This window comes from Mobula birostris, chromosome 26, assembly GCF_030028105.1.
Source record: "Mobula birostris isolate sMobBir1 chromosome 26, sMobBir1.hap1, whole genome shotgun sequence".
Taxonomy (NCBI): domain Eukaryota; kingdom Metazoa; phylum Chordata; class Chondrichthyes; order Myliobatiformes; family Myliobatidae; genus Mobula; species Mobula birostris.
Genome location: NC_092395.1, coordinates 32,280,279 through 32,424,457, shown reverse-complemented (window position 1 = coordinate 32,424,457; position 144,179 = coordinate 32,280,279). Strand labels below are relative to the sequence as shown.

Below are 144,179 nucleotides of genomic sequence, written 5' to 3'. Positions count from 1 at the left end.
CTCCCAACATGCAGGGTGAATTCCATCATATTTTGATCACTGTCTTCCAAGAGTTCCTCTACCTTAAGCTCGCTAATCAAATCTGGTTCATTACACCACATACAATCCAGTCAAGAGCAAATGCAGATGCTGGAAATCTGAGCAACACACACAAAATGCTGAAGGAACTCAGCAGGCCAGGCAGCATCCATGGAAAAAAAGTACAGTCAACGTTTTGGACCGAAACCCTTCAGCGAGACTGGAGAAAAAAAAATCCAGAAAATCCAGAATTGCTTTTCCCCAAGTGGGCTCAAGCACAAACTGCTCAAAAAGGCAATTTCATAGACATTCCCTCTACAAATTCCCTCTCAAGGAACCACCAACTTGATTTTCACAATCTACCTGCATATTGAAATCTCCCATGACTATCATAACATTTCCTTTATTACATGCCTTTGCTATTTCCTGTTGAAATTTTTATATCCCACATACTGGCTCATATTCGAGGGCCTGTATATAACCCCCATCTGGATCTTTTTACCCTTGCATTTTCTTCAATCTACCCACAGGGTTTCTAAATCTTCTGATCCCATGACACCTCTTTCTAAGGATTTTATTTAATTTTTTACCAAAAGAGCCACCCCAGCCCATCTGCCTACCTGCCTGACTTTTCAATACATAGTGTATCCTTAGATGTCAGGATCCCAGCTGTGATCTTTTCACCCATTTATTAGTAATGGTCACTGCCAATCTCTAACTGCGCTACAACATCATCTACCTTATTTCATATATTGGTGCATTCAAATAGAACACCTTCAGTCCTGTATTCATCACCCTTTTCAATTTTGCGCCCATATTACACTTAACATCATCCATCCCACTAACTGCAATTTTGCCCTTATCATCTGCCTGTCCTTCTTCATAGTCTCATTACATGCTACATTAACTTGTATAGCAACTGCCCCATTCTCAGCCCTATCACCCTGATTTCCTTCACCTGCGAGTTTAGGTTAAACCCTTCCCAACAGCTCTAGCAAACCTGCCACAAGGATATTGGTCCCCATTGGGTTTAGTGTAACTAGTTCTTCCTGTACAGGTCATGGCTTCCCCGGAAAAGATACTAATGGTCCAGAAATCTGAAACTCTGCCCCCTGCACCAGTTCTTCAGCCATTCATTCATCTGTACTATCAATCTATTTTTGGCCTGACCAGCACATAGTACTGGGAGTAATCGAGTGATTATTACCATGAAGGTCCTGCTCATCAGACTCTTCCCTAACTCCCTATACTCACTGTGTAGGACCTCTTCCCCCTTTCTACCTATGCCATAGGTGCCAATATGCACCATGACCTCTGCAGTCGCAAAAAGACATCCTGGACCACAGCACCTGGGAGGCAACACTGGCCTCAGAATCTGCTGTCTGTTCCCCCTAACTATTGAGTCTCCTATCACTACCCCTTTGCCTGAATTTAACCTTCCCTACTGAGCCTCAGAGCTGGCCACAGTGCCACTGGCCTGGCTGCTGCTGTTGTGCCCTGATAGGTCATCCTCCCAGCAGTATCCAAAGGGGTGTACTTGTTGCTGAGGGGGATGGCCACAGGGGAATCCTACAATAACTGCTTACTCCCCTTACCTCTCCTGGTGGTTACCTATCTATATCTGAAGCCTGTACTCTGGGTGTGACCACTTCAGTAAAAGACTCATGTACAAAGTTTTCAGCCTCCCAGATGTATTGAGAGTATTCAGCTCCAGTTCCTTGACTTTGTCAGTCATATATGTGTGTGTGTGTGTGTGTGTGTGTGTGTGTTCTGTCTGTACAACTACATATCAAATAAATAAAGGCAGCACTGGCACTTGGAGCAGAAGTTAACGTGTATATTCACTTTGTAGAGAGAGCAACAAATCAATGCATATGTGAAAGTTATCAGTCAATAATTAGTGCTAAGGGGACTCATTGTGCTAAAAGAAATCCAGTAGATCCATAGAGTACACTTCCTCCCCCTTTCGATTAATGTAATATAACACTATAAATGTAACAAAACATTCAACTTCCCTTTAACAGACCATATTCAAATAAATATGCTTTCACAATAACAGTACATAACTAACTTCACAATACTAAAGATCCAGTCTTTTGGATGGCACTCTGTTTCTTTCTGGATAGCGCCTTTGGACCTGCCGAGTAGCATCAAGTTTGGCCAGTGTCTTATCAAGGACAACTTTCTTTGTTGCATGATCATCAATGAGAGGCAAGTCCGGTGGCTCTAACATATCCGCATTGTTGGATGCATTCAACTCAGGTGTGCTCTTTGGCTGAGCATCCAGTATCAGTCCACATGATGTCTCCATGTCTGATCTCCAACATCCACTGTGTACATCAGTGGTCCAGTTCTTTTAGCTATCCTACCAGGTGTCCACATGTCTTCTCGGTAATCACACACTTGACTTCCTGTCCAACCTCAAAGCTCCTTGGGGATTTATTTGGCAACTGGCCGAACTGTTTATTCCGCACTTCCCTCCATAGATCAGGTTTCAGGAGGTCTATACGAGATCTCAGATTCCTGCTCATGAGCAGCATTGCAGGTGTTTGATTTTGTTGTTACATGAACAGAGTTCCAATACACAAAAAGGAAGTTGCCCACCTTGTGTTGAAGAGAAATGTCCTCTAGAAAGCTTGGACAAACCTTTCACCTTTGCTTGCATCTTCGGAAACAGCTCTATTTCCACCTTTATTTTTCCCTTTCAGGGCTGTTTTGAAGACCCTGACCTGGAGTTACACACAGGCTTTGGTTCTTTATGGGAATGAGACCCATTCTCGGGATTCCACGACTGGCCGTTATTCGACATGCCAAGGGTTTGGCCTGAGAGTCTCGATCATGTTTGGAAGCCTAAGATCTCAGGGCTCCGGAGATGAGTGGATCAAGGGTCAGTGTGATGGCAGGAGACTCGTGTGTCATTGAGGAGGCCAGAAAATCATTCGCAGTGGGCCCGAAGACCCGTGGTTTTTGCGATCGTTGGACATAGAGCTTGAAAAAAGCGATGAAACAGACTTTTAACGTAAACCAGCGGGTTGTTGTTATGTTTCCCGCTCGCTGTGAAGCCTTTGGAGTAACTTTGGTCTGTGTCTTTGCTATTGCTTAGTATGTGCTTGGGCTCGGGATGGTACCGATGCTACCTTTTTTTTGCTGGGGGGGGAGGTGGGGGATCATTGTTTGCTGCCACTTATGCGCGGGAGGGGGGAACGGGGAGGCGGGGACTTTGGGGTTCTCACGTTTAACTGTCATTCAGTCTTTGGGGCACTTTTCGGTTTTTGTGGATGTTTGCGAAGAAAAAGCATTTCAGGACATATATTGTATACATTTCTCTGATATTAACATAGAAAACATAGAAACAAAGAAAACCTACAGCACTATACAGGCCCTTCAGCCCACAAAGCTGTGCCAAACATGTCCTTACCTTAGAAAATACCTAGGGTTACCTATGGCCCTCTATTTTTCTGAGCTCCATGTATCTATCCAGGGGCCTCATAAGAGGCTCTATCATATTCGCCTCCACCACCATCGCCGGCAGCCCATTCCACACACTCACCACTCTCCGCATAAAAAACTTACTCCTGACATTTTCTCTGTACCTACTTCCAAATACCTTAAAACTGTGCCCTCTCGTGCTAACTATTTCAGCCCTGGGAAAAAGCCTCTGACTATCCACACAAGCAATGCCTCTCATCATCTTATACACCTCTATCAGGTCACCTCTCATCCTCCGTCGCTCCAAGAAAAAAAGGCCAAGTTCACTCAACCTTTTCTCATTAGGGATACCCCCAATCCAGGCAACATCCTTGTAAATCTCCTCTGCACCCTTTCTATAGTTTCCACATCCTTCCTATAGTGAGGCGACCAGAACTGAGCACAGTACTCCAAGTGGGGTCTGACCAGGGTCCTATATAGCTGCAACATTACCTCACAGCTCCTAAACTCAATCCCACGATTGATGAAGGCCAATGCACTGTATGCTTTCTTAACCACAGTCAACCTGCACAGCAGCTTTGAGTGTCCTATGGACTCAGACCCCAAGATTCCTTTGATCTTCCACACTGCTAAGAGTCTTACCATTAATATTATATTCTGCCATCATATTTGACCTACCAAAATGAACCATCTCACACTTATCTGGGTTGAACTCCATCTGCCACTTCTCAGCCCAGTTTTTCATCCTATCAATGTCCCGTTGTAACCTTTGACAGCCCTCCATACTATCTACAACACCTCCAACCTTTGTGTCATCAGCAAATTTACTAACCCTTCCCTCCACTTCTTCATCCAGGTCATTTATAAAAATCACGAAGAGTAGGGGTCCCAGAACAGATCCCTGAGGCACACCACTGGTCACCGACCTCCATGCAGAATATGGCCCACCTACAACCACTCTTTGCCTTCTGTGGGCAAGCCAGTTCTGGATCCATAAAGCAATGCCCCCCTGGATCCGATGCCTCCTTACTTTCTCAATAAGCCTTGCTTGGGGTACCTTATCAAATACCTTGCTGAAATCTATATACACTACATCTACTGCTCTACCTTCATAAATCTCTTTAGTCATATCCTCAAAAAATTCAGTCAGGCTCATAAGGCACGACCTGCCTTTCACAAAGCCATGCTGACTATTCCTAATCATATTATGCCTCTCCAAATGTTCATAAATCCTGCCTCTCAGGATCTTCTCTATCAACTTACCAACCACTTTAAATTCAACCTTTGAACCTTTCAACCAAACCCATTCATTGCTGGGTGGTGAGGAGCTGTCTTGAAACATTTAATGGTATTTTTCTTCATGAATAGTTTCAACTCTTCTGACATGTATTGTGGTCTATTGTCACTCACAATTTATTCAGGTAAGCCATTTCTGGAGAAGATAGTCTTCAGAGTGGAAGCAGTCTTTTCTGATGTGGTTGACTTCATTGGTATGACCTCAAGTCACTTCGAATGAGCATCCACGGCAATCAGAAACATAGAGTTCATGAATGGCTCAGCAAAGTCAATATACACTCTTTTCCATGGTGAAGACAGCCACTTCCACAGGTATAAAGGTGCCTGTGAGGGGGCATTTTGAACATTTTGGCATCCCAAACAGCTTTTAGTCAAGTTTTCAATCTGTCTATTCCCACCCACCACACGTAGCTCCAGGTGAAACTCTTCACCTGTACCCAGGTGTCCTTCACACAGATTCTCTAACACTCTGGTGTGCAGTTTAAAGGAACACACAACACGAGATCCACACATCAGGGTTCTTTGACATACAGACAGTTGGTCTCATCTCACTGAGACCTCTGCAAACATAGGATTAACATGACCTGGCCATCTATGCATGGTGATGTCATAGACTTTTAACCATGTCAAGTCATTCCTTGTTTCTCTTTGTTATTTGTTATTGGCAGCTGGTCCACCAGTGCTGTGCAGAACACCTCTGCTGGGTCACAGAATGAAGACTTTTCTTCCTCAGTTGTCAACAGTGGAAGATATGACAAGCTGTCAGCATTGCTGTGTTGCTTGGTACCTAGAACTCTATGTCATAAGAATGGGCTCCTAAGAAAAGTGCTCGATGTTGCAACCAGGTAACAGACATCACTGGGATTCCCTTCCTGGGATTGAAAATGAACACAAGGGGTCTGGCACTAGGATAAACTTTGGTCCGTAGAGGTAGTGTGGAACTTCTTTATTCCCCATATTTGACTAACGGTCTCTTAGTTGATCTGGGCAAGGTTATATTCTGCGCTCATCAGTGATCTTGAAGCAAACGTAATTGAACACTCAGATCCACCTTCCATAGTGTGTGACAAAACGGCATCAATGCCGTAATACCATTACACACTGGTCTGATGGGCAGAGATAGCTCATAATGAGTGAGCAGTTCATCTGATGTTATTAGTGTCTTTGTTTCCTTGAATGCTCTTTTCACATCTTTCTGACCATTCCCACGTTGCTTCTGTCTGCAACAGTACATTCAATGGGTGCAACGCTATAGCAAGATTTGGGAGAAATCTATGGTAGTAATTTACAAAGCCAAGTATGATCTGAGTTGTGAAACATTTTCCAGTTTGGGTGCCTGCAGCACTGCTTCAATCTTCTCTTGTGATTTATATAAGCCGTGCTTGTCAATGATATGTCCACAACATGAGATTTCATTCTTGAAAAACTCATATTTGTTTCTCTTGCACAAAGACCATATTCACTCAGCCTGGTAAGCACTTTAACAAGGTTCTGGATGTGCTTTTCCTCATTCTTGCCAGTCACAATGGTGTCATTAAGATAACATGGTGTTCCTGGAATATTGTGAAGCACTTGGTCCATTGATTTTTGCCAAATTGCTGGGGCTGATGCAACACTAAGATGAGACAATTATAATGGAACAGTCCCTTGTGAGTGTTAATTGTGTGGATCTTCATGCTTGACTCCTCAATCTCCATTTGCAGATAGGTTTATGACAAGTCAATCTTTGAAAACCTCTCCCCGCCTGCCAAAGACACAAAAATGTCTTCTATTCATGGCAGGGGATACTGCACAGTACTCAGCACAGGGTTGGTGCTCACTTTGAAGTCCCTGCATATGCGAATAGCTCCAGCCTTCCCTTTCTTGATCACCGGGACAATCGCTTCACTCACCCTTGGAGAGAATGCCAGATGCCTCCAAGCTCTGAAGCTCAGCATCCATTTTAGGACATCGTGCAAAAGACACTAACTGTGCTTCATGGAATCTTGGTGTTGCTGTTTCATCCAGCTCATTTCTGGCCTTCATGCCTTTGAATTTACCAATACCCTCCTCAAACTCAAACACTTTTTCATTAGCATTAAGCAGCCGTGACAGTCTCTGGTTAGTGCTACTGTTTGGGCTGCAGTTGCCTGTTGTTGACACATTGAGAACTTTAACTGTGTGTCAGTCTTGTTGGATTTTTCACAACCGTTCATAGCTGAAAAGAGCTGCCCCCCCCCCCACTTTTAAACACAGTAAGCTCTAACCACTGTGTTTTGCCCCCTTACATCACATTCACTTTCAGTTTACCTTCGGGAGACACTTTTTCACCCCTGTAGGTCTTTAGTATCACTGACGTCTTTTGTAAAGGTAAATTTAAAAAGTCTGTTGTAGACAGCCTCTGAAATTATGGTCAAAGCTGACCTTGTATCCAGCTCCATTTTCAGTTTTACACCAGACACATCTGTTGTGATCCATATGATTTTACAGTGTGTTTCAGGTATGCTATACAGTTCAAGGCATGACAGCTCAACTTTGTCAGACTGTGTTGTCTGATCCAGTTTCACATTCAGTCAGATTATGCATTTGTTTAGTTTTGTGTTTGAAACTTTTCACTCTGGGTGATTTTCTCTTTGGTCATGCTATTTATTTGACTTGCACACTCTCTCTATGAGGGCTTGTCTGTGACACTTTCTGCAAACTTGTTATTTGAACTAACAGTCATTTGCAATACAGAAGGATTTGCCACATCAATAACATTTTTGGCTTTTTGCACCATTCAGAGACATTTTATGCATTTCATATTCTAAACTCTCCTTCTGTAGTTCTACTGAATCCTTTGCTGCAGTGTCTAATGATATTGCAATGGTCAATATCCATATTAAGGTTAGGTCTCTTTCTGACAGTAGCCTTTTTGAATGTTTTGACTATGCACACCACATATAAGTCTGTCCCTTAATGCATCAGAACGTCCATCTCCAAAGTCACAGTATTGGGAAAGCTTGCACATTTCTACAATGTATTCAGACATGCTTTCATCCTTTCACTGGTTCCTTTTGTGAAATCTAAACTCTCGGCTATTACTAGTGGTTTTGGGCTCAAATTGCAACAATTTCATCAAATGTCTTGCTTGCTGGCTTTTCAGGAACTACTATTGCATAAGAGACTGTACACTTTAGCACCCATTAAGCTAAGAAGCATTAGCATTACAATACAGTTCAACCCTCTCGATATATGATTCCTAGTACTCAGTAGCACAAACAAATTTGTCAACTTTCCCGACTAAGGCCATCATCACGTTATTTTTACTTTAGTTTTGTTAGTGGTGTGTCTCTCTCTGTGTACTGTGCACTGTTACTCATGCACCCTTTTCTAGCATCCGTGACAGCCTTCTCCGTTTTAGTACACTCTTCCCTCTCACTGTCTCTCTCCTTTCCTTCAAATTCTGTGCATTTGGTGATATTTGCTGACATTCATGTTCGTACTCATCACCAATTCATTGTATCTGTACAGCTACGTATCAAATAAATAAAGGCACATACTCAGAGTAGAAGTGAACGTGTATATTCACTTTGCAGAGAGAGCAACAAATAAATGCGCATGTGGAAGTTATTGGTCAATAATTAGTGCTAAGGGAAGTGTTTTATTGTTTTACAACATAGAATCACAGTGGATTTAATTTGGCTTTATTTGACACTGATCAACAGGAAAAGACTTTGTCACGTCAAAGTCAAAACGTATCTCTACAAAGTTATCTAAAGTAATAACAAATATAAAACACAAAATAACTGATTGTATATGTAATCACCCCCTTCAAGTCAGTATTTAGTAGATGCATCTTTGGCAGCAATTACAGCATTTTGAGTCTGTGCGGATAGGTCTCCACCAGCTTCGCACATCTGGACACTGCAGTTTTCCCCCTCCATTCCTCTTTACAAAACTGCTCAAGTTCTGTCAGATTGCTTAAAGACTGTGAGTGAACAGCCCTTTTCAAGTCCAGCCACAAATTCTCAATTGGATTGAGGTCTGGTCTCTGACTTGGGCCACTCCAGGACATTAACTTTGTTGTTTTTAAGCCATTCCTGTGTAGCTCTGGCTTTATGCTTGGTGTCATTGCCTTGCTGGAAAGCAAATCTTCTCCCAAGTTCTGCATCAGGTTTTCCTCCAGGATTTCCCAGTATTTTGCTATATTCATTTTACCCTCTACCTTCACAAGCCTTAAAGGGCCTGCTGCAGTAAAGCATCCCCACAGCATGATGCAGTCACCACCATGCTTCACAGTAGGGATGGTGTGTTTTTGATGATGTGCAGTGTTTGGTTTATCCCAAACAGAGTTTAGTCTGATGGCCATAAAGCTCAATTTTGGTTTCATCAGACATAGAACCTTCTTCCAGCTGACTTCAAAGTCTCCCACATGCCTTCTGTCAAACTCTAGCCGAGATTTCATGTGAGTTTTTTGCAACAGCAGCTTTCTCTTGGCCACTCTGCCATAAAGTTGGGATTGGTGAGACACCCAGGCAACAGTTGTTGTATGCGCAGTCTCTTCCCTCTCAGCCACTGAAGCTTGTAACTCCTCCAGAGTTGTCATGGGTCTCTTGGTGGCCTCCCTCACTCGTCCCCTTCTTGTATGGTCACTCAGTTTTTGAGGACGGCCTGCTCTAGGCAGATTTACAGCTGTGCCATATTCTTTCCAGTTCTTGATGATTGACTTAACTGTACTCCAAGAGACATATTCAGTGATGGAAATTTCCTTGTATCCGTCTCCTGACTTGTGCTTTTCAATAACCTTTTCACAGAATTGCTTGGAGTATTCTTTTGTCTTCATGGTGTAGCTTTTGCCAGGATACTGATTCACCAGCAGTTGGACTTTCCTGTTACAGGCATATTTTTATTACAATCAATTAAAACACCTTGACTGCACACAGGTCTCCAAAAACAGATTTCCTTTTAACTAATGTGACTTCTAAAACCAATAGGCTGCATCAGTGATGATTTGGTGTGTCATATTAAAAGTGGGGGTGAATACTTATGCAATCAATTATTTTGTGTTTTAGATTTGTAATTAATTTAGACCTTTTTGTAGAGATCCGTTTTCATTTTGACATGACAGAGTTTTTTTCTGTTGATCAGTGTCAAAAAAGCCAGATTAAAATCAGTTGTAGTTCAATGTTGTAAAATAATAGAACATGAAAACTTCCAAGGGGGTGGGGTTAATACTTATATAAGCCTATTCACTATCAGCTTGTTGTATGTTCCTTTATGAAATGACTGCCAAAATCACAAATGAAATTTACAAGCCGGCACCTGTGAGAACTTGTAATTAATCATTAGAACATATATTGAAATTGACACATCATAGGATTTCACAGGAGACACAGCCATCTTGTTCTGTAAATCTCTTCAAGCTTCGACATATTTTTAACCTAATCAGTCAAAAATTATACTATGATACATGTTAGATTAATTTATCAATGTTAATACAACATACTGACGATAACTTGGAGAATAACACTGTTCTCATCTAGGAAAGGCTCCTCTTGACCAAGGTCTGAATGATATTGAAATGGATACACAGTACAGCCTGCAAGACAGAACAATTTGAGACCTTCATTCAAACATTGATCATTTAAAGCTTGGTAATTCTAAACTTGGGTTAATGTATTTTTATTTAGAGCTACAATGCAGAACAGGCCCTTCCAACCCAATGAGCCATGCCACTCAGCAACCCTAGTCTAATTATAAGATAATTTATAACGTCTAATTAACATGCTAACAGGTACATCTTTGGACTTAGGGGAGGAAACCAGAGCACGTGGAGAAAACCTATGCCGTCAGAGGAAGTCATACAAACCCCTTACAGATGAGGCCAGAACTGAACTCCAAACTCCAATGTCCCGAGTTGTAAATGGTATCACTCTGCTACCATGGTGCTTTATGGTGATATTTATGATTTACATACACTGTTTTTCAAGATTAGGAAACATTTCATAGGACTTTTTTCTATTCAGTATTACAAGTACTATGAAATCTATCAAATAAAGCTCATGTAATCAGAGAGCTATGGGTGGTAGTAAACCCAAGTGCAGAGCAAGGTCCAGAATAAATAAACTCAGACCCAAAATAAACAAGATGACTGATGCACCTTCAATTACTCCAAAAGACTGAAGTAGGGTAAATACTGAAAAGCTTTTATTCGCAGTAAAATGTGACTTCCGGCATGCTGAGTGTCTGCCCCTGGACTGAGGAGGAGGAGCAAGGCGAAATCACCTTTATTCAGCAGCAAAGGGGCGTGTCCAGACAGTTAACCCAGTTGCAACATATATATATGGTATACCACAACAACATAAATGAAATACAAAGGTGAATTCACAAATAGTAGTACTGGAAATGGAACTCTAACAATTGAGCACTGAGTGCTTCACATGAGGCCTTTAAGTACAGACTTACCCCATGAAGGAACATGGCAGGACAATAATTGGCAGTCTGAGTCTTAAAGGGAAGGTGCAGCTAATCAGACTCTGGGAATTGCAGCATCAAAGCTTTGTTGCCTGCTGCAGTTAGTCGGGACCATGACAGTTCATAGTTCTGAAATTTATTCTCACTAAAAAGGTGCAAATAACCAGCACATCTCTCTCCATGTCAGTGTAGTTGGACTCACTGCTTTTGTCAATACAGTATACTACTTTTTATGCTTCTTTCGTATGCTGTAGGAGCCAAGCACCTGTTTTCTATCTGCATTGTATTCTGTGTTGTATGTTTATTATGTGTATTATGGTAACTAGTCATGAGAGGGAGGGTGTGCTAAAAGCAAAGGGAATCAGTTACTTATTTGCGCTTAGTTCTGGACAGTTTAGTTTAGAATGACATGTCTTTGTTGACTGCTTAATTAAGCTTAATTTATGCTTAAGTACGCTCATTTATGCTTAAGTTTCTTTGCTTCAAGATTGTATGCTTGCTAGTTGCTAATAAAGGATCGAACACAGTTTAACTTTTGGAACACCATTATTGGAGTGATTGGAGGGCGTATCATACAAGTAAAACAATCTGTGGGAGTCACCAGCAGCAGCATTGGTTTGTTTGAGTAGCCACTACATTCTGTCAACAAAAGGTTTCAACAGTTATAACAAATGAACATCAGAATTTAGACATGTCTATGCAATTAGAAGTACTGCAGCCAGGAGCAGCTTGTGGCAAGTAATGACCTTTTGTTGATTCATGCTGTGTGTTTGGGTCTGGAACACAGTTTGAAACTGTTGTCGCTGACTGTAAGGTTTTTAGTGCAGTATTTGCCTGAGAGTTCGTGCTTGGTTCTGTTGAATTTCTGAAATATTTTGGTCGTCAACATCTGAAGTGAATGCCATTTCAGGTGTCTGGTTCACACACTTCAAAATCAGCATGAATCAAGTTGGAAGCAGAGACCGTGAATTCAAACCTAAAACAGAAATTTAATTTATGGGGAAAGCTTTGATGACTACAATTGAGAGTGTTCAGAAGGGGTACAAAAAAATTGTTAAAAAGATTTAAGATTTAATACCATTAATTAGAAGTCCTTTACAAGAGAAGCAAAATGTTTTGCAAGTGCAGTCTCATTAGACGATTTTTAAAATCTTCATGAAGATCTTGCTAAGCAACATAATTGCAGTTGTCCTTAATGCCTATTTCAGAGCAAGACAAACAAACCAAAGGCTATGCAAATATTGATATGCTTATTAATACAGCCACAATGGTTGAAACAAACATGCGACGTTGAAGGTCAAATTGCTGGAGGAAATGAAAATATTTATAAAACTACAGAGCATGCTTTGACTATGTATAAATGATGACACACACCCTGAAGATGGTACGTCTAATGCGCAAGTGGCAGTCATATCCCATGCGTCTGATACTTCTTCTGCATGCATTAAAACAGAGGCTAATTTAGCTGCATTATTTGCATGACAACAATTATTGAAAGACAAATACGTAGGAAGAACAAGAGGAACAAATGGAAGAGCAGCTACAGAAAGGAAAGAAGCAGCTACAGAGAGGAAGGAGCAGCTGAAGTTGCAGGAAGAAATTGCACCATAGATAGCCAAAGTTAAAGTGCTGAGGGCTTCAAGTGCTGTGGGTGCTAAACAAGCTCCATCAGGACAGTTCTATGATGTGAGTTGCTTTGTTGACATGGCACAGAGAAAATCCAACATACTCGATGTCAATGTGGATACATTCGTTCCTCAAATGTCTATGAGCCACAAATTTGGACTCCAAGTTCAGGATATTCACTCTCAGCCTGCACTAAGGGGGCACTCTGAACCTATGACATATCCAATAGCACAAGATGCTTCTGAAGTCACTAATTTACAGTACAGTGACACTTGTGTTTCAGATGATAAAAGTCTAAATAGTGCATTGGAGGCCATAAGGACTTGAAAGGAAGTATCAAGCTTAGTGGTACAACAACAATGCATTGCACCGCTGCCTAAAAGAGAGATTCAAATTTTCGATGGCAATACCTTGCAATATCATTCATTTATGAAGGTTTTCAAAAATAGCATTGAAGGCAAGACTATGATTATGGTGACTGTATTTATTTTCTCGAACGATTCACTGAAGGTTATGCTAGAAAGCTTGTCAAGAGAGATCACCCCTGTCTGCCAATGGAGTAGCAGTATTTTTCTGCTGCTGTTAGTTTTCTTTCTTTCCCCCTAGTTTAAGCTTTGAATTTAAAATTTTTACTTGTTGATTCTTGAGGGGGATCAATATGTCTATGTCTACAAGAAGTGGGAAGAATTTACCTGAACCTAGTGATAAAGGTATGGGAAAGGAAAGGTGCAAAAGGAAAGATCTGATGAAATGCCATCGTGGGCTGAAGATATCGTTCAGACACTGAATTCAATTACGGATCAGAATGGATCAATTAAAGACCAACTGGAAAAGAATAGTAATGAAATGAAGTCATTTCTGGGAAAACTTAAAGACCTGGAAACTCAAGTTATTTCACACGAAGAGGAATTGAAGATAACTAAGTAAAAGTTGTCTGAAGCTACAACTCGTTTGGAAAGATATCAAAATAAGATTATAGACCTGGAAACTAGGTCTCGATGAAGGAATATAAGAATTGTTGGGCTGCAGGAAGGAGCTGAAGATGGAGATCTAACGGCTTACTTTGGTAAGCTTTTCCACACTTTATTTCCTACCATTCTATCAAAGCCGCCTGCTATAGAAAGGGCACCCAGGGCATTTATCTCGAAATCGAAGGATTCTAGTAAACCAAGATCTGTTCTGGTTTGCTTTCATCACTTTAAAATTAAATATCAAATAATGCGACAGGCAAGAAAACAGAGAGTTTTTAGATTTATGGAATCTGAGCTCCACTTCTATGAAGATTATCCAAGAGAGATAATGGAACAAAGATCAAAATTTGCCCTGGTAATGGAACAAGCATATGATAAAAAACTTTTCCTGTCTCTAAGGTACCTGACAAGAATTAAAATTTTCCCTGCTAATTCTCCTCCTCGTACTTTTTTTGATCCAAAAGCTGCACTGGATTTTGTTCAGGCTTTACCTGCTGCTGTCACCGATGCCGCTGTTGAATGATCCATCTGAAAGGTTGTTTGGCTATTTGTATATTATTTCCATTTTGGAAAGAAGATTTATGAAGGTCACTTGTATATTTCATCGAGAGACTAATTAAAGAAGACAGAGAGTTGTTCTTTATTGCATATTATTGGTTTTCCTTTGGAAAGATTTATGGTTTAAGTATCTCTGTTTGAATGATCTCTGGACATTCTATGGCTGAGGGAAGAAGATAAGGCGATTTGTTCCTTTAATTTAATACTTGGTAGCTAATTGGTAGTTCTTTCCTACTGATAGGGCTTTTTATATATTTTTTTCTGTTTTATTATAACATTTTATAATTGAATTTAAAGCTTTTTTAGGGAATTAATATTAAACTTAAACATGGCACTGGTTTTTCTCTCTAAGAGATAACATTATTTTGGTTCTTTCTTGTTTATTAGTCGATGGAATGTAAATACCTTTTTTTGCTGAGACTTTATTTTCTCTTTCACAAGGTCACTCTACTTTTTTACTAACTGGGGGGAGGGAAAGAAAACACAGACAGAACAGTCAGCAGCTTTGAATTCTATTGTAGATCGCTTGCCTCTTTCGGGTTTCCGGGTGTGGGTGGGTGGGTTTAGAGTTAGGAGTTTTTTCCCATTGGGTGGTTCCAGAGCATGCGTGTTTTTTATTTGGTTGTATTCTTCATCACCGTCATCTTTGATCATCCTGTATTGGTATGTGCTCTGTACATGTATAAAGTAGAATGAAATTATAGCATGCTGTTCAAACGGATTAATATAATAAGTTGGAATGTACGTGGTTGGAATCATCCTATTAAACGAAAGGAGACTTTTAAAATTATTAACCGATTCCAACCTGATATAATTTTTGCTCAAGAGACACATATCAGGGCGGGAGATCAAAATAGATTTCTTAGATGGTGGAATGGTTTGCAATTTCACTCTACTTCTCAGAGTAAAACAGAAGGCGTGTCTTATTTTCATTAAACCTAATATATTTATTCAAGAGGATATTGAATCAGATTCTAATGGTAGATTTTTAATTGTTAAAGGAACAATCTGTAACAGAAAAGTTGTTTTGGTTAACTTGTATGGTCCTAACTTCGATGATCCTTCTTTTTTTTAAAAAGGTATTGCTTTACTGCCTGACTTAAATGAATATATGCTCATAACGGGTGAGGATTTTAATTGCTGTTTAAATCCTATGATTGATAAGAGCTCAACCAATCAGCGACTTCCAAATTGATCTGCGTCATTTATTAATTCCTTTTTGATTGATTTTGGGTTGATTGATTTGTGGAGGTATTTTCATCCCGATAATAGAGAATATTCTTTCTTTTCACATGTTTATAAAAAATATTCGAGGATCGATTATATTATAATCGATCCCCACTTCTTGCCTAGTGTTAAAACTTGCGAATATGATGCTATTGCCATATCTGATCATGTGCCTCTGAGTTTGTCTTTTGAATTTGATGATGTCATTCTTGCCTGCCCACCTTGGCGCATGTCTCAGACATTATTGCAAAACTCTGACTTTATCAGTTTCATTGGAACCCAGATAAAAGAATTTTTTCTTTTTAATGATATGGGGGTATGTCTAAATTAGTTATATGGGATACATGTAAAGCATTTTTACGTGGTCAGATTATTTCTTATTCAGCTGAACTTAAAAAACAAACTAAAGCAGAATTAGGTAGAATTTCAAAACAAATTGAAGATTTAGATAATATTTATGCAATTTCCCCCAATACTGATTTATTTAAACAAAGGGTGGAACTTCAATCACAATATAACCTGTTATTAACTCTTCCCATTGAAGGTTATTTGCTTAAGTTAAAGAGCCAATTTTATATGTCTGGAGATAAAAATAATAAACTGCTTGCATCTCAATTAAAAATGGCTGCAGCCAAAAGGCAAATCATGAAAATTCGTAGGAAAGATGGTACCTTGGCTCAAGAATATGAAGAAATTAATAAGATTTTTCAAGATTTTTATGCTGAGCTATATAAATCTCAATGTCCGTTAGATTCCTCTAAAATGAATGTTTTTTTTACGAAAGATTGTTTTTCCTAAAATCTCGGCTGAGGATCAAAAAATTCTCGATGCTCAAATTACTGAAGCCGAAATTCATAAAGCTATTTTTTCAATGCAATCTGGTAAGTCCCCAGGACTTGATGGCTATCCTGTAGAATTTTATAAAAAATTTGGATAGTTGCTCTTTCCGTATATGTTGGAAATGTTTAAGGATTCTTTTGTGAAAGGTGACTTACCCTCTACTTTTTATGAGGCCTCTATTTCTTTAATTCTTAAAAAAGATAAAGATCCTACTGACTGTGCTTCATATAGACCTATTTCATTACTGAATGCTGATGCTAAGATTTTGTCAAAGATAATGGCCAATCGGTTGGAGAATATTTTGGGTAAAATTATTTGTAAAGATCAAACAGGCTTTATAAAGGGTCGCTATTCCTTTTCAAATGTTCGGAGACTATTTAATATTATATATTCATCCTCTTCTAAAACTCCACAAAGTGTTGTATCTTTGGATGCTGAAAAAGCGTTCGACCGAGTCGAATGGAAATATTTATTCAATGTTTTGGAGAAATTTGGCTTTGGTGTTAATTTTAATAATTGGATTAAAATGATATATAAAGCCCCTATTGCTACTGTTGTCACTAACAATCTGGGGTCTGATCAGCCCCGGCTGGGTCACCTGGAGGAGGTTGTATGATGTTGAAAGACCCGAAACACCCGATGATTCCAGGAACATCACTGAAGATGTGTCCAGAAGCATCAAAAGATGAATGTAACAGGGCTGTTAATCTGCGATATATGTCTTTTTGGTTATACTGGGTTGATAAGAGTGATTGGCCAATTTGGGTAGACCTGGAACTGAAAGTTGTAAAACAGTTTTATTTAACCTCGTTATTGGGAGCTCCTTTACCTATGCAATTAGGTAAAGTTGTTAATTTAAACCTATATCCTGTGATTAAGTATTCTTTACAAATTTGGCTCCAGTTCCGCAATTTTTTTAATCTTAAGAAATTTAAACTTTTGTAGTTTAATTTACTGAAATTACTTTTTTTAAGCCTTCTTTGAGTGATCCAATTTTTTTTACTTTGGAAAAATAAAGGTATTAATTCTTTTTGGGATTTATTTAAAGAAGATAGATTGATGTCCTTTGAACAATTACTTTATAAATATTCTCTTTCATACTCACACTTTCTGCAATACCTTCAAGTTAGATATTTTTTACAAAAATATTTAAGTAATTTCCCTTACATATTGGAGGCTGATCTGTTAGATACTATTATGAGTATGAATCCTTTGATTAAGTGTTCTATTGGAAGAATTTATAATTTATTATTACAATGGGATAAGCGTCCTTTATCTAAAATTAAACAGGATTGGGAAAAGGAACTTAATTTGACTTTCATGACGGATGATTGGATGCGGATTTTGAAGTTGGTTAACTTAACTCTTCTTCAATTTGTGCTAGCCATTCATTGATTCAATTTTAAATTGTACATCATTATCATTTGACAAAGGAGAGACTTTCTAAAATCTTTCCTAATATTGATAGTCATTGTGATAGATGTAAAACTGAGATAGCTGCACTATGTTTTGGTCTTGTTCTATATTGGAACAGTTCTGGAAGTCGATTTTCTCAACAATTTCTAAAGCACTTAAAATTAATTTACAACCTAATAAATTAACTGTGCTCTTTGGAATAGTTCCTCAAAATATTCATGGTATTTCTGAGTCTGACCAACATGTTATTGCATTTGTTACATTGATAGCTAGGAGGGCCATTTTGTTGAAGTGGAAGGATACATCAGCTCCCACTTTGTCATAATGGTTCTCTTAAGTGATGCTATGTCTTAGTTTGGAGAAAATTAGAAGTTGAACCTTTGAACCTTTATTTGATTTTGAGAAAAGATGGGGCTCATTTGCTCGTTATTATCATTTGAGTTAATTGATATAATTTTTCCACAATCTAATTGTAAATTTTTTTAGTATATTTTCTTTCCTTACTGGTGGTTTGATGTTATTTTTAGAAGCTTTTTGTATGACGCATGGCTCTGGGGTTGAACACCTCATGGGTTCTCTTTTTTTTTCTCACTTTTCTGCTCAGTAGGTTTTTTTTGTTATCACAAAATTTTGATTTCAATCTTTAAGATAATGGTTTTTTTGAGGCATTGTAAGTGTTGTTACTTCGATGTACTCATGTTATTTTTTTCTATGTACACAATAAAAAGATTTGAAAAGAAAAGAACGCTTGTCAAAAGTTGCCACCAAGCCAACCCAGGTGAAGAATATCTAAAAGCCAAAACTTTATTGTAGGAATATTTTGGTGATGAGCATAAAATTGCTGCAGCTTACGTGGAAAAGGCTCTTTCTTGGCCGCATATCAAATCAGAAGACGTGAAAGCTCTTCAAGACTACGATATTTTCCAGAGGCTGTTGCAATGCAATAGGAGATGTTTGATATATGCAAGAACTGAATAGGCCTATTAATATCAATTGTTGTAAAGAAGTTGCCTTATATGCTTAGGAATAAATGGATATGTTCTGCTAATCACAACTGTGAAGCTACTTTCATTAACTCTGTCAAGTTTATTAAAAAAAAGTGAGGATTTTGACACATTTGATGCATGGATTCTACACCACTGGAAGTAAGCAAAGGTGTTCACAAAACTAGGGCGCAAATCCATTCTAAGGCTAAAGGAAGCAGCTTTGCCATTACTGTGGCTACTGTGAGACGGAATGCTAAAACTGAGCCTGGAACTACTGAGAGAGTTTGTCATCCTTTGGAGAAAAAGATTCATAAGGAGAAAATTGCCTTCCTAAAACAAAAGGGAGTCTGTTTTGGTTGTTCGTGTACAGGAAATATCAGCAAGGATTGGAGGAAGTGACTTTCATGCAAGGTATGCAGTGATGAGCATTCCTGCATACTTCATATTCACTCTGAAGGAAAGGGTGCAGATTCAAAACAAGTCATGGAAAATTAAACATAGCAGCGAGTGACACCCTGGTATCTATTGGCCTTATAGGGACTAGTGATCATGATTGTAAACTTCCTATAATTCTACTTCAGGTGAAATCTAAAAAGAGTAACACTACAGTGGTTACATATACTTTCCTAGATCAATGAAGTCCAGCAGTGTTCTCTGGAGCTTCATGAACAAGCTCAACCTGACTAGAAAAGGAACATGCATTCTTTTACACACCATAGGTCAAGAGAAGGTTGTAAGTAGCTATGTCATTTCAGGATTGGAGGTGGCTGGCTTAGGTTGTTTAAATTATTGTGAACTGCCTAATATCTATACACAGGAAAGTATGCCTGTCAACAGAGGGACATTTCTCAATAGAGAGATCTTCAGGAATGGTCTTACCTGAAGCATATTGATTTGCAGGGAACAGAGTCAGAAATTGAGCTGCTGATAGGGGCAAATGTGCCTAAAGCATTGGAGCTGTTGCAAGTGATTCATAGTGTTAATAATGGACCCTATGCAATCAGAACAATGCTGGGTTGGGCTGATAATATTTCATTGAAAGGATACCCATGGTGGTGGAAGAGACTACGCTCGGCCAGAGTTGACAATTAAAGGATTTTAATTTTGCGTTTGGATGGGATTTGGCAACGGGCAATTCAAGACAGATTTCCTGAATGCATTCAGGAAGAACAACCTGGTTTGTCATGAGAAGATCATGAGCTAGGATAGACAGCTTACCAGAAAGAGGACATTTGTTTAAATACTAATATTTCATGTCTCCTGTAACGCTTATTTACACTTAGGTTTCATCGCTTCAAGGTTGTATGTCTGCTAGTTGCTAATAAAAGACTGAATACAGTTAGCAAAATTCAAATTAAAGAGATTACAATTCTGTTTCATTTCTTACAGTTTTGCCCTCACCATCCCTCCATACTATCAAAACTGAGATAGAATACCCCTCACACTCATTCTCGATCTCATCATTCATGTTCACACTTGTATTTCTCTGTTTCTGCATATACAGTATAAAAGTCTATTGCCTCCAGAGTACTTTGATTCCCAAGACAATCTCCTGCGCAATGCATGAGAAGAAGCCTTTTGTCCTTTCCATTCTCTTCACTTTGGCATCTTAACCATATTTAAATTAAACTTTAATTAATCTATATTATGATCAAAGATCATCAATCTAAAACATTAATTTTATTTAACAACCTGATAGAGGTGTATAAGATGATGAGAGGCATTGATCGTGTAGATAGAGGCTTTTTCCCAGGGCTGAAAAGGCTAGCACGAGAGGGCACAGTTTTAAGGTGCTTGGAAGTAGGTACAGAGGAGATGTCAGGGGTAAGTTTATTACACAGAGAGTGGTGAATGTGTGGAATGGGCTGCCAGCGACGGTGGTGGAGGCGGATATGATAGGGTCTTTTAAGAGACTCCTGGACAGGTACATGGAGCTCATAAAAATAGAAGGCTATGGGTAACCCTAGGTAATTTCTAAGGTAAGGACATGTTCGGCACAGCTTTGTGGGCTGAAGGTTTTGTGTGTTGTGTTTTCTGTATTGTGCTGTAGGTTTTCTATGTTTCCATGTTTCTAACAGATTTCAATTTTTTTATCACTCAATACCATATAATCAACTTAAAACATTTAATCACTAAGCATTCCAAATGGCATTTTAATCACTTAATTTTCATAATTCATTTTACCTTAAAGACAAATATCACCCTCACCCTCCTGAATAGCTTACCATGGTTAGGAGAGAAAAGCAGTGAATATTTATTCCAGATGACAACATATCCCTTCATTCCCGCTGGTTGTATGAAAGAAGGCTTACTATCACTAACATTTAAACTGAAAGGACTCGAAGTGAGGTCACTATATACTGCAAAGTACCTAAAATAAAACTAATAACAATTATTAATGTTTTATTTTGTTGTATAGAAAATTCAAACCAATCTAGTCAAAATATATTTCAACAGCATTGGACTCTAAACAATTATACTCCAAATGTACACAACTCATGGGGAAGAGGACTGATTTGCCAAGATCCATACTAATGCATGCTTGCCTTCAAAAGAATTTGATGCATGGCAGCACTTCTACTTCCTTCGGAGTTTGCGAAGATTCAGTTTGATACCTAAAACTACAAACTTCTGTAGGTGTGTGGTGGAGAGTATATTGACTGGCTGCATCACAGTCCAGGATGTTATGGGTAAAGCCCTCCCAACCATTATACGCCATCTAGATGAAATGCTATCGCTGGAAGGATCCATCATCAGGAGCCCCTCCACCCAAGACATGCTCTCTTCTCACTGCTGCCATCAGGAAGAAGGTACAAGAGCCTCAGGACCAGGCTCAGGAACAGTTATTTTCCCTCATCTATCAGGCTTTTGAAACAATGGGGATAACTTCACTCAATTTCACTTGCCCCTTCATTGAAATGTTACCATAACCAATGGACTCACTTTCAAGGACTCTTCATCTCATGTTCTTGATATTTATTGCTTATTTATTTATTATTATTGTTTCCCCTCTTCCAGAAGTTTTTTATCTTCTGCACTTTGATTGAACACCCTGGTACAGCAATCTTTCATTGATTCTGTTACAGTTATTAATCTATAGATTTATTGAGTATGCCCACAAGAAAATTAATCTCAGGGTTGTGTACGATGACATGTATATACTTTGATAATAAAATTTACTTTGAACTTTAAATATGATTCTTAGGGAAATGACTGATATGTGAAAGGATTGTATTGTTTTATTTTGTCTACATTGATCTCCACTCTCGGAAACAGTTGTTTACTTCTACACTCTGTTTCATTTGACCTAGCTATTTCTGTAGGTTACATCTATATTCCCTCCTGGATGAATTAATAAAATAATTTCACTTGGATTGAGCGCATATGACCAGAGAACCCAGAATTAAGAAACTGTCTTTGAGAATAGAGTTTGTCAACAAATTAGCTAATTAACAAATCACATATCCAAATATTCCCAAAAAGTAAAGGTTTTGTGCAATGGATCATGCTATCAAGTGACCATTTATATTAACCTTATTTTATTTAGACATAGACATAGACGTACATTATTGATCCCGAGGGAAATTGAGTTTCGTTACAGCTGCACCAACCAAGAATAGAGCATAAATATAGAAATACAAAAACCACAAACAGTCAAACAACAATATGCAAACTATGCCAGATGGAAATAAGTCCAGGACCAGCCTATTGGCTCAGGGTGTCTGACCCTCCATGGGAGGAGCAGCAAAGTTCGATGGCCACAGGCAGGAACAATCTCCGATGACGCCCAGTGTTGTATCTCGGTGGAATATGGCCGGAGTCCAACAGCAAAAAGTTCAATATCCGGTCTACAAACACGTTCCTCGATCGTAATATGACCAGGATTGCACCATCCGTTGTTAACCAGAACAGCAAGCCCCCAACTCCTTTATGCTTACCGCTCTCAGTGCACTTCCGGTCAGCCCGAACGGTCTGGAAGCCCTCCATGGAAAAGTTTCGCACATTCCCATGAATTCCAATAATCCGGCCCTGATTCTATTAAGCACCAACACATTAAGGGCCAGTAACCTACCAAACCTCATGTCTTTGGAATGTGCTAACTAAGTGGAGCACTGGGAAGCTCAGATAAATCACATGCAGAATGTGCAAACTCCATTTGGGCAGAACAAGAAAGCAAAATTAAACATGGGTCACTGGAGCTATGAGGCAATAGATTTACTAGCTACATCACTTTTATACTCATCTTTGCAGCCATCTTTCCATTTTTTTTTGCAGTGATATAATAGTGATAGTTTTGCCATCAACAAGATAATAGTTTTTGTCATCAAAATTGACGGAGCAAAAGGGGCTACAGCATTGTAGATATAGAAACAGCTAGGTCAAATGAAACAGAGTGCAGAAGTCAACAATTGTTTCCTAGAGTGGAGATCAATATAGATTCATTTGCTCCAGGTGTTAGTGCTAGAATGAAAATTACGTGGACAGAGAATAAGTTGTGAGACCATCTGAAGTGTTTTGCCATAGAGTTGTCATGGACTCAATGGGCCAAATAGCCTATTTCCAAGCTGTCACCTTCCTGTGATTCTGTGAAGCCTCTCCATCTTTATCTTCACAGAGACAATAAAACCAACTCAATTTGGAAACTCCATGTAGTAGGGGAAAATTTATGTGGCATTAGTGAGCCAAAAGTATCCAACTTATGCCATAAGTACCTACTGCTGGTACTAAGTTCTACTTTGAAAGGAAACAAGTGATTACGTTACTATAGAAAAATAAAGGGAATCCCAATGTCAGAACTGATAAACAATGGCATAAAGTAGTTTATAAATTAGGTATCCCTGTCACGAATGACAATTACTAATTACTGCATTTCAAGAATCCCTATTATAATCAAATAAAGACAACAATAATTTGAAAGGATGCAAACATACCTTCTGATTATCCCTTATTAATAATGATAATGCTGATATTGTTGGGAAGATAAATGCTCCTTCAAAAATTCCCTATGGATACAAGGTAGTAAATTTTAAATTAGCAGCTACTGAGTTTTATGTATACAGTACGCTTACAACCAAAGTACATGATAAACAAAATGTAGTAAATAACCCATTTAAGTTAATGCAAATATTTTCATCGGTATTGTCATCCTATCAAATCCACTATTTCAATCCCTCAGCATTGTCTAGGGATAAGATCAGTCACTTTCTGGCTAAAAAATCATATTTGTATTGATCTCCCACTCAAAAATATCTGTAAACAAAATACTCTAGATACTGTAAAATCTGAAAAAAAATTAAAATACTGCAGGTCAAATAAAATCTATAACAAGAGAAAAAGAAAGCAAATTTTTCAGGTTATTGACCTTCCTAGTTATCAATCTGAAACAATAACTTTGCTTCATCCACATTCCTAAGTATCTGAATGGCAGAGTCAGAATAACCAGTTAATAAATGAACTCTAAAGTGAACATATTCCAAATAGAAGCAATGACAACACAACGTATAAAACAGAAGTCAGAAGGTGTGGACTTCAGAAGAGGCTAGAGTTTATTTTCGCAAGCAGTTAACCATTTTCATTGGTGATGGTAGATTAGAGATTCCTTCACATTATGCCTGCAGCTTCAGACAGTGAAGTTCTCACTTACGCCAGGACAATAGATATTGAGGAGATCTAATGGATGTTGTAGGGCATATGGCAAATTGCTCTTGTTTGTCCAATGATGTTCAATTCAAAAAGAGTTAGCAAATATCAGGCTGTATTTAGAACAGGTAGAATCGTTAATACAAATTAGTTCAATGGATCATAACTATCAATGGGGGTCTTTATACAAGTAATGACTTTCTATTCCAATATACCAGTGGATCAGTATCAACATTAGCATCAAAAAACAAGTTAGGCTCTTTCTCTTGATAAATGAGAAGCAAATAGAGGCTGCAGGTCTATTGCAAATCTAATATCCAGTTAAAACCTCATGAACATGTGACACCATACTGCTATTAAATTGGACCACAAAAAGAGGATGAGGTTCACATGTGTCTATAAGATGGCAGATATTTACTAGATTTATCAGCAATAAATTGAAATAATAACATAGAAAATGAGAAGCATTGAACAATCTTTTGCATCATAAACTACCACCACTGGAGGTAGAAGAACAGTTTTGGGATATTGCACTGAAGAACAGTATACAAGACCCTAATTCAGTGGCAGGGATAAAAGGAATAAGTCATTAAAAGGATGTCAGAGTTGCATCAGAGAAGGGGTTGCTGATAGACTGAACAAGAAATATAATTAAGCCATTACATTGAGTATAAAGATATTATCAAGGGAAGATTACCTACCAGTTTTAATTCACTGAATTCAAATTCCTCAGGTGCAATGTTTATTTAAACTCATAACTCTAGATCATAAGCTTTACGTTCCAATCCAGCATCATAACTACTGGACCACAACATACATATGGAAAATACTCAACTGATCATAATAGAGCAAATTGATATGGACATATTTGTGGACTAAAAATATATACAAAAATAACTTAAGGAGTTGGTGTTATGGCATTCATCACGTGTTGCTTGAGCCAAGTTCAGCTGAAGAAAAGTTTTTTTAAGGAATAATTTAGCACAATTACTCAACATGTACAGCACATCTGAACACTGCAGGTAACTGTATCAGTCTAATGATATAAAATAAATTATAACAAATTAGCACATTATATATACAGATTCATTTTCCTTTTGACTCAAGTCAATGTAAGGGAGAATCATGCAACTTTTATTACAAGTTTTCTATTTATCATCACCCATTTTAAACCCTAACATTAATTTTACTGCTCTTAGATGTGTCAAAATATTGCAGAATTAGCCTTTCCGGGACTTTTTTTGGACTAAACTCTGTTCATACAGACCTGCTGCACTTACAGTACACGTACAAAAAATCAATAGAAATTATTTTAAATTTGAACTTTATCCATCACAAACATTTTGGGTATTTGAAAATAAAACCTCCTCTCTCCTTGTAACAACAGACCTCAGATGGCATTTCAGGCTTTATTTCTTCAAAATCCAAACCACCATTGGTAGATAAGAATATTGAAACTTCAGATATGTTGACACTCTTGTAATATGCAATAACTAAAGAGCTTATAGCCTGTAAATGAAGCAAAAGATTATTAATCCCCATTGACTTCCAAAAATAAATCAAAATTCTATTTTACTATTCTATTTTAAATGTTCCATAACAATACACAAAATATTATTCAGATGTTTCCTGATAGTTATCGTCTATAAAATTCTGGTTTCAACAAGATGAGAACTGCGTATAAATCATGCACATGTCTTTTTCTGGTATGAAGAAGCATCAGCAATGTAAACATCTGTAGTCAGAGCCACCATGTTCTTGGACAATTCTTTTGGTAGAGCAGAGAGTTTTAGCATTAAAGGCAGGAAATTTCAGATGAGCATAGTGCATGCAGTTGTAGAATGGAGCGGCTTAGAATGTATCTCATACAATGGTAATATAATTCATGATATGCTTTAACACTCTCACAAAGATAGCCAAGGCACGTAACCAACTACAAGTTCCTGAAATAAGAGGGGGAAATCAGGAGAACGCATAGCTGTTCTCATCAAGGAGTCAAGTTCCTGGTGTCAACACCTCTGAAGATCTATCGTGAGCCGAACATACAGTATAGATGCAATTACAAAGAAGGAATACAGTGACTGTATTTCATTAGGAGTTTGTGGAAGCAGAGTGTCTGCCAGGACTGAGACAGATTAAGAGAATAAGCAAAGAACTGGCAGGTGGAACACAGTGTAGGGAAGTGTATGATCATGCACTTCAGAACATGTAAAGGCATTGACTACTTTCTAAATGGGGAGAAAATTCAGAAATCAGAAGTACAAACAGATTTGGAAGTCCACATGCAGGATTCACTGAAGGTTAATTTGCAGGTTCAGATAGTGATAAGGAAGGCAAATGCACTGTTAGCGTTCATTCTGAGTGTACTAGAATAGAAAAGCAAGGACATAATGCTGAGGCTTTAGAAGGCATTGGTCAGACAGTACTTGGAGTATTGTGAGTAGTTTTAGGCCCCTTATCTAAGAAAAAATGTGCAGGCATTGGAGAGGGTTCAGAGGAGGTTCACGAGAATGATTGCGGGTTGACAAAAGGGGAGGTGGGTGGGTTTAATAGCTCTGGGCCTAAACTTGCTGTAATTCAGAAGAATGGGGGAGGGGATCTCCTTAAAGTATATCAAATATTAAAAGGCCTAGACAGAGTGGACATGGAGAGTATGTTTTCTCTGTAGGGGAGTCTAGTACCAGAGGGTACAGCCTCAGAACACAAGGACATCTGCTTAGAACATAGTTCAGCAGCAATTTCTTTAACCAGAGGATGGTGAACCTGTGGAATTCATTGCCGCAAACAAAGTTGGAGACCATCACTGGGTATATTTAAAGTTTATAGATTCTTGATTAATCAGGGTGTCAAAGGTTCCGGAGTGAAGGCAGGAGAATGGGCTTGAGAGGATTAATAAATCAGCCTTGATGGAATGAAGGAGCAGACACAATGGGCCATATGGCCTAATTCTGCTCCTAAGTCCTATAGTCTTATGGAGATTTAGTATGTTACCAAAGACTCCAGAAAATTTCTGTAATTTCTACCATGGAGGGCACTCTAAGTGGTTGCATTGACATCAGGTATGGAGGCATCAATGCACAGGATTGAAAAAAGCTGCAGAGAGTTTAATCTTTGACACTAGCCACTTCACCATCTTCAAAAGGTGATCCCTCAAGAAGGAGGCATCCATCATTAGGACCTTCACCATTTAGGACATACTCCTTTCTCATTACTACCATCAGGGAAGAGGTATAGGAACCTGAAGACATACACTCAATGTTTTAACAACAGCTTTTCCCTTCTGCCATCAGATCTCTGAATTGTTCATGAAAATTGAACAATACCTCACTACATTTCTCTCTTTTTGCACTATTTATATTTTATATACTGTACATTCATATCAGAATTAATAGTAATTTTTATATCTTGCACTGTACTGCTATCATGACATATGTCTGCAATAAGAAACACAATTCTGATTCTGAGTTAATAGGTAAATGACTTGCCTAAAAGCCTGCTGCGGTGAAATACACATACAAATCAATAAACATGCCTCCACCACTTCCCAAATTCTACATCAACTATCATGGAGATTACTTCAGTTGGAAACATGGCTCAGAATCAGATGGTTATGTGTCTAACACCAATATGAATCAGAACATAATACAAGCTAAACAAACAGGAAGAGAAAAGTTGTTGGAAATGCCATTTTGCTGAAATGTTGTACTTGTGGTTCCAATTATAAGAAAGCAGGATGGTTTTTGTTGTATATATCTGAAAACCAATTCACTCATTATTCTCCTTTGCTATTTTTAGACCATTCTGTGTATAAATCTGTTTTCTCTGCTACCTTTCAGTGACTATTCACCCAAATAATTAACAAATGGAGTCTTACAACATCCTAACAATGTGATAGCACAATGTAAATGAATATCATTCTTTTATCATCTCTATGTCTCAGTGTGTGCTTATAAGTATATGACTGGATAGGGCTATGGAAAGGTATGGATAGGGATTTATGAGTGGAAGGAGTCTCCCATTGAGTATAAAGTCAGCATAGACAAGGGCAGAAATTTCTGAAGATTCTAAATTGCAGAAAGGCCAATTTTGATGGTATCAGAAAGGATCTGTCAAGTGTGGACTGGGACAAGCTGTTTTCTGGCAAAGGTGGACTTGGTAAGTGGGAAGCCTTCATAAGTCAAATTTTGAGAGTACAAATCTTGTATGTGCCTTTCAGAATAAAAGGTAAAGATAACAAGTATAGGGAACCTTGGTTTTCAAGAGATATTGAGGCCCTAGCTAAGAAACAAAAGGAGGTACATTGCAGGTATAGGCTGGTAGGAACAAATGAGGTGTTTACGGAGCATACAAAATGCAGAACATTTAAGAAGCAATCAGGAGGGCTAAAAAAAAAGGCCTGAGGTTACCTTAGCAGACAAGGTGAAGATCAAAGTACATTTATTATTAAAGTATGTACACTTCATACAACCTTGAGATTCGTCTCCTTTCAGGCAAACATGAAACAAAGAACCTCAACAGCACCCATTAAAAACAAAAGAGTTGAACATCCATGTGCAGAGAGAAAAAAAATGGTGTAAACAATAAAGTAAGCAAACAGCATCCAGAACTGAAGTTCACTACACCAGGCTTCATTGCAACCAATTCAGAAGTCCACAGAAGCCAATTTACAAGGCCTCAATCCAGCACAGAGTTAAGCAAACTCCACAGAGCAGCAAGCCAAACCAAACCATCTCTTGCCTCTGACCCTGACACCATGACCATTTCAATCTGGCTCAGGCTTAAATCGTCCAAACCTTGGGCCACTCACCTCAAAAAGGCCAGTCCCAAACCTTTCCAGCTTTTAAGTCTCCTCACTTTCATCTCACCTCAGCTCCGCTTCATCGAATTTCCCTACCTTTCCAATTTGGCTCTTAAAACAATCAAACCTTGGATTTTTCCATTCCACGGCTCCAACCCATCGATTTGCCTCCAAGTCCACTCCAGCAACTTAAGCGCAGACTGCAATAGTCCTGCCCCAGCAGGACCCTAGTCACACCACAAAACTGCCAGATTTGTACAGGCAATTTCACTCAACTCTGACAAGGAAGCCACAAGCCACTGCTTGCAGCAATTGTTTACCAGAAAAAGTGTGAATAACAAAATATTTAGTCGCTTTTTATATTTCATCGGCCACCAGCAAGTTGTCACTCAAACCAGTAAGTAGCACCATCTTAAACTGGAAGGAGAATCCTAAGGGATTCTACAGATATGCTAAGAGCAAAAGGATTACAAGGGACAAAATTGGTCCTCTGGAAGATCAGAATGGTAATCCATGTGTAGAGCCAAAAGAGGTGAGGCAAATCTTAACTGCATTTTTTGCATTTGTATTTACTCAGGAGATGGATTCAAAGTCTATAGAAGTAGGGTAAAACGGTATCAACTTCATGGACTCTACACAGATTACAAAGGAGGAGGTGTTTGCTATCTTGAGGTAAATTTGGGTGGATAAATCCGCAGGGCCTGATAAGGTGTTCCCTCAGATCCTGCAGGAGGCAAGTGCAGAAATTGGCAGGGCCCTAGCAGAGATATTTAAATCATACTTAGTGACAGGTAATTTCCAGAGGACTGGAGGATAGCCAATGTAATTTACTGTTTAAGAAAGGCTCTAAAAATAAACCAGGAATTAGAGCAACACACACAAAATGCTGAAGGGACTCAGCAGGCCAGGCAGCATCTATAGAAAAGAGTAAACTGTCGACTTTTTGGGCCGAAGCCCTTCATCAGCAAATCATAGGCCCACGAACCTGACATAAGTAGTGGAAAAGTTATGGGAAGGTATTCCAAGGGACAGGATACATGAATATTTGGAAAGAAATGGACTGATGAAGGATAGTCAGCATAGCTTCATATGTGGTAGGTCATGTCTAACCAATCTTATAGAGATTTTGAGTAAGTTATGAGGAAAGATGATGAAGGCAAGGGAGTGGATGTTGTCTACATGGACCTTAGCAAGGCATTTGACAAGATCCCTGATGGGAGGCTGATCAAGAAGGTACAGTCACTGGGTTAAGGGTGAAAAGTAAGCAACTTAAGGGGAAACCTCTTCACTCAGAGGGTCATGAATGAACTGCCAGTGCAAGTGGTGCATGCAAGCTCGATTTCAATGCTTGAGAGATGTTTGAATAGATACATGGATGGTAGGGGTATGAAGGGCTATGGTCCTGGTGCAGGTCGATGGGACGAGACAATTTAAATGGTTTGGTACAGACAAGATGGGCCAAAGGATCTGCTTCTTACCTGTACTTTTCTGTGACTTTATGTTAAGTGATGAATACCTTTATGAACTGCAGGCCTACTTACATTTTATTCATCCTTTTGCCAGTTCCTATGGGGCTTCTTTTATCCCTATTAGGACTTCTCACTCACTGAAGCCCGGTAAATAACTCTAGCGTTTTTACTATCTCCTCAGCCATATCACTTGGACCAGTCTTGTGTGGCAAGATGCTTATAATAACCTTAAAAGACTGAATTTCCACAACTCAGCAAAATTGATCTGGTCACATTGTTACTTTCTTAATAACACAGCATTGCTTCATGAAGATTCATTTGTGGTTTTACAGTGCTGTCATGATTGAGAACTGCAAACCTATTGATACCGCATGGAACCTGAAATACAACAATATTTATACACTCTTATGATTTGAGCTAATTAATTCCTTGCCATTTTTTCATTCTTCTTATTAAATTATATAACCTCACATATACTCCTTCAGCACACTGTTGCTGAATTGCTTAACTGTCTATATCTCTTTCCACAAAGATTATTTTTCCCTATATAGCTTGGTGTCTTTAGCAAGCTTCGATATATTAGCCTTTTAATTTCTAACAGAAACAAAGCTGTGAATGAGTTGGTACAAATTCATAAATTAAATCCTGTGTGATTCTTACCACAGTAAGTTGTCCTTCATTCTTTGCAGCAGCCTGCATGATTGACCATCTTTCTCCACTGGTCAATTTTGTTGGGTGTTGGCTTGATTCATTTTGTTTTTAACTATTTAGTCCTCCTGCAATGACTTCTTTTCCATTCATCTTCAGTGTTCCTTGAGGATCATCATTGACTTCGTCCAGTTTCATTTTCACCCCTACTCTGCTTGCTGTCTGAGGGTGTCTAGTCACAGCCTTTAATTAGTTATCTCCCTGCCTACTCTGTAATACTGTTGCTTCATCCTCTATCTTTGCTTCAGTTTATCTGCTGCTGAAAGCTTTAACCATATCTTTATTACATCTGAATTTGGCCACTCCAATGCTCTTCTACCGCTTTTCACCTCCCCTAAGCTGAATTTGTCTAAAGCACATTAGCTTGTGCTCAGTCCTTTTCACTTCTAATCCTGCTTTGGCTACTATTCTAACAATAGGATGATTTCAAAATTTTCAACTATCAATGACCTTCCTCCACTTCTTCAGAAGATCAGTACTTCTCAAATTCATGTTGCTTTTACAACACTGATTTTTATTTACTCTATCATTATTGACTGTGTACATAGATATCTACACCCTAAGCCAGGGAATTCAATTCATAAGCACCTCCACCTCTCTACTTGAATCTCCATTAAACCTGATTCTTCCACCATGAATTTGATTATTTTCCTTTAAATGCCTATGATTTCACATTTTCGTGGATAAAATTCTAATAAAATGCCTTGGCTTGTTTTATATGTTGAAGTACCATCAAAGTCCAAATTGTTACATTTTGAATGTCATAAAATAAACATAGTAAAATAGTACCTTACAAAAGGATTCTTTTTTGATACAGCACTGATTGGTTGAAATCCCATCTATTCTCACATTTATACCTTCAAGAGATCAAGAATAAATTACTTAAAGTTTCTCATGTAAAGACAATGAGCTGATCTTTATCTGTTCAACCTTATATTTCTAAAATGAGGATTCTATAATACTAAATATCAGTAATACTAACATTTAATTTTAATTAAAGTTAACAGGTATTTAAAAATATTGAAAGAGAAATTGGAGGAAACAAAACAAGCAAAATAACCTGTTCTCTTTCCTAACTGTTTTACAGTTGTGTTCTCTTCTTCAGCATTAACCATAAATACTGTATATCATAGAAAAATAAATAATCAGAAACTATTCCATCTGTTTTTCTTCCACATCCATGATCAAGTTCACCTTCAGCATATAAATTATTAATAACCTGCCATAGTAACACACTTAACACTGCCCACCTTTTGCACGAGTCCATGATTTATTGTTTGGATAGTAGATGTAAATATTTTCACTGATTAGCATTACCACATGGTCCTCCACAAATTCTGCAGCAGTTATTTGAGTCTTCATCACCTGTGTAATAGAAAGATAAAGTTTAAACAACTAGTGATGTTACTCGTTCTTGGAAATGTCAAAAAGTGCACCACCATGAGAGGTTATAACCAATTAATAAGTTCCACCTGTTAGGATGACATTTTGTTCTATAACATTGCTAAATTAGAAAGTTTAAACAACATGCACAAGCTTACAATATGTGACTTTTTTCTTTCATTCCCTTGTTATAAAATGTGGAAGCCATGATAGAGCAATAATAAATAGACTCCACACCCATTACAGAAGCAATACATGTTGATCTGCCTTCAGAGGTATTGTGCATGGCAACATCTGATAGAACTTCACTAAAAGTTAGGTTAATAATGTTTAAATGTTTAGTTCAGGCAAATATTTTACAAACCATTTGGCAAATGCCTTGTAAGTGACACAACTGATAGATAATAACTAATATTGATCAGAACATTATTAAATATTACACAATAAATTAAGACCATAAGACCTAGGAGCAGAATTAAGCCTTTTGGTTCTTCAGATCTGCTGTGCCATTCCATCATGGCTGATTTATTATCCCTCTCAACCCCATTCTCTCGTAACCTCTGTAACCTTTCAGACCCTGACTAATTAAGAACCTATCAACCTCCGCTTTAAATATACTCTGTGACTTGGCCTCTACAGCCATTGGTGGCAATAATTTCCACAGATTCACCACCCACAGGCTAAAAAATTCATCCTCATATCTGTTTTAAATGGACCTCTCTCTATTCTGAGGCTGCGCCCTTTAGTCCTAGACTCATCCACTATAGGAAACATCCTCTCCACATCCACTTTATCTAAGCCTTTCAATATTTGATAGGATTCAGTGAGATCCCCCTCTAAACTCCAGCCAGTACAGACCCAGAGCCATCAAATCTTCCTGATATGTAAACCCTTTCATTCCCATGAACCTCCTATGGACCCTCTCCAATGCCAGCACATATTTTCTGATACAAGGGGCCCAAAACTGTTCACAATACACCAAGCGCCATCTGAACAATACCTTATAAAACTTCAGCATTACATCCTTGGTCTTATAAGGACTCATTCTGAGTCCTCTCAAAATGAATGCTGACATTGCATTTGCCTTCCATACCACCGACTCAACCTGCAAGTTAACCTTTAGGGAATCCTGCACAAGGACTCCCAAGTCCCTTTGTACCTCTGATTTTTGAATTTTCTCCCCATTTAGAAAATAGTCTATGCCTTTATTTTTTCTACCAAAGTGCATGATCATATACTTCCCTACACTATAATCCATCTGCCATCTGATTTACACTGGGATAGTTGACAAACGTTTTGACAAATAAAGCATCATTTTGTGGTTTCTGAACAACAGCAAATTACAGTCTTCTCTTGTGAAATAAGCGAGAATTCACTGTGTGTTTGGAGTCAATTTCTCTGTTAACTACACAGGGCTAACCTCTCGCCATAGAGTCAGTAAGAGTTATAGCACAGGAATAGGCCTTTTGCTCCATCAAACCATCAAGCACCCATTTTTATACTAATCCTACTCTAGTTCATTTTATTCTCCTCACTAATTGCCCTCTCTGCACTTCCACCTCCCAATCTACATCCCCTTCCAATTCTATCACTCATCAGCACGTAAGGGGTAATTTACAATGGCCAATGAATTGCCTGACCTGTATAATTTTAAGATGTAGTAGGAAACAGGAGCAAATCATGGAAACCCACAAGAGGAACAAGCAAACTGCACACAGATAGGTACATTGCAATACCTATTCTACCTCTTTATATATAGGCTACCTCTAAATCCATATGCCAGCTTGGTTAATCAGCTGCCTACAATCCTAGTTAAGAAACACATGAGGGACTGTGGATGATGGAATCTAGAGCAAATACAAACTTCTGAAGGAACTCAGTCTGTCAAGCATCTTCTGTGGAGGCATAGGAATGGCTGATGTTTCAGGTGGAGATTACATCAGGACTGAAAGTGTAGAGGGGAGGTGGCCAGTATAAAGAAGTGAGAGGAAACATTGAGGTAGGGGTTGGCAGGTAATAGTTAGAACCAGGTAAAGAGGAGATGGAGTCAGATGACAGTGAGTGGGGGTGGGGGGTGGTTAGTGTCAGGACAGATTGGCTGCCAGTGATGGTAGAGATAAATACAGAGAGAAATAGGGCAGATGGAAGCAGATGGGGAGAAAGGAGTGGGCGGTAGAAACAGAAGCTAGAAAGTAATTAATGGAAATGAGGTTGCTGAAGCTGGATTCTAACAAGTAAGGAAGTTGATAAGTGCAACCAGATGACAGACAGGGGAAGGGATGAGGATAGGGGAGGGGATGTGAAGATGTAGTTTTAAGCGTAATAGGCATATGGAATGATGTGGGAGAGAGAAGTTAAAATAGATAATGGGGCAGGGCTGGGAGAAGAAGGAGAGAGAAATGAGCACAGGGAATGAGTTATCTGGAATAGTTTGGGGCTATACTACAGAGAATGTGAATTATCTGGAATAGTATTGGGTTGTACATCACTTGGGGGAATAGAGGCGTTGTTCATCTAATCAGAGGCCATGATACAAGCAAAATTAAATACAACATTGATATTGTGCCATGGACATTATTTAGACAAATATCAAAGATATTGCAGTGTTTATTTGTTCATTCCGTTGACCTGGACTTCACAGGGAAGGCCAGTATTTATTGTTGACTTTGAGGAGATGATGGTAAAACTGCCTTCATTGACTGCTGCAGTCCGTTTGGTGGATTTCTAGAGTTCAGATACACCAATAATGCAGGAAGGGTAGTACAGTTCCAAGTCAGGAGTGTGCTTTAGTTGGTGGGAACCAAACTAGTAATGTTTTGCTCATGTACCAATTGTCCTCCTTCTTGTGATAGAGGTTGCAAGACTTGGGCTGCAAAGGGACACACATAGATTGAGCAGGCAGAGATGTCACAAATGATGTATAATGGAAAATTGTGGCCATTTTGGCAGGATATTTAAAATAGAAAAATAATACCTAAATGATGAAAGATTCCAGAAGGATCTGGAATGTGCGATACCAGGAATAGTTAAGTCATCCTAGGAAAACAGCTTGAGAGGCTAGTCTAATATCCAGTGGAGTTCATAAGAGTGAGTGGAGATCTGACTTCAATACATAAGATCTGGACACTCCTGATAGTGGTAATGGAGAAAACATTTCCTCTTAATAAGTTAGAATTTAAAAGTAAGGGGTAATCCACAAGACAGGAAATATGTGCTTTTTTCTTACATATAAAGGCTGCTGGAAGTAACAACCTTGAATATTCTTAAGTAGTGATAGATAAGCAAAGTGTTGAAACATTTTAATTTTGCAGGTACATGGATTTAAGGCTACAATCAGTTCAGTCATGATCTTACTAAATAACACAGCAGGCTCAACAGTTCCTTAAAATCAGATTATTAACTCCATTTTAACTTTAAAATATTCAGTTAGTTGAAGAACTTTATTATTAATTAAAAAAATATTAGAATAGATATGGTTGAACAGGGCATGTAGGAACTGGCGGAGTAACACCGAGATCCCAACAAAAACATCAGTAAAAGTGCCTGCAATTTGAGAAACCGTGACTTAGGAGTTGATAAAATGGAGTTCATTCTTCATATATTGTGCCATATCGAGGAGGGAGAAAGTTACTGGTACAATTTAGGGACAGTTACTTGTACTTATTGTCACTTTCAGAAACTGTGACAGATTGTAAATGGAGGAAAACTGAGCAGCTAGGTTCTAAATTAGAAAGCAGAATTACAAAGGTAATGATCTCTAGATAATTATCCACACCACATGCAAACTGTAATAAGGCCAAAAAAATTAGAGTTGAACACATTGCTTAGAGATTGGTGAGGAAGAACTTAATGCAGTATTGGCATTAGTAATGCCCTAGGTTGCCTGCCATCAGGTCCAGTGTATCCACTGATCTTCAGTTCCATTAGTGTGTCCAGAAACATTGCTCTAGTGAAAGTGATTTGTTTTAAAGCTCCTGCTTTCCTTTTTTCTTAAATCATTTACTACCATTGGGATGTTTTCAGTATCTTTGAGCATGAAGACTCATACAATCTTTTTTCAAACTCTGCTGTTTCTTTATCATCCATTACTGTTTTCTCATTACTTATTACTCACAAACTTAAGTTAGAGGGTGGTTAAGAGACTACCACACTGTTATAGATCCGGAGTCACAGAACACCAGCCCAAGGAAGGACAACACTTCTTTGCCTTATGGATATTAATAAACCAGGCAAGGTTAAGAATAATCTGGTAACAATCTCATGATCACCATTTTATTCCAGAATAATTTAATTAACTAAATTTCTAAGCAAAATTCAGAGTCATCTGCTTTCACTATATTTTTTCAGAAAAATTATATTACTTAACAGGTATTTTTATTCTTGTTACTAATTTTAATCAATTCATTAGACGAGAATAGCATTCCTTAGACAAATAAATGGTCATTAGTAGACTCTGTCAGAAGTACATCATGAATATTATTTTTTATATTTTTTATTTATTATTTTGAGTATACAACAGCATACAACTTGTATTGTAATTTCAGATTAATTGCCTTCCAACATACCTTAAAGGCTCTGGGAAATTTAAGTGGATAGAGAGAACTTTGAAAACAATCTCTGGTAAAAAACACCACTTTCCTAGATACAAATCAAAAATTTAACATTAAAAGTTTATCTTTTACATAATGATATTTTCACAGATTCAGGAATATACTGAAAATTGCTTTCACACAAACATTAAATGTAAAAATGTATTAATTGCTTCAAAGCTTAGAATACACTTACAGAGAAGGAAATTTACACTAGGCACATTATTTATATGAATTTTCTGATTAGTAATGGTTAGTTATGGGGACAAAAATTATAATGAGCTTTACTTAAAAGCTTAGTTGTTTTTACAGTTGTCATATAAATATACACAAATTTTCTCCGCATTTGTGGTGCATTCAATCGTCATTCAAAATTACCATATATGCAAAAACTACCTCTTGCAAAAATAGAATGTTTAAACTGAATGAATTAGACCATAAGACATGGGAGCAGAATTAGGCCATTTGGCCCATCGAGTCTGCACTGTCATTTCATCATGGCTGATCCATTTCCCTCTCAGTCCCAATCTCCTGCCTTCTCCATGTAACCTTTCATGCCCTGACAAATGAAGAATCTATCAACCTCTGCCTTAAATATACCCAATGACTTGGCTTCCACAGCTGCCTGGGGCAATGAATTCCACAAATTCACCACTTCCGGTGAAAGAAATTCCTCCTCTTCTCCATTCTAAATGACTGTCCCTCTATTATGAGAGTGTGTCCTCTAGTCCTAGACTCCCACACCATAGGAAACATCCTTTCCACATCCACTCTATCGAGACCTTTCAACATTCAATATATTTCAATGAGATCCCCCTCATTATTCTAATTCCAGTGAGTACAGGACTAGAGCCAACAAATGCTTCTCATATGATAAGCCTTTCAAATCTCAAATCATTTTCATGAATCTCCTCTGAACTCTCACCAAATTCAGCACATCCTTTCTTAGATAAGGAGCCCAAAACTGCTCACTATACTCCAAGTGAGCCTCACCAGTGCCTTATAAAGCCTCAACATTACATCCTTGGTTTTTATATCTAACCCTCTCAAGGCAAATCTTAACATTGCAGTTGTTTTCCAAACCACCAAATCAACCTTTAGGGAATCCTGTTCGCGGACTCCCAAGTCCTTTTGCACCTCAGAGTTTTGAATTTTCTCTCCATTTAGAAAATAGTCTATGCTTTTACTTCTTCTACCAAAGTGCATGACCACGCTTTGCCCATTCTCCTAATCCGTCTGTCCTTCTGCAGCCTATCTGCTTCCTCAAAACTACCTGTTCCTCTACCTATTTTTATATCGTCTGCAAATTTGGCCATAAAGCCATCAATTCTACCATCCAAATCATTGGCATTTAACACAAAAAGAAGCGGTCCCTGTGGAACACTAATATTCACCGGCAACCAAACAGAAAAGGCTCCCTTTATTCCCTCTCTTTGCCTTCTGCCAATTAGCCAATGCTCTATCCATGCTAGTATCTTTCCTGTAATATCATGGGCTCTTAATTTGTTAAGCAGCCTCATGTGTGGTATCTTATCAAAAGCCTTCTGAAAATCCAAGCACACAATATCCACCAAATCTCCTTTGTCCATCCTGCCTGTTATTTCATCAAAGAATTCCAACAAGATTTCCCCTTAAGAAAATCATACTGACTACAGCCAATTTTATCATGTGCTTCCAAGTACCCCAAAACCACATCCTTACCAATCAACTCCAATATCTTCCCAACCACTGAGGTCAGGCTAACTGGCCGATAATTTCCTTTCTTCTGCCTCTCTCCCCTCTTGAAGAGTGCAGTGACATTTGCAATTTTTTGCTCTCTGGAACCACGCCAGAATCTATTAATTCTTGACAGATCATTACTAACTTCATTCTTTAATTACTCTGTCTACAATATAAACATGTGGACTACCCTCCTCTAATTATTGAGCACTTGGACTAAAAAGCATCCTTGTTGTTAGGACATGAAATTGCATAGGCTTTACTTCATACTATAGTGAAAGCAGAAAGCTTTGCATCATCAGAAAAATGCTTGCAACACAATCTCTGTCATTATATGTGCCAAAAACTCTTCGACATAGAACACAGAATAATACAGTACAGGACCTCCAGACCACAACATTGTGCCAACGTTTTAACCTACTCCAAGATCAATCTAACCCTTCCCTCCCACATAGCTCTTCATTTTTTTTCATCCATGTGCCTACCTAAGAGTCTCTTAAATGTCCCTAATGTATCAACCTCTACCCCACACCTGGCAGTGCATTCCATGCACTTAGCACTCTCTGTGTAAAAAACCTACCTCTAAATAATGGAACTAATGTTATAAGTGTGATAGGTGGATCTATAATGAATGTAACGGAAGATGATACCTGCTGAAGAATCTCTCAGGTGTTTATGGGAGTACTTCCTGATTCCTGTGAATCTCTTTGCAATTTGGAAATCCTGAATAACACATGCAAGCTTTGTTTTCTTCCTGCACTAAACAAAATAATGCAGTCAAGAAACTTCCAAAAGGTCATAACTCTCTTCAGAGTCACCTTTGTTTTCCTGCCGTTGAAGTTATGTTGAGCAGGCCTATAGTATCTTCCAATATGCTCTTGGCAATGTTGTGATTGTTGTCATAGCAACATTCCAGTATTAAATCCTAGTACATGCAATGACACCTGTTCTTCACAAAAATCTGTGCTCCATTAATAGAGTCTGGGTAACTCATAAAAAGATGTGGTAAGCAGCAAACTGCAGGTTGATGTAATGAGTCAGCTATCAAATATATTGCTGAATCACTGTCAATTGATTTGTTTTTATGCTGCAATTCTTCCATCTGGACCAATAAATACAGCGGGCATCTTTGTTATATAAATAAATTGGTTTAATGAAATCAGGGGAGATTTTGATCTCTGTACTCTATGGGATTCAATTCTCTCCTTTATCAGGTTGTAAAAGATCCCATAATAGTTTCAAGTGCCATCAGACACACATCCTTTTTCCAACTCATCCCAAATCAATTCAGCAATTGATAGAACTACCTAAACCTTAGCACCAAGCCTCTGCCTCCCCACATCCTGCTAAATAGTAATCAAGCCCCAACTCAGCAAACACTCTTCTTGACTAATGATCTCAGACCTACTATCACTGATTACTGGCAGCTGACCTACCCACCCTACATCCCTGTCTGACACCATATATACCTTTACATATTCGAAACTGCACAAACTTTACCCACAAGTGAACCTTTTATCTATTTAATTCCTAATAAATAGTAGATCACAATGAAACTATCACAAGCACCAAATACAATAACAGATGTAATTGTGGAGCCAAATAATATGCAGACCTTGATACCTTTAGAATTATTCTGAATATTAGTTTAATTTACTGGTGTAAAGAATACCCAGCTTTGGACCAACCACATCTATTACTATCTAATTGATTGAATGTTCAGCCTATGATTTGACCTTTATTTTCTGGACGCATCAATGGTAGACATAAAAAAGGAAACAAAAAATTTTTAGTTATTGCAAACTGCATTATCATCAGAGGAGAGAGAGACATAGATGAGAGTTAAAAATGTAAAGGATACAAAAGGCACTAAATTCTTAAAGGCAGAGAGAAAGTTAGAAAAGAGAAAGCAAGGGCAAGCAATTCCAAAGGAGAGTAGAGAAAGATTAACTGACTCATATCTATGTAAAAAAATTCTATTTATCTTTTTTATTCTTCTTAGATTATAAATTAATGGGTTTATAAGTAGGAATACTTACTTCTATAATTTGTTTACTTAATGCATCACATAAAATTCAGTTCTGTCCTTGATGCTTTAAAAATAAGTTCTTACCATACATATAGAGCAACATTTCGGTTACAAGGATGGGCGACGAACAGTTGAAAATTGTCTGCAACTTCTAACAAATCCTGCACGGAAGTAAAATACACTCAATTCTTAACCAACACTGATATTACATAAACTACTATGATGCTGCTACTATATATATATAATGTGTTGAACAGAGGGGAAAAAAGAGAAAATACATTTCATTTATACAAACTAAAATGGAGTGCTGATAAACAACAAAAACAAATGCAACAAACTGTGCCACAAGAATATATTGCAAACCTACTCAATAAATCCAATAATGCAACCAAACAACCAAAATGTTAAAATAACCACTAATTATCCAAAAATAATCTAAAAATGTTGATGGCTCCCTGAAGGCGAGCAAGAGTAAACCATGAAATAAGATTTTTGTATCTTTTGATGCCTAGGAAGTCTAACACTAACAATATATCATTACTTAAAAGATAGTTTTTGATATTATAGGATTCTAAAAAATTTATGATTAATTATATTTTTTATAAGATTATAGCACAGAGGAAAGAGCATAAAGCTGCAAATTCAGCTAAATAGGGAAACTATGTATCAGGTAAGCAAAACACAAACATAAATTTTAATACAGAAGTATAACTGTAATGGGAGGATGAGCAGCCAGAGGTCGTGGCCCAAGTCGGAAGCAATGACATGGGTAGACGGGCAACAAGGTCCTGCAGAGTTTAGGGAGTTAGATGCTAAGTTAAATGTCAAGACTTCCAAGGTTATGATCTCAGGATTGCTACCCACACCACATGCTAGTGAGGTCAGAAAAAGGAAGATCATACAGTTTAATATGTAGAGTTGGTGCAGGAGGGAGGGCTTCAGGTTTTTAGATTATTGGCCTCTCTTCTGGGGAAGGAGGGACCTGTTCAGACAGTTTGCACCTGAGCTAGAGGAGAACTAGTATCCTAGACGGAAGGTTTGCTAGTGCTACACAGGGGTGGGGAGGGGGAGTGGAGTTTAACCTAGAGTTGCCGGGGGATGGGAACCAGAGCACCAGAACAAATAGTGGAGTGGTTGTGGAGAAAGATGTTCCTAAGCCTACATACGAGGTCAGGAATCGAAAGGTTAATTTAAGCATAGTGCGACTAATGTTCTGAGCTGCATATATTTTAATGCAAAGAGTACAGTAGGAAAGGTGGATGAGTTTAGGGCATGGCTCAGCATATGGAATTATGATATTGAGGCAATTAGCGAGACTGGGGGGGGGCAAGACTGACACAATGTTCCAAGGTTCCATAGTTTTATATGTGATAGAGCAGGAGGGATTAAAGGGGAGGGTTGGCATTACTTGTGTGGGAAAATGCCATGGCAGTGCTCAGTCAGGACAGATTGGAGAGCTTGTCTAGTGAGGCTTTATGGGTAGAACTGAGGAATAAGAAAGGTATGACTGTGTTAATGGGATTATATCATAGACCATCCAACAGTCCGTGCAATTTAAAAGAGCAAATTTGTAAAGAAATCACAGATTTGTTGCAAGAACTATAAGCATCGTGATAGATTTTAACTTTCCATATATAGACTGGAATTCCCAAATAATAAAAAGTAGATAGAAAAGAGTTTGTCAAATGTGTTCAGAAAATTTTCCTTAATCAATACATAGAAGTCTCAACTAGAGAGATTGCGATACAGTATCTCCTATTAGGGAATGAGACAGAGAAGGTGACTGAAGTTTGTGCAGGGAACACTTGCATCTAGTGATCATAATGCGATTCGTTTAAAGGTAGTTATGGATGTAAAACCCTGGTTAAGATTGTATTTCTACTGTTAGGCATTTTATTTTAGCGGTCTTCTGTGTATGCAGTGTGTTCTGTTAGTTAGGCTTCATAGACTAGTGTTTAGGCTTCAGCTGAGATAAGGAGCCATTTGCCCAATTTAGGAATGTTGTGAGATCCAATTGTGTTTTTTTGTTGGTAACATGTTGTAACATTCTTCCCAGTGGGATGCCATGGAAGATTAAGAGGGCTGGGCAGGATCAGATTTCTGTAACCTGGTTTGGGGTCTTTTGGTTGGGAGGAATGTATAAGAGCACAAGGGAAGACACTTGGAGGATCCCACCCAAAGAGAAGAGCCTATTGCAAGAAGTGCTTGGTGTGGACAAATGGTTCAACTGAGGAAGTGCCAATACTTCTGAGATAGCCAGTTTGTTTGTGACATCATTCAAGGGAAGTTCAACCTGTGGTTGATGATGGAGTTTCAGCACCATAAGTAGAGCGATACACCAAGCTAATACAGAAATGAGCTCTAACGTTTACGTGCACATTTAGACTGGTTTAACTGTGATGGGTCCTTTCTCTTTATCTTGGTCTGTTAACTGTTAAAATTGGAATATTAGCAAATTTTATGCCAATGTACAATCTGTTATTTCCTGGTGGAGGATAACTTTGCATGGGGCAGTATTTACACAACATTCACCACACTTTTCATTCTATCATCAGAGCATTCCAATTTTCCTGTTTGGTTGAACCTGAATGATACTGACCCTAGACTGTGTTGCTTATTGAAGGTGGCCTTCTCACCTTCACCCATGCGATGCTGAGTCAAGTAGCAAGCCAGGCAGCATCTAAGGAAACGAGTATAGTCAATGTTTCAAGCTGAGACCCTACATCAGTTCTGATGAAGGGTCTCGGCCCAAAATGTCAACTATTCACTTTTCCATAGATGCTGCCTGGCCTGCTGATTTCCTCCAGCATTTTGTGTGTGTTACTTGGATTTCTAGCAACTGCAGATTTGCTCTTGTTTGTGATTGGGGTACACGAAGACACAAGGTTGCTCTAACAGAAAAGTTTAAGAAGAATCCTAATGGCTTCCACAGATATATTATGAGCAAAAGGATAGCAAGGGACAAAATTAGTCCCCTGAATTAGCAGAGTGGTAATCTATGTGTGGAGCTGAAAGAGATGGGGGAAATCTTAAACGATTTTTTTTTCTGTATTTACTCAGGAGACAGACAGAGCTTATGATTGTGAGGAAATGCAGCAGTGAGGTCATGGACCACTCATGGACCATATACAGATTACAGAGGAGGAGGTGTTTCCTGTCTTGAGGCACATTGGAGTAGGTAAATCCCCAAGATCTGACAAGGTGTTCTCTCAAACTCTCTAGGAGGCTAGCGCAGAAATTGCAGGAGCCCAAGTAGAGATATTTAAAACATCCTTAGCCGGGGTGAGGTGCTAAAGGATTGGAGGATAGCTAATATTGTTCTGTTGTTTAAGAAAGACTCTAAGAATAAGCCAGAAAATTATAGGTCGGTGAACCTGACATTAGTAGTGGGAGAGCCATTGGAAAGTATTAAGATACCAGACATGTAAGTATTAGGATAGATACGGACTGATTAAGGATAGAGAGCATGGCTTCATGCATGGTAGGTCATGTCTAACGAAACTTATAGAGGTTTTTGAAGAAGTTACCAGGAAAGTTGATGAAGGCAAGGCAGTGGATATTGTCTCTACATAGACTTTAGCAAGACTTTTGACAAGGTTCTGTTCCAAAATTGGAGATTGGTCAAGAAGGTTCAATCGCTTGGCGTTCAGGATGAGGTAGTAAATTAGTTGAGACATTAGCTTTGTGGGATAAACTGGAGAGTGGTTGAAGATGGTTGCCTCCCTGACTGCAGGCCTGTGACTAGTGGAGTGCAGGAGAGAACAGTGCTAAGTCCATTGTTGTCTGTCATTTATATCAATAATCTGATGACTAATGTAATTAATTGAATCAGCAAATTTGCAGATACACAAAGAATCGGGGTGTAGTGGATAGTGAGGAAGACCATCAAAGCTTCGAGCAGGATCTGAATCAGCTGGAAAAATGGATTGAAAAATGACAGATGGAATTTAATGCAGACAAGTGTGAAGTGTTGCACTTTGTGGGAACCAACCAGGGTAGGTCTTACTTGTGAGAATTACGGCGCGGAGGAATGTGGTAGAACAGAGTGTTCAGGGAATACTGATCCATAATTCCTTCAAATGGCATCACAGGTGGTTAGGGTCATAAAGAAAGATTTTGCCATATTGGCCTTCATAAATCAATGTATTGTGTACATGAGTTGGGCTGTTATGTTGAAATTGTGCAAGACATTGGCAAAGCCTAATTTAGAGTATTGTGTGCAGTCTTGGTCACCTACTTACATGTAATATGTAAACAAGATTGAATGAGTACAGGGAAAATTTACAAGGATGTTGCTGGGACTGGAGGACTTGAGTTATAGGGAAAGGCTAAATAGATCAGGACTTTTTTCCCAGGAACGTCAAAAACTGAGGGGAGATTTGAGAGAGATATACCAAATTAAAAGAGGTATAGATAGGGTAAATGCAGGCAGGCTTTTTTCATTGAAGTTGCATGAGACTACAACTAGAGATCATGGGTTAAGAATGAAAGATGAAATGTTTAAGGAGAACATGAGGGGGAAATTCTTCACTCAGAGGATGGTGAGAGTGTAGAACAAGCTTCCAATGCAAGTGGCGCATGAGGGGTTGTTTTCAGCATTTAAGAGAAATTGGGATAGGTATATGGATGAGAGAAGTATGGAGGGCTATGGTCCAGGTGCAAGTCAATTGGACTAGGCAGACTAATGGTTCGACACAGACTAGATGGGCCGAAAGGCCTGTTTCCTTGCTGTAGTGTCCCATGACTCTAATACCAACCCTCTAACTAGTTGCCCCAGGTGAGCTGTTGGTCACTGATGAAGCCTAGGATACCAATTTGGGAAAGCTGTCACTGGTAATGCTACTCAATCTGCAGATTTTCTTGTGTCAATGGTAATGCTACTCAATGAAGATACTCATTCCCTGACACGCATGGGACACTATTGCTTCTTGCCACTTATCAGATCATGCCTATATTTTATGCATATATCCACATACTGCTGTATTATCTTGAGTTTCAAGTAGAATTAAACATTTGGTGATCATTAGTAAATTATGGAATTAGAGAAACTGTGCAGGCCCTAATACCTATCCAGCCCACTGTGGCTACACTGATTGAAAACCTGCCTTCCAGCAGTAAGTCTATCATCCTGTAGGTTATGGCTCTTCAAATGTGTATCCAGATACTTTTAAAATTGTGGTGGAATACAATTTTCTTGTTAATATTATACAAGGGACATTCCTCAATCAAGGTGTGCACACAAAAATCAAAAAGCTATAGAACCTGGAAATCTAAAACAAAAACAAAAATTGCTGAAAATTCTTGCCAGGTCAGGTAGCATCTGTTATGAGACAAACAGTTAATGCTTCAGGGTAATGACTTCTCATTGGAATCAGGAATATTCTTAAATCAGGCATGCTTTTAAGGTGAAGAGAAAAGTCAGTGGTGGTAAAATAAGGAAATGTACGCGAGAGGATGAAGACTCCCCAGAAGAAAATGGCATAAGCCTCCATTTTCCCTTTCCTTTTAATGTCTATGATTACAAATTTCAATTTCTGTATCACATGACATATTAATTACAGGATTGAAGGTACAAATATTTTCATAGCCTTCAGAGGTGGCCCATAGTGATATTACCACCACTGCATCTTCTTCTGCCTGTATTGCAATATCCCAAGGGATCAAATCCTCAAGATACTTTGGTTCACTACTCCCCTTCTCTCACATTATAACCACTTCCTATGGCAAAATCCCAGGCAGAAAAAGCAAACCCTGTTTTCATTCCTTCCTCCTTAACCAACCAGAGCTTCAAAAGTGCTTTCCATGTAAAGTACTAATTAACTTTCAATTTAATAAGCAGCAAGCAGTACTCATAATATGGAATCTACTACATCAGAGGCCAAACTTCAGACTGGCCTGACAGCTCTACTCCATTCAGTCTACAAAAATGACACCAAGATTCCAGCTGCCGGTAATTTTATTTCTCATCATATTCCCACTCAGATTGCACCTCCTCAGCCTCTGACGTTGTTCCGTAAATCTCAGTTCAAGCTTAAGAACCCCATCTCTTCCAACCAGTGCATCATAGTTTTCTGGACTTAACAATAGGTTCAAAAAATTCAAATAATCAACATTGATTTCAGATTTTCAGTATTTATTCCAACTGCCTGTAATGATTTTAGATAATTATTATGCATTTTCAGCTCCATTGCATCCTTTGTCAGCGGAATCTCAGATGGTGAGGGTGTACAGGAGTGAGATTACCTGCTAGCTGAGTGGTGTCACAGCAACAAACTTGGACTCAGCATCAGTAAGACCAAAGAACTGATTGTGGACTTCAGAAAGGGTAAGACAAGGAGACATACACCTGTCCTCATAGAGGGACCAGAAGTGGAGAGAATGAGGGGTGAGAGAGCACAAGTCTGGGTATTTTTAGCGTTCTTAAGGAGTACAGGGGTTTTTTATAGGATATGACGGATAAACAGGAATAGGGTACTAGGATGGTCAAAGATGGGAGAGTGAAGTGTAGGTTTGTGTGTGTGTGTGTGTGTGTGATTGGGTGAAGGGATTTAGAATATATGTCTAGTGCACATTCCGGAGCAGAGGGTGGCGGTAATGCACCATTAAGCTGGATGCCCACCGCCGTAAAACAAGATACAGACAGACAGACAGGAGAGAATGAGCAATTTCAAGTTGCTGAGTGTCAATATCCCTGAGGACCTAACCTGTGGCCAACATATTGATGCAGCTATAAAGAAGGCAAGACAGCGGCTCTATTTCATTGGGAGTATGAGGAGATTTAAAAACACTCGTAGAAGTTTCTACAGATACACCAAGGAGAGCATTCTAACTGGCTGCATCACCGCCTGGCATTGGGTGGGAGGGGGGGGTTGCTACTGCACAGAATTGAAGTAAGCTGCAGAGAATTGTAAAATTAGTTAGCTACATCATGGGTACCAGCCTCTGTAGTATCCAGGACACCTACAAGGAGTGGTGCCTCAGAAAGGCAGTGTCCATCATTAAGGACCCCCATTACCCGTGATATGCCTTCTTCTCATTGCTACCATCAGGAAGGTGGTACAGAAGCTTCAAGGCATACAATCAATGACTCAGGAACACCTTCTTCCCTACTGCCATCAGATTTCTGAATGGACATTAAACCCATGAGCACTACCTCACTACTTTTTAATTTCCTTCTTTTTTGCACTAATTTAATTTAACTTGCTGTAATTCACAGTTCTTTTCCTCTCTATTATTATCATGTATTGCATTGTACTGATGCCGCAAAGTTAACAAATTTCATGATATTTGCCGATGCTATTAAACCTGATTTTGATTCTGATTCCTCCACACTGGCCTTCATCTCATTATCCTTGCTACCTTTCATCATGCATCACTAATTATGCCATTTGCAAACTTGATTTATCTCCAAATTTTCCCAGTTCAATCCTTGGCCTTATATTCCTCTCTTATATTCCTCTCTTCACATATCCCACTTGACCTGCTGAGCATTTCCAGCCATTTCTGTTATTATAGTTATTAACAAATCTTTGCAAGTTTACTTACATGTTCTTTTTGAAATGGATCATCTTCCATATTTAAGGAATACATGTATTTCAAATCACTAATAAAAAAAAGCACATAAACCAATGATAATTTAAAAACCACACATTTAAAAATGTGAAAAAGACAGTTTATTCTTTGGAAAGGTAATTAAGTATTTTGATGTTGTATGTAATCACAGAAATTGCACTTTCTATAATGTGTTTTTGTCAAAAATACACAAAATAAAAGAATATGCAGTACATTTTGTGGACATTCTATCAGTTGACAATCTGTTGTTACTTAAGTATCAAGGGTCTTGCTTTAGTATTGGATAATTCAATTGTATCAAAATGATTGTCAGTATGTTTTAAATGGTTTAGTTTTGAATCACTGATTAAATAATCGATAGTTTTAATGCCACTACACCAATAAAAAAGTTTAACCCAATCCAACTTAAACTAAGCTACATCGAAAATTGATCTGATTATTTTTAGTTGGCATACGTCTGACAAAATTTCAACACTTCATGACATCAGTCCTTATGCAATACTACTGATTCAAGATCCAATTGATGCACCAATAGAAAATTTCAGACTCTACAGCAGTAGAAATGAGACTTGTTCCAGCCCGGAGAAGAAAGAAAGGCATGAAGGAAAGGGAAAATTGAGATGGAAAGGACTCATTTGCTCCCGCTGTCTGCCTGTCAGAAGGTTATATCTTTTGTTTGGGCACCAGGTTCTTTCAGAGGCATAAACAAGCATTTCATTGGTGCTGCAATTTCAAATAGCTCTTTAGGAAAGCACAATACTCTCCATGATTATTTGAATGAACATCCCTATCTGCTCTAGGTGACTCCAGTTGTGCAGTGACATGATTGAAAACGGAAAAAATAAATTCAAAAACGCCAATGCTCCTCTCAAATAAAATCGGTACGTGTTTTCTGTGCCGATCTTCAGTAAATGGAGAAGTCCTTTTCTGACAGTGGGGTTCCGCGAGAGTCATAAATCCCGGCTGGTTATAACAACCATGAGGTCGTGAAAGGCATTTTTTTTTCTCCTTCACTCACTCACACGAAAAGAAATGGGACTTTTCCGTACCTACAAAATTCTTTCGGGATGGAACTGCTTACGTAAAGCATCTGAGTTAAAAGAAGAGCTATTAAACCCGCACTCATGTCTTTATCAATTTTCTAAAGATGAATTAATTACTGGGCATCCTGCACTTCAGGTTTCCCCATTCAACCGGTCTACTGCCCCTTCTTCAATAGTGACTCGGCTGCTAACGCCGCCTCAAGTTCGTGCGTTCAAAATGGACGGTCGTTGCCGCCAGTTCGCCGGAGCTGCCAACGGCAACGGCCTGGCGGCCCGCGGGCGCGTCCTCGCTCTGCTCGCGTGAAGGGTCGGCCTGGGCGGTGAAGGAGGGGTTCAGTAAGGAATCCTAAGGAGACAGTGGTCCTAATATGATATAACATCCTGCAGTGTGAGAGGTGGGGGCGGGGGGGAGCTAAAATCAGACTTTTTAGTATTACAGTTGAGTAAAGGGAGGAATGAGAGAAGAGCTGGCCAAATTGTTTGGAAGAGGACACCAGTAGAGATGACAGCAGAACAACAATGGCTGGAGTTTCTGTGAGCAATTCATAAACTGCGGGATAGATACAACCCAAAGAATTCTAAAGGGAGGACGAGGCAACCATGGCTGACAAGCGAAGTCAAAGACAGCACAAAAGAAAAAGAGAGGATATACTATATAGCAAAAGTTAGTGGGAAGCTAGAGGATTGGGAAGCTTTTAAAAAACCAATAACTTGCAACTAAAAAGGCAATAAAGAGTGAAAAGATGAAATATGAAAGTAAGCTAGCCAATAATATAAAAAATGATACCAGAAGTTTTCTCAGATATGGAGAAAAATAGAGGGCTATGGGTAAGCCTAATAATTTCTAAGGTAGGAACACGTTCAGCACAATTTTGTGGGCCAAAGGGCCTGTATTGTGCTGTAGGTTTTCTATGTTTCTACATAAGAAGCGAGAGTGGATATCGGACCACTGGAAAATGATGCTGGCGAGGTAGGTGGGGGGGGGCGGGGAGGACAAATAAATGCTTGGTGAACTCCATAAGTATTTTGCATGTCTTCACTTTGAACAACACCAGCAGTATATACCAGAAGTTTGAGAGTCAGGGGTAGAAAAAAGTTTAGTTGCTATTAATAAGGAGATGGTTCTTGGGAAGCTGAAAGGTCTGAAAGTAGATAAGTTACTTGGACCTGATAGACAACACCTCACAGTTCTGAAAAAGGTAGCTGAAGAGATTGCGGTGGCATCATTCAAGTATCACTAGAAATCTGAAAAATTGCATGTGTCACTCCACTCTTTAAGGACAGAGGGAAGCATATGACAGGACATTATAGGCCTGTTAGCCTGACTTCAGGCCTATAATATCCTGTCATATGCTTCCCTCCTTACCAATCTTTCCTTTGGAGAGATCAGTAAGATGTTGGAGTCCATTATAAAGGATGAAGTTTTGGGGTATTTGGAGCACATGATAAAATAGACCAAAGTCAGCATGATTTCCTTAAGGGGAAATTTTGCACGACTAATCTGTTGGAATTCTTTGAGGAAATAAAGGCAGGATTTACAATGGAGAGTCAGTGGATGTTGTTCACTTGGATTTTCAGAAGACGTTTGCCAAGGCGCCTCATAAGGCTGCTAACAAGATAAGAGCCCATGTGATTACAGGAAGGATACTAGCATAGATAGAAGATTGGCCGGCTGGCAGGAGGCAAAGAGTGAGAATAAAGGGGCCTTTTCTAATTGGCCACCAGTGACTAGTGTGTTTCACAGCAGTCAGAGTTGGGACTGCTTCTTTTCACGTTATATGTCAACAATCTAGATGATAGATAGAGTTGGTGGCTTTGTGGCCAAGTTTGAGAATAATACAAAGATAAATGGAAGGGCAAGTAGCATTGAGAAATCAGACAGTCCACAGAAAGCCTTAGACAGATTGGGAGAATGGGAAAGAAGTGGCAGATGGACTATTGTGCAAAGGTCATGCACTTTAGTAGGAGGAATAAATTTTCTAAATGGGGAGAAAATTCAGAAATCAGAGATGCAAAGGGGCTTGGGAGTCCTCATGCATGATTCCTTAAAGGTTAATTTGCAGGTAAGGTTTTAACATCCTGACTTTTTGAGTGAGGAAGAACATTTTACTTTGTTGGATATCCGATAAGGCCCCTGGACTTTTTGGTTGGCGTAAATTAATCATGGAATACATTCCTTTGGACTTTTTGACATGTATGGTACACTTAAAAACAAATAGTTTTCATAAAACGTGGCAAACTTTTCTACAATATGTAGATGTAAACCTGTCTCCTATACTAATAAGGGCTTTTGTATAGGATGTTGGGGTGATGTCTGTATTTTGATGGAAGTGTTCTGATAGCTGATATCTGTGAGGGGAAGAAATGTAAATGTATCTGTAAATTGAAAGTTTTGTTATGCTGAGCAAAAAATAACTGAAATTTAAAAAAACTTACAGGTAAGGAAGGCAAATGCAATGTTAGCATTCATTTTGAGAGGACTAGAATATAAAAGCAAGGATGTAATGCTGAGGCTTTATACAGCATTGGTCAGACCACATTTGGAGTATTGAGAGCTGTTTTGGGCCCCTTATTCAATTGAATTGATTACTTACATCCTTCATATACATCTTTACGTTATGTCTCCGTCTAAATGTACAATGTGCAATTTATAGTAATTTGTAATAAATAATATGTACAACAGGGCAGTCAATATAACATAGAAATACAGTTGTATCAGTCTGATGGCCCGATGGAAGAAACTGTCCCGGAATCTGTTAGTCCTGGCTTTTATGCTGCGGTACTGTTTCCCCGATGGTAGCAGCTGGAGTGGTTTGTGGTTGGGGTGACTTGTGTCCCCAGTGATCCTTCAGGCCCTTTTTACACGCCTGTCTCTGTAAGTATCCTGAATAGTGGGAAGTTCACATCTACGGATGCGCTGGACTGTCCGCACCACTCTCTGCAGAGTCCTACAATCGAGGGAGGTACAGTTCCCATACTAGGTAGTGAAGCAGCCAGTCAAAATGCTCTCAATTGTGCCCCTGTAGGAAGTCCTTAGGATTTGGAGGCCCATACCAAACTTTTTCAACTGTCTGAGGTGAAAGAGGTGCCATTGCGCTGTCGTACAGACCACATGAGATCCCCGGTGATGTTTATGCCAAGGATCTTAAAGCTGTTCACCCTCTCAATCCCAGATCCATTGATGTCAATAGGGGTTAGCCTGCCTCCATTCCTCCCGTAGTCCAAAACCAGCTCCTTTGTTTTTGCGACATTGAGGGAGAGGTTGTTTTCTTGACACCACTGTGTCAGGGTGATGACTTCTTCTTTGTAGACTGCCTTGTTATTATTTGAGATTAGGCCAATCAATGTAGTATTATCAACAAATTTAATTAACAGATTGGAGCTGTGGGTGGCGACGGAGTCATGGGTATACAGAGAGTAAAGGAGGGGGCTTAGGACACAGCCCTGAGGGGCACCTTTGTTGAGGGTCAGAGGGGCAGAGATGAGGGAGCCTATGCTTCTTACCACCTGTGGGCGATCTGACAGGAAGTCCAGGATCCAGCTACACCCAAGAAAGGATACGCTGGCATTGGAGAGACTCTAGAGGAGAATTATCCCAGGAATGAAAGGGTTAACATACAAGGAATGTTTAATGGTTCTCGATCTGTACTTGCTAGAACTTAGAAGAATGATGGTGAATCTCATTGAAACCTATTGAATACTGAAAGGCATAGATAGAGCAAACGTGAAGAGGATGTTTTCTACTTCAGGGGAGTCTAGGACCAGAGGGCACAGCCTCAGAATACAAGGCATCCCTTTAAAACAGAGATGAGGAGGAATTTCTTTAGCCATTGGATGGTGAATTTTGTAGCATTCGTTGCCACAGACAGCTATGGAGGTGAAGTCTTTGGGTATATTTAAAGCAGAGGATGATAGGTTCTTGAATAGTACAGCCTCAAAAGTTATGGAGAGAAGATAGGAGAATGGGGTTGAGAGGGATAATAAATAAGGCAAGATGGAATGGCGAAGCAGGTTTGATGGGCTGAATGGCTGAATTCTGCTCCTTTGACCATGCTCTTATAGTCTAAAATGACTCTCTGGAGGTGTAGTGAGAAAGGATAGTAGAGGTGGTAAGAGAGAGTGGAAAGAAAGGGTAAGATTTAAGTGAAGGGCTGAGAGTTGGATAGAGAACAGTGGGTGTATACACTCAGTGGCCACTTTATTACGTACATCTGTACACCTGCTCGTTAGTACATATATCTAATCAGCCAATCATGTGGCAGCAATTCAATACATAAAAGCATGCAGACAATGTCAAGAGGTGATAAAGTTTAAGGGAATAGGGGATTCTCAAGATTCCTGTAAACAATGGATTCAGTACTGACTATGTCTGTGACTGCAGTGTGTTTGAATAATGTCTCCCAGCTGCCTTCTTTGGAGCAAGATGATTAAAGTTCGCCCAGATCTACATAGATGTCTCTGGGCTTTTCACACCTTTTGATTTTGACAAAAAGCAGTACCTGATGGAAATTAGACAGAACATTCCTTTCTTAATTAAAGCACAAATTTGACGGATGTTCTTATCTTTGTAATTAAGTTGTGGTTCCAGCAAACCAGGTAGGACATTCTTTTCTTTAATTAAGGTGGATGGAGTGTCTAACAAATTGATTGTACTTTTGTATCAATAGTCCATTGACTTGACCGGAATAGTTATCAAACTGATTGTTCTCTGTATCAATAGTCCATTGACTTGACCGGAATGGTTATCAAACTGATTGTTCTTTTGTATCGGTGGCCTTATAACTCCTGACAATTCTGACATCAGGCAGTGAACTTGTAGAACCGCCAGGGAGATGAGAAAGGGTCTCTTCCTGATGTCGGGTCCAAGTTCACTCGCCGGCTGAGCTCGAAGAAATAAACAGATGAAAAGATAAGTAACGATCTTTTTGTGCTGTCGTTATTTGATCCAGCAAAGTTACGTTTACAGAGGTTCATTTTTTGTTCAGACCAAACATCAGAATAGGGAAACAATGTGATCCATGTGATTTTGACTGTGAAATAATTGCTAGTGCCAGATAGGGTGGTTTGAGTATTTCAGGAAATGCTGATCTCCTGGGATTTTCATGCACAACAGTCTCTAGTGTTTACGGAGAAGGGTGCAAATACAAAAGAAAACAGTGGTAGTTCTGTGGGCAAAACCGCCTTGTTAAAGAGAAGAGTCAGAGGAAAATGACCAGACTGGTTCAAGCTGACAGGAAGTCAGCAGTAACACAAATAAACACACATTACAACAATGGTGTGCAGAACAATGGGTGGGGGATATTATAAGAGGTATGTGGAGGAAAGAAGTAATAAGGTAGTCGGTAAGGGGAAATACTATGAAAATTGGGAAGAGTAGGGGCGTTCTGTGGGGGAGTTTGAGGAAGGGAAATGCTTTCAGATGGAGGAGGGGTGAGGCAGATGGGAAGGTAAGGGCCCAGGGTGTGAGATTAGCCATCAGAACTCACTAAACCAGACTGGAAGCAAGTCATTTTCAATCTCAAGTGATCTCATTAGACAGGGGTCCCCAATCTTTTTTGCAGTGCGGACCGGCCGACCGGGGTGGGGGGGTGTTAACCATGACCGGAATATAGGTGATAAGTCAACCATAAGTCACTTAGAAGTGGCTAATACACTCAATTTCATTTCTAAAAGGGTTTATCTAATGAATTTAACATTAAACACACAGCGCATATTTTCCTCACATGAATATAGTGATAAGTCACTTATATAAGTCAATAGCATCATAACATTTTAAGTAACGTTTGGCTATTAAAAACACAGCGCATATTTTCCCTGTATGAACATATAAAATCATTGCAACACACCAATATGGCTGAATCAGTGGGAGTCCTGGGCTTATTTCCCTGCAACAAGACTGTCCCATCGAGGGGTGATGGAAGACAGGGATACTCGAAGGGGGTTCCTTATGTAATGACCTTGTGTGCATTCAAGTTCCAACAGTAGGCGTGACAGGGAATGAGGAAAGGTGCAGCTGACTCTTATCATTTCATATCGCCAAATCATATCGTTTCCTTGCAGCCCGGTAGCACATGCTTTGCGGCCCGGTACCGGTCTGCAGCCCAGTGGCTGGGGACCATTGTCATAAGAGGAAGTGAGGGATGTGCTGGGATGGAGTGAAAATGATATCTCGGATCTTTAGTAGCTGTGGTATTTGACCATTGGTGCCAATGAAATCAAGTGGACCCTATAAAAGACCATTTTGGGTAGTCTTTGAGAATTGAGGCATGAACTAAGTATTGTGGAAAAAAGATTTACAGATGGATACTTAGAAAAGAAGAAAGCAGGTTTAAGTCAAAGTCAACTAGCTGTTTAAGCATTCATCAAAGTCAAGAGCTGTTTAAACATTCATCACTTAAAATGTGTTGATTATAGAGTTTTGTCCATTTAATAAACTTGATCTTATAGAGGAACTACTAGCACCAGGTTTACAAAATAAAAGTTAAACAAAATCCCAAAAAGGATGTTAGATGGTTTATAAGATGAGGAAATACAAAATGAGAGGAACAGATAAACAGAATATTATTCAGAAACAGTAAGACAATAGAATGTTGCTGTACAAAGGGATCTTGGTGTCCTTGTCAACAAATTTAGCATGCAAGTACATGAAGTAATTTGGCTGGCAAATAGAATATTAAACATTATTGCTAAAGGTATGGAACATAACAGCATTGATCAGCTTCGGTAGTGTAGGGGGTTGGGAAGAGCAAACCTAAATACTATGGTCAGGTTGGTGCCCTTAATTAAAGAAGATTAAAACTGTCTTTGGAGGTAATTTAAACAAGATTCATTCGGCTGTATTCGGGTATCAAGGAGTTGAACTAATGAGGAAAAGTTCAGCAGATTGAGGCCATACTTGTTAGAGTTTTGGAGGTATCTTAATGGTACAAATAAATTTCTAAATTTCTGAAACAAAGGTTTCTCTATCAGTGCTGCACAGATTCAGAATAAATGGTCACTTTTTTAAGACAGAAGAGGAATTTCTTCGCTCAGCCGAGGCCAAACAAAAACTTATTTGATTTAGTGGGCTATATGGAACGTGGAGTAAAGTGTAGTCAAGGCAAGAAAAGTCAACCATGAGGCGGCATGGTAGCATTGTAGTTAGCACACTGCTTTACCGTACTAGTGACCTGGGTTCAATTCCCACCACTGGCTGTAACAAGCTTGTACATTCTCCCCACGACCGCGTGGGTTTCCTCCGGATGCTCTGGTTTCTTCACGCAGTTCAAAGACGTACCAGTTGGTTGGTTAATTAGTTATTGTAAATTGTTCCTTGATTAGGCTAGGATTAAATTGGAGGGTTGTTGGGCAGCACAGCTCGAAGTGCAGGAAGGGGCTACTCTGCGCCGTAGGTCAATAAATAAAAAATAAATAAATCTTCCAGATGCTAAAACAGATTTAAGAGCCCAATCCTGCTCCTATCTCCTGTGGGTACACCAACCTAATGTAATAACAGCAATAGACATTAGATGACCTATAGAAAACCAGGGGACAACAATTTCACTTCTCAACATTGACATTTCCAATCAACTTGAACAACCACAAAAACTACACTGCAGAACGTTAATATGCTAGATTCTCACAATAAACAGATTAGTACTAACTTGTCTATATATTATAGAAGAATTGACAGCAAAGGGCTACGTCAGTACCTCCAGCTGAACTCTCTTTTTGTGTGTTTTCCCCCTAGCTGTCATTCTGTGTTTTTGTATTGCCATGTGATCTTGTTTGTTTTCATGCCCCATGTGCTCCTGTCCCCGCCCTGCTCTACTCCGGCCCCTGTATTACGGAGTACTCTGCCTCTCACCTGTTTCTCATTGTGCTCCTCTTATCATCTGCCTCTTTGTTTATTGCTCAGTGTATCTTAGCCCTGTGTTTACACTTGTTTGTTGCCAGATTGTGCCAGTGAGTTTTCCTGATTCTGATCTTTGGATTTCTCTGGATGTTTTGATCTCTGCCTGAACTTTGACGCCAACTTTGTTTGCACTTCTGGATTTGTTACTCAATAAATAGACTAGAAGGGCCAAGATGGCCTGTTTCTGTGCTATAATTGTTATATGGTTATATGATTATAAATATAACAGGGTACACAATACTTGGTCTACAGTTGGGACTCTGCTCCAGTGCTCTGACAAGCTGTAAAAATAAGGGAAGGCAAAAGTAAATTTGCATCCAATGTAGCATCAATTTCTCTTACTTTTTTTTTATTAAGTGCAATCGTGAACAATAGCCAGATCAGAAATGCTGATCAAGTCAACTAGTTCCCAAAGAGAACTCTAATAGGCCAATCAGATGGTTCACCGCTGCTCAGCGATAGAACACAAAAAAAAAATCATATGTACAATTAAGAAACATTAAAAATAGTAGAGATACTGGAGTCGTGATGATCATGATGAAGTCTGCTGGAGAGAGACATTTATACACATACTGTCCTCCATAATTCAAAGCGATTGAAGGATAAGGTTGCAGGGTGACAAAACGTGGCAAGAGCACTTGGAACTAAAAACTAATCCCTTCTGGGAGAAAACAGCACCTGTTCTTTCTGCACTGTTCTCCAGCAGTTTAAGGACTAAGTCCAGCCAGAACATAACTCACAAGTCCTCTTGAAAGTCAGGTATTAACCCCACCTACCAACAACCAAGCATTGCCATCCTGGTCCCCTTCATAATAGCTTATGAAGAAGCATGTGACTTCAGATAACCACTCCACTCCGTTCCCTCTTTGTTTTCCTTATCCCATCAGCCCCATCATTTTTCTCTTTTCCCTCCCTTGCTCTCTCAATCTGCCATCATCCACACATGCCTCCCTCTAGTTCCTTTCCCCACCTCCTTCCCTTTATTCTATGGTCCACCTCTATCAGATTCCATCTTCTGCAGCCCTTCATCACTTTCACCAATCACCTCCTAGTCTCTTAACATCATTCCCATTCACCCCTTACCCCGACTTTTTATACCAGCTCTCTCTTTCTTTTCCATCCTGATGAAGGGTCTCGACCCAAAACACTTACTGCCCATTTCCCTCTATAAATGCTGCAGGACCCATAGACTTTTTACAGCATTTTAGGTGTCGCTCTAAGTTGTATATTTTCTGAGTCCCATTCAATACTTGCATATACATGGGTAAGCAAGTATCACCAATATGCTGAAAGGCAAGATTTGCAGCTCTGGCCATCCAGAGGAATGAACCTTCCTTCTTTAATTTCACCCTTTGTAGAATGTAAGCTTACACAAGATCAAACAGGAGGCTAACTACTAAATCTCAATCTCCATAATGAACATAATTTCTAACAAGTTCATCACTGACGAAGATTTGTTGACCCATTTGCTACGTATAACACCCAACACTGCATCACAGTCGACTTGGATCTCAGCTAGATTATTTATTGTCTTGAAGTACAGAATTTTCTATGTAGAAATATGTGACTTGAAATGTACATGGTACTCCTGAAAGAACAATTCAACCAGCATTTATTTGTGAAAATGGTCTTAATGCTCAAGAGTGAGAGAAGATCATTACGTACCAAAGATGAATGAAATTTGCAACATAAAGAAAAAAACCCAGAAATTCTCAACAGTTTGGGTAGCATCTATAGAGAGGGAAGTGGCTAATATTTCAGACATTTTGTCAGAACTGAGTCAAACTGCAGATTTTTTTTAGTAGAAAGTTTTATTTTGTAAATAAAGAGAGACAGAGAACCAAAAGGGAGGTCAGTGGAAAGCTGGAGAAGTTTAAGAGTGGTAATGCTAGTGAAAAGAAATGGCATGTCTACAGATTTTGTAAAGAGGGGACAATCAGTAACATCTGAATTTATCAAAAGAAGGAAACGTAAGTATTGGAAAGATGGAATGAGTGAACATCTTTAACTGTTGAATTCATTGTTTGATCCAGAATGCTGTAATATGCCTGGTTCCTTGAGAGTGCATTGAGCTTCGATAGAAACGTGTAAACATAACGTGCAAAAATAAACAAAGTGCTGGAGGAACTCGGCGGGTCATACAGCATCTGTGGAGGCACAGATACATTCCACTGGCTGAGATCCCGCAACAGGGCCAGTCTGTATGACTCCCTCAAAAGAATTAGGTAAATAGCAATATTTTGAAATAAAACAGAAAATTCTGGAGATAACTCAACAAGTCAGGAATCAAGTTCAAGATTGTTTAATGGCACTTCCAGTGCACAAGCGTAAAGGAGAAGGAGACAATTGTTACTCTGTATCCAATACAGTGCGAAAAAAACACAATAAGATAAAGAACGTCACAATACATTGATTGCTTGTTTGTCCATAAAGTGACATTTGGCTCAGGCGTGTCTGTACATAAGAAAACTCTGACAGGAAATGATAAAGTTGTGGTGGAGGGGTAGGTTAGTGGATGGAGATGTTGATCAGCCTTACCACTTGGGGATCGTCACTGTTTTTTGAGTATAGTGGTTCTGGTGTGAATGTTCAGTTTGCTGTATTTGCACGGACAGTTTGTTGACTATGCTCACTGAATCGAATATCACGGTGCTGTGGGCAAACAAAGAGTTAATTGCAAGTCGCACAACTAGAGAAAGTAACATGAATGTATTAAAGTATGGAACAGGCGCCAATGACCCTGGTATCAGGGCTTGCAAAAGATAAATTGAACCTAAACCTAAGGCTAATCTTACTTAGTCTTCAAAAGGAGTATGGAACAAATGTGAACAAAATTAAAGATTTAATATCAATTAATGATCTTATGAAAAATAAAGAAAATGTCTTAAAAATTCAATCTTATCTTGAGGACTTGACTAATCTCTGTGAAGCTGTTGCTAGGCAACATTACATGCTAATCTTATTACTTCCCAAGGTTGAGCAGGACAGACACAATGAGTGTTTTTCAAACGTTGATGGCTATAGTAGTGCTTTCATAGGCGATGTGAAACTATGGTTGAATGAAACATGTTCCATTGAAGGTCATATTGCTGCAACAAGTGAATATATGTCTTACTTCCATCAGACAATGTTTCTCAAATTCCAAGGCATGTTTTGACTGCACATATAGTACAGAACCCACAAGATGATGTGAAACCAAACAACAGTGTGTCAAATGTCAGTGCTTGAACTTCTGTTGCAAAAAGAAAATTTTCAGCATCTATTACCACCTCTGCATGCGTTAAATCAGCGGCTGATTTAGCTGCAATAATGGCACATCAACAAATATTGAACAACAGACATGCTAGAGGAGCAAGAGGACTGATTAATTGCTATGGAGCTACAGAGAAGAAAAGAACAGCTTAAGTTGGAGGAAGAAATTGCTGCACATGTGGCCAAAGTTAATGTGCTAGGGGCTTTAAGTGTTGCAAGTGCTTCAGCAGGGAACTCCTGTAATGAAAAGGCAAAGAAGACAACAAAAACATTCAATGTCAATGTTGATTCATTTGTTCCTCAGGTATCTGTGAAACCTGAGCTATACCCCCAAGAGGTAGTTCATGGTGTTTACACCCAGTCTACACTAATGTGTCACTCTGAATCTATGTCATATCCCACAGCTCAAAGTGCTTATGGGGGCATTCACTTATAGCACGGAAACACTTCTGTTTCAGGTGACAGATGTCAGAGTAGTATTATTGATATTATGAGGAAGCCAAATGAAATAACAACCATATTGGTACAACAGCAATGCATTTTATCTTTGCCTAAAAGAGAGATTCATATTCTACAAAGGAGATCCATTGCAGTATCATTTGTTCATGATGACTTTTGAAAATAGTGCTAAAGGCAAGACTGGTGGCTATAGTGACACCTCTATTTCCTTGAACAGTATACTAGTGGTCATCTAAGATAATTTGTCAGAAGTTGCCAGCATGTTGATCCTAAGAAAGGCTATGTAAAAGCTAAGGCTTTACTACAGGAACATGCAAAACACTCTTTCCTGGGCACCTACTAAATCTGAAGACATGAAAGCTTTTCAAGACTCCAGCCATTTTCTTAGAGTCTGTAGCAATGCCCTGGAAGAAGTGCAGTATGTGCATGAGCTGGACATGCCTACCAATGTGTTGATCATAAAGAAATTTCTCTATATACTCAGAGATAAATGGAGTATAGTGGTCTGTGAACTGGAAGAAAGGCCCCAACTGTAAGATTACTTTCACTGATGTTGATTTTGTTGAAAGGCAAGTAAAAATTGCTGCACTCCTAGTGTTTGGGAATATACAGTATACCACATAACTGGCAATAAGCAAAGGTGTTTTTAAAAAAAACTAAGCCATAATTTCATCCTAAGGCTAAAGGAAGCAACTTTGCCACTACTAGGGCCACTGTGAGAAGTAAAGCTAAATGTGAACCTGGAACTAATGTAAGGGAAATGGTCTCCCCAGCCAAATGGGCTTGTCCGTTCTGCGAGGGTGAACATGTTTCGGATTTGTGCCCTTAGCTGGAGAAAAGGGCTCATTGTGAGAAGATTGCTTTCCTAATGGAAAATGGTGTCTGCTTTGGCTGTTTGTGGACAGGATACTTCAAGGATTGCAAGAGGCATTTTTCATGCAAGGTCTGCAGTGGCAAGCATCCCAGCAGACTTCACATTCACTCTAATGAAAAGTGTGCAAAATCAAAGCAAGCTGCGCAAGAATCAGACATAGCAGTGATTAGAGCCCTGGTACCCAATGGCCCTACAGAGGCTGGCAATCGTGATTGTAAATTTCCCATAGCTCCAATACAAGTTAAGTCTAAAATGGATAACAAGACAATGGTTACTTATGCTTCCTAGATCAAGGAAGTACAGCAATGTTCTGCACAGTTAGCCTTGTGAACAAGCTCAACCTCACAGGAAAAAAGACACATTCTCTTACACACCATGGGTCAAGAGAAGGTTGTGAGTAGCTGCATTGTTTCAGTATTGGAAGTGCTAGCTTAATTGGTGAAAACTACTGTGAACTACCTGTCCAAAAAGGGAGCATTCCAGAACAAGAGTGATCTCCAGAGATGATCTCACCTGAAATGTATCCATTTGCAAGAGATTGATTCAGAAATTGAGCTCCTGATGGTACAAATGTACCTAAAGCATTGGAGCTTTTGCAAGTCATTCACAGTGTTAATAATGGACTCTATGCAATTAGGACAATGTTAGGTTGGACTGTGAGTGGACCACTGAAGGAAACCATGGTGATGGGAGAGACTGTGCACAGCCAGAGCTGACAGTTAACAGGATCTCAGTTTTGAACTTAGTTGAGCTTTGGCAGCAGCAGTTCAAGGCAGATTTCACTAAATGCAGTCAGGATGAACAGCCTGGTTTGTCAAGAGAAAATCACAAGTTCATTGAGCTGGTTATGAATTCCACAGAACTGGTGCATGGCCACTACCAGATTAGCTTACCTTTGAGAAAGGAGGAAGTTAACATGCCAAGTAACTGGAAGATTGCTGAACAGCATGCCATAAATCTAAGGAAGAGGTTTAAGAAGGATTTGTCATTTCACACTGACTACACAACTTTCATGAAGGATGTCATCTCCAAAGGTTATGAAGAAACAGTGCCAGTAGAGGATCTGGAATGCAGTGATGGGAAAATCTGGTATATTCCATTATCATGGTGTTTATCACTCCAGATAGGGAAACCCCATGTTGTGTTTGACTGTGGCAATATCATTTAACAATCAGCTTTTATAAGGACCAGATCTTACTAGTTCACTATTTGGAGTCATAAACAGATTCAGAAAAGAACCAGTGGCAATCATGGCAGATATTGAATCAATGTTTCATCAGGTTAAAGTACCAGTGGAAGATGCAGAAGATGCAGATCTGCTGAGGTTTCTCTGGTGGCCTGATAGTGACTTCAGCCAAGATATGGTGGACGTGTCTTTGGAGCAAATTCACCAAGCTGTGCCAATTTCACTCTTAGAAAATGCGCCAAGGACAATGAAGAACAGTCCAGCTGTGAGACAGCTGTGAATAAAGTTTTGCATTGCTTCTATGTTTATGTCTGCCTTTTGTCAGTGTCCTCTGAGGACAAAGCAGTGTCTCCCGATCATGGCTTTTTATCTATTTGTGTGAAAGGTGGCTTTTGAGTCATGTAGTGGATAAGCAAGAGACTCAGTGTCTTTTGCTCTTTGCAAAAGAGCTAGCACGTAAAGGATTTGAATTTGAAACAAGATATTCCTTCGGCAGAGAGAGTACTGGGTGTGCAATGACTTGTTCAGTCTGATACTTCCAAGTTAAAGATCACTATCAAAGATAGACCACTCACCAGAAAGGAAATCCTCTCCAGTTAGCCCCATCAATGATCTTTTAGGAATCTTGAGTTTGGTAGTGCTATTTGCTAAGAAGATCCTACACGATCTATGTAAGATAGGACTTGGCTGAGATGACACTATACCAACATCAGTTACTCATGAATGGACAAGCTGGCTGGAAGAACTCTGCCAGACGGAAGACTTCAAGGTTGTTGGACGCTTGACACCTGGATTTTGGAGAGGTTACTGCTGCCTGGTTACACAACTTTACAGATGGAAGCAAAGATGGCTATGGAGCAGTGACCTACCTATTATTGCATAACAGGTGCACAGTGCTTTTATCGTGGGGAAATCTAGGGTAGCTCCATTGAAGTCAATTTCCATCCCTTGTGTGGAACTTACCGCTGCTACAATGGCAAGCTGTATAGACATATTGTGGAGGAAGGAGTTGCACATGCAACTTCATGACTTTGTTTTGGACTAATAGTATTTCTGTGTTGAAATGCTGTATATCAAGATTGAAACTTCCAAGATCTGAACCTTAAGTGCAAATAGAGTTTCAGAAACTCTTATGGCCTGACAAGCATTCTGGTTGAGGTATGTAAGCACTTCAAGCAACCCAGCAGATGTGACCTCTAGCAGGTTGAAGGTGAAAGCCCCTTAAAGCTGTTGCCATACTTTGGGTTGAGATTGGCTGGAATAGACTATTCCCTCCCAGATCCCCCAAAACTAAATGCCAAAACCCAAAATGCCAGATAAGTTCCCCCAACAGTCTTTTCTTTGTCACCAAAGGGATCAATATCAGTGGCACTCCTTCTGTGATAGAGTAGAAGACCGTACAAATTCAGCAACCTGACCCGTTGGTCCAGTGTGCAAATTCAAATGCCATCCACAGCAATGTATCACAGGATCTCCCACCACAAATCAGCATCCACCACTTTGCCATTCTGTAATACAGGGAGATATAAATGCACTTATTCCTGATTTGTCACTGGGTACTTAGAAAACACAAAAATAACAAAACTAAAAAAATTACTCCCCAAATGCTCAATTCCCTGAAATGCAGGCATCTCATATCCAAAATAAAGTTGCCCAAATTTCTACCCCATCAACTCAAATTTCATACGGCCAGTATGAAATGAGTCATCCCTAAAACTAATTGTACGAAGAAACAAGTAAAAAAAGTAACTGATGAAGTAAACATGTAACAGATTAAGAAAACAAGAAACAAAATAACTGACTAAGCAAACACAAGAAACAAAGTAACAGATTAGAATACAAACCACAAAGCCCAGATGTACTCGTCTTCTTTAAAGCTTGGTGTGGAACTGCAAAAGCTTAAAACAGACAGTTACTTCCTCACAGAGAAATAGCATACTTATCAGAGAACAACTGAGAAAGGAAAAACAACTGAGTGGGGCTCAACTCATTCACAGAGTCTCTTAAAGGCATAGTACGTACACACAGACACATGCACCCCTAACCTTTCTCTGCATTCAAATCATACCCACTCTATTTACAGGGAAGAGAGATGCAGGTTGAAAGCTCCCCCACACACACGCACACAACAATGAGGTGCAAATGTGATAACCACAACCCCCCCCCCCATTCCCACCCTTGCTGACCGTTAGCCAAGGTCCTTTGTAGGGAATCCTGAACGGAAAGACGGAAAGCAAGGAATCTACCAGAGAACAAAAGGAACCCTTATCAGGAAAGGACTTAAAGAATAACCCTTCCCCTTCAACAGTCTCCTTTTCTTGGTCCCCCAGACAGAACTTCCTCCACATTGCGCAGAAAGTGGTGGAGGGAGTCCTATTTATCTACTTTTTCGGGACCCCAGCTTTGAGCGACGCCAAACACATTTCTTTATGGGACATGCAGGATCCCTCACTCCCCATCTGTTTATCTAACTTCCATACCTGACTACGCACACCCTCGTCTACATACTCTAACCCCAGTAATAATTGAATTAGTATACCTATGTGATGACCAACAGCTGGTGCTATTAAAGACAGCACTACCCCTTAGATTTGAAATGTTGCTGCCATAACCACATGTCATATCATTCTAGAAGTTAAATTAATATCCTCTGGTGGGCTACCACTATTGTAGTATAATTCTGTGATAAAAGCCCACTAGCTTAGAACTTTAGTGCCCTCCTCTTCTGTGTTCCATTCAACTTGGGGTTTTAAATTCCATTTAGTAAGTTTAACCGCTATCATTACCCAATCCTATAGTGATGCATAATGTTCAGGGGAAGCAAGCAGCATCGAGGACAGTGAGAAAATGGTCGGAGGAGGCTTATGAGGCGCTCCAGAGTTGTTTTGAGGTGACAGACTGGCAGGCACTCTGTGAGCCACATGGAGAGGATATTGATGGGCTCACAGAGTGCATCACTGATTACATCAACTTCTGTGTGGTCTGCAATGTTCCGACAAGAACTGTCCTTTGTTATTCAAATAACAAGCCATGGGTGATAAAGGACATTAAGGAGATCCTGAACGCTAAAAAGAGGGCGTTTAGAGATGGAAACAGGGAGGAGCTGAGGGCAATATAGAGGGACCTGAAAGCCAGGATCAGGGAGGCTAAAGACAGGTACAGGAGGAAGCTTGAGTGGAAACTCCAGCAGAACAACATGAAAGAGGTCTGGAGGGGGATGAGGACCATCACTGGGTTCCGGCAAACTAGCAACAGAGGAGCTAAAGGCAGTGTGGACGGGGCCAATGAACTTAACCTGTTCTTTAACAGATTTTACATTGTGACCCCTGCCCAACCCCCACATGAGCCATCTGTTGTCGGCCCCCAACCAACATATATTCCACTCTCCACTCCTACCCCTCCTCACAGTCCCCCACTCTGCTCTCATGACTATACCCCTTCCCCACACGAAACCACCACGGTCGGCTTCACAGCTGAACAGGTGAGAAGACAGCTGAAACGTCTCAACCCAAGCAAGGCTGCAGGACAGGATGGTGTCAGTACCAGGGTGCTCAAAGCCTGTGCCCCTCAGCTATGTGGAGTACTTCGCCATGTATTCAACCTGAGCCTGAGGCTCCAGAGGGTTCCTGTACTGTGGAAGACATCCTGCCTCGTCCCTGTGCCGAAGACGCCACGCCCCAGCAGCCTCAATGACTACAGACTGGTGGCATTGACCTCCCACATCATGAAGATCCTGGAGAGACTTGTTCCGGGGCTGCTCTGGCCAATGGTCAGGCCACACTTAGATCCCCTCCAGTTCGCCTACCAGCCCCATCTAGAAGTTGAGGATGCCATTGTCTATCTGCGGAACCGTGTCTACGCCCACCTGGACAAGCCAGCGAGCACTGTGAGGGTCATGTTTTTTGACTTCTCCAGTGCGTTCAACACCATCCGCTGTGCTCTGTTGGGGGAGAGGCTGACAGCGATGCAGGTGGATGCTTCCCTGGTGTCATGGATTCTTGATTACCTGACTGGCAGACCACAGTGCGTGTGATTGCAACATTGTGTGTCCGACAGAGTGATCAGCGGCACTGGGGCTCCACAGGGGACTGTCTTGTCTCCCTTTCTCTTCACCATTTACACATCAGACTTCAACTACTGCACAGAGTCTTGTTATCTTCAGAAGTTTTCGGATGACTCTGCCATAGTTGGATGCATCAGCAAGGGAGATGAGGCTGAGTACAGGGCTATGGTAGGAAACTTTGTCACATGGTGTGAGCAGAATTATCTGCAGCTTAATGTGAAAAAGACTAAGGAGCTGGTGGTAGACCTGAAGAGAGCTAAGGTACCGGTGACCCCAGTTTCCATCCAGGGGGTCAGTGTGGACATGGTGGATGATTACAAATACCTGGGGATACGAATTGACAATAAACTGGACTGGTCAAAGAACACTGAGGCTGTCTACAAGAAGGGACAGAGCCGTCTTCTATTTCCTGAGGAGACTGAGGTCCTTTAACATCTGCTGGACGATTCTGAGGATATTCTACGAGTCTGTAGTGGCCAGTGCTATCATGTTTGCTGTTGTGTGCTGGGGCAGCAGGCTGAGGGTAGCAGACACCAAAAGAATCAACAAACTCATCCGTAAGGCCAGTGATGTTGTGGGGATGGAACTGGACTCTCTCACGGTGGTGTCTGAAAAGAGGATGCTGTCTAAGTTGCATGCCATCTTGGTCAATGTCTCCCATCCACTACATAATGTACTGGCTGGGCACAGGAGTACATTCAGCCAGAGACTCATTCCACCGAGATGCAACACAAAGCGTCGTAGGAAGTCATTCCTGCCTGTGGCCATCAAACTTTACAACTCCTCCCTTGGAGGGTCAGACACCCTGAGCCGATAGGCTGGTCCTGGACTTATTTTATAATTTACTGGCATAATTTACATATTACTATTTAATTATTTATGGTTCTATTACTATTTATTATTTATGGTGCAACTGTAACGAAAACCAGTTTCCCCCGGGATCAATAAAGTATGACTATGACTATGACTATCCTCGGGGTGTTATTGATTATGTGTTGGGACGATAGGCTCCCTAAGGCAACCATCTCTCCATTAGATAGGATCACTCCAGTACCCCCTCACCCCATATCATCAAACCATGTGGCCAAAGACTCCCCAGCCTTTTGTCTGTAACTATCCCCTAAACTTGCTAATTCCTTGGTGGAGAATTCTCTGATCTCTGTTGTCTTGAAGGGGCCCACTGTACGATCACCCACACATTCCTGATCCTCCTCTTCCCCCTCCTGAACAGAAGAAGCCACGGGCCAATGCCCCCTATGTTGAATATGGGAACATGTGATCACCGGCCTGGTCCTTACTGTTTTGGATACGCAGGGGAGAGGGCGATCATTTCAAGGATTAAACCCTCTCTCCATCATTTTCATTATCCAGCAAGACCTCCCCGTCCCCCAAGTATGATCATCGCCCTGCCTCATCATTGCTTGAATCTTAACACAGTCGGGTTGTCAAGCAGCTCAGCATGCGGTGTCTAAGTGCTGTAGCTTCATTAACTGACAAACTATCCCTATATTCTTATGCTCAACCTTTGCAGCCCTACTATGACCCATTAATAATGATTTTCTCAGACTAATACAGTGATGACTGTGATTTTCCAATTCATCCTTAAAACTCGCTATCATTCTATACTGATGTCTTACAATCGCTGAAGACAGCCAGAAAGCATCCTGCCAGCAATCCTTTCTCCTGGGAAAACCGAAAGATTTAAGAATGGAAACAATGTGGTGTCCAGATTCAACCCCGGTGAAATCTAACTGGTCTGATCAATCTACTGGCATTCCATATCCCATCAGTAGGTTAGCAAGACTTCCAAAGCCCTCTCTATTATCTGTCCATCCTGGGACCTGGCATCTCTAATTTGGGGGCCTGCTCTTTTAAATAACCTCTTAAAGAAATGCATTTCTGCTCAAAACCCAGATTCTGCTTGAAGTGTCAAAATGTAACATTGAATCAGGATCGCGGGTCTGGCAAGTGAGACAGAAACACTGACTACAAGTAAGTATATCAATCACTTATTTACAAAGAGTAAAAATTCATCCCAACATTCATGTTCTGCGTTACAGAAACTATAAAGCTGAATATTCAACAAAAATACGTCCAATAAACAGACTTAATCAAATGTGCATGCAGAGCACACCTTCCCAGTGGCTGTGAGTACCATTTGCCTTAAACAAAGGAAGAAAGAATGAACCCTTTCTTTGTGTTATTTTATGCCTGGGACATTTGAATCTGGACACCAGGCAGCTAACCAATGGGAAAAGCAGCTTCAATTTCTAAACAAACCAATCACGACAAAGTGACTTTCAACAGGCAGAATAAGCCACATCCCCCGCAGAACAACATGACTTGACTGGAAGAAGGAAGAGGACGTTTGTATAAATGTTAAAATGTTTGTCCTCGAAGGTTTCATGTCTCCTATTTTAGTAGTATGTAGTTGTAATTATTATAATGTAATAATTAGGGGCTGGGATGTAGGAGCCATGTATCAACGTTCTGTCTGTGTGTTTTGTGATGTGTTTATTATGATAATCTGTCACATGGGTTGGGGTGTGGTAGAAGCAATTAAGTAGTTACATATTCACACTTTGTCAGTTGGTTTAGGTTAGCTAGAGAAGGGGTGAGCCATGTGGAATTATATTTTTTTGTTGACTTCGTTATTTCGCTAATTTAGTTAGACTGCTAAGTAGTTCGCTAATTTCACTGAGTTACACTAACTAGGTCACTAATTGGAATGTTATTAAGCCACCAATTACAGTTATGCTAATTAGAACATTTAATTACACTGATTCGAACGCCAAGATCGGAATATTGCTAATTTAGTTTAGTTTTTTTTATCGTTACAGAATAATTCGTCTTTGGTGGTTTGCAATACATGATTGAACATACCTTTCTCAAATTGGAAATTTGTTATTTGGAAGTGCATCACAGTGTCAAGTACCCTGGCTTAGCCTCTCAGCAGTTTTGGTTTATTTTCAAGAAACTGCTATGGGCCGGTAGGCTGGTGCTGGTGATGTGTGGAGCAGTTTTGACTATCCATTGTAAAGCCTTCCTGTCTACTGCAGTGCATTTTCTATGCCATGCAGTGATGTATCACGTTAGGATGCTCTCTACTCTGCATCTATAGAATGATGTGAGTATAGATGTGAAGATTCCAGCTCTCTTCAGCCTCCTCAGAAAATAGAGGTGTTGTTGAGCTCTCCTGATTGTTCTGGGACCATGAGAGGTTGTGTGAAATGTGCTCACAGTTTCCACCGCTGTGCCACCGATGTAAAGAGTCAGGGGTGAGTGGTGCAAGTTCTCCTGAAGTCGATAACCATCTCCTTTGTCTTGCTGACGTTGAGGAAGAGATTATTTGCCTGGCACCAAGCCTCCAGCCCTTCACTTCCACTCTATAGACCATCTATGAGTTGTTGGTGATGAACTCCACCACTGTCATATCATCAGCGAACTTGACAATATGATTACAGTCATGTGTGAGCAGAGCGTACAGCAATGGGCTCAGCACAGAACCCTGGGGAGCACCCATGGTGACAGGGAGGGAGGAGCGGCTGTGCATTCAGACTATTTGTTGGATGGAAGTCCAACACCCAGTTGCACAGTTGTGTATTTAGACCAAGGAGTAGGAGTTTGCTCACCAAGGTCTGTGGGACAATAGTATTGAATGCCACCAAGGTCTGTGGGACAATAGTGTTGAATGCCAAACTGAAATCCAGAAAGAGCATTCTGACATAAGTGTCCTTGTTTTCTAGATGTATCAGGGCTAGGTGCATGACAGAAACAATGGCATCGAAAAAACATAATTTTTATTAATCAAATCTCTGGGGTTCAATTGCACTGACAGCTTACAGACAGCATCAGACCGGCAACCTTTCATCTTCCCCAAACACTGCCTGACAAGTAATATTTACGCTCTTTTTAATGAGATTTTAAGCAACTGCAAAGTCTTTCCTTTGGCAGTGATTTTTTTCAACTCCTCAGATTTACAAGATTGAGCAGCAGTCCCCAGGAGAAACTCCGCCTATCGTTTTGAAAGATCCCTCCTACTCGGACAACATTGGCCAATTGTGATGGGTTATTGGGGTTCCCGGAAGTCCCTGACTGGTCCAGACGCATTGTGGGAGTTTAATGTGCGTCCAAGATGTCAGCGTACATGCGGCTCGGGTCACTGAGTCGCTTGTTCACTGGAGGCGGTAGGTTTCGATGTCCTTCTTCCACTGCGGTCCCCAGCCATGCTGCAGTTGGTAATAAATCTGGGGCAGCTGCTGCTGCTTGTTTTACAAAGCGGTTGCACTCAGTTGCGCCTGAGCGTTTACTGGGTTGCATACAGTGCTGGACGGTAACCAGGGTGACTAATGCGGCCTGTGGCAGTGGCATCGCTCCCGGTACTCGTTTCCAGCAGACACGAAGCTTCCAGGACTTCAGCGAGAGGAGCGGAGGTAATTCGATTCACTCCGGGGATGATGGTGTGGAAGGCGGAGCGGGAGATGGTGAGGATGGAGCTGCTGCTCCTGCCATGACAGCGCTGTCTCCCATGATCGTGCCAGATGTTTTCCCCAATGTTCCCTTGATCGCAGTCACCAGGAATCCAGTGTTTCCCAGATTTATTAAAATTATCGAGGTAAGAAGTCCGCGGCAGGCCATTCACACTCAGTAAAGCAACTCGTTCACGAAATACAATAATCTAGTTTAACAAGTTTAGATGAATCCCTTTGGGCTGGATGGGGGTGTCCTAACTTTACACGTGAATAGTATGCAACTGAAAACACGGAGAAGAATAATATTATGTATTTTTTTTAAAAAGCAGTGGGAAGGTCTGTGGATCTTTTATTTGAAATATGAGAATTAAATTTAAAACCATGTATAAACATGCAACCATTATTTTAAGCAGGCAAATAATAGAGTGCATGTTTTAATTCATTAATGGGCTGTAGGTGTGGTTGATTGACTGAGCTGCGATTGCCCTTGAGAAGTTAATAAACCACTCTATAGTCCACCCCCCCCCCGCCCGCCTCCAAGTGATGGTGATGGAATTCTGATACTGGTAAATTTCATTATTAACAGCCTCCTTCATTGAGAGACAGTTTCCAAGATGTGTGGGGTCCATGATTTTAAAGGTCTCATCACGGGCCTTTATTGGAGGGCACGTAGATGTACAGCAGGTAGAGAACCTAAGCTTTGTGGATGGAGTGGTGAACTGAGTGCTAATCAAACAGAAGCTGTCATCTGGGGAGATGTTTTGTGTCTCAAGTGTCATAACTTCAACATGTGGAGAATATTTCATTGCACTCCTGTGGAGCATTGTTGTTGTTGGGGAGGCTTTGGGGAACCAGTGTTGGTGAGTCACTCATTGTAAACCTATTCATATGGCCATCTTTACTGCTGTTGCATGTCTGATGCAATACAAGGCAAGCAATTGCATCGGATGTGCCGTAAGTAAGAACCTTTGGGGAGTTGAGTGAATGTTCAGAACTAATTTGAATTTTACTGCAAGACTGTTTAAGATTCTGCATTAATGGATTAAAAATTTATTTAGAATATTCTAAGAACATTTGGATAAGAAAACTTAGTCTCCCTTCTGCTGCCAGGCTATCAGTTGAGCTTTGTGTGGATAACTTATTCAATGACTTATTCTGCTATCCATGGTCTCCTCTACTGTAAAGATGAAGCCACACTCAGGTTGAAGGAACAACACCTTATATTCCGTCTGGGTAGCCTCCAACCTGATGGCATGAACATCGACTTCTCTAACTTCCGCTAATGCCCCACCTCCCTCTTGTACCCCATCTATTTTTTATATATTTTTTTATATATATATATATATACACACACACACACACACACACACACACACTTTCTTTTTCTTTCTCTCCTTTTTCTCCCGCTGTTCCTTGCCTATCCTCTGGTCTTCCCCCCTCCCCCTTTTCTTTCTCCCTACACCTCCTGTCCCATGATCCCCTCATATCCCTTTTGCCAATCAACTGTCCAGCTCTTGGCTTCGTCCCTCCCCCTCCTGTCTTCTCCTATCATTTCGGATCTCCCCCTCTCCCTCCCACTTTCAAATCTCTTACTAGCTCTTCTTTCAGTTAGTCCTGACGAAGGGTCTCGGCCCGAAACGTCGACTGTACCTCTTCCTATAGATGCTGCCTGGCCTGCTGCGTTCACCAGCAACTTTTATGTGTGTTGTTTGAATTTCCAGCATCTGCAGATTTCCTCGTGTTCGTGACTTTCATAATCAGTTTGCTTTGCTGATGTCATAAAGCTGAAGGAGGTCAATCAGCCTGTGTATTTAATTGAGTAGTCCTGTTTGTTTATAAGCTGATTATTACCCTGCTTTTTGCTGAAACCTTGAGACAAATAAATGGAAGTTGATGGGTGCAAAATGGCACTTGTACAGTAGAAAATCTGTAATGTTATTTTAGGTCGTGTAAAAGCATGTAATTAAACCATATGACCATATAACAATTACAGCACAGAAACAGGTCATCTTGGCCCTTCTAGTCTGTGCCGAACTCCTACTCTCACCTAGTCCCACCGACCTGCACTCGGTCCATAACCCTCCATTCCCTTCCTGTCCAGGGATCTATCCAATTTAACTTTAAATGACAACATTGAACCTGCAATTGTAATTTTGTACTAAGCTCAAGACAGCCAAGTCTCAGAGTCAGAGAGTGTTCTTGATCACTGTCTGTGGGTGGCTTAGACAGGGAAATTAATGTGTTACCTGATGAAACTTGTTTAGAAATAATGGTTGCTAACTTGAACTACTTTTAGGCAGCACAGTGGCAGAGCTGTTAACGCCGCTGAGCAAAGCTCCCAACCACTGCTACTGTCTGAGTGGTGTTTGAACTTTTGGTGGACATGTAAAAGAGATCGAAAGAAAGGAGTAGAGGGAAATAAATGGGAGAAAGGCACTCATTGGGATTCTTTGAGAACTGACAGATCCTCAAGGGGTTCCAGTGCTGCTTCCTGAATCCTAAGGAGAAAAGAGACAGGGCCAAGCGCTTGCGGAGAAATGTGGCAAATACCTCAATAGTTACAAACTAATTTATATAGTCATCTTTTGAGGTTATGTTGATTACCAATAGAATCTGTCTGTAAAAAGTGTGTTGCAGTGCTCCTTTCAGGTCTAAACTTGAGGCCTTGGTTTTTAATATTTAAAATAATTTTCTATCACAGTAATATGAATGCTCACTCCTTTTTAGGTCAAAAATAAAAAGTTGATGGAACTGCTTCGAAGGAAAGTGCGTTTGGCTCTGCCATATGCAGGAGTATTTCTTAAAAAAGATGACAAGTAAGTGAGTCCTGATGAAGGGTCTCAGACTGAAACATTGATTGTTTATTCCCCTCTGTTTCCGTAACTGCTGTTTCACTGGACACTCAGAAATGTGTTCTATACTCTAGTGATACAAACTGTGGCTTGGAAAGGGAAAATGTAATTTTGCAGAGTTATTTGATGCTGCAGCTGAGAGCAGAGTAATTAGACTGAGTTTGTCTGTTCATTGGCTGCATGGTGTGGTGTCCCTGTAACTGGAAAAGGGTCCAGAGGAGGTTCACAAGAATGATCTTGGAAATGAAAGGCATAACATGTTAATGTCTCTGAGCCTGGACTCAATGGACTTCAGAAGGATGAGGGGTGAAGTTTTTTTTGGCGTGTGCGTGCGAGTCTGTCTGTGCATGCGTCCGTGATGATGCCTTTTTCATGACTTTTACAAGGCGCAGAGTGAGAGAGAGACTGTGTGACGCGCCACTCCTCACACAGACATTTTCGCAATATTTTTCTCTTTTTTTTTATTTGACGAGGTCGAGTTGCGATCTCAACACTCAACCTGGCATGGATGGAAAGTGTACTCAGGAGCGGACCCGACTGGTTTCAAACCTGGGAACCTCCGCTTCCGGGTCCGGCGCCAATGTCATTGCACCACCAGCCGGCCCCGAGGGGTGAAGTTATTAAAAGCTACTAAATACTGAAAGGCCTAGGCAGAGTGTTCCATGGAGAGGATGTTTCCATTACCAGGAGAGTCTAGTCAGAGGATGGTAAATCTATGGAACTTGCTGCCCCACAGGGCTGTGGAGGCCAAGTCATTGGATGTATTTAAGGTATTGATAGATTCTTGATTGGTAAAGAGGTTAGGAGTTATGGAGAGAAGCCAGGAGAATAGGTTTTTTTAAAAAAAAATAGCAGCCATGATTGAATGGCCCAATTTTGCTCCTATATCTTATGGTCTTGTAAATGCTGCCTGACTTTTGTGTTGCTGAGGCAAGTTAATAGTTCTAGTAGACAGACACTGAAATTTGTAGAGCAATGGAGAAAGAACGAGGGAATGGAATCAATAGGTAGATCTTTCAGAGATCTACAAAGACTCAGTGAGGCTAATAACTTTTTCCTAATCTGTGTGATTATAAAGTCCTTCTAAATATCCTAAAAATTAGAGAATAAGTCATGGCCGTTTGTGCAGGATAATAAATTTCTGAGCCTAGAAGGTCAGTCCAGTACTGACGAGCAGTAATGTCACCGGTGTTTTACTATTAACCTTGTGAAAATGATATGGAAGTGTTTTCAGAAGACAGGCTATCTGTCTTCAACTAAAATGAATAGCTATTTCTTCCTTCCCTAAATTTCTACACAAACTTTACTTGAGGAGCTGGAAAATTTAGAATTTTTTTCAAAATAAAATTAATCAGTACTATGTTTGTAGCTGCATATGGCTCCCCAGAGGCTTAAATGGTTGATAAATTAATAAAAATTCAAATTTACCCACAGTTCTGTATTTGGTTAAATATTAAGCAGCTTCAATTCCATGGATTTACATGGGGGGCAGCATTCTCAGTGGGTTAGAGAAATGCTTAACAATGAATGTTCATGATCTCGTATCAGAAATTAAAAGTAATCAGCTTGACTTTTCACTGCTGTTCTCCTAGTGATTCCTACTATAAAGTCACTGGATGGATAGTGAATTAAGATAATGTAATAAAAGTCTGTTAATGCCAACATGTAATGTGTGACTACTTGTTGCTGGGTAGACAATTTCAGGACAGGAGGGAATAACGTTGAAAGGAAAAAAAAATTAAAGATCTGTTACTTTATTTCTGTCTCACTCAGATTCGATGTCTTCAATTGAGCTTAATGCAATTAATGTTTAAACTTGGAGAATTTACTGGTTTTATATGAGTACTGTCAAAAATTTATTTTCAAATTCTTAATTTTTTTGCAGCTTTCTTTTAAACCTTTAACGGTGATACAGAGTTTAGAAATCTGTAAGAGGGATGATATTTGTTTCTGTTTCTGCCAACACACAGCAATGAATCTGATGTAGTTGAAAGTTTGGGTGAGATTTACCAAACGGGAACATTCGTTCAGATCCATGAGATGCAGGATTTGGGAGACAGACTGCGCATGATTGTAATGGGACATAGAAGGTAAGTAAGACATTGCATCGAATTACCTCATTTCTTACTGTTTAAAAAAAACAATCGCATGTTTACATTTTAAAGATTTTTATTGTTAGAAGTGAGGTTCTATAAACTTCCCTCTCTCTGATAAAGTGTGTTGCTTATAATATAACGCATAGCAGAACACTTTACAGTACAGGCAACCCAGGTTCAATTCCCACCGCTGCTTGTAGGGTGTTTGTATGTTCTCTTCTTGAAACCAGATGCTCCGGTTTCCTCCCAGAATCCAAAGATGTACCGGTTGGTAGGTTAAGTGGTCATTGTAAATTGTCCCGTGATTGGGCTCGGATTAAATCAGTGCAGCATGGCTCGCAGGGTTGAAAGGGCCTGTTCCATGCTGTATCACAATAAATAAATTTTAATTGCCCTCAACTCAATAAAATGACTTGTTTTGATTTTGGTATTGGTATGACCTCGAGTTTGTTACTTAGTGTATGAGAGGTCTTGTCAAGAGTCTGATAACAGGATAGCAACTGTCCTTGAGCCTGGTGATGTATGCTCTTAAACTTTTGTATATTCTGCCCAATGGGAGAGGGGAAAACAGGGAATTACTAGAGATTTGGGCGGGGGTGGGTGGATTCTTAATTAAGTTGCTTGCTTTCCCAAGGCAGTGGGAAGTGTAGATAGAGTCAGTGAAGGGAAGGTTGGTTTGTGTGATGAACTGAACTACATTTAAATCTGTCTGCAATTTCTCATGGTTTTGAGCAGAGCAGTTGCCATACCAAACCGTGATGCATCCGGATTTTGTGATCAGTTGTATTGTAACTTCTCACCGCATTTTTTTCATAGTTGTGACAGATTACTGAATAAATTTAAAGTTTTGGCCAGAAAACTAAAAGCTAAAATATAAACAGAAAATGCAAGTCAGGTTGACAGCATACAGCAATTTCTGCCCTTTTATGTTGCTTTTCCTAAAGGACTTGTCTATTCTTGTTATTGAAAATTTGTTCCATAGTTCTTTATTTAAAAACATTCAAAATTCCTATTTTTGTTTGATACCTAGTAACTATAAATCTGTGATCAATAATCTTGTTTAGATGTTTGCAGGTCTCAATACATTTCCTTCTCTGTTTCATTTGAGTTCCTAGTTCCATAAAGGTATTCATGAGGAGCAAAAATGGCCTGAAGCACTTTAAAAGCAACGAACTACCAGTGAATTATTGTCTTTGGGGTTTAACCTCACAGGATTTTGAGACAGCAGAAATAGAGTTCCCACTGAGCCAATTTTGTTGCCCTTAGTTGATTGGTTCTAGGTTTCTATGATGTTTTTTTTGTTATCTTATGTTGACTCTAAAATGTTTATTGATTTTTGTTCCCCAGAATCCAGTTAACCAGGCAGCTGGAAGTAGAGGTTGATGAATCAGTACCTGGGGAATTTGAGCAGAATCAACCAACTCAGGAGAAACAAAAGCCCGACAGAGTAGATAGAACCAATGGCCAAAGCTCAGAGATGTCCTTAAGTGTGGAATCCCATCTACCCCCAATGGGTGAAGTTCTAATGGTAGAGGTGGAAAATGTTTCTCATGAAGACTTTCAGGTTACTGAAGAGGTCAAAGTAAGTATAAATGGTAATGCTGAAGTGTCACATTCTCAAAGCATTTGTGTTGTGTTATCTTCAGTTCCGTTCACACAACAAAGAGTGGAAGCTGTCGGAAATACTCAGCATGTCAGGCCACATCTGTGGGAAGAGAAACAGAGTTTAAAATTTTGATTTACAAACCCTTAGTCAGAACTGGGAAAGACCAATCTATACGAAAGGTGGGCGAGGGCTGTCTCTGATGAGGTAAACCGGGGTGATGATGGGGATAAACTATAAACAAGATTATCTGGTCAGTAAGTGAATAGGAGCAGTTAAATAGTAAAAATATAGACAAAATAACGTGGGCAGAAAATGGGAGCTGCAAAATGTAGAGCAGGGAAACGTGCCTGGCAGGTCAGGCTGAGCATGTCCTCCATTGTTGGAGGGGAAAGAAAAAAATACAGTTCAGCTACTGTTACAGAAGAATGACTGATACAGACCAAGAAATCAAAGTACCTACTTGAAGTTATTAATTTCAATATTGAGTCTGGAATACTGCAACATGCCCAAATAGAAGATGAGATGCTGTTCCTCAGGCTTGTGTTGGGCCTCATTGTAATGGTGCAGGTGACCACTGATGGATAGGTCGGGGTGGAAAGAAGAATTAAAGTGGCAGGTATTGGGAAGGTTAGGCTGAACACAGGTTCTCTACTATGTGGTCACCTAAACTGTGTTTAGTTTCCTCAATGTAGAGGAAGCCACACTGTGAGCACTGAATGTAAAGCATCAGAAAATGCAAGAAAATCCCTTGTTTATTGCATTTACTGCCACTTCTCTTCCAGGAATGCCTGTGCTCTGTTCTCCAAAAGGACCTCTTTCTTTCTTTCTTGCCTCGTTCTCCCTCAATGGCATCTATTTCCCTCCTTGTCCTTAATAAGATGTTAACCTGCAGGTGGAGGACAGGCCCAACTTGGCCTGCTGCGTATGTCTTCCTGCTCAGAATTTCACAATTCCTGTATTATTTCGTCAATCTTCTCATTCTAAAATCGTTCCTATTCCCTCAGTGACTAGATAAGCTTGTTTGCAGCTTATTTCCATGGTCACCTAGTTTTACCTTATCAGATACATCCTCCCTCTGTCATCTTTCTTGCAATTTAACACTTTCCTTTTGTCTCCTTTCCAGTTCTAACGAAGAGTCTTCGACTGGAACTGTTATCTCTGTTCCTTTTCCCACATGCAGGCTGACCCACTCACTATTTCCAATTTTTTTTTTATTATTGCTATTTTACATTTCCCAAACCTGCAGTAATTTCATGTTTACTTAACATATGGTTCCTGCTCTTGTGCTTTCCAGCAATTTTCTATAGTAAATTATTTAGGCAATGATGCAAATAAAAATAACGGTGCCAATAGTTTTCTTCTCCACTCTTCAAAGTGATTCCACTTCGTAGCCATGGTCTTTGCTAATCTCCAGAATTTTGGTCAAGTTCTGGGGGTGCCTCTCAAATCTTTGATCACTGATGCTTAACCATCAAGGATCCATTTATCCCCCCATGTTCCCAAGATCTGCCTAGATCTTGCCACCTGCCTACACACCAGGGACAATTTATAATAGCCAATTAAGCTGCCATCCTCCGTGTCTGGGATGTAGGATAAAACCAGAGGAAATACACGTAGTTAAAGGGAGAACGTGAAAGCACCTCACCGGCATCTTCAGAAGTTAGGACTGAACCTGGATCACTACCATTATGAGACCAGCAGCTCTGTTAGCTGTGCTATCATGCTGCCCATTAAGATTTAATAACAATTTGTAAATCTTCTTGAAATGTCAGCAGATTTATTTAAATGTACAAAGTTTTTAATACTATTTCTCCAAATGGATTGAAACAAATCTTTCTCAATGTGAATAAAAATATTAACTGGCATTTTTTAAACAGGCACTTACAGCAGAAGTTGTGAAAACTATACGTGATATCATTGCCCTGAATCCACTTTACAGGTAATTGCTTGAACATTCTGCACTTTCGTCTAACACCACTGGTTTAATTTTTTTTCATCTGTTCATGTCTTAAGGTATTTGCAATGGGGTGGTGGGGGATAAACAGCCAGTGTAGCAGAATAAGTATATTACAATACTGTGCATGGCACAGAATAATAAGTACCAAAGGATTTTAGAGCAATAATGACAATAGGAACAGCTGTGAATTTGATTTGCCTATCACTGGCAGTAGGAGGTATAAAAGGGATATGCTTTCATAGTTTATCATTTGACTACTGTGTGGACAACCTGGTGTACAGTTTGGAAAAGGTAAGCATGTTCCCATGTGGTGGTGCTCTTTTCAACTTGGATACTGGAATCCAGTATTTATTTAATTCCATGCTATAAGTAGACTCTTTTCCTAGGGAAATATGCATTAGATAACTTTATGCTCCAGCACATTGATGGGCAGCAGCAATTTGGCCACATCATGCATTTTAATGCACCTAGAGGTATTACGAGTTTTACAGTATTTTCTTCCTCTCCTTTGTCATAATAACTTTTCTATGTTCATTATAATTTGGAGGATAAAGATGAATTAAGTGAGTGGAGAATTTATTTATCAGGTTGATTTAGGTTTAGATTATGAGGACATTCAGTTCCTCGTTTGTCATTTAGAAATGCATGCATTAAAAAATGATACAACGTTCCTCCAGAATGATATCACAAGAAAACACAGGACAAGCTAAGACTAAAACTTACAAAACCACATAATTATAACATATACAACAGGAATTCTGCAGATGCTGGAAATTCAAGCAACACACATCAAAGTTGCTGGTGAACACAGCAGGCCAGGCAGCATCTGTAGGAAGAGGTGCAGTCGACGTTCCTGACGAAGGGTCTCGGCCTGAAACGTCGACTGCACCTCTTCCTACAGATGCTGCCTGGCCTGCTGCGTTCACCAGCAACTTTGATGTGTGTTGCGTTAATTATAACATATAGTTACAACAGTGCAAAGCAATACCATTGGGGGGGAAAAAGTCTCAAAGTCCCAATAGCCTCATCATCTCACGCGGGCAGCAGAAGGGAGAAATTCTCCCTGCCATGAATCTCCAAGTGCCGCAAACTTGCCGATACAACACCATTGGAAGCACCCGACCACAGCGGACTCCGAGTCCGTCCGAAAACTTCGAGCCTCCGACACAGCATCTCCGAGCACCATCCTCTGCCGAGAGCTTCAACCCCACCCCGGCTGCCAAGCAACAAGCAAAGATGAGGACTCGGGGCCTTCCCCTCTGAAGATTCTGGATCACACAGGAGCAGCAGTAGTGAAGCAGGCATTTCAGAAGTTTCACCAGATGTTCCTCCATGCTCTCACGTCCGTCTCCATCAAATCAGGATTGTGCACGGCACCCTACTTGATAAATAACAGACATCACCATCCGAGTGGCCGCTGCGAGCTGCGTCGCGCCGCCATCTTCTCCTCCTCCAGATGGAGTATTGTGAGAAAATACAAGGTTATCCATTGGAAGTAAGATTATTTTTTTAAACAGTGTGAGACAATATTTTGTTCTACTTATTGATCTAGGGGTTGTAATTCTTCAGCAAGTATGCAGGTACAGCAAGAGAGCATGCCGGTACTTAGAAAGGCTGTTGGAATGTTTGGGTGGTGGGATGGAGATATATCTTCATACCAAAGGAGGTGTAAGGTGCTCCTTCCCTCTGCTAGCCTGCAGGTCACCCTTGAGCAAGCACCTGCTTAGCCCCCCCCCCCCCCCCACCAGATCAGGGACACATGAAGCCATGGGAGCTGGTGGTGGATGATCATATGAGTAACTGGTGCATGTCACAAGTCCTGGTTATGGACCAGTGATGCCAGGCAGGCATCCTCTGAAGAGTCACCCATCTTGTAAAGACACTGCCCAGAAGAAGACAATGGCAAACCTCTTTTGTAGAAATATTTGCCAAGAACAATCATAGTCATGAATAAGACCACGATCGCCCACATCATATAACAAAGCACATAATGATGATGATTGGAATGTTACCATTTATTGGGATAAGAGTATTTGACCAGGGAGGATTTTCTGTAATCTTGCAAGGTAGCAGGTAGACAATATTTGAAGTACTATGTAGAGGTTTGATCTCCGTATTTAAGAAATCGTTTGCATGCATTAGAAACAATGCAGCAAGGGTTCACTAGGTTAATTCCTGGACTGAAGGAGTTGATGTGTGAAGTAAGATTGAAGCAGCTGTGCCGAAGCTGATTAGAGAAACAGTGGAACATGGAAGATTCTGATAAGGATTGACAGAATGGATGCTTGGAGGTTTTACCTCAAAATGGTTTCAAATTACGGAATAAGATCACGCCATGCATGTGTACATCGGTAGTAAAAAGAAAACAGCATGCAGAGTACAGCAGCTGCAGAGAAGGTGCAATGCAGATAAATAAAGTGCAAGGGCACAATGAGGTAGATTGGGAGATCAAGAATTCTCTTCCTCATCTATAGAAGCCAAGTTATTCAATGCAATCAGGTGGAAATTGGCATCAAGGGAACTAAGGGATAAGGGAATGAGCAGGAAGGTAATGTTGGGAGTAAGACTGAATCGGCCATCATCTTATTGGATGGTGGAAGAGGTTTGAGGAGGTTTCTGCTTGCTTCTCTTGGGTGCTAAGAAAAATAATTCTTTGATTTTGTTTAAAATAGTATTAATGTCATTACTTTACCTCACTTTAAATGTGAAATTGTCCATGCTATTTTTCAGAGAATCGGTACTTCAGATGATGCAGGCAGGACAAAGGGTAGTGGACAACCCAATTTATTTAAGTGACATGGGAGCTGCTCTCACAGGTGCAGAATCACATGAACTGCAAGAAGTTCTGGAGGAGACCAACGTAAGATGTCAGTTCAGGTTGTCCTGATATTTAAACCAAGCCCATTTTGGGTTTGGCCTTTTCCCGTGTTATTGTTGTTACTGATATAACATATTGGACAAATCGATTGGAGGCATTATTTGCAGCCCTACTCTGATCAGGAACAGTCAGAACAGCAAAAGTGATTTGTTGTGGCATTTTTATGGTAATGGTGACAGTTTAGACTTGGTCATAATGTTGTAAGAATGGAGTCACAAATAGGGCATTTGGATAAACGTGGTTTGTTCTCTTAAGAGTATTGATGAGCTTTTTCTTTACACAATCCAATAGTTTCTCCTTTTTATGTTATTTTTTGAGTTCTGTGATAAAGAGCCAGCTTGAAAACAATGACCTTGAAAGCTTCAATATGATAAACTGAATTGATCAAAGATTCAAATATTCATGTGTTGTATTTTAAAATGAATTTTGCTGTCAAGTGAAAAAATGTGTTAAAATTACAGAATCTGTGTTGAAGCATCACACATAGAAGTTGCTGGTGAACACAGCAGGCCAGGCAGCATCTCTAGGAAGAGATACAGTCGACGTTTCGGGCTGAGACCCTTCGTCAGGACTAACTGAAAGAAGAGCTAGTAAGAGATTTGAAAGTGGGAGGGGGAGGGGGAGATCCAAAATGATAGGAGAAGACAGGAGGGGGAGGGATGGAGCCAAGAGCTGGACAGATAATTGGCAAAAGGGATATGAGAGGATCATGGGACAGGAGGCCCAGGGAGAAAGAAAAGGGGGAGGGGGGGAAAAACCCAGAGGATGGGCAAGGGGTATAGTGAGAGGGACAGAGGGAGAAAAAGGAGAGAGAGAGAGAAAAAGAATGTGTGTATATAAATAAATAACGGATGGGGTACAAGGGAGAGGTGGGGCATTAGCGGAAGTTTGAGAAGTCAATGTTCATGCCATCAGGTTGGAGGCTTCCCAGACGGAATATAAGGTGTTGTTCCTCCAACCTGAGTGTGGCTTCATCTGTACAGTAGAGGAGGCCGTGGATAGACATATCAGAATGGGAATGGGACGTGGAATTAAAATGTGTGGCCACTGGAAGATGCTGCTTTCTCTGACGGACAGAGCGTAGGTGTTTAGCAAAACGATCTCCCGGTCTGCGTCGGGTCTCGCCAGTATACAGAAGGCCACATGGGGAGCACTGGATACAGTCCCACGTCCCATTCCCATTCTGATATGCCTGTCCGTGGCCTCCTCTACTGTATAGATGAAGCCACACTCAGGCTGGAGGAACAACACATTATATTCCGTCTGGGAAGCCTCCAACCTGATGGCATGAACATTGACTTCCCAAACTTCTGTTAATGCCCCGCCTCCCCCTTGTACCCCATCCGTTATTTATTTATATACACACATTCTTCTTCTCTCTCTCCTTTTTCTCCCTCTGTCCCCTCACTATACCCCTTGCCCATCCTCTGGTCCCCCCCCCCCTTTTCTTTCTCCCTAGGCCTCCCGTCCCATGATCCTCTCATATCCCTTTTGCCAATCAACTGTCCAGCTCTTGGCTCCATCCCTCCCCCTCCTGTCTTCTTCTATCATTTTGTATCTCCCCCTCCCCTTACCACTTTCAAATCTCTTACTAGCTCTTCTTTCAGTTAGTCCTGACGAAGGGTCTTGGCCCGAAATGTCAACCGTACCTCTTCCTAGAGATGCTGCCTGGCCTGCTGCATTCACCAGCAACTTTTATGTGTGTTGCTTGAATTTCCAGCATCTGCAGATTTCCTCATGAATCTGTGTTGATGACTCTTTTGAAGAGCATTTGTTGCAGACTCTCATTCTGTTTGTTTATTAATTGTTTTTCTCCAATTCCATTTGAAGCTATATCTATCCCCCCCATCTCAGTCTAGACCCGCCTGCACTTTTTAGTCATCCAGGTTTTTCTCCCCCATCTTTATCCCAAACCTGAACCCTACTTTTTGAATTTCTCTTCATATCACAGTTCCTTTCTGTTGCTTATTTCACCTTTTCAAAAACATCTCTAAGTACATTTTCCAACTGCCATTGACACATTTGGCTTTTGTTCATACTACTTTTCCTTCATTGTTCCTTCACTCAACCCTGGAACATCTGGTTGGCAAAGAAGAATACTTCAGGATGCTCTTTATCAACTACACTACGGCATTCAATACTATAATCCCCTCAAAACTAGTCAAAGAAGCTTCAGGACCTTGGCCCCAATATCTCATTGTGCAATTGGATCCTTGATTTCCTCACTTCAGTCACTTCAGATATACAACAATATCTCCTCCACAATCACCATCAGAACAGGTGCACCACAAGGCTGTGTGCTTAGCCCCCTGCTCTACTCACTTTACACTCATGACTGTGTGGCCAAGCACAGCTCCAATGTCAAATGTTTGATGACACCACTGTTGTAGGCTGAATCAAAGATGGTGATGAATATAGGAGGGAGATTAAAAATCTGGCTGAGTGGTGCCACAGCAACAGCCTTTTAATCAATGTCAGTAAGACCAAGGAGTTTATTATTGACTTCAGGAGGAGCACATCTACATGCAACATTGTCACAGAAAAGCAGCATCCATCATCAGGGACCCCTACCACCCAGATCATGCTCTCACTGCTGCTATCAGGAAAAAGGTACATGAGCCTCAGAACTCACACCACCACGTTCAGGAACAGTTACTACCCCTCAACCATCAGGCTCTTGACCAGAGGGGGTAATTTCACTCAACTTCACTTGCCCTATCACTGAACTGTTCCCACAAGCTATGGACCCTCTTTCAAGGGCTCTTCATCTCATGTTCTGGCTATTTATTACTTATTATCATTTCCTTTTTTTCCTTCTTTTTGTATTTGTACAGTTTGTTGTCTTTTGCACACTGGTTATCTGCCCTGTTGGTGTAGTCCTTCATCGATTCTGTTATGGTTGTTGGATTTATTGAGTATGTCCACAAGAAAATGAATCTCAGGGTTGCACAGTAAATGGTGATATGTATGTACTTCGATAATAAACTTACTTTGAACTATGCTGCCAACAAATTGTCCCCACAACTCCAATATTAATACGGCATATTGTATAATTGAATGCATAATAGGGAAATTGAATTCTTCTTGTCGATAGATTTTTTTAAAGAATATATATGAAATGCTTGGGTGTGTTGCTTCTTTTGTCCCTATGTTTAGATTCCAAAGCGACTCTATAAGGCATTGTCTCTGTTGAAAAAAGAGTTTGAATTGAGCAAGCTTCAGCAGCGCCTTGGGAGAGAGGTAATTAGTCATCTTATTTGTGATCTTGCCTTTCTCTCCTGTTTCTAACCTACGAACGTTTGTATTATTAATTCTTGCCACGTTGCAACCTATTTACAATATCAAGTTCTTCCACTTATTTCTGTATAAATCACAATAACTATCAATCATTGAATGTACCACCAAGTTCATTTTTGCATTTGTTTCCCAGTGACCTTGAGCTGAAGATCTGTTTGTTATTTCTAGCTTGGAAACCTTAAAGCCAGTTATAGCTTCTCCTCTTCTTGAATTCAACTCATTCCAGAGGTAGAAAATGTAAGCCTGGTATTGCACTGGGCGAGTATTTGTTTAGATCTCCAGCAGGCATATTTGCTCTGATTTTTCAAGCTTTCATAACATTTTAAAATTATTTTAAATATTTAAAAACAACACCTGAGTGCTGTTAGTTTTTTTCTGATTTACAGAGTTGATCCTCAGACTGCTGCAGTTCATTCAGAACGCTGCTGCTAGAGTCCTCCCTAAGACCAAGAAGGTAGAACGTACTCAGTCAGCACACACAAAATACTGGAGGAACTCAGCAGGCCAGGCAGCATCTATGGAAAAGAGTATAGTTGACATTACAGGCAGAGACCCTTCAGCAGGACTGGAGGTAAAAAAGATGAGGAGTCAGTTAGAAGGTGGGGGGAGGGGAGGGAGAAACAAGGTGATAGGTGAAACTGGGAGGGGGAGGAGTGAAGTAAAGAGCTGGGGAGTTGATTGGTGAAAGAGATACAGGACTGGAGAAGGGGGGATCTAATAGGAGAGAAAAGAAGGCCATGGAGGAAAGAAAAGGGGAGGAGCACCAGAGAGAGGCGATGGGCAGGCAAAGACATAAGGTGAGAGAGGGGAAAAAGGGTTGGGGAATGGTGGGGGGGGTGGTGGTTAGCCATTACTGGAAGTTTGAGAAATTGATGTTCATGCCATCAGGTTGGAGGCTACACATGTGGAATGTAAGGTGTTGCTCCTTCAACCTGAGTGTGGCCTCATTGTGACAGTAGGGAAGGCCATGGATTGACATGTTGGAATGGGACTGGGAAGTGGAATTAAAATGGGTTGCTACTAGGAGATCCCGCTTTTTCTGGTGGACAGAGTGTAGGTGCTCGGTGAAGTGGTCTCCCAATCTGGTTGAGTCTCACCGATATGCAAGAGGCCACACCGGGAGCACCAGATACAGTATATGACCCCAGCAGACTCACAGGTAATGTGTCGCCTCACCTGGAAGGACTGTTTGGGGCCCTGAATGGTAGTGAGGGAGGTGGTGTAGGTCAGGTGTAGCACTTGTTCTGCTTGCAAGGGTAAGTGCCAGGAGGGACATCAGTGGGGAGTGATGAATGGGAAGAGGGAATCGCTTAGGGAGCAATCTCTGCAGAAAGTAGGGAGCAAGGGAAAGATGTGCTTGGTGGCGAGATCCTGTTGGAGGTGGCGGAAGTTTCAGAGAATTATGTGCTGGACGCAGAGGCTGGTGGGGTGGTAGGTGAGGACAAGAGGAACCCTATCCCTGGTGGGGTGGCAGGAGGATGGGGTGAGAGCAGACATGCGCAGAATGGAAAGAGGTGCGTTTGAGGTTAGTGTTGATAGTGGAGAAAGGGAAGCCCCTTTCTTTGAAGAAGGAGGATATCTCATTAGTTCTGGAAAGAAGTGCCTCATGCTGAGAGCAGATGCGACGGAGACGGAGGAATTGCGAGAAGGAGATGGCATTTTTACAAGTAACAGTAAGAAGAGGTATCGTTTAGGTAGCTGTGAGTGTTAGTGGGTTTATAATATACATCAGTGGATAAGTTGTCTCCAGAGATGGAGACAGAGATCAAGAAAGGAAAGGAAGGTGTCAGAAATGGACCAGGTAAATCTGAGGGCAGGGTGGAAATTGGAGGCAGAGGAAACAGCATCAATGCAGTCATCGATGTAGCGTAGGTAAAGGGGGAGTGACTCCGGTGTAGGCTTGGAACATAGACTATTCCACGTAGCTGACAAAAAGACAGGCCTACCTGGGACCCATGCAAGTGCCCATGGCTACACCTTTTGTTTGAAGGATGTGGGAGGAGCTAAAGGAGAAATTATTGAGAGTGAGGACCAGTTCTGCCAGACAGAGGAGAGTGGTGGTGGAGGGGAACTGGTTGGGTCTGGTCTCCAGAAAGAAATGGAGAGCTTTGAGGCGTTACTGGTGGGGATCACTCCAGTTCTCAGATTGCTACACTGGCTTCCTATCCATCAGAAGATTGACTTAAAAATATTACCACTGGTTTATAAAGCAGTGAATAGTGTAGGGCCAAAATCCATCTCTGATCTCTTGCTACATTATAAACCTTACTGAGCTCTCAGGTTGTCTGGGACAGGTCTGCTTCCATCTCCAGGGTCAAAACTAAACCTGGTGAAGCCGCTTTTTGTGACTATGCTCCATGTATCTGGAATAACCTTCCAGAGGATCTGAAGTCTGCCCCAGTTTTATGCTCTTTTAAATTGAGGCCTGAAACTTTTCTTTTCGCTATAGCTTTTAACTAGAATCTTCTGCACTGTAACTTAAATTAATCATATCTATTTTTGTCTGATTTTATACTCTTAATATTGTCTGAAATTTAATGTTTGATTTTTGTCTCTTGTTCTACGTAAAGCACTTTAAAGTGCCTTTTGTTTGGAAAGTGAGGTGTGGGCCTCCGACAGTCAGAGTCGACCATGGATATTGTGTCCTAGTTGTCTAGATGTGCAAGTCTGGGTAGTATGATATGGAGAGCAAGCTATTGCCCATGTAGCACGCTCCCCCTCTCCACACAACTAACGAACCCAAAGGAATGACAGAGACCAATACAGTTTGGTACCAGCAGCATTGCAGGAGTTACCAGTCAACATTGAACTCAATGTAGGGCTGCCTCAGGGATTCCAGCTCCGAATTTTTCCCTCAGGGTTTACTCCCGAAGCCTTCCCCCATAAGTGGGTATAGCCACAAGACAGTAGAGGTTTGAGAACAGAATTTTCACTCTCCTAGATGAGCTGCCAACCACAGCTGACGAGCCCCATCTGCCCGAAGTGACTGAGTTTAAGGTGTCAGTAAGCTGCCTTTGTCTCTTCTGCTGTCAGTAGAAACAGTTCCGCTGGGCTTAGTAGCTAAGTCACACGTGGAGGTCAGGACCTGGACTTGGTTGTCAGAGGGTATTTGAGGCGCATGCCATCGGGAGCATTTAATGGGTAATGGAAGTTTGTTTCCATTACCACCCCGGCTATAACAACCTTAAGAAACTATTGAAAAGTGTGATACAAATACACTTGCTTGCTTTTCTAAAATTCAGTGACTTTGTTCATTCTTAGGTCGAAGAGAAGATTAAGCAGACTCATCGTAAGTACTTACTTCAAGAGCAGTTGAAGATTATTAAAAAGGAGCTGGGGCTGGAGAAGGAAGATAAAGATGCCATTGAGGAGAAGTTTCGAGAAAGGCTGAAGGAATTGGTTATTCCGAAGCATGTCATGGAGGTTATTGATGAAGAACTGAACAAACTCAACTTGCTTGATAATCATTCCTCTGAGTTCAAGTGAGATTCCCGCAGATTTTTACAGATACACTTTTTCCAGTTTCCTTACTGTTCTTTTATTGAAGGGAATGGAACATTTCTTCAGCTTTATTTTGGTAGAGAGAAAATTTGAAGTTTGGTAAAATCTGTTTGTGGCATGTATAAATGATTGGACAAAAATTTAGGTGGTATGATAAGTGAGCTTACAAATGACACAAAAACTAAGGGATTTATGAATAATGAGAAACACGAGATTCTGCGGAGGCTGGAAATCCAGAGCATTAAGCAGTTACTCTTAGAGCAATAGACACAAAATGCTGGAGGAACTCAGCCGGTTGGGAATAAACAGTTGACGTTTCAGGCCGAGACCCTTCATCAAGATCATGATCAGATCATGCTCCTTCAGGCCATCAGGATTTCCCGGTGCCCACCCATTTTAATTCCACTCTTCATTTCCATTCTGACAAGTCAATCTATAGCTTCCTTTGCTGCCACAATGAGGCCACTCTCAGGTTGGAGGGGCAACACTTCATATTCCATCTGGGTGGCCTCCAGCCTGGTGGCATGAACATTGATTTCTCTAACTTTTTGGTAATTTTTCCTCCCTCCCCTTTCCCTCCTTTTCCAATCCCCATTCTGGTTCCTCATACCCCTTCTCCTCACCTGCCCATCGCCTCTCTCTGATGTCCCTCCTCTTTCCTTTCTCCCATGGTCAACTGGCCTCTCTTATCACATTCCTTCTTCAGCCCTTTACTTTTTTCACCTATCACCTTCCAGCTTCTCCCTTCATCCCACCCACCTTCCCCTCACCTGGCTTCACTTGCCAGCTTTTATTCCTTCCCTTCTCTCCACCTTATTCTGGCTTCTTCCTTCCTTTGCAGTCCTGATGAAGGGTCGCAGCCTGAAACGTTGACCATGTATTTGCTTCAATAGATGCTGCCTGACTTGCTGACTCCCTCCTGCATTTTGTGTGTTGAAAATAATGAGGAAGTTTGTCAAATGATACAGTGAGATGTATCAGGTGGAAATATGGGCAGAGAAAATGACAATGGAGCTTAATCCAGCCCAGTGCAAAGTGTTGTAAACTGGAAGATCAAATGTAAAGATACTGTACATTCTTAATGGCAAGACTTTTAACAGTGTTAATGTACAGAAGGTTCTTGGGGTCAAAGTCCATAGTTCCCAGAAAGTGGCCGCACGAGTGGATAGGGTGATGAGCAAGGCATATGGTATACTTGCCTTTATTAATTGAGGCACAGATTTCAAGAGTCTCGATGTTGCAGCTTCATGAAACTCTGGTTAGCCTGCATCTCGAATATTGCATTCATTTCTGTCCTCCCCATTATAGCAAGAAAATGGAGGCTTTGGAGAGGTGCAAAGTAAGGTCACCAGAATTGGAGGCTATTAGCAATAAGGAAAAATTGGAGAAACTGGATTATTTTCTCTGGAGTTTTAAAGGCTGAGGGGAGACTTAATTGCAGTTGATAAAATTATAAGAGGCATAATTTGGTATATGGTCTTTTCCCCAGGATGGAAATATCCAATACTCAAGGACACAAACTTAAAGTGAAAGGGGGAAAGTTTAAAGGAGATTTGGAAGGCAGTTGTTTTTTTTTAACACAGAAAACGGGAGGGCTCGAAACCCACTGTTGGGAAGATATGATAACTTTTAAGAGGTATTTAGGCAGGCACATGAATGGGTAGAGGATGGAGGAATATGGACTATATTCTGGCAGAATCAATTAGTTTAACTTGGTACCACAATCACCTCAGGCATTGTTTTGAACACCCTGTTATGTGAAAGATGGTGAAGAAAATACATTCCTGGAGTTGATGAATTAAAATATAATTGTAAGAGCAAAATAGCGACGAGCAGTTAAATTGCAGTGAAAAGTCAAAATGGGTTGAAATATTCTCTGCAATAAAAGGTTGACAGTCTAATTTTAAATAACTTGTGTATGTGCCTTTCAGAATGTCAATCTCATATGAAGATTTCTTTTGAAATTTAATTTCTGTAGTAATTTTCAAAGAAAAACATTTATATAATTATTGATCTTAGTGAAACCATATGAAAGGATTAAAGTAGTCTGATAGGAAATAGATGATACGTAGATTCAAAAGGATATGCCAAGAAAATGAGCAAATGCTGAAACAACAATATTAAGTTAAAATTGGACTTAAAATTCATGGAGCAATTAAAAGTTGGGAAGACGCATTAAAGTCATGTGAGCCAGTTTGTAATTATATACCATTTCAGTGAGAATCTATAAATGTATTTTTATTTACTGAATATATTTAGAGATACAGCATGGAATATTCAAGCCACACCGCCCCACAACCCCTAATGACCCTGATTTTATCCTAACCTAATCACCGGATGGTTTACAATGACCTATTAACCTACTTTGTACGTCTTTGGACTGTGGGAAGAAGCCGGAGGACCTAGAGAAAATGCAAGCATTCCATGGGGAGGGCACATAGGGACTCTGTACAGAGAACGTTGGCATTGAACTCCGATGCTCTAAGCTATAGTAGCATCATGCTGACTGCTATGCGACTGTGGTGCTTTACTATGTTGAGTTGATCTAGTCGCTTCAGGATTCCTGGGAGTTCTGTACCTACTTCTACTCAAATCTTGGGAGAACCACTATCCTGTTTACTTGATAATCTAGCTGCCAATTCTTGCATACTGAGGTGAAAGATGGTAATGAACAGCTCAGCGGGAAACAAAGAATGCATGTAGGCAGCTGAATACAATCCAATAGTGACCGTATCATTTCTTCAAAATAGCAGTGTGCTATTTAGGCTGCTTACAACTACAGTGATTTTACATTTTACCGTGCTAACTCTTATCTTATGGCAAATGAGATTTACTATTAATTATGACATGTAGTCAGTTATAATACGTGAGGTAACGTAGCATATCAATTTGAGCTGTCAGTGCACTGAAGTGCAAGTCTGCTTGTCAGAAGATTGCAGACATGCTACTCGTATACAGTGGTGTTGGAAACTTTGTGAACCCTGTAGAATTGTCTCTCTTTCTGCATAAATATGATCTAAAATGTGATCAAATATTCACGCGTTCTAAAACTAAATAAAGAGAACCCAACTAAGTAAATAACACAAAAACATTATACTTGTTCATTTATTTATTGAGAAAAATAATCCAGTATTACATCTATTTGTTGGAAAAAGTATGTGAATCTTTGCTTTCAGTAACTGGTGTGACCTCCTTGTACAGCAATAACTTCAACCAGATGGTTCCAATAACCATTGATCAGTCCTGCACATCAGATTGGAGGGATTTTAGGCCATTCGTCCTTACAAAGCTGCTTCAACTCTGTGATGTTGGTGGGCTTCCTTGCATGAACTGCTTGCTTCCAGTCCTTCCCCAACATTCCTATAGGATTAAGGTCAGGACTTTGAATCTGCCATTCCAAAGCACAAATTTTCTTCTTTTTAAACTATTCTGTTGTTGATTTGCTCTTTTTTTTTGGATCATTGTCTTGTTGCATTATCTAACTTGTAATATGCTTCAGGTGACGTACTGTTTCCCTGACATTCTCCTGTAAAATGTCTTGATGCAATTTTGAATTCATTGTTTCCTCACTGATTGCAAGCTGTCCAGACCCTGAGGCAGCAAAGCAGCCCCAAACCACGATGCTTCACAGTTAGGATGAGGTTTTGGTGTTGGTGCGCAGTTCCTTTTTCCCTCCAAACATAGCAATATGCATTTCTGCCAAGTTCAACTTTTGTCTCAGCTGTGCACAGAACATTGTACCAGAAGCGTTGCAGAACATCCAGGTGGCTATTTGCAAACTTGAGACGTGCGGCAGTGTTTTTCCTTGGAAAGCAAAGCGTCCTTCCATGAACGCCATTCTTGTTCAGTGTTTTTCCTATAGTGGACACATGAACAGAGACTTTAGCAAGCTCTAGAGATTTCTACAGGTCTTTTGCTGTTATCCTGAGGTTCTTTTTCACCTCCTTCAGCATTGAACATTGTGCTCTTGATGTGATCTTTGCAGGATGCCCATGCCTAGGGAGAGTAGCAACAGTGCTGTGTTTCCTCCATTTGTAGACAATTTTGTAGACTGATGAATCCTCGGGTCTTCAGAAATGTTTTCGTAGCTCTTTTCAGCTTCATGCATCTACAATTCTTCTAAGGTCCTCTGAAAATTGATTTGATTAAGACATGATGCACATGAACAGATCTTTCTTGAGAAGAGCAGGCTCTGTCAGTAACCTCACTTTGTGTGTCTTTTTTTTATAGGACAGGGCACCTCCACAACCCACACTTCCAATCTCATCTCATTGTTTGGAACACCTGACTCCAAATAGCTTTTGCAGAAGACATTACCCAAAAGGTTCACATACTTTTTCCAACAAGTACATGTAATATTGGATCATTTTCCTCAATAAATAAATGAACAAGTGTAATGTTTTTGTGTTATTTACTTAATTGAGTTCTCTTTATCTAGTTTTAGGACTTGTGTGAAGATCTGATTACATTTTAGGTCATATTTATGCAGAAGTAGAGGGTTCAGTGTTCACAAACTTTCTAACATCACGTATAACAACCAAGTTTTCTGTCTGAACTGAGCCCATCGGCCTGTCTTTGTACCATGTCCCTTTGGGCCTTTCTTATCCATGTGCGGTCCAAATGTCTTTTAAATGTCATAATTGTACCTACCTCTACCACTTCATCCAGCAGCTTGTTTCATAGATGGCTGTGGAAGCCAAGTCACTGGGTATATTGAAAGCAGAGGTTGATAGTTATTTAAACTTTGTCGTGTTTACTAACTATGGGGAGAAGGCAGGAGAATGAGATTGAGGGGATAATAAATCAACCACGATAGAATGGCAGAGAAGTCTTGAGGGGCCAAATGGCTTAATTCTACTCCTATCTCTTACAATCTTATAATCCATTAAATACATTTCAAATACTTGTGTCGCACTGTAGTATGCTGAAAATTTTGCAAGTGCATGTCAGTCTACAGACCTTTGCTTAGAAATTAGAGCTTAAAATCTTGGTGACTCTGGGCTTATTTTTACTGCAGTCAAACTTCTAGTCTAACATAAGAAAAAAACCTGAACACAGATCAAGTTGTATCAGGGTTCAGTGGGTACAAGTCAATGCAAACTTCAACTCAATAAGATAACTGTTCAGTATTTTTAAATTAATTCATAACAAATTTTAAGTAGTATAATCAAATTTTAAATTCAACTTAAAATAATATTATTTTTTTCTTGCTGACATTCTGTTTCCATTTCATCTCCTTTAGCGTAACCCGAAATTACTTGGACTGGCTGACAACAATGCCTTGGGGAAAATGCAGTGAGGAAAATGTGGATTTGAAACGAGCACAGGAGGTGCTGGAAGAAGATCATTATGGCATGGAAGAGGTCAAAAAACGCATCCTGGTACGAGTTGCATAGGCTTGTTAATCAGTCAGACCCAAGGGTCAATGATTTGTGTTGACATACAGATTTATAGCCTGTATTGATTTCACTTGAACAGTTTGGACTCGTATTGAACCCAGGGAAAAATTAGATGCTGAAAATTTGGAATAGAAACTTAAACATGCTGGAAATTTTCAGCATCTTGGGTAGCATTTGTGGCAAGAGAAATAGGATTCACGTCGATGATCATTTATCAGTAGTTCTGAAAGACATGACCTGTTTCCCTACAGGGAGTAGTTGTGTAGGTTGCTGGGCATTTTTCCCGTGGGAATCAGTGAAGCTAATTATAGATCCTAGTTGGAGTTATTTGGACTCTGGCTTGGAGCTTGGGTTTAAGATGTTCTGAATGTAACCAAACCCTGCTTTTAACTGACTCAGCAGATTGCACTTGCGTGTCTGCCTTCTGAGTTCTGCTAGGTATCACCTCATTCTTCCTGTGTGTTTTAAATTTAGGTTATATTGGGGAAAGGCTCTGCTTACTCATTTAATTCCATTTTAAATCTTTTTATTAATATATAATCTTCTACAGCTATAAAATACAGAAATTCAACAAATTACTATGTATATAATTAATAAAACTGAAAAAAAAACTTACATATGCTAATGAAAAAAAATTTATAAAAGGAAAAGAAGGGAAAAAAAGATCCCCAGCTAACTAAAAAAAACCCCACTAACTATAAAACAAAAAAAGAGAAAAAAAAACCATTAGGAACTAACGCCTGGAGCAATACGTCTTACAATCATTTATAGATATAAAAGAAGAAAAAAAGCAACAACCGCCAAATCATATTTATATAACATAAAATTGGAAGGAAACCATGTAAATTGATTCAAATTAAATGATAATATTTAGCAAAAGAGCTCCACCTTCTCTCAAAATCAAATCAGGGATCAAAAGTTCTACTAAATTTTTTCCAAACTAAGACATAACATTACTTGGGAAAACCATTGAGTTAGTGTAGGAGCAGAGGTATCTTTCCATTTCAATAAAATAGCTATTCTTACCAACAATGTAACAAATGCAATTACATGTTGATTTGAAAATGAAATGCCCTGAATATGATGCAGAACTATTTCAAATAGAACAGTCCATGTATTAGGTTGTAAATTAATTTTGAAAGCTTTAGAAATTGTAGAAAATAAAGATTTCCAAAAAAGATTTCAATGAGGGACATGACCAGAACATATGTGACAAAATAGCTACTTCATTTTTGCACCTATCACAGTAGTTATCTACTATTAGGAAATATTTTGGATAGCCTCTCCTTTGTTAACTAATAACGGTGAACAATTTTAAACTGAATTAAACAATGATTGGCACATATTGAAGAAGAATTAACCATTTTCAGAACTCGCGACCAATCTTTATTAACAAAAGTCATATTAAGTTCTCTCTCCCAATCCTGTTTAATCTTTAGTGAGAGGTTATCTTTTTGTAGTAGAAATAAATTATAAATTCTACTAATGGAGCCTCTCACTAAGGGATTCATATTCAAAATGGTATCCAACAAATCAGATTCTTGCATATATGGAAACATAGAAACATATTTTTGTAAAAAATGTCTAACCTGTAAATATTGCAAGAAATGTGTGTGAGAGAGAGAATATTTACTAATTAACTCTTCAGAAGACATCAATCGAGCATCACTAAATAAATCTGCAAAAGAACAAATCCCCTTATTTCTCCATAAAAGAAAGATGGGATCAGTAATTGAAGGTTTAAATAGCAAATTTCGAAATACAGGACTAGACAATTTAAATTGTTTAAAATTAAAAGAGTTGCGAAACTGAAACCAAATCCATAAGGACTGTTTAATAACAGGATAGAAATTTAAAATTGGAAATTTTAGCAAGTTGTAAAGGTAATGGAGCTCCTACTAGTGAAGTTAAATAAAATTGATTAATAACTTTAAATTCCAAATCAATCCAGGCTGGTTTTTGGTTCTTATGGAGCCAATATAACCAAAGACATAATTGTCGAATATTAACAGTCCGATAATACAATCTTAAATTAGGTAACGCGAGTCCACCATCTTTTTTAGATTTTTGTAAATGAAACTTGTTAACTTTTGGTTTTTTATTATTCCAAATAAAGGATGAAATAGAATCAATTTGATCGAAAAATTTTTTGGTTAGAAAGATAGGTATATTTTGAAAAATATATAAAAATCTAGGGAAAATCATCATTTTCACAGCATGAATACGACCTATTAAAGAAAGTGTAAGAGGATTCCATCTAGAAAATAATTGTTTCATAGAGTCCAATAAAGGAACTACATTAGCTTTATAAAGATCCTTATTTTTTTTTGTAATGATAATACCCAAATATTTAAAAGAATTCACAATTCTAAATGGAATATCCTTATATATATAAAAACAGGAACATTTAAAGAGAACAATCCACTTTTATATAAATTAAGTTTATATCCTGAAAATTTTCCAAAATCATTTAATAATTCCAAAAGATTAGGAATAGAATCTTCAGGAATCGAGATATGAACCAAAAGATCATCTGCATAGAGAGAAATCTTATGTGTGGTCCCATTTATAGAGATACCATGAATATTTTTAGCTTCGCAGATTGTTATAGCCAAAGGCTCCAGTGTGAGATTAAATAATAAAGGACTTATGGACACCCTTGTCGAGTACCTCGTGAAAGTAAGAAAAAAAGGAGACCTAAGATTATTAGTAATAACGGTAGCAATAGGGTTCTTATAGATCATTTGAATCCACTTATTAAAATTATTACCAAAGCCAAATCTCTCTAATACATTAAACAAATAAGTCCATTCAACTCTATCAAATCCCTTTTCTGCATCCAGAGAAATAACACATTGGGGTGTTTTGGATAATGGTGAATATACAATGTTCATCAATCTCCGAACATTCGAAAAAGAATGACGGCCTTTACCGAAGCCTGTTTGATCCATAGCGATAATTTTAGATAAAATGTTTTCCAAATGGTTAGCCATTATCTTGGAAAGAATTTTAGCATCCACATTTAATAGCTATAAGATGAACATTCAGTAGGATCTTTATTTTTCCTAAAGATTAAAGAAACAGAAGCTTCATAAGAAGAAGAGGGTAAATTACCTTTCTCAAAAGATTCATGAAATATTTCCAAAAGGTATGGAGAAAGTAATTTTTCAAATTTTTTGTAAAATCCTACTGAATAACCATCGAGTCCGGGAGCTTTACCTGATTGCATTGACCATATAGCTCTCTGAATTTCATGCTCAACAATTAGAGCATCGAGGATCTGTTGATCTTCAGCAGTAATTTGAGGAAATTTAATCTTATATAAAAAAGCTTTCATTTTAGAGGAATCTGCTGGAAACTGAGATTTGTAAAGATCGGAATAAAAATCCTGAAAGATATTATTAATATCTTCAGAATTACTTATTATATCTCCATTATCTTTACGAATCTTTAAAAATTGTCTTTTAGCTTTAGCAGCTCTTAACTGGGAAGCTAATAGCCTATTATTTTTATCCCCAAAAATATAAAACTGACTTTTTAATTTAAGCAAATATCCTTCAATAGGATAAGTTAATAATAAATTATATTGTGATTGTAGTTCCACTCTTCTTTTAAACAATTCAACGTTTGGAAGGATTGCGTTGATATTAAAGAAGGCAACGATAATCCCAGTGCCGAAGAAGAGCAAGGTGGCATTGCCTGAATGACTATCGACCTGTGGCTCTGATATCAATTGCTATGAAGTGCTTCGAGAGATTGGTTATGGCACACATCAACCACAGCCTACCGGTCAACCTCAACGCTTTGTAATTTGCCTACAGGAGCAACAGGTCAACAGCTGATGCCATCTCTCTGGCCCTACATTAGAACACCTGGAGAATAAAGACGCATACATAAGGCTCCTTTTCATTGACTACAGCTCTGCCTTTAATACCATCACTCCAAATAAACTGATTCCTAAGCTCCGGAACCTGGGCCTTAGCACTCAGATCTGCAGCTGGATCTTCAGCTTCCTCACAGACAGGACCCAGGCTGTAAAAATAGGGGACAAGCTCTTCTCTACAATCACTCTGAGTACCGGTGCCCCACAAGGCTGTGTACTCAGCCCCCTGCTCTACTCACTGTACACCCATGATTGTGTAGCCAAGTTTCCATCAAACTCAATATATAAGTTTGCTGATGACACAACAATTGTAGGCCGTATCTCAGGTAATGATGAGTTTGAGTACAGAGGAGAAATTAAGAACCTGGTGGCATGGTGCGAGGACAATAACTTATCCCTCAACGTCAGCAAGACGAAGGAATTGGTTCTAGACTTCAGAAGAAGTAGCGGACTGCACGACCCAATTTACATCGGTGGTGCGCAAGTGGAACAGGTCAAAAGCTCTAAGTTCCTCGGGGTCAATATTACAAATGACCTGACTTGGTCCAACCAAGCAGAGTTCACTGCCAAGAAGGCCCACCAGCGCCTTTACTTCCTGAGAAAACTAAAGAAATTTGGCCTGTCCTCTAAAACCCTCACTAATTTTTATAGATGCACCGTAGAAAGCATTCTTCTAGGGTGCATTGCAACCTGGTATGGAAGTTGTCCTGTACAAGACTGAAAGAAGCTGCAGAAGATCGTGAGCACAGCGCAGCACATCACATAAACCAATCTTCCATCCTTGGACTCACTTTACATCGCACGCTGTCAGAGCAGTGCTGCTAGGATAATCAAGGACACGACCCACCCAGCCAACACACTTTTCATCCCTCTTCCCTCCGGGAGAAGGCTCAGAAGCTTGAAGACTCGTACTGCCAGATTTGGGAACAGCTTCTTTCCAAAATTGATAAGACTGCTGAACGGATCCTGACCCAGATCTGGGCCGTACCCTCCAAATATCCGGACCTGCCTCTCGGTTTTTTTGCACGACCTCACTTTCCATTTTTCTATTTTCTATTTATGATTTATAATTTAAATGTTTAATATTTACTAGTATTTACTATTTTTAATATTTAGTATTTGTAATCCAGGGAGCAGGAAGCGCAGAATCAAATATCGCTGTGATGATTGTACGTTCTAGTATCAATTGTTTGGCAACAATAAAGTATAAAGTATTATCTAATTCTTTAATTTGTTTAGCAATTTTATCTAATTCTATCCTTGTCTGTTTCTTCAACTTAGCTAAATAAGGAATAATCTGGCCACGTAAATAAACTTTTAACGTGTCCCAAATTACTAACTTTGAGAAGTTTCCTGTATTATTAAAGAGAAAAAACTCTTTTATCTGAGTTTCAATAAACTCAACAAAATCTGAACTTTATAACAAATGTTCTGGAAAACACCAAGGTGGTCTTGAAAAAATAACATCTTTCAATTCAAATATTAAATTTAAAGGAGCGTGATCAGAAATAACAATTACATCATATTCACATTTCTGAACATTAAGTAGAAGTCGAGGGTCAGCTATAAAATAGTCGATTCTCGAATATTTGTTATGAACATGTGAAAAAAAGAAATATTCTCTATCAGTAGGATGCATATATCTCCAGACTTTAATTAAACCATAATCAATTAAAAAGGAATTAATAAGTGATGCAGAACGATTAGGGAGTTGATGTCTAGATGATGATTTATCTAACAAGGGATTTAAGCAAATATTAAAATCTCCACCCATTAATAACATATATTCATTTAAATCAGGTAATAGAGCAAAAATATCTTTAACAAAGGAAGGATCATCAGTATTTGGTCCATATATATTAACCAAAACCATTTTCTTATTGTAAATTGTTCCTTTAACAATCAAAAACCTACCATTAATATGAAATATAATATCCTCCTGATTAAAGGGAATATTGGAATCAATAAAAATGGAAACACCCCTAATTTTACTTTGAGAGTTTGCATGAATCTGAGGAACCTTCCAAAATTTTAAAAATCGATTGTTATCTCATAACCTTACATGTGTCTCTTGTACAAAGATTATATCAGGTCAGAATCGATTAATAATTTTAAATGTTTTCTGATGCTTAATAGGATGATTTTAACCATGGACATTCCAACTTAAAACATTTAACTGTTTAACTAACATAATGAAACTTTATATCTAAAGAAAACAATTAAACCCATGTCAGGATAAAGAAATTTTAAATTGCGATGATAACAATGATAACAATTTGCGTACGCTCTGGAATTCCATAATGGGAATAAAAAATAGAAATAAAAAAAGAGAAAAAACCCCACCCAACCTACAAAGCCCAGAAATAAATGGATATTAATCGACGCAAACCCCAAGAAATGCATAGAAGCAATTCTGAACTCCACCTGCCTAAGTAAAAGGTACAAATAAAAAAAAGTAATCTGTCTCCCTCTCCCAGGTATACTACTCATTACGGTCGACATACAACCCATTACAATTAAATTAGAAAAAACAAGTTAACAGAAATGGCCTTCAGTTTAGAAAGTAACTTTCATAACATTAGATAAGAATAAAAACACTTCCAAAACAAATTTCTGAAATATTTGCACAGAAAAGAAAACGTCGCCATTTAAAATTTTTTTACATCTATCTATAAAATTTTAAAAAACACCAAATAGTAGTTAAAAGTTCTTAACAAAACCATACAAAGCAAAAAGAAACAATTAATTCACGTATGTAGCAAACAGAAAGAAATTCTAAATGGTTTAAAATTTCTAGTCTTCCAAAGATCCCATAAAATATCTTCTAAAGTTAAAACTGTCCAAACCAGTCTATTTCAAAGATAAAGGTACTTTTTAATAGCAAGACTTTCTATACTTCTCAATTCTTCCGATCTCATCATTCCTTATATCGCAAAACGATCAAATAATTGTAAGTCTTTTAAACTTCAGGCTTCAGACTCATCTGAGAGAGAATTAATAAAGCACACTGCATCGGCTGGATCCTCAACAATACGAACCCCAGAGTCTTTAGTGAAAAGCCTTAATTTAGCTGGATAAAGAAGGGAGGGATAGATCTGTTTTTGAAGGGCCATTCGCATTACAGTCGCCAATCCAGAACGTTGCTGAACAACTTCACATGGAAAATCTTGAAAGAAATGAATCTCAGAGCCTTGAGATTCAAACAGTCTTTGCTTTCTTGCCGGTTTAATAATATGGTCTTTATCTCGAATACGGAGGAAACGCACAATAACATGTCTGTTTTTACCTTCTTTCGGAGTTCCGATCCTCTGGGCTGTTTCGATGTCGGGCAATTGTGAAAACGCCTCAGGAAATAGAGATTGAAACATTTTAGCGAAATAGTCCAGTATATCGGCAGATTCTGATTGCTCTTTCAATCCAACAATTCTAATATTATAATGACAAGAACGAGCTTCCAAATCAACAATCCGACGTTGTGCTTTTTCCAAACGAGGAGAAATATCAGCTGCATTACGAGTTACTTCTTTAAGATCCAAGCTCAAAGAATCAATTTTTCCCTCCAAAGGAAGAAGACTTTCTTTCAGTTGAGTTAATTCAGCGACAATAGAGCTCATTTGAGTCTCTGATCTATTAACCCAGCCTGGCTCTTCAGAAGCTTCGTCAGTTTTTTCAGATTTACCGTTACCTGTATCGGGAATTTTTTTAGTGCTTCTCAAGAGTAGCCATGGTTATAATTATCACTTTGACAGATCCGACTGAATAAAGTTAAAATTTCAAAGTTTATGTTGGGAAAGGGAGAAATTAAAGGCAGACAGAAAGACGCTGTGTCTTACATGTCCACAGGCGGAAGGCGGAGTTGCTTACTCATTTAATAGGTGTTATTGTCACTGACATTAAAATTAATGTTTAGATCGGTGTCTCAGTTCTTTAACTGACTTCATGTGGACTTAAAATTACATCCAGTCCGTGCACTATAGTTGTCCTTAAAGTCCTATCAACCATTAATGGCATAAAGTTGTCTTTTGAAAGGGTCTTGCCTTGTTTGGCCTTAGTCTGGGATCTAATTCAGGATTTTAAATGCACTGGAAGCCGTATAATATTGTTGCAAAAGTTGCTTACTGTGGATGTGTTTAAGCCTTTCATTGTATAAACTGCAATAACCGCTTTTGTGATTCCAGGAATTTATTGCAGTTAGCCAACTACGTGGAACTACTCAAGGGAAGATTCTGTGCTTCTATGGTCCTCCTGGTGTTGGCAAAACCAGCATTGCTCGGTCTATAGCAAGAGCATTGAATAGAGAATATTTCCGATTCAGTGTTGGTGGAATGACTGATGTAGCGGAAATCAAGGGTCACAGGTACTTCTAGAACCTGATTGCTATAAGCTATACAATTTCACTTAAAATACTTCCAGTTGTGTTCTGATTAGTATTAAATCTTTGAATAGAATTAATTTGGAATTTGAATGTCATTCTGATGGATTTTTAAAGCACTTCTTAGTCTTTTATTCAAAAGTTGAAATAGACTATATATAATTCACTAATCTTTACGAAATATCTAATAGTTATGTCTCTGAGTCACAATGTTATACAGATTAATCAGTAGCCATGCAAAGAAGAGTGTGCAAATAGTGATCTTACCCAGTGGTGCCACTGATGTATGAAATTTAACTGAAATTTTAAGAGGACAACATGATAACCTTGAGCCTTTTTAGATTAAGAACTGAATATACAGCATTATAGGATGGGGAATTTGATTGGGGGGGGGAGTAGCAATAGTGATTTAAGATGGCTACTTTGTATGATTTGAGATGATACAGTGAGAGTGCCTTATTAGGATTATTACAGATGAGAAGTGGCATAATTTATTAATGCAGTACGGTTTAATGGTGGATTTTAACTTCTAAATAGATAAAATTAAATGGTGAAGCAGAAAAGCTAGTGAATTTCTTTTGTCTTCAGGATAGAGTTTGAAAAATTATGCCCTAGAACCAAGAGGGCAGCTTGTAGTAAGATTTAAGAGTTACCAATCCACAGTGAGTGAAGACCAGAGATTGCAGATGGAATCTGCAGCAAAACAAAAATCAGATGCTGGAGGAACTCAGTGAGTCAGGCAGCTTATGTGGAGGGAACTGGACAATTGATATCTCAGGTTGAAACCCTTCATGTGGACTGAGTGTAGATTGAATTCATTTCTCCTGTGGGTATTATTCACTAAATGTTATGTTCAAAAAGAAAGAACACAAAATTGCCACTAATATTACAGACTTAAGCTAGTCTGCCTTTAGTGCCATATAGTGCTTATCGGTAAACTATGAAAAAAATCTTGAACAAGAAAATCTGCAGAAGCTGGAAATCCAAGCAACACACACAACACACTGGAGGAACTCAGCAGGGCAGGCAGCGTCTGTGGAAAAGAGTAGAGCCGACATTTCGAGCCGAGACACTTCATCATCAGTTCTGATGAAGGGTCTGGGCCCGAAATGTCAACTGTACTCTTTTCCATAGATGCTGCCTGGCCCGCTGAGTTCCTCCAGTGTGTTGTGTGTGTTGCTAGGGGAAAAAAAATCTGTTAGGTAAACTACAGGAGGTTGGAGTTTCTTCAAAGAATATAGTACAGGATATGCGTCTAGTCCTGAAGGAAAAGCTCTTACTGAAAAATGTACTGGAAGTTGCAGGGAAACAAATGTTAATGAGAGTTAGGAAGGTGATGTAATTAATGCCAGTAAAGAGAAAGTAATGGAGAAGTGAGAGGGGCCAAAAGCTGACAACTCCCAGACTTGCTGGCCCGTTTCCAATGTTTTAAAATTACAGCTACAGTGATAACGGCTCTGTCGGTGAGAGGTTCCAAAATATTCTGGAATACTGCCAGTGGCTTTAAAAGTAGCAACTGAATCTGGATGTTTTTAAAAAAAAACAAAAGGAAATCTGCTGCCAATAAGGGTAGAGTATTCTTTTTTTTTTTGATGGGTTGGGAGTGGGGATAAAATCTCTTCTCATAACTGATGTACTCCATTCCAGGCAATACTGTAGTAAATTTCCTCCCTCCACACTCTCTCCAGTGCTCTCACATCCTTTTTGTACTTTGGTAAACAGAACTACACCACACCACTCCAGCTAATGTTTTTAAAAAATTGAGGCATTACTTTTCTACTTCTGTTTTCAATGTCCTGACTCATGACCAGTATCTCACAAGCCGTCCTAACCACATTATCTACCTACTGTTGCCACCTTCAAGGATCACTGGAGTTATACTCTAAGGTCCCTCTGTATCTCAGTACTTCTACAATTTATATCCTCATCTAATTAGAGTCATAGTACATAGTGCAGTGTAACACCTATGCAGTGCTTACCTTAACTCATTGGACTGGTCGCCGCGCTCTCTGAGGAAAAATCTAATTATGTAGTACTACACCAGGTGCTAGTGGGCCGTCAGAAGCTCTAGGTATCGGAAGGAGGCAGTGAATAGAAAACATATACTCCTGGAGGTAAGTTTTGTTTATTAAAAAAATAGCAATACACACTCAGACCCCGCAGATTCGTTACAATGTGGTTATTCAATTCTTGATTGAAATTTTTTTTAAATGACGAAAATTCATTTTAAAGAATACTTAAAACTTCTTGAGCAGCTGCCTTTACAGTAAACATTCAATCAGCCAATGTAAGCCCTTTACATACGCTCTCCCTCCCCCCACGTAAGTAAACATTCTTACTCCCTCGCCAATTTATTTCATTTTTTCACCCATAATGTCTGGAAAATGGTCTGTAACTTCCACTGAGGGTAGTACATCTAAGATGTCTAGGAAAAGCATTAGCTGGGATGTGAAATTGTAAGTATTTGGAAGCTGGTGAGCGTCAGGTTGATGTTGGTACCTCCTTGAAGTTGGCTACATCGATGGTCAGAACAATTATTAAAAAATGCAGACAAGATAAAAGCTTCTGCAACGACGACCTCAAAGTTATTATTAATGAAGGTGACTCATTCAAGGACCTATTTGCTTGAAAAAATGGAAAATATACTAAATACAATACATGGGTAGATGACCAAACACAATGAAACATAGCCCTAAGCCAGATGATGATAATGGAAAAGGCAAGAAACAACTTCAGTTATATTCAAGATGAAGATGCGTCAGTATGTTTTACAGCCAGCAGAGGTTGGTTTGGTAGATTTAAACAGTGCAGTAATCTCCATAGCATACGTATCTCTGGTGAAGCGGTTGGTGCACACAGCAAGAAGTTTAATAACAAAGAGCTTCAAGAATTGGCAGGGCAATGCATTCTGGGTGAATATGAGGACACAGGTGGAGAAGTTTAAGCACCAGCAAGAAACCTCACCACAAAATTCCTCAGCACTAGCATCACCATGATCACTCAAATCACAGACCAGTTCGTTATTAATGACCTGACTGGGAGTGAAGCAATATGGCAAAATGAGGTGTTCTCAACATGATTTCCTTCTACCATGAACTGCTTCATGAGTGGAAACAAGAAAAGGCAGTCAAATCTCGACACCTACTGAAGAAGTGGCACCCACAATCTGGTCCCTCCTCCACCACCTACTTCCCTCTACTGTTGCTGTTAGACTGATGTACAGGTTAAGCCTACTTGCATGTTTCTAACTCCACAAATTACTGTGTATACATAAAATAATATATCATATGTCTCGGGTTTGATTTCTTTTTTTAGCAGACACACTTATCCATTTACTTAGTGTTAGAATGACCCCACATAGCACTGATTTACATAGCGCAGCAGAGGAACGCATTCTCAGCATTAAGTGGAGTTTAAGTGTATACAAAATATTTACGAGTAAGCACAATTCAAAATTCTGACATTCTGCTTTAGATTCCAAATCTCAGATATCAAATGAAAACCAAATTCCTTTTTAGTTAGAATCTCATTAGAGTAGCTTATTACTCCAATTTATCTAAATAATTAGATTTAGTGTTATTCCCTATTTAAAGGTTTACAGATTAACATTTACCTTTTTATTTATCCTTAGTTAGGAATTAATTGATTTCCTATTTTTAAGTATTATGGTTTCGGGTCAGTACGTCTACAAATTCAAATTCAACTCTAAGAATATATACAGCTTAACTCCTTTCACAACAAACTCTCCAACATCACAACTTTTAAACAAAGTAAATCTCATTTAGTCACTTATCAAAGCCTTGGCAAAAATAATCAGTTCTTCCAGAAGATCAAGTTCAGATCCTTTGAATGGGAAATAAACTCATACATCCAACCAACTGTATTAAATCCTCTGCATCTTGAAGCATTCCATTCCCATGCTGGTTCTTCGATCGTGGGTGGCTTGCCATCTTCTTTCTTAGTTTGATAAATGACATGGTGGGTCATCCATGGAAAGCTGATTCGCAAAGCTTACACAAAAAAAAACTCGACCTGTATACAACAGGATTACAATCCGTAAGTTCTTGTACGCATTCTATTTTCAATTTCTAAATACATAACTCAATATCACATTGTCATTTCCAAACATTTCTCAGTTACAGCAATACTGAAATATTACACACAAATTATACACTCTGAACAGTAAAAGTGTTTTAACTCACCAAGTCCCATGGTATGATTAAACAGAGCTAATTCCTGGTTACTCAGAAACGATCTTGGACACTGCCCTATGCCTACTTCATCTCGCTGTAGCTAGTGCTCGTTATAGTCGTAGCTTCAATAAATCTTTTATCAATATTGTCTTTTCTCCAGGGGTTTCTCCCTGAGGATTTCCAATAAGTAGGGTAGAGATACTAACTACTAGTTCCACTTTCAACAGTTTATATATTTAGTTAGTTTCTATAGCTTGCTGCGTTTCTGTTGCTTGTCCACACCTGTGTTAAACATGCCTCGTTCTCGCATAGCTCTTCTTTAAATTGGGTAAACCTCGTTTCCATCCCTCCACAGGTGGAGCTTTCTAACATTACATCTTTGGGTTTAATTAACCTGAGTTGCAACAGCACATAAGCAGGCCCTTTGGCCCATCTAGTCCATGCGAAACCATTTAATCTGCCTACTCCCATTGACCTGCACCGGGATCGTAGTCCTCCATACCCCTATAATCCATGAACGTATCCAAACTTTGCTTAAACATTGAAATCAAGCTCGCACGCAACGTTTGTGCTGGCAGTTCATTCCACACGCCCGTGACCCACTGAATGAAGAAGTTTCCTCTTGTGTTCCCTTTAAACTTTTCACCTTTCACCCTTAACCCATGACCCAGTGGAAAAAGCCTGTTTGCATTTACTCTATCTATACCCTCATAATTTTGTATACCTCTATCAAATTTCCTCTCAATCTCCTACATTCTAAGGAATAAAGTCCTAACCTATTCAATCTTTCCTTATAACTCAGGTCCTTCAAACCTGACAACGTAAATTTTCTCTTACTCTTTAAACCTTATTTACATCTTTCCTGTAGGTAGGTGACCAAAATTGCACACAGTACTCCAAATTAGGCCTCACCTACATCTTATACAACTTCAACATAACATCCCATCTCCTGTGCTCGGTACATTGATTTATGAAGGCCAATGTGCTAAAAGCTTTCTTTACAACTCTACCTAATTGTGACACCACCTTCAACGAATTATGGACCTACATTCCCAGATCTTTTTGTTCTACCACACTCCCCAGTGCTCTACTGTTCATTGTCTAAGACCTTTCCTGGTTGGTCCTACTGAAGTGCAGCACCTTGCACTTGTCAGCATTAAATTCCAGCTGCCATTTCTCAGCCCATTTTTCCAGCTGATGCAGATCCCTCTGCAAGCATGATAGCCTTCCTCACTGTCCACTACACCCCCTATCTTGGTGTCATCCACATATTTGCTGATCCAGTTAACCACATTATCATCCAGATTGTTGATATAGATGACAAACAGTAATGCACCAAGCGCAGATCTCTGCAACACAAAGGCCTGAATCAGAGAGGCAACCATCTACTACCACTCTCTGGCTTCTTTCACAAAGCCAATGTCTAATCCAGTTTACTACCTCATCTTGAATGTCCAATATCGCACACTCTATCACTGGAACTTCTATGTACTGATTAAGGAAACTTTCTTGAACACATTTGGCAAACACTATCTCATCTAGTCCTTTTACGGTATGGGAGTCCCAGTCAATACATGGAAAGTTAAAATCACCTGCTATAACAACTTGTGTTTTTTGCAACAGTCTGCGATCTTTCCAAGTTTGTTCTTCTAAACCCCTCAGACTGTTGGTCTGGAACATAGCTCCATTAATGTGGTCATAACTTTCCTATTTCTCAGTTCCACCCATAACACCTCACTGGACGAGTTCTCCATTCAGTCCTGACAGAGCACTGTCATGACATTTTCTCTGACTCGTTATGCCACCCGTCCTCCTTTAATCCGTCCCACTCTATCACATCTAAGACAAAGGAACCCTGGAATATTGAGCTGCCAATCTTGCCCATCCTGCAACCAAGTTTCGCTAATGGCTACAATATCATTATTCCAGGTGTTGATCCATGCCCGGAGCTCATCCACCTTTCCTATGATGATACTTGGACTGAAATATACGCATCTCAGGGCACTATTCACACCATGCTCAACCTTCTGACTCCTGACTTTGTCTGCAGTCTTCAAACATCTGTCTCCACAACCTCTCCACTAACTGCTGTTCAGGCACTCTGGTTCCCATCCCCCTGCAACTCTAGTTTAAACCTCACCATGCAGCATTAGCAAACCTTCCCTCTAGGATACTGGTCCCCTTCCAGTTCAGGTGCAGACCGTTTCTTCTGTACATGACCAACCTTCCCTGGAAGAGAGCCCAATGATCCAAAAACCTTATGCCCATCTCCTGCACCAACTCCTTAAGCCACATGTTAAACTGTATAATCTTATTTCTGGTCTCACTAGCATGGAGCACAAGTAGTTATCCTGAGATCACAACCCTGGAGGTCCTGCCCTTACTTTTCTCCTGACTCCCTGAAATCCCTTTGCAGAACCTCATCACTTGCCCTACCCATATCATTGGTACTTACATGGACCATGACCGTGACCTCTGGCTGTTCACCTTTCCCACTTGAGAATGATGAGGACTTGATCTGAAATGTCTCGGACCATGGCACCCGGGAGGCAGCTTACCATCAGGGAATCTCATCCTTGCCCACAGAATTTTACTGTTCCCCTAGCTAACAAATTCCCCTATCTCTTCCACTGCCAGGATGAGGCTAAACACAAACTATAGGAACAGCACTTCATATGCCACCTGGATAATCTACAACCTGACGGCTTAAATATTGAATTCTCCAATTTCTGGTAACCTGTTGCTATACTTTACATTTTTGCTCTTCCCCAATCTTCTAGACCAACAAACCCTTCATCGCACCACCCAGCCCCTGTTCCTTTCTCTTCCTCCACCCACTCCATCTGCTGATAACCCACATATGCCTCCCACTGGATCCTTTACCCCACTGTTCCCATTTGCTCACCCCCATCTTCCTTGGTCCCATGATTCACCTTCCTCTCCTATGAGATTCCATCACCTGCAGCTCTTTGTTGTCTACACCTATCACCTCCCTGCCTCTGTCACTATTTCCACTCTTTCCCCTACCCCCCCCTTCTGTCTGTCACCCTTCCTCACCTGGTTCTACTTACTATTTGCATGCTGAACCTACTGCTCTACTCTCTCTACAGTCATGACTGTGGCAGCTCAACGCCATGTATAAATTCACAATGACGTCACTGTTTTGGTAAGATCTCAGATGGTAACAAAGAGGCATACAAGAATGATAGATCAGCTGGTTGAGTGGTGTCACAATAACAACCTTGTACTCGGCATCAGGAAGACAAGGAATTGACTGTGGACTTCAGGAATGGGAAGTTGAGAGAACACACACCAGTCCTCATTGAGAGGTCAGCAGTGGAAGTGGTGAGGTTCTTTAAGTTCCTGGGTGTCAACATCTCAGAGGATCTGATTTGGGCTCAGCACATCAATACAGTCATGAAGAAGACACACTTGCAGCTCTGCTTCGTTAGGAGCTTGATGAAATTTGCTATAATCACCAAAGACTCTCGCAAATTTTTATAGGTGTACAATAGAGAACATTCTGACTGCTTGCTTCACAGCCTGGCATGTAGTGAAGATTCAACTAGCTCCATCATGGGCATAATGCTCCCCACCATTGAGGACATGTTCAAGAGGCAGTGACTCAAGAAGGCGGTGTCCCTCAGCATTTGGGACGTGTCTTCTTCTCAATACCACTGTCAGGGAGGAGGTATCCACCCTCAATGATTCTGGAATAGCTTCTTTCCCTTCCTAATCAGATTTCTGAACCGGCTATAAACACTTCCTATAATTTCCTTTTACTTGCACTATTTATTTATTTTTTAAATCTATAGTAATTTTGCATCTTTACACTGTACTACTGCTGCAAAACAATAAATTTCACTTCCTAGAAGGCAGTGATAATAAACCTGACTCCCCTCACCTCTTTATACTAACTATATCTTGCAGTCCAGTTGAAGGGTTTTGACCTGAAATGTCCACTGTCCATTTCCCTCCATAGATGCTACCTGACCTGCTGAGTTCCAACAGCTTTTTGTTTTTAATTTCTTTGGAATCTAATTATTACTAGTTGAGTCATCTTAAGATTTTTATTGGTCCCTTTTCAATCGCAGTTTATAATGAGGATTGATAAGTTAATACAATTTACCCAAATTTAAGCAAATTCAGGTGGTTATGTGAGCACAAGAGGTTGTAGCTGTGTCAAATGACTGGGATAGGCCAGTGGCATAGGGAATATGATTTGGGAAAATAAGAGATAACAGGTAAAGTAGTAAATGTTTGTGTACATTTGCACCTGTGTGTACTAACTAGTAATTAAGATGGCAAATCAAATGTTGGGCATTTTAAAAGGGGATTGAAAAAATAAGATTGTTTTGACATCATATTGTCTTGTCAAGAATATCACATGTTAAGGGGACATCAGTAGCTTTCATAGAGTTTAAGGCTTTTCAAGTTCCAAACAAAAATGTATTATGCAAAATAACAGAATCTGTCAGAACTCAGACCTAACATCAGTAAGCAAATCAATTATGAATAAACGTAAACACGAGGAATTCTGCAGATGCTGGAAATTCAAGCAACACACATCAAAGTTGCTGGTGAACGCAGCAGGCCAGGCAGCATCTCTAGGAAGAGGTACAGTCGACGTTTCGGGCCGAGACCCTTCGTCAGATGAAGGGTCTCGGCCCGAAACGTCGACTATACCTCTTCCTAGAGATGCTGCCTGGCCTGCTGTGTTCACCAGCAACTTTGATGTGTGTTGCTGCAATTATGAATAAATGTCTGATAGCACTCTTCTTGACATCTTGTTTCACTGATAATAATAGACAGAGGCAGCATTCAGCTGATTTAAAAAGTTTCCTCATTGGTTAGTGTTGTAGATGCCTATTGCTACGTTTTTCTGGAATGTGCAGCTCTGAACCATGTTCTCATCATTGTAGCCAGAAACTTGTGTCTCAAAGTCTCTAATCTATGTGGAATTTGTAACTGATTCTTGTATCCTGTAGTGTGTTGGTCAGGTTTGTGAAAAGACGGAGATTGGGGAAAGTGGAATTTAATTCACACAAATGTGAAATAATGTATGTTGGGAAACTAAGCTAGGGCAGGACATAGACAGAGAGTGGTATGTTGTTGAACAGAGACCTTGGAGTGCGAGTACACGGTTCCCTGAATGTGGCAACACAGGCATACAGGGTGATGGGGAAAGTGGATGGTTTGCCTTCATCAGCATTGAGTACAAGATTTAGGTCATCATGTTACAGTTGTACGTATCTTTGATATGGTCACCAGAACTGTTGCTATGTTACAGAAAAGACATAATTAAGCGAAAGGTGCAAAAAAAATTCACAATAATGCTGCTTGGATTGGAGGTCTTGAGTTTTAAGGAGAAATTGTCTGAAGGAGACTGAGAGGTGACATGATAGAGATGTATGAAATTATGGGAGGCATAGGTAGGGTAGATAACTAGACTTTCTCTCCCGCGATCGAAGTATCTATAACCAGAAGCCATTGTCCTAAGGCGAATAGGAGAATGTGTAAAAGGGGACTTGAGAGGTAACTGTTTCACATAGTAGTTGGTATCTGGAATGAGCTACCAGAGGAGATGATGGAGGTGGCAACAGTAGCACATTTAAGAGTCTTCTGGACAGATACTTAAATTAGCATGGTATAGAGTGCTAGAGAGTCAATACAGACAAGTGGGATTAGTGTAAATGAGCATATTGGTTAGCATAGATCTGGTGGGCCGAACGTTTCCATGTTTGACAACTGTATGACTCTGTTCTTCTGTACTTATTGAACCAGTGTTAATTTCTGGCTTTGCTTCTAAAACAGTGTTCAACATAGAAGTATACTGCGATAAATTAATGGTTGTGGTAACCTTTTTATGCTTCTGTAATTAATACAGGAGGACATATGTTGGAGCAATGCCTGGAAAAATCATTCAGTGTCTAAAGAAAACAAAAACTGAAAATCCATTGGTTCTTATTGATGAGGTAACCTTCTCTAATATGGTTGTAGTTAATATTTCGTCTGAAAGCTTTAAACCAGTGTCAATCAAAAATTCATCATAACCTTAAAGTATAATTGCCTTTCATGTGTTTTCAACACTCACAGATACTTAATTACATTATTGTTGATTTTAATTTACACAATCAGTATTTCCATTAGTGATCTATTATCCCCAACTTTAGCTTATTAAGTAGCATGCAGGAATTCTGAATTTTTGATCACATCAAGCAATCATACTTATTTACTACAGATTGATAAAATTGGTCGTGGTTATCAAGGGGATCCATCTTCAGCTCTCCTGGAACTTCTTGATCCAGAACAGAATTTTAACTTTTTGGACCATTACCTTGATGTGCCAGTCGATTTATCAAAGGTATAGTTTGGATTCTGCAAGTCTGGTAGCATCTGCAATGAAAGAAAGGGGTTAAATTTTGGGATTGATGACCTGAGATTAAATCTGTTACCTCCAGATGGAACTCTCAGTAAGACATTGTATGAATGATGATGTCACGTTTAGCTGATTTTATCTGGGTCATATGGGAAAGCTCTAAATAATCTCAACATCCCAGGCAACAGATGAAGAATATCACCCTGGTTCCTACTTCTGATTGCTTGTGGAAATAGCCTGAACGGATGTCAGCTGAGGAAAAACTTAGGATTAGCTATAATATCCTGAATGGCTGAATAAGTTTGTCAATATTCTGACAACACTGAATTTTAATATTGCTGATCAAATTAGCATGAAATTAAGGCAGAAAGACAAAAGCTGCAAAAAATTGTACATAATAGTCTTGTGCAGAAACATCCTTTTCTGTACCTGTTTGGCCATCTAAATCATTTGGAACAAGAAAGCCAAGAAATATTGTCACCAAGTCTAGGTTGCTTGGGCCTCATGAGGATTGGACAAACTGGTTTACATCTGTAATAGAGTACCTGGAGCAAATCAGGACTCTTGGCACTGAAGTGAAAGAAAAGCACTGAAAGTACTCTGTCCAACCATTTATTTTAAAATTTTTAGGTACTTTTTATCTGCACTGCTAATGTGACTGAAACAATTCCTGAACCTCTCCGGGATCGAATGGAGATGATTAACATTTCTGGTTATGTAGCGCAGGAGAAACTTGCAATTGCTGAGGTAAATCTGTTCCTTTTTAAATGGGCAGAATATTATCTATTACTATAAAAATAATAAAAAGCTGTGTGCATTTATTCTAGTATTTGCATTGGACATGAGAAATCGTATATTAGTGATGCCTACATTGCATGGAATATAAATGAAGGATCTCATCTATGTTCTCTATTTAATAGTGAGATTGCATTCTCAGTTCTGTATTCCTAATTTCTGGCACAAGGTTGTGAGCTTGAATCATAGTTCCTTACTTCAGCTATTTATGCATCCTTGCTGTGCACAAAATAGATGTTGCATTTTGTCTGTAGAAAAAAGACAGCGATTGCACTACAGTCTATAGCACTTTGAAATGTCTGAGGATGTAAAATACTGTAAAAATGTATGATAATTAACTTGTACTCTTATTGCAGCGTTACCTAGTTCCCCAAGCAATGAATAGCTGTGGCCTGAATAAAGAGAAGGCACAAATCACACCTGAAGCACTAACTATTCTAATCAAACAGTACTGCAGGGAAAGTGGGGTTCGCAATCTGCAAAAGCAGGTGGAAAAGGTAAGTGCGTCTTTGCCACTGTAGAAGTGTTCTAACGTGGAAGAGCCACTACAGATAACACTGTACTCAAAGGCATGTAATAAAGTAGCCCCAGCTGTGACTCCGCATGAACTACAGTATATCATGCATCAAAATATAAAGAAATTTCTTTATTGAAACTAAAAATCCAAAACAATTATTATGCAGTCTAATTTTCAGCGATGCTGAATCGGACATAGTATTAGACAAAACTATGTAATTTTTTTTTCTCTCCATTGTATTTGCTGCCCAGTAATAATAAAGATATAGAAGGGAGTTTCATGCCTTCTATTAGTGTAAACATTAAATGTTTTGCTGTAGTAGAATGTTAGATTGCATCACTCCATATATGCAAATAAAAGTCAGTAAAAATAGATTTTCCAGCTAAAATTTTCAACCTTGTATTCATGATCTTGCCCATTTCCATTTCTGTGACTAGTTCAACATTCCTGTCCCTGAATTTGGCAGCCATCTACATTTCTGTCCCTGTCACTTGTTTACTTCACCCACAGATTATTGTTTTGTTTCAGCATCTAATCTTTGTTTATTGCTTTATAGAAAAATACAGCACAGGAATGGGCTATTTGGCCCACAATGTTATGCTGAGCCAGCTGAAAAGCAAATCAAAAACACCAAACACTAATCCCTCCTATCTACACCATGTCTGTATCCCTCCATCTCCCTTACATCCATGTGCCTATCCAAACATCTCTTAAAAGCCTCTAATGTATTTGCTTCTACCACCATACTAGGCAGTGCATTCCATGCATCCAGCATTCGCTGAGTAAAAAAATGTACCCCTCACATCCCACTTGAACCTACCCTCTCTCACCTTCAATGCCCGACTTCTGGTATTTAGACATTTCAACCCTGGGAAACAAATATTCTCTGTCCATTCTATCTATGCCTCTCATAATCTTGTAAGTCTCTGAGATCTCCCCACAGCCTCTGATGATAGCACGTGCCTTCTAAACCAGGTAGCATCTTCTGCACTCACTCCAAGGCCTCAACATCCTTCCTATAGTGGGGGTCCAGAACTGTACACAAAAATCCAGATGTTTATAAAACCAGAGTTTTATAAAGTTGCAACATAACCTCCTGACTTTTGAACTCAGTGCCTCAACTAATAAAAGCAAGTATTTCATAAGCCGCCTTAACCACCTTATTGACCTGTGTGGCCACTTTCAAGGAGCTATGAACCTAGATCCCAAGATCTCTCAGCTCAGGAATTCCTTCCCTGAATCACTGGGCCCTCTGCCCTTACTTAAGATATCCCCTAAAATGTGAAACCTTTACAGATCTTCTAAGTAGATAGTATCTGATGGTGTCTAGTTGGGCATGTACTTGCAAGTGCAATTTTTTTTGTGTGGCAAATTATAAAGTTGCAAGCTAAATAGCTATAGTAAAATGAATGAGTTATCTGAAACCTTAGCTAACAGGGAAAGTATCAATGTCAACAAGTCAGATTGAAAGTTTGTGTAAGGACCCAGAACAAACTTTGATTTGAAATGCAATGATTCAGCATCAAATCAGGTAGCAGAGAAAACTAGAGGTGTGGGGAGGAGGGTGTAAAATGTTTTTTTTTGCTTTCAGTTTATTTAAATATTTCTTCAACATGAACACTTGAAGAAAAGGAACACATGCATAATAGTTGATTTGTAATGCCAGAGATTTTTTTTTCCCTGAACCTGGGCATAGTTAGTAAAGTCATCATTTACTGCCTGTCTGGATGTTACACTGTGCTGAAGAGGGGAATGAATATTTAGGATAATTGATGGAATGTCTATCAAGTGGACAGTTTGGTGAAGATTGGAGTTAGGCAACAATTAAAAGTTATCAGTGTTTGGAAAGGGTATGAACATTTTAAACAACAGGCTTTGTTGTGAAAAACTTGCACCTTCCACAAATATGACAGCTACTTTAGTGTAGTGAACTCTCTTGCTAAAAGTGCCATAGATTTTTGACAAATCCGATTAAATTTTGCTGGAGCATGTTTTCATATAGAGTGGTTCCATACAGATATGGCTGCTTTTCTAGATGGGGAATTTTGTATCCTCTCCATGTGCAGAACAGGGTGCCTGTGGAGAACAGCTGATGAGTTTGTTCAGTTGACATAATTTTACATGAGATTTCTTAGCTGGTTTTAAAGGTTTTGATGTATTACTCGGATTTACATGTGTTTCAATACCTCATTTAAATAATTTCATAGACAATCTCTGCAGCCACAAATTACTTGATTACTCTCCTGCAGGTATTCCGCAAGGCTGCATATAAAATTGTACATAAAGAAACTGACAGGGTAGTGGCAACACCAGAGAACCTCCATGATTTTGTTGGAAAACCTATATTCACAGTGGACCGAATGTATGACGTCACTCCATCAGGAGTTGTAATGGGTTTAGCCTGGACAGCTATGGGTGAGAGGATGAGTTTTGTATTTCAAAAATGGTTCACAATAAGGACATAATATATTCTTGCCAATTGTCAACTTTTCAACGTTGTTCTTCTGTGTCTGCTTCATTCTTCTGCTGAGATACGACAATATATACATATTACCTCTAGAATTGACTAATTTCATGTTTATCTGACACTGCTTGCTACTTTTCACCATCCACAGAGCTAGTCTCAAGCTCCAACTCAATTTTCTGTCAACCAAATTTACTAAATCCTTTATAATCCCTCTGTTCACTAAAATGAACCACTACACTTTTTTCCCTCAAAATTCTCAGTCATGGTCTTCCCTTCCTTTTTCTGTAACTGCCTTCAACATCCCTCCCTACCCCTCCGAGAATACCATGGGATTGTGCCTGTGGACCGGCTGGTGGCGCAATGACATCAGCGCCAGACTCTGGAACGGAGGTTCCCGGGTTCACACCCAGTCGGAGCCGCTCCGGAGTACGTTTTCCATCTGTGCCGGGTTGAGTGTCGAGATTGCAACTTGACCTCGTAAAATAAAAAGGGAAAAATACTATGAAATGTCTGTGTGAGGAGTGGCGCGCCACACAGTCTCTCTGTCTCTCGCTCTGCGCCTTGTAAAGGCATGAAAAAGACATTGTCCCACCAACATCGCACACTCACGCACGCACACGCCAAAAAAGAAAGAGGTTGTGCCTGTAACTTCAGTTTGTTGGTTTCTATTATAATTACAGGAAATGCTAGAAATACTCCTTTGGTTGGTTAGTATCTATGGAAAGGGAACGTCTAACAATCTTCCATCCAAGATTACTGCCTATTACTGTCTAACCTGATGACGGAGTATCTCCAGCATTTTCTGTTTTTAGTTAGATATCCAAAATCTGTGTTTTATTTTTTATTTATCATATGTAATTTTGAAGCTTGGCTACCTTTAATAATTAAGTCAATACTTCAGCAAGAAATTGTTTGGCTTGCTATATTTTCTGAGAGGGGGTGATTGCTTTATTTCTTGTTCTTTCTCCTTTAAGAATGTAAGAAATGAAAGCAGGAGTAGTCACTCAGGTGCTCAAGCCTGCTTTGACATTCTACAAGATCATTCCTGATCTACCTTTTTAAAAAAAACATTTCCCTGCACTGTTTCCCCTCACCCCAACCACTTTCATGTAGAAAATTACCAATCTCTATTTTTTTAAGCAATTAATAAGAAAGGCTCCACAGCACATTGGTAGAGAGAATTCCAAATATTCACCATCCTTTTAAATGAAGAACTTTCTTTTTATTTCAGTCCAAGATGGCCTATGATGCCTAGTTCTGAACTCTGGAGAAGCAGCCTCCATTTATCTATCTTGTCAAGTCTTTAACTAAGTTTTTTTTAATGTATTGATGGATTCAGTATCCTAAACTCTTAAGAATGTAGAGTGGTACCCTGCATAACTACTCCTCAAGTGACAAACCTGCACATCGGGAACCAGTCTGCATAAATCATAACAGGGAAGATGAGGAACTTGTTCCATTTCTCAAGTGACCATTAGGAGCAATGTAAGTATTTATCTTGAGGACTGCCTTATCACATTCTTACTCTTAAAGCAGACAACATAATTAAGGACCATTCTCTCTCCTCCCCTTCCCTGTTGCACAGAAAGCTTGAGAACACCTAACACCAGATTCAAGAACAGCTTCTATCCCACTTTTATCTCTCATGAATGGATCTCTCACACATTAGAAGATGAACTCTTGATCTGTCAATCCACCTTATTGTAGCACGTGCATTTTATCTGACTTTCTGCACCGAACTTTCTCTGTATGTGCAGCTCTATGTTCTGTTTTCTTTTAACTACCTCAATGTAACTATGTATGGCATGATCTATCTGGATGGCATTGTTGTATCTCAGTACATAGGAGAATAATGAACCAATACCAATACACCTTAACTTTTGTTTGGGGTTGAATTCAATTGAGATGTTGAAATTGTACAAGACTTCGGGTGATCAATCTTAGTTTCTATTTCAGAAAGAAAAAAGCAGATTCTTGGAAACCAGTGTATCATTAGACAGCATTATAAGTTTTAAGAATTTTAATTCTAAATATCTAGATCTCCCTGAATCTCTTCAACAACCTCCCATGTCCACTCTTTTAAATAAATAGCAAAGGGGAACCAGATAGAAAAGGTCTTTTTTTTTGGCTCTCCAACAATGGAAACATTCTGAAATAATTGTGTACCTTATAATACTCAATCAGGTGGTTCAACTCTCTTCATTGAAACTTCCCTTCGTCGACCAAGAGACAAAGAAAGTAAAGATGGTTCTCTTGAAGTGACTGGTCAGCTGGGAGATGTGATGAAGGAAAGTGCAAAAATTGCCTATACATTTTCCAGGGCCTTTCTCATGCAGAAAGACCCTACTAATGATTTCCTGACTCACTCGCATATTCATCTGCATGTGCCTGAAGTAAGTGTTCGAATTATTAAGTATGTAAAGGTATTTTGTTCCATAAAAGGGATGCTAATTGCATTAATTAGTTGCCACAACTATACTTCATAACTATAAACAAAGCATTTTCTGTTGAGTGTTATACTTGTGTACTGCACACCAAAAGCTGCATTAGCCAACACTATACTGCAACTCTATACTAAATCAATTTGTCACTACTTTCACACAGTAAAACCAATGTAGTTATGCTTTTCTAGGTAATGCAATACTAAGTCTACAATATTGAGTGCAGCAAAAGGGGGAAGAAAGGCCATTGGTTTAAAGTGCATTTATTTCAGTGCAAAAGGTTTGAGTTATGGCCAGTGAAGTCGTGGCATGGATGAGCTCTGTGGATTGGAATATCATAACCAAAACAGAACATAGAGGAAAATGCTACAGGCATGACAGGTGCAAGTAAGAAAGAAAGGGTGGTTGCTTTCTTGCTGAAAGAGGACATAGCAACAGTACAACAGTCCTTGAGGAGGATATTCTTGGTGTATTATCCAGTGTGGCAATATTGGCAGAACTGAGAAATAGAAAGGGGATGGTCACTCTGGGATTTTATTATAGTCCACCCTCCCAATTTTCAGTGGGAATTGAAAGAGCAGTTACGGAGAGAGCGCAGGTAGTTGTAAACATAAGGTAATACTGGTGGGAGATTTTAACTTCCCTAATGCTGACTGAGCCAACCAAGGCTTCGATGGAGTGGAATGTGTCCAAGAAAACTTCCTTGATCAATACATTGGGGGAACCTCTAGAGAGGGTTCACCTCCTGGGGATTGAGGTAGGGCAAGTGGTGGAGCATGCCATCTTGGACAATGTCTCCCATCCACTACGTAATGTACTGGGTGGGCACAGGAGTACGTTCAGCCAGAGACTCATTCCACCGAGATGCAACACAGAGCGTCATAGGAAGTCATTCCTGCCTGTGGCCATCAAACTTTACAACTCCTCCTTTGCAGGGTCAGACACCCTGAGCCAATAGGCTGGTCCTGGACTTATTTCCTGGCACAATTTACATATTACTATTTAACTATGGTTTTATTACTATTTATTATTTATGGTGCAACTGTAACGAAAACCAATTTCCCCTGGGATCAATAAAGTATGACTATGACTATCTGTCAGTGAGTTCTTTGGGTTCATTGACCATAATTCTCTTAGTTTTTAAATAAGTTATGGAAAAGGAAACAGTCAGTTCACAGATTAGGGTCCTGAATGCAAGCAACGCAAAATTTGGAGCCGTTAAGTTGAATCTTGCAATAGTGAGATTTTTTGCAGGGAAAGAGGAAAGCCTTTAAAGAGTTGTCAAGAAATTAAGACCTGCACATTCCTGTTGAGGTGAAAGGCAATTCTGGCAGGTTTAGGGAACCCTAGTTGATGAAAGATATTGAAACTTTGGGTTAAGAAAAAGGAGGCATTCACTGCATATAAGCAACAAATGTATCTTCCAATGACTACGAGAAGTGCAGGATTGCGCTTGAGAGGGAAGTTAGGGGAGCAAGAGGATATGGGAAGCAAAATCCTGAGATTCTACAGGTATATTAAGAGTAAAAGGGTCACTATGAAGATATAAGGTCCCATCAAAGATCAACATGGCTGCCTGTGTGTGGAACCAAAGGAAATGGGTGAGACATTTAATGAATATTTCTCTTCAGTTTTTACTACGTAGAAAATTTATGAAAGTGAAGGAAATGAGTGATGTTCTCTTGGACAACAGAAATCTATCGAGATATTGGAGGCATTAAAATATATCAAGGTAGATAAATCTCCAGGGCCTGATCTGGTGTATTCTTGAATTTTGTGGAAAGCATGAGAAGATATTGCAGAAGGCCTTGCAGAAATTATTGCTTCACCTCTGCCATAGGGAGATTCTGGAAAACTGGAGAGTAACTAATGTGGTACAATTTTTTTTTTAAAAAGGGTAGCAAAAATAACACAGGAAACTACAGGCCACTGATACTGACATCGGTGGTAGGTAACTTGCTGCAGGGGATGCTGAGGGACAGGATCTACCAACACTTGGTGGGACATTCTGATTTCAGACAATTAGTGTAGCTTTGTGCTTGAGAATTTGTGTCTTAGAGTTCTTCCAGAATGTAACCAAGAGGCTAGATGAGGGAAGGGCGATGATTGTTTCTATATAGACTTCAGCAAGGCCCTGTTAAGGTCCATCATAGCCTTTTTCCTGGGAGGGGGCTACTAAAAACAAGACAGCATAGGTTATGAGAGGCGAGAGATTTAGAAGTAACATTAGAGGCAGCAGCTTCACACAAAGGGTGATGTGTATTTGGAACTAGCTGGCAGGAATAGTATTTGAGGCAGGAACATTAACAACATTTAAAAGGCATCTACAAACGTTTGTAGATAGGAGAGGTTTAGAAGACTGGGCACATTGCAGGCAGATGGGACTAGCTCATTGGGCAACAGTGTGGTTGTGGGTATCTTCACTCAAGGTATTTCCATTTACGAGGTTACCATTTTTGCAATTATTTTAACATCTTTTTAAAAAATACAACAGCATTTCTAAGACAGTCAGCACAAAGCTATGTGCTGTTGATATAAATAAATATTACAGATGTGAGGGAATGATGAATTGTGGAGGAAACATTGAAACATTTATCTTCCTACTCTACCAGTGTTGACAGTCAGCTGAGTATATACTGTTAACTTAAGCTATGCATTCCGTGTATCTGATCCAAATTAGTTAATTTTAATATATCTAATATGCAAAAGTATTTGTGTTGTTCATACAAGAATAAAAGACTTGATATGAACAGTTGTGTAATAGTCCCACAGACAGCCTCAATTCGCATTGTTCAGTAGAACTCTATTAATCCAGCATACCCAGGACTTTGGTGTTTAGACCAGAACTATCAAATTCACTTGTTTGTAAGATGAAACGTAGCAACATTTCTAAAATATCTTGTAAGTTTCAGAAGAGCATGACCAATAAAACCAGGTGAGGTTAAAGGGACCAAGGTAAGCAAAGCATTCTGACGGAGCATGGCAAATGTAGCAAACATCACCTGGTGAGCCAATTGCTGAACCACTGGAATTTGCAAAATGTTAGATAGTGGATTATCAGAGGTTTTCTGTACCGATACAATGTATTGCTAGTGAAGAACAAGTTTAATCAATTCATTTATTATCAGTGACACTGTTTAAACCTTCTAATTACTTGTTTGTTTGTTTCTGTAGGGTGCGACACCCAAGGATGGTCCAAGTGCAGGCTGTACAATTGTAACTGCATTGCTTTCTCTGGCAATGGATCAACCTGCAAGGCAAAATTTAGCCATGACTGGAGAAGTGTCATTAACTGGAAAAATCCTGCCTGTTGGTGGAATTAAGGAGAAGACCATTGCTGTAAGTTGCAGTGAAGTTTCTGAAAGCAAAACTGGAGTTGAAAAGGAATAGCTCGAGTTTTATCGAAATTGGAGCAAAATTGTAGTTGTTCAATTAGAGTACTTAACCTTCAGCTAAATAAGAAATTGAATCATTTTTACGTTTTCTTTTCTGCTAGTTCTAAATTTTGCAATTCTAATTTTAGTATTTTCCTAAGAATTTAAAACAAGTTTTCTCAAATATTTAAGATCATTTTCTTGATATAGATCAGTGTCTGTAAAGGAATCTAAAAATGTTAATGGTTGTAAATTTTAAAACACATAGTCCAGAGGTTTGACTGCAACTGAACGGTGTTTTATTTTTTTTTTAGGCAAGACGAGCTGGTGTTAACTGCATCATTTTACCAATGGAAAACAAAAAGGATTTTTTTGATCTACCAAAGTTTATTACAGAGGGCCTGGAGGTGCATTTTGCTGAACATTACCAGGATGTGTATAATACAGCCTTTCCAAATAAATAAGGTTACTGACCACTGAACAAATGATTGAACTGATCACAAGATATTTCTATAAGTTGCCCTTTTGTAGAAATACAATCAGATGTTATGTGCTGGTCCATTACACCGCTGGAAGACTTAAGGCAGCAAAGCAAATTGAGCATGAGGAAATGCGTAGCTCACTTACTGAAGTATTGTAACGTATCTTGGCATCAATAATTTTGTTAAGAAATTATTTTAATAAATGTACTAGAATTATTCTTCAATTTTGATATTATAGAATCCTGGAGCAATTGGAATCAGTAGATTATGAATAAATCGTGTATGATAGCTACATATATCAAGAAAGCTTCATGTTATCTCTAGTTTTTGCGAAGTTTATGTTTTACACTTGGCACAATTTGATGATTGAGAATATGTCAACAAGATTCTGGTCTCCAGAGATGTACAAGTGCATCTTTGTGTAGGTGAAATCTGGTCTGTGATGTCTTCTAGTCAAATTGCATTTTGATATTCACTGGTCATTTAAGAGTTGAGGTGCCTGGCATCTATGTTCCATGTTCAGATATGAATTGATACATTCAGAATAGTCTATTTAATTTTTTACTTTTCTGGATGGTGACAATTGTGCGTTCTGCAATGTTGCTGGAATCATAAAATTCCCTCAGCATTTCCCAGGGAATCTGTGTTTCAGAATAAGACACATTGGAACAGTTGTACTGTCCTTGCTTTGCAGTCATTAATTTATTTGGGCAACCACACCCTTTGATATTCCGTTAGTTAGCTTTTGATTTTCTTCTTCAGTTGAATACAAACTGGATTGATTTATCAGTCGTTACCTGCAACTGCCTTAGCTGTAGTTGTAGCTTTAATATGTCAGTTTTCTAAAAAGCCAGCTTGTCTGGCATCTGTAAAATAACACATACTCCACTTAAGAGGAGAAGTGAGTATTAGTTGGTAGAATAATTAGTTTCAGCTGCTACCAATACTATTTTTAATTGTGCTAGGGAATTTGATGCTTCAATTTTAACACAGTTGGGAATATTTAATAACCAGTTTTTAGTATATTACTGGTCTGTGAAATTAGATTTATGTATTCCAGTTGAAAGTAAGTTTTGCTGCTGAATCTTGGATTCAGATTCGTCACACGTACATCAAAAAAAAGTTAAACGTGCTGTTTGTATTAAGAAGCAACACTCAAGGACGGGCTGGGGCGGCCTGTAAGCAAAGCATTGCCACACGTTCTGGTGTATGTATCATGTCTATGATGTTCAACACAAAGAAGCTGTTTTCCCATCCTCCTGACCACTCATACACACAGGCCTCTAATCCCAGGATAGGCCCCCCTCCTGCCTCCAGATTCTCAAACTCTCAGATTAACCCTACTGTAGAGGTTTGCTTATGCCTGTCCCACTTTGTAAGGCCATATTCAGCCTTAACAGTCAGACTGGATGGAGCATTAGAGAAGGAGCAATGTGCTTTTATTTAAATTATCATGGTTACAGCATTGAAGGAGGCTGTTTGCCATGTTCTTGCATTTTTTTTCCAGACAGCTTCCATCTCTCAATTTGCTATCACTACTGTCCTTGGAAGTATATGCTATATACTTTGCTGTATTTTTTTCTAAATGTGTATTCCTTTTGATGATCACGTTATTCAGTATCATCTTAAGTCTTGACACAGCCATTTGTTATTAAAGATTCACCACTTGTGTAGTAGTTAGCACAACACTTACAGCTCAAGGAATTTCAGATTTCAATTCTGGTTCCCCCCAGGTGTTCTGGTTTCCTCACACTGTTCAAGACATACCAGCCTGGTTTGTATCACAGGCATACGCTTTTTCTCTGCTCTGGGATCATGGGAGCTCAGGCCTTTTCCTTATACTTTTTAATATCGTTCTTTGATTCTAGTTTACCCAAGCCAGATGTTTTAGCCCACTGAAATCACCCCTTCTTGAACTAACTTTTTTAAAACTTTGGGTTATACTTTGTGTATTTTAAATCATTTATTGTTGTCTCTTAGCTGTCCTCCAGTGAGCCTGGCTTGTTTTTCAAACCCAAATCCAATGAAGGTAAATATACTTCACCACACATGCATGTGTGATTCTAATCAAATTGCATAATTGGAATCCAACCCACTTATCACTGTGGCTTTTAGACATCTGTATTTGCTCATTGTCCTTTATCCTAGTCAGTATCATTCAGTTCTTTGCTCTGAAGATTTTTTTTATTGCTCAAAGCTATCCTCCCCCGTATACCAACAGATTCTCTAATCAGTGTCTTCGGATTTCTTTCCTGAAAACCATGTTGCCAAGATCTTTTAAAATTTATATTACATTATAGCTGCAGTTCAAATTTAGAGACTTCAAAAATAGCTTAACTCTCCCTATGTTCTCTTAGGCTAACCCTGGCTGAAGATAGGCTCATGTGTTTACCCCAACGCTATCTTGTTAGTGAATCATCCCTCATAGGCCCTAATCCCAGCACTGATACACAAACTTGTCTGACCTTTATGGTTCACGCATCTGCCTAAATTACTCCAAGTGCCCCAGAGAGATACAGTTGGTCTGTACTATTTCTCTAGCTATGCAGTTTTACTACACTTCCCTCCTCTTTCTATACTTAATAGTGACATTAGTCATGTGCTATTAAATATTGAGAATAGATAACAAAAGTTCAATTTTGGAATTATATAGTGAGCTTGTATAGACCAAACTAAATTGCCTCAGGGAAATATGAAATATGGTTTTAAACAAAACACCATAAATGGTTCCACAAAAATCAGTCTTCATTGTAAATGTAAACCAGGTATTCATGTGTCAACATTAAAAATGAATTTTATTGGTAACAACTTAGTACAGATCAATCTTTCTTTGCTGCTGCTTTCCTCATTGCTGCCAATACATTGCTGAGTTCTTCTCTCTTCCTCTTGGCCCGAATATGGGTTCCAACCTGGAAGAAATGTAAACAGATTTAGATAAATCTTTACAAAGCAGTTGTGAACAAAAGCTCATTTTTGTCAGGTCCTCTAATATATTAAGTTGATAGCACAACTTATTTTTGTTAGAATGATGCTTCCGCAGTTTAAATTATTTTTTGGTTTCAATACTGCCAGCATCTTCTATCCATATACTCTCAACTTGTGCAATTCCCTTATAGCAAGGTTCCCAACCTGTTTACGGCTGTAGTCCCCAAGTTGGGAACTTTTGCCTTGCGTTGAGTTAGAATGCTGCCTCACCAGTACCACCCATGTCTCAGGACGTGCCTGGTATACAGCACTAAAATAATCTCCAGCCAAATCAATTAACTATTAGTGGGATACTTTCTGCTTTATTATTATGGATGATGCAGCATAAAACAAGCCATCTACAAACGTGGTATTTTTCTAATGAACCATAGTAATACTTTATTGATTCCAGGGGAAATTGGTTTTCGTTACAATTGCACCATAAATAATTAAATAGTAATATGTAAATTATGCCAGGAAATAAGTCCAGGACCAGCCTATTGGCTCAGGGTGTCTGACCATCCAAGGGAGGAGTTGTAAAGTTTGATGGCCACAGGCAGGAATGACTTCCTATGACGCTCTGTGTTGCATCTCAGTGGAATGAGTCTCTGGCTGAATGTACTCCTGTGCCCACCCAGTACATTATGTAGTGGATGGGAGACATTGTCCAAGATGGCATGCAACTTGGACAGCATCCTCTTTTCAGACACCACCATCTGAGAGTCTAGTTCCATCCCCACAACATCACTGGCCTTAGGAATGAGTTTGTTGATTCTTTTGGTGTCTGCTACCCTCAGCCTGCTGCCCCAGCACACAACAGCAAACATGATAGCACTGGCCACCACAGACTCGTAGAACATCCTGAGCATCGTCCGGCAGATGTTAAAGGACCTCAGTCTCCTCAGGAAATAGAGACGGCTCTGACCCTTCTTGTAGACAGCCTCAGTGTTCTTTGACCAGTCCAGTTTATTGTCAATTCGTATCCTCAGGTATTTGTAATCCTCCACCATGTCCACACTGACCCCCTGGATGGAAACAGGGGTCACTGGTACCTTAGCTCTCCTCAGGTCTACCACCAGCTCCTTAGTCTTTTTCACATTAACCAACAATCAGACTGGATATACAATGCCTTAAACTATTTTCACATTTTACTGTCTCATTTTGCTAAATTTAAAAATATACTTAAGTAGGATTTCTGAGCTGATCTACAAAACATTGTGCATCATGTCAAATCAAAAGAAACATTCTAAAACCTGTCAACAATTCACTAAAAATTTAAAACCAAAATTGTGGAGTTGAAGTATTCATCTGCTTTAATTACTAGCCAACTTTCTTCAGGTACAAGTTGGAGGATTACCTGTTTTCAATTAATTTACCCACTTCTCTCTGTCAGGCCCAATTAGATTTTCAACAGACCAAACCAAAATGACAACAAAAGGGCATTCAAGTCAAGGAAGTGATAACAGAGAACCACAAATCTGGGGAAGGGGACAAGACGATCTTGGAGGCAATGAACCTACCTCGGGGCTCAGTGCAGTTCACAGCAAAACCACAACCACACTGTCAAGCTGACCCTCTAAGCTCAGTCGCTGGAGAAGAACGGCACTTGTAATAGTCTACTGTGACACCAAGAGTCACTCTTGAGTGAGTTGCAGAAGTCAGTGGCTGCAACTGGAGCCACTATTCATGGCTCCACAATCTCCCAGGTCTTGCCCAAGAAGGGTATTTATGGAAGAATGGCAAGGAAGCAGCCCTGGTTAAAAAGAAACACATCCTTGCCCATAATAACTTTGCAAAGCATCACTCAGAAGATACTGTGAAGATGTGGACAAAGGTCTTGTGGTTGAATGAGACTAAAGTGGAACTTTTTGGCCTCAACACTCGGTGGTATGTGTGGTGTAAATCAGCGGTCCCCAACCACCGGGCCGCAGAGCATTTGCTACTGGGCCGCGAGGAAACGATACGATTTGGCGACATGAGTCAGCTGCACCTTTCCTCATTCCCTGTCACGCCCACTGTTGAGCTTGAACGCACGCGAGGTCATTACCCGCGCGACATCGATGTCAGCGCGGGAAGAAGATCAACTCGAGCTTGCAAATGACAACGGGCTGAAAAGTATGTTTGACATAACATCTCTGCCCGCATTCTGGATCAAAGTCAAGGCTAAATATCCTGAGATAGCCACGAAAGAACTGAAAACGTTGCTTCCATTTCCAATGTATCTCTGCAATGAATGCGACGAAAACTAAATAAGGAACCTCCTTCGAGTATCGTCTCCCCCATCACCCCTCGATAGGACCATCTTGTTGCAGGGAAACAAGCCCAGGGCTCCCAATGATTCAGCAATACTGGTGTGTTGCAATGATTTTGTATGTTCATACGGGGAAAATATGTTCTGTGTGTTTAATAACCAAACGTTACTTAAAATGTTATGATGCTATTGACTGATAAGTGACTTATATAACCATATAACAATTACAGCACAGAAATAGGCGATCTCGGCCCTCCTAGTCTGTGCCGAAAGCCACTCTCACCTAGTCCCACCGACCTGCACTCAGCCCATAACCCTCCATTCCTTTCCTGTCCATATACCTATCCAATTTTTCTTTAAATGTTAATATCGAACCTGCCTCTACCACTTCTACTGGAAGTTCTTTCAACACTTACTTCAAGCTCCCCGTCCTCCCCTGATGATTGACTCATCACTATATTCATGCGAAGAAAATATGTGCTGTGTGTTTAATATTAAATTCGTAAGATAAAACCTTTTAGAAACGAAATTGAGTGTATTAGCCCCTTATTACCAATATTCCGGTCGTGATGAACACCCCCACCCCCGAACAGAATCGCCAAAAACACTTTGCAGAGAATAATATCAGCAGCTGGCGCCCACGCAAGGCTTCATGGTCATTGCAGTCTTTCTTGACTGCTACTCTTGTCTGTTGGCAACGCTACCCCCCGCCGGGTTGGCCGGTCTGCAAGAATATTGTCAATATCAAACCGGTCCGCAGCGCAAAAAAGGTTGGGGGCCCCTGGTGTAAATATAGTACTGTGCATTAACCAGGTAACACCATCCCTATTTGCATGGTGGAGGTAGCCTCATGCTGCAGGGATGCTTTTCAGCAGCAGGGAGTGGAAATCTAGTCAGGATTGATGGAAAGCTGAGTGCTGCTAAATACATAGAGTTCCTGGATAAATATCTGCTAACTCTGCCAGAAAGCTTAAACTGGGGAGGAAGTTGGTCTTTCAGCAGGACAATGAACCAAAGCGTATTGCCAGAGCAACCATGGTGTGGCTTTAAATAAAGAAAACTGATGTCCTTGAGTGGACCAGTCAGAGTCCTAACCTTAACCTGATCGATTATCTCTTGCAAGACCTCATGATTAGTGTCCACTGCTGCTCCCCAACTGAGCAATTTTGCACAGAGGAATGGGCAAAATCTTTCTCCATCACATTGTGCAAAGCTAATGGATACTTATCCAAAAAGACTATTGGCTGTAATAGTTACAAGAGGTGGCTCAACTAAGTATTGAGCAAAAGGGGATAAATACTTTTGAACTGCTGACATTTGTTTTTGAACTTTTAGGTTTTTTTATGCTTCAGAAGTTCCTTTTTTTGGGGGGGGGGGTCTACTGTGAAAATCCTCAAACGTTAATATACATAATCAAATTAACTTGTAATAATTCAAAACGACCAGAATAAAGACAATACATTTAAGATATGAAAACATGTTGACCATATTGTTGCTTACCCTCTTTTTAATGAATTTGAGTGCACGCTTATCTTTAGAGACCTTCAGCAATTCCATTGCACGTTTCTCATAAGGGGCAAAGCCACAGACCTCACGGATTAGGTCTCTGACAAACTTGGTATGCTTGGTCAGGCGCTTTTGAAAAAAAAAAATAACAGAACTTAAAATTCCATTCCAAACCCACTTGTTACCATTTTTTTAGTGGATAAATAATGCTGATAAACAGAACAAATTTCTAAAATCATATTTTACCTTAGCTTTTATGAAAGGAAAACCACACTTAAAAGAATTTATTACAGATTACTGGGAAAGTAACCAGAGTAGATAAAGGGGAAACCACTAACTGGACTTGGATGTATTAAACCCATTTAAAATTTCCTCAACATTGCTGAATAATTCATAGTGAACACAACAGATTAGCATGAATAGACAGTTAATTAATATGAAAAACAGGAACAGATTTATTTTTCAAGTTAGCAAACTTCAGAAATCAGAGCCAGGGCTTCAGCTATTTATGCTTAATATGTGTTGTGATATAGGAATAAATTTAATGTATCCAAGTTAGATGATGGTAAGTGGTAAAGCTTCAGAGGGTAAAAATCTGAAAAATGAAACAGACGCAGAGTGGACAAATACATGGCAGTTTCAAGTTGGAAAATGTGAAATTATCCATTGTGCCAGTTAGAATATAAAATCAGTATTTAAGACTGTATGAGAATGTTAATTACTAGCTGTCAGATACAAAATGTTTCCAATAGAAGAAAATGCTGGAATTCAAGTACTGCAGTAAACAAAATGTAATGTTGACCCTTGTTATAATGTTACAAGAATTAAGGAAGTCCTACAACCATGCAGGCATTTGGCAAATATAACTCAAGTATTCTGCACAGATTTAATCTTCAAGGAAATATATTTGTTTTAGGGACATAGCAAAGATTCACCATGTTGATTATTGGGATGAGGGTTTGATAGAATGGACTTAAAACGTATCACCCTTTTAAACAAGAGTACTCCCATTTTTGTCTGACTAGATAAAAGCTGTTAAGGGTACCTTCAATGGAGTTTAGACTTGAGGAACAGATCTCTTAACACAGATGAGGAATTTTTGAGGAGTGGTAAATCTTTGAAATCCATCACCCAAAAGACTTGTAGTTGAGTTATCGGTTAGATTTTGCTTAAGCCTGTCTGCTCCCCAAACCTGCCAGCCACACTAAACTGGTACAGATGCACAGGTGGAATCTCATTGGGCCTTGTATCGTGAAGGCTTAAGGCACGAGGCATGGCACAAGGCCACAGAGACAAATCTCGTGCAGTACAGTACCAGGGCCCTATCTCCAGAGCACCACAGAAAAAATACAAGCTGAGGCAGGGTTCTGATTTGTGTCAAACCTGTAAACAAAAAAAATTAAAGCTTACAAATATCTGACATTTTTTCCCCAGAGTGGCATTTTTCCCCACATGACCACAGCCAGCAGGATTTAGCCAATTAGTATATTCAAAACTGAGAGATTGTGGAGAACAGAATTTAGAGCTGTGGAGACAATAAAAACAGATGAACCAGAACCAGAACCATTAACCTCATCTTCCATCATTAAATTGTGGTGCTGAGTTAACTGGAGGACAACTTCTTTGCTCAAATTTTAGCCAATATGAATAAGTAAACACAAGACACCGGAGGAGACATGAGCCATTCAACTCCCTGTGCTTTACTCTGCTATTATGTAACATAAGTGACATTTTATCTCAGTTCTACTTTCCTGTATTAACTGTAAGTTCACTGCACTGATTTTAAAAGATTCCCAGCTTCATCTTAAAAGGCCCACTCCTTACTTTGAGACTGGTGCATCCTGTCAATTCCAGTAAGAATGTTATAGGCAAGGATGAATTGTGATGACAATCACTGTAATATTTCTCCAATATATTACAACACCTCACCACCACTTCCTTAAAATTAAGTTTCCTAAAATCTGTGCAGCACAGGATCTTTTCAGAAAACTGCTATGCTATTTTCAGGGATTGCTGATTGGAGGGGAGAATTGAGAATGCCAAACCTGGAAAATAACTTCAGGCATTAAAGTTAAAGATGCAGCTCCTGTTAACAACTCATGTGGTTACTCACCCCTCGTCTGCGGCTTTGCCTTGGGCTGGTCTCATTCTTGGTGATAGGGTGACCTTTGTGCAGGCCAACTGCCATAGGATACCTGATTGCCATTTCTATTCAGATGAAGTAGGGAAACAAATATTTAATAGTCATTCAAATCAAAGTGAATGCAAAAATACAGCAAAATTTGTACATCAATTTTGGTGACACTTTAGCAGAGTGCTGTCAATTTCAGGAATGGAAATTGGACGAATTGGAAATTCATGAGTCCATCTTAAATATTTTTGCTTAAAGGGGAAAAATATTAATTCTCCATTTTATTCATGCATCCCCAATCTCTGGAATTATACCAGTAAATATTCAATACAAACTCTCCAATTAAATATGACCCAACTAGACTAGTGATTAAATCAAAGATTGTAATCATGAAGTCTCTTTAAAATGATACCTAGTCAGAACAATGGTTTCTGATTCCTCACATCAAACTGTATCACATCACACTACACATTTTACATCATCCATTCTGTGACTGTCCCACAGTTAAACTCGACCATAGGAAACACATGTTACTAACAAGGACAGGATTTATTGTTCATCCTTAACAGGCCTTGAACTAAATAATTCATCAGGATTTCAGGGCAGTAATGATTTAACTACTTCAGTGGGTTCAGAGTCAGACATGCTACAGTTTCAGTCAGCTGTGTTGAATTTGAATGCCCAGCTACTGTGATGGGATTTAAATTCAGGTATCTCAATGCAAATAACCTCATCGTTGTACAAGAGAATCCCTGATCAAGGCCATTCAGCCCACTGAGTTTTTTTGCTGACCAGAAGAGGATGATTAAACTATTTCCATTTGCCAATTCTTAGTCTCTACAGGCTACATCATGTCAACTGTTCATTCAGGTAAATTGAAAGAAAAATTGTTTCAGTCCCATCACCCACAGTTCCAGAAACCTCTTACTCTTTGGTGACCCCCTCCCCCCAACTCCCATTAATCCAACTACCTTAAGTTTGTTTTCTACATTTCAAATTTTCAAAGCATTTATAGTTCTTGATATTGTCCCTATTAATTCCAAATGCACATGTATTCAGTGCATTTTAAAAACCATGTATGACTTTAACCACAAAGTTCTGTTGTTTGCCTAGAGAGCAAGCGGATTCCATCTCAAAGGTAACTGATTTGGCCGTACTAGCCATGTATTTTGTGCTATACAAGTTAAGTTTGTTCACCATGATTTTCAACTTAACTCTCCAACACAGAAACATCGATTCAAATAAGAAACTTTCAACAAATAGACACATTTGGCCCAAATGTGTCTGAGTTAATGTAACTACTAAGTATAGACCCAGTTCCTGCACCTTGGTAACCCATCTTCCCAAGTATCCACACAATTCCTTAAAATTCATGAGCATTAAGCCCATTAATTACGACATAATAGATGTTGCCAAGTTTTAAAGATCTCACCTTCCTTTTAATCACCTGTCAATGATTCAAAACTTGAAGGAATAATCTTCATCTGCCACAATGCCAAAAAATCTCTTATTTTTTAAAATAACATGTTCCAATGTCAAGACATTTTTATAGTCTAACTGTAACTTTCTTATAGTTACTCATTGTACTCTTTCCCTCTGCATATCTGGCATTAAGATTATAGAAAACCACCAATTTTCAGTAAGCTCTTAAGGAGGTAACATCATTAAAACATTACCATCTTAAGGAGATTTTACCAAGAGTAGATAAGGTGAGAGGTCTTTTTAATTGACTAGTGTCTTGGAACTAGGAGCAAGTCTCAGGGTAACAAGTTAGCTACTTAGGAAAGTAGCTGAGGAAATCATGGCTTCACGTTACAACTGGGATCAAATACAACTCAAAATACTGCAGCAATCAAATCTGCCTATAGAAGTGTGGAAAATAAGTTAGTGCCAATGTTTCCTTTGGAAAGACTCAATAAAAAAAATATTCACTGGCATTTGGAAATTTCACCCACTGCTTAGTAGTGTTCTGGTGAGACTCCAAGACATTAAGTAGCTCTACTCCAGGCAGTACAAAGCATGCTAGAGACTCAAAAGGTACTATTTTATGAACAAAATGAACCAACTGATGAATGAATTGATTACAAAGAATCTCATGGCATTGGAATAAAGTTTCCCGACAAACACCAAGCAACATTTCTAAAATTGCCATCATGTCTATATTATGTCTGTAAAAACCTGTTCACTACAAACTGGCTGCCTCAGTTGCAATGCTAGTAGACTACACTCATGTAGTTTTGCTATACAGCTCGTTGTGAAAAATCTTAAATATTGTACTACACAGGCGTTACATGTGAGAAAACCTATGATATGGAAAGGACCTGTCTTTCTGAAGTTCCTTTCTCAACACCCCAAATACCTAACAAATTACATACTTCTGAGATATCATTACTGTAGAATACGCTTAGATTACTAACACTTCTTCAATATTGTTCGTATTCCAGAGATTAATGAGAAAACTGAGGTTCAATCACATCTTCAGGGCACCATAAACTCAACAGCTTTATCACTTCTGAATACAGCCACCACTGACACGTTGGAAACGTTACCCAATTTGTGCACAGCAAATCTTCCTTACGCAACACTAATTTGCTGGTGATATTAGATAGGGACAAAACGATCGGTGGTAGGTCACGGGAAAACAGAGTAGAAGAATCTCCCGTTAGATATCGAGCTCCGAGGTGAGGCTAAACCCCCCGTACAAGAGTCCCTGGTATTAGCACAGAGCCGGACCTGCCACGTTGCTCAAATCTTCAAACCGCCTCTCTGGAGCTGCACTGACCAACGTTTAGCAGATGGTCCGATATAAAACCATGAAAGCACAAATCGGAAAGTCGAAGAAAAGGAGTAACACCGACATCGCATCCCCTTCGCCAAGCGGAGACGGTTCTCCAGCCGGACACCCCCAAGTCCGAATCTCCTCCTTAATTCACAAATAACGACTCCAGTGGGATGCACACACATACAATATCCTGTCTAAAAATCACATATAACGCTACCCTTTCCATCCCCACCTAGCAAGAGTCACCCAACCGCAGGATGGTTCCGATAACGACCCGATTTTAAATTCTGCTCTTCTTGTACTTACTCGACGATTATGGCGGCCAGGCCGGAAGGACTGGGCTGGCGCGGAATTCTGGGATTTCAGGGCCTCCGACCTGCCGCGGCGGCGACCATGTGAACGGAAACCGGCCGGGAGGGGCTCGTCTTGTTGTCGTGTGGTTTCAGGAAAATGTTCTGTTTTTAGGGGGAAAAAAATCCCTTCCTTTGGTTGGTTTTGAAATAATACGTGGATCTACTGTCAATATAAAATCGGTTCTTTTCAAAGCCAGAACTTTTTGTTATTTGCACGTATCGCCCATTCCTACTTGTCCCCATATCGAGGAGCTGGTCAGGAGCTCATGCAATTCGCCTTTAATGTTGAATTCAGTAGTCAGGAAATTATATCCACGAGAGATTCCGAAGATGCTGGAAATCTAGAGCAACAGACAGCGATAAACTGGAGGAACTCAGCAAGTCAGGCAGCATCCATGGAAATTAATTAACAGTCGACGTTCAGATTGGAGGCTAAGTGAAATATGAGCTGCTGTTCTTCCACCTGAGGGTGACCAAATTGTGGTAAAAGAGGCGGCCATAGACCGACATTGAAACGGGAATGGGATAGCAATTAAAATGGTTGGCCATCAGGAAATTCTGCTCATGGTGGATGGAGCAGAGGTGCTCGATAAAGCAGGCCCCCAATCGGGTCTCATCAATGCAGAGGAGGCCGCACTGGGAGTACCAGATTGAATTAGACGACCCCGACAGATTTGCAAGTGAAGTGTTGCCTCACCTGGAAGGACTGTTTGGGGCCCTGAATGGAAGTAAGGGAGAAGGTAACTGGGCAGGTGTAGCATTTCTGTCACTGAAAGGAATATGTGCCAGGAGGGAGGTTAATGGGGAGGGACGAATGGAAAAGGAAATCACAGAGGGAGCAATCCCAGTGGAGAGTGGGGGGGGGGAGGTGGAAAGAAAATGTGTTTGGTGGTATGATCCTGTTGAAGATGGCAGAGGAAATTATATTACATCTTTACAAAACCCTGGTTAGGCTGAATTTAGAGTTTTGCATTCAACTCTGGTCACCCCATCATAGCAATCATCGGGGTCATCACAGGGAGTGCATGGCAGCCTTGGAGAAGGTGCAGAGGTTGTCCACTAGATGCTAAAGATGAGATTCTGCTGATGGTGGAAATCTTCAACAACACATACAAAATGCTGGAGGGAGTCAGCAAGTCAAGCAGTATTTATGGAGGAGAATAAAAAGTGGGTATTTCAGGCTAAGACCCTTCAACAGGGCTGTAAAGGAAGGGGAGGGGCAGAAGCCAGAATAAGAGTAAGGGGAGAGGAAAGAGTACAAGCTGGCAGGTGATAGGTGAGGCAGAAGGTAGGTAGGTAGGTAGGTAGAGTTTAAGGAAGAAGTTGGGAGGTGATGGGTGGAAATGATAGAGGGCTGAAGGAGGATGGATAGGAAAGGACATGGAAGAATGAGAAGGAGGGGAACCATATGGAAGTGACAGGCAGGTGAGGAGAATAGAAAGGGTGAGAGGGTAATCAGAATGGGGAATGGAAAGAGGGAGGGGGAGTAATTATCAGAATTTAGAGAAATCAGTGTTCATGTAAGCATGACAAGTGCTGCAGCTGCCCCTGCATTTCCTCCCTCACCACCATTCAGAGCCCCAGGAGAGGCAACACTTCACCTGCTTCTCTGTCAGAGTCAGCTACTGTATTTGGTGCCCCAGACCAGCCTCCTTTATATCAGTGACATCCAACGCAAATCAAGGAACTGTTTCACTTTTTCTGAATCCGCCACAAAAGGCAGGTTCTCCCAGTGGCTACCCATTTCAATTTCACTTCATGTTTCCATTCCAAAATGTCTGCCCCTAGCCTTCTGTACTGCCATGATGAGTCAAACTCAAGTTGGATGAGCAACATATACCCTGTCCACGTAGTCTCCAACCCATAGGATGAACATCTAAATCACCCCTCTCTCCTTCTACTTGCCATTCTGGTTACCCTCTGACTCCCTTCTCTTCTGCTCACCTGCCCAGCACCTCCCTCTGGTAACCCTCCACCTTCCCTTTCTTTCACTATCCACTGCCCTCTTCTATTAGATTCCCTCTTCTGCTCTTTACCTCTTCCACCTATCACCTCTTACTTCATTCCCCTTCTCCCACCATCTTTTCCTCACTCACCTCTTCTCAATTATCACCTGCCATCTTGCACTCTTTCCCTTCCCCCACCACCTTATTCTGGCTTCTCCCTTCTGTCACAGCCCAAAATGTTGACTTTTCCTCCCCCTCCCCCACTCCATCTCTGCAGGGATCACTCTGATTCCCTTGTCCATTCATCCCTCCATAGGTAGAGCCTTACCAAGTTCTTCCAGCATTTTGTACGTGTTTACCAGAAGCTGCCAAGATTAGAAGACGTGCTATTGAATAAGTGTTGACAAACTTGTGCAGTTTTCTCTGGAGCAGTGGAACCTGAATGAGGTTTATAAAATTATAAAAGGCATAAATAAGATAGTCAGCTGGTATCTCTTTCTCTGGGTCAAAATGTCTAATACATATATTTAAGATGAGAGGGAGCATTTTCTCCTTCGTACACAGACAGTGGAGGATGCCTAGAATATTGAACGGTACAGTAGAAGCCATTCAGCCTACGTTGTTGCACTAATTATTTAACTTACTCTGAGATCAATTCAACCCTTCCACCATAGCCCTCGATTTTTCTTCATCCATGTTCTGATCCGAGTCTCTTAAATGTCTCTAATGTACGTATCTGCCTTTACTACCATGCACTTGCCTCTCTGTAAAAAAAAATCTACCTATACTTTCACCATGGACGTCCCATGCCTATGCACTTCTATCCCCCATTCAGACAACCTTAAAGCTCTGCTTTTTTCTTAACAACAGACCCAACCAGTTCCCCTCCATATGGTGGAACTGGTCCTCACCCTCAGCAATTTCACTTCCAGCTCCTCCCACTTCCACCAAACTCAAGGTGTAGCCATGGGCCCCAGCTATGCCTGCCTTTTCGTTGACTACTGTACATGGGATAGTCCATGTTCCAAGCCTTCCCTGGTAATATTCCCCAACTCTTAATGCACTGCATTGACGACTGTATCGGTGCTGCTTTACGCTCCCATGCTGACTTTGTCAGTTTAATCAACTTTGCCCCCAACTTCCACCCTGCCCTTAAATTCACTAGATCCACTTCTGACATCACTGTCCTCTTTCTCCATTACTGGAGACAAACTGTGATATATTTTATAAACTCACCCATTCCCACAGCTATCTTGACTATACCTATTCCCACCATGTCTCCTGTAAAAATGCTATTCCCTTTTCTTAGTTCCATCATTTCCACCATATCTATTCCCAGGATGAAGCTTTCCCTTCCAGGACATCAGAGATGTACTCTTCCTTCAAAGAAGAGTGTTTCCCTTCCTCCACCATTGATACTGACCTCACCTGTATCTCCTCCATTTCCCAGACATTCATACTCACCCATCTTCCTGCCACCTTAGCAGGGATAGAGTTCCTCTTGTCCTCACCGACCATCCCATGAACTTCCGCATCCACCACTTCATTCTCCACAATTTGCGCCATCTTCAACAAAACCCTACCACTAAACACACCTTTTCCTCCCCTTCCCACTCCATCTCTCCAGGGATCACTCTGTGATTCCCTTGTCCACTCATCCCTCCCTACTGATCTCCCTCCTGGCACGCATCCCTGCAAGCGTCAGAAGTGCTCAGTTCCGGTCACCTCACTACAGGAAGGATGTGGAAGCCATAGAAAGGGTGCAGAGGAGATTTACAAGGATGTTGCCTGCATTGAGGAGCATGCCTTATGGGAACAGGTTGAGTGAACTCAGCCTTTTCTCCTTGGAGCGATGGAGGATGAGAGGTGACCTGATAGAGGTGTGCAAGATAATGAGAGACATTGATGGTGTGGATAGTCAGAGGCTTTTCCCCAGAGCTGAAATGGCTAGCACAAGAGGGCATAGTTTTAAGGTGCTTGGAAGTAGGTACAGAGGAGATGTCAGGGGTAAGTTTTTTTTTAAACACACAGAGAGTGGTGAGTGCATGAGATGGGCTGCTGGCGGCGGCGGTGGAAACAATAGGGTCTTTTGAGAGACTCCTAGATGGCTATCTGGAGCTTAGAAAAATAGAGGGCCATGGGTAAAACCTAGGTAGTCCTAGGGTAGGGACGTGTTCAGCACCAGCTTTGTGGGCTGAAGGGCCTGTATTGTGCTGTGTTTCTATGTTTTTTTTAAATACTTTATTTTCAAAATTTTCAAGAAAAAACAATGAAATCAACAAAAACATACCAGCTCAGACATGTATAAAAAAAAGAAATAAGCAAATAAAGGACACAACATTAGAGGGATGCCTATTGTACAAAGTGCTCAAAAATACTAAACATTAAATCTCAAATGAGGGCCGTGAGAAATCAGCTGGGGGGGAAATTGTTCATCCACCCCTAGTCTCATCCAGGTAGGCAAGAAATGGATCCCAGATAGGGCTCCCTTGGGCTATGTATGGAGTCCAACTCTGTTGTCAATTCATCCTTGCCAGCCATGCTGTTCTCCAAGTTGGAGAGGCCTGGGACTTCAAAAAATTTGAGTTTTGTTTTGAAAAATTCCATGAGAATTCTAAATCAGATTAGGAGTGTTCTGAATTTACCAGAGACCTCTGTACAAACACCAATCTGTTTCAATCACTCCTTTCGAACCTCATGGTCAGATAAAACCTACCATACTTGAAGGGAGAAGGGTTTAGTTTCTGCTGAAGACCTGTACATAGAGGGACGGTTTGCAACATTTAGTCTGCTGAAAGAGAAATTTGAGCTGCCTCATTTGCACTTTTTCCGTTACTTGCAAATTAGACACTACATTCCGTCTAAGATTTGTAATTTTGAAATCCTTCCAGGGAAATGTATGTTTTTTGATATTTTAAAGAACCCTCCTGACTCCAGGCATCTCGTTTCTAAGTTTGTATGTTTGTTTGATAATTGCACTGTAGTAGGTTTTCTATGTTTTTAAGTGCTTCACCTCCATTCACGGCCCCAAACAGACCTTCCAGGTGAGGTAACACTTCACCCTGCCAATCTGTTGGGGTCATCTACTGTATCTGTGGCCTGCTTTACATTGGTGAGACCCAGTGTATGTTGGGGGACTGATTTGTCGAGCACCTCATCTCCATCCACAAAAAGCAGAATTTCCTGGTGGACAACCATTTCAATTCCTATTCCCATTCAGGCACGTCAGTCCATGGCCTCCTCTTCTGCCACAATGAGGCTTCTCTCTGGTTGAAGGAGCAACACCTCGGTAGCCTCCAACCTGATGGCATCCTCTGGTAATTTTTCCCTTCCCACTTCCTTCTTCTTCTTTTCCCACTCTAGCCTCTTACGTCTTCTCCTCACCTGCCTATCAGCTCCCCCGGTGTCCTTCCTCCTTCCCTTTCTCCCATGATCCAGTCTCCTCTCCTAATCACATTCCTCCTTCTCCAGCCCTTTGCTTTTTCCACATCACCTCCCTGCTTCTAATTTCATCTCTCCTCCCCCACTCACCTGGCTTGTCCTCTTACCCTTGCTAAACCACCTTCTTCTGGGATCTTCTGCCTTCCTGTCCAGGCCTGATGAAGATTCTTGACCTGAAATGCCGACTTTATTCCTCTCACTAGATGCTGCCTGACCTGCTGAGTTCCTCCAGCATTTATGTGCTTTGCTCTGGATTTCCAGCATCTGCAGGATATTTATACCTTTTCCAAGCCATTGACACATTGGGGGGAAAAAAAGTGTTGGCTGTCCACTTTGTCTCTGCCTCTCCTTATCTTCTACACCCCTATCAAGTCACCTCTCATTCTCCCTCACTCCAAAGAGAAAAGCCCTAGTTCATAAAACATTCTGTATTCTAGGCAGCATCCTGGTAAATCTCTGCATCCTCACTAAAGCTTCCACATTCTTCCTATAATAAGGCGATTAGAAATGAGCAGAATACTCCAAGTGTGGTCTAACCAGTGTTTTATAGAACTGCAACAGTACCTTGTGGCTCTGGAACTCAATCCCCTGACAAATGAAGACCAAACCATTATTTGCTTTCTTAACCACCCCATCAACTTGCACAACAACTTTGAGGGATTCATAGACTTGGAACCAAAGATCCCTCTGTTCCTTAACATTGCTAAGAATCCTAGCATTAACCTTGTATTCTTCCTTAAAGTTCAACCTTCCAAAGTGGATCACTTCACACTTTTATGGATTGAACTCCAGCTGCCACTTCTCACCCCAGCTTTGCATCCGGTCAATGTCCCATTGTAACCAATGATAACCTGTTATATCACACACAATACCACAAACTTTGGTGTCATTGACAAACTTACTGAACCAATTTTCCATTTCCTCACTTAAGTCGTTTATTTTTTAAAAAATCATACAAACAAGCAGGGGTCCCAGAACAAATCCAATCCAAACACCACTACTCATGGACCTCCAGGCAAATTACTACCTATACCACCCTCTGCCTTCTGTGGGCAAACCAATTCCAAATCCACACAGCCAAGTTTCCATGGATCCCATGCCTCCTGATTTTCTGAATGAGCCTACCACGGGAAACCTTGTTGAACACTCGACTGAAATCCATATCCATGTTATAAACCACTCTCACTTTTGTGTCTTCTCAGGCTTGTGAGGCATGAATTGCCCCTCACGATGCTATGGTGACTATCCCTAATCAGACTATGCTGGTAACTCCATCTCCAAGAATCCTCTCCGATAGATTGCCCACCATTGCTCTGCCAGGGATGGCAAATATGACAGAGGTACCATACAAATGTTATCTGGAGGGATATTGATATTGTGTAGACAGAATGGATTAGTTTAGTTAGGCATTTAATTACTAGTTTAGTTAGTCCAGCATAACATTGTGGGCTGTTTTTGTTTTGTACTGGTCTATATAGACCATGTAAGAACATCAGTTTCCTGCACCTTGAATGCACATTGGTAAAGCAGATGAGTTTTTACAACAATCTGGCCTTTTTAACAAGTTGAATTTAAATTAACTAATTTGGTATGATGGGATTTGAACTTTGATCACTGGATCAATGGTCCCAAATGCCTGGATGGAAGTCCAGGAATTTAACCACTTTCTGACAAACCTTCTTCATTTTTAATTTCTCATTAAAAGAGAAGACAATTAAGAGTAAACCACATTAATAGGTCTGGAGTTACAATAGACCAGATAAGGATGGCAGATTTCCTTCCGAAAGCCAGATCTTTTAAAACAAGAATCTTAAGTTTCATGCTTACCATTTCTCATGCATGCTTTATATTCCAAAATCATGTCATTACTTGAAATTCTTTAACTATTTTCATGGATTTCAAACTTCTGCATTCAGATCTGTCATCCAGGCTTTGGTGTAACAGTCCAGGAACTTAGCCACTGAAATGAAAACAGAAAATACTAGAGGCCATCAGAAAGTCAAGAAAAGGGAGAGTTAACATTTCAGATTGAAAACTGTCATTAGTTTATAACTATTACACCACCATAGTCCTGATCCAACTAAAAGAGTTTCATACAGTACAACTGAATACTTCATTACTAACAGTTTTATGGAAAACAACGGAGAGGCGAGCAAAGATGAGGGCGAGTCAAGGGTTGAAGCATGTGGGTACAAGACAAGGTCAAGGCACATTCAAGGCAAGGTTGGGTGAGCGAGCAGAGCAATGTCAGAGCAGAGGAGTGGCAGATTCTAAACCAAGAACAGGATTTGATTGATATAAGCACCAGGCCGATTTGGAAAGGTCAGATATGAGCCGAAATGGCAGGCTCCAGGCCCAGAGCAT

The 144,179-nt window shown here is 39.8% G+C and overlaps 2 protein-coding genes across 3 annotated transcripts; one reads left to right on the top strand and one right to left on the bottom strand.

The window, feature by feature from the left end:
• Positions 1-71,599: 71,599 nt before the first annotated feature.
• Positions 71,600-127,383, top strand: lonp1 (lon peptidase 1, mitochondrial). The gene is made up of 18 exons (XM_072244433.1): positions 71,600-72,095; positions 74,680-74,768; positions 76,775-76,894; positions 78,248-78,482; positions 80,384-80,445; positions 83,194-83,323; positions 86,498-86,581; positions 89,900-90,120; positions 95,382-95,520; positions 103,600-103,778; positions 113,874-113,961; positions 114,228-114,350; positions 114,996-115,112; positions 115,517-115,657; positions 117,927-118,092; positions 120,329-120,537; positions 123,760-123,924; positions 124,274-127,383. The coding sequence occupies exons 1-18, from the start codon at positions 71,616-71,618 to the stop codon at positions 124,421-124,423; spliced, it is 2,898 nt and encodes a 965-aa protein (XP_072100534.1). The 5' UTR covers positions 71,600-71,615; the 3' UTR covers positions 124,424-127,383.
• Positions 127,218-136,487, bottom strand: rpl36 (ribosomal protein L36). 2 transcript variants are annotated; one of them, XM_072244434.1, is made up of 4 exons: positions 136,382-136,487; positions 133,276-133,370; positions 131,157-131,291; positions 127,218-127,350 (listed from the first exon to the last, which is right to left on the bottom strand). In XM_072244434.1, exons 2-4 carry the CDS (start codon positions 133,366-133,368, stop codon positions 127,261-127,263), a joined length of 318 nt encoding a protein of 105 aa, XP_072100535.1. In that variant the 5' UTR covers positions 133,369-133,370; positions 136,382-136,487; the 3' UTR covers positions 127,218-127,260. The 2 variants fall into 2 exon arrangements, with proteins under 2 accessions (XP_072100535.1, XP_072100536.1); XM_072244435.1 differs by having other exon boundaries at positions 136,308-136,398.
• Positions 136,488-144,179: the final 7,692 nt, after the last annotated feature.

Bases quoted from the DNA above. Each gene is read 5' to 3' on its own strand.
- lonp1 (XM_072244433.1), top strand. From the start codon at position 71,616: ATGTCAGCGTACATGCGGCTCGGGTCACTGAGTCGCTTGTTCACTGGA. The intron at 90,121-95,381 runs GTGAGATTCCCG...CATCTCCTTTAG, and splicing joins AATCATTCCTCTGAGTTCAA to CGTAACCCGAAATTACTTGG. The intron at 118,093-120,328 runs GTGAGAGGATGA...ATACTCAATCAG, and splicing joins TTTAGCCTGGACAGCTATGG to GTGGTTCAACTCTCTTCATT.
- rpl36 (XM_072244434.1), bottom strand. From the start codon at position 133,368: ATGGCAATCAGGTATCCTATGGCAGTTGGCCTGCACAAAGGTCACCCT. The intron at 131,292-133,275 runs GTGAGTAACCAC...TTTTTTCAAAAG, and splicing joins GGCAAAGCCGCAGACGAGGG to CGCCTGACCAAGCATACCAA. The intron at 127,351-131,156 runs GTAAGCAACAAT...CATTTCTTCCAG, and splicing joins TCAAATTCATTAAAAAGAGG to GTTGGAACCCATATTCGGGC.